Genomic DNA, 144,179 nt, shown 5'->3' on the forward strand with positions numbered 1-144,179 from the left:
ATCCAGCAGATGTTGGCAATTTGATCTCTGGTTCCTCTGCCTTTTCTAAAACCAGCTTGAACATCAGGGAGTTCACAGTTCACGTATTGCTGAAGCCTGGCTTGGAGAATTTTGAGCATTACTTTACTATCATGTGAGATGAGTCCAATTGTGCGGTAGTTTGAGCATTCTTTGGCATTGCCTTTCTTTGGAATTGGAATGAACACTGAGCTTTTCCAGTCCTGTGGCCACTGCTCAGTTTTCCAAATTTGCTGGCATATTGAGTGAAGCACTTTCACAGCATCATCTTTCAGGATTTGAAACAGCTCAACTGGAATTCCATCACCTCCACTAGCTTTGTTCGTAGTGATGACACTCTACTGAAGTGATTAATTTTTTTTTACAAAAACAGGCTTATTTACATGATCCTATCTGCTAACTGCTTTTATCCATTCTTTGCTGTTGCTTGAATAAGAACCTGTTAAATGACCCAAACTGGACCTTCTACCTACCTCTTGAAAGGACAGAGTCACAAACTTAAATTCATATTGAGTAAATTTGCTTTATTTTCCAAGAAAGCAACTATATGATCTGGAACTGACCATACTCAGAAGTGCCAGCCATGAGTTTTTTTTCTGAAATTCTCCATCTGTCTGTTTCTCACCTCATGGGAAGTCAGATGCTGTCCTAGTCATAGTGCTCACTCAACAAGTCACTGTGAGCATCAACTATTATGAATTACAGACATATTCCTACATGGTCAGCACCAATTTGTAACCCAGGAAGTCTTTGTTGAATATTGAAATGAAAATGGCTTCCCTGTGGTGGTATTTCCATTTCCTCATCTGTAAATAAGGAGCTTGAAAGTGATTTCTAAGATACTTTCCCTCTGCCAAGATTGTGATTCTGTTCTATAAGATGGGCAAATGTGTGAGTCTTTCTCTGCCCTCACCCAGCAAGCCATCATTCTAACCCAAATACCATTTATTGCATTCATTAGCTTAATAAATGCTGTTGAGTGAGGGACAGAATTAATTAATGAATGCCTACTGAGTTCCCAGCCCCAGGGAACACACAGATAAATAAGACAGTTTCTGCCTGTCAGGAGCTCATACTCTGAGGGGGGGGACAGATGTGTAAACAGATGTGCTACTCAGTTTGACTTTCTTTTCAGTTAGTTTTACTTATTACGATAATACACACTTTAATTTATTTCATGCCTTCTCGGCATCAAGCAATCTGATGGGTGTTGTACAATGAGTCCTCATACTCACTTTCAAGGTATTATTATTAAAGGTTAGAAAACAAAGGTCAAGAACCTGTGTCTGGTTAACTCCTCATCCACAGATGTGAGAAGAGCTACATGAGCTTTACTGATTCTAGAAAGAAGAGCCAAATGACACCATAACTCCATCTCAGTGAAAGGCAGCAAGTGTGGTTGATTTTATTTTCCATTCATTCGCTTAATCAACATTTATTGTGCATCTTCTCAGTGTCTGTAAAATTTTAAAATTAAGTAATCTTCTCTCCTGCTCTGGTGCAGACGGTTTTAGCAAAGGAGAAAAAGAAAAGTCAGCTAGTGATTACACCAAAATGGGACTAGTGATTACATCAAAATGGAACAGAGTGCTCTGGGATCCCAGAGGAGAGAGCAGCAACTAACTCAGGCCTGGAGTAGTCGGAGAAGATGACCTTTGAGCTGAGTTTTGAAGTATAGATAGGAAGAATTCATTAGGCAGAAGGAAGAGATGGGAGGCTTCAAGCAGAGGAAACAGAAAATATAAAAGGTAGTGATATGAATAGAACACGGCATTTGGGGAACAATGAGCAATTCTGTTTGGCTGAGCATGGAGGAAGTGAATGAGCCTTGAGGATGGAGGAGCCAGATGGATAGGTTGGAAAGGGTGGTGTTGAAGGGTCCTGTTCAGAATTTATCTTTTGACTGATTGAGTCTTTTCCCGGGGGGATGGTGACATCATCTGATTTGCTTCAGTGCAGAGCAGTGTTTATCAGTCCTGGCTGCACATCAGAATAACATGGGGAGCTTTAAAAAAAAAAAATCCTGATGCCAAACGCTGCACGTCAGTTCAATTAAGCAAGAATTCCCAGAAATAGGATTCAGGTATTCGGTAGTTTTAAAAAGCTCTCCAGGCTTTTTAATTGATTCCAATGTGCAACCAAGGCTGAAAACCACTGGTGTGGAGAATCACTCCAAAGAAGAAAGAAGTTGTGACCAGAAGGCCCGTTAGGGGACTACTGGAGGCCTGGAGAACTGCTCCAGGGCAGTGGTTTTCCAACTTCAGTGCATCAGGATCACCTGGTAGCCTTGTAAACTTGCTGAGCCCCAGCCCCAAGCTTCAGGAGGTCTAGGGTGAGACCAAAGAACTTACATTTCTAGTCATTTCCCAGGTGGTGCCAATGCTGCTGGTGTAGGGACTTCACTTTGAGAACCACAGGTCTGTGGCCAGGCTGTGGCATGGAGAGGAGAAAAAGGACTGGGAGGTATTTTGGAGGTAGGGAGAGGGGGATCTGGCAACCAGCTGAATGGTGAGGCACTGATACTAACCAAAATGGGAGCGGAGAAGGCTTTTTTTCTGTTTATGATATGGGAGAGAAGATGATTGGACATGTAGGACTAGACTTATTTGTTGGGAAGATCTAGGCAAAGGCAACTAGGCAGCAGCTGGGAATACTTCTCTAGCTATCTGGAAGAAGTGAGGCAAATTCTGGAACAAATCAGGACCTCAGATTTAACCTAATTCAAGATAGTTATGAACTGTGGACTCTGTACTGCTTGAGAGTATATACTACTTCTACTGAGCCACATTTTTCTGGTTATGTTTAATCAGTAAAAGACTGCGGTGATGTCTTTGGAACCACTCTATAAAAACAAAAGATCCACATTACACAAAACCCATTAAACCTGGTAGTTAAATATACAGAAGTCAAAAGTTAAAACCACCTCCCTCGATCTTTTTGCATTTATCTTCACACATGAATGTGAAAAGCCAAAACCCCCCCACCAAAACCCTTTATTTCTCTGTTAGATTGGTAATTTTATGTTTTCCTTTCATTTGCGAGCAGAATCCAGGAAGGACCCTTGGCTGAGCCTCAGTTCTTCAGTGGGTAGGATCAAACACACATCTCTTGTGTCTCCTGCACTGGCAGGCATGAGCTTTGAGCTTTACCACTAGCGCCAGCTGGGAAGCCCAGCAATAGCTAAGGATGCTTTTCAACTCCAGTGCTCCTCCAGGTTTCCTTGGAGTCAGTGTCAAATTTACCGGAAGGATCTCCAGGAGCTGGTAACACTGGTAAAGTTTCTGGGTTTTTTTTTTTTTTTTTTTTTGCCCATTTGAATTTAACTTTTTCAGAGTACATTTCTATCAAAAAATAGTAAGGCCCTATTGTCAGAGCTCTGTCCTTAAAGGTATTTCCAAACTTGTTTCTTATTCCTTACTTGACAAGTGCTGTCACAGAGCTCCATCACTCCTGGCCTAACAGCTACCAATAAACAGAAAATTATTTCTAACCAGCTAACATGCTGTTTACTTTCCAGAGAAACTGCACTTTCCAATCTGACAGTTGATCAAGGGGTATCCCGCTGCTGTCAGCAGGGAGAATGTTTAAACACAGAGATGGGAGTTTAAACATTTTCTCATTATCACAGAATAAGAGGGGGGAAAACACAAATAAATAAATAAGTAAAAATGGCAACCAGACTCTCTAACCCCCCGCTGGGAGCGTAATGAAGCTGCATCATGTGACCAAGAGGAGTGGGCTTTTATCTCTGGCCCCAGTACCGTTACGCAAGTGACACCTGTCACATGACCCAACTCCCGTCTTTTATCTGCCTTCCCCAGCCACCCTTGTGGGGAATTGTCTTTTCCCGAGATGTGTGGCCCGTGGTGGCCATTGTAGTGTGTTTTGTCAGCGCCATCAACCTGGCCTTTTGTATTTCCTGCCTTGAATCCCCTAGATGTCTCCTCAAACCTTATTTAAATATGATAAATCACAAAAAACCTCCAAACCGAAAAGACCAAATCTCAGGGAGGGCAAAACACATCAGTGCTGTTATTATATTTCATACAAGTTTGCAGGATTTGGAATCTGGAGAGAAACAAATTGTAGAACACTAATCTTCATTTCTGAATGTTTATTAGAGCAGGGGGTTAATAAAACACAAGTGTACTTTGTTTATGGGCTTCCCTGGTGGTTCTGATGGTAAAGAATCTGCCTGCAACATCGGAGACCTGGGTTTAATCCCTGGGTTGGGAAGATCCCCTGGAGAAGGGAACGGCAACCCACTCCAATATTCTTGCTTGGAGAATTCCATAGACAGAGGAACCTGGTGGGCTGCAGTCCATGGGGTCGCAAAGAGCTGGACATGACTGAACAACTCACACACACACACTTCTGAGAATGCCTGCAACTTTAACTAGCAAGGCTCCCCCAGAGAAACACAGTCACAAACAACCAGCGCTGGGTGTTGTGGCTTTTCCTCCCCAGCTTCATTCTAAATCCCAATTTAACTCTTTTACTTGATTTCTTTTTAAAAAATATTTATTTGTTATTTGTGTATTTGACTGCACCTGGTCTTCATTGTAGCATGTGGGGTCTTTTAGTTGCTGCGTGTAGGACCTAGTTCCCTGATCAGGGATTGAATCCGGCCCTTCTGCATTAGAAGCTCAGAGTCTTAGCCACTGGACCTTCAGGGAAGAGGAATAAGAAACCTCTTTTACCTGGTTTCTTATTGTCCTTCTGGCCTCCTGCATCACTTTGCTAGCTAGAACCCTATGGCTTTGAACCTTTCATTTCCCTGGTCCTTTTATCTTCCACTTTCTTATGGCTATGATGGGAACCAACCTGACATTCATCACAACCACCATCCCTGAACAGCACTACCACCACAAGTTAGCTGATTTTTATAGTGCTTACTGTCTGCCAGGCACTGTTTAAAATACTTTAAATGTATCAACTCATTTGATCCTCACAAGCAAGGCTGTGACATAAACATTATTATTATCCCCATTTTACAAAGGAGGAAATGAGAGCCCAGAGAAGTGTAGTAACTTGTCCAAGGTAACACAGCCAGATCCAAAAGCAGTCTGGCTCTTAATCCTTCTCCACATGGAGTAGCCTTCAGTCTTTTCTCAATCTTTACCCAGGCACTTTTCTTTTTTCCCTGTCATGGAGGATGCATGTCTCTTATCCTCTTCCAGGCAAATGTAAGCTCTTAATCTCATTTCCTTCCATCTCTGCTTCTTCACTGATTCATTCGTTATGTGTTCCACAAATATTCATTAAACACAGATTATGTGTCATGCACAATTCTAGACGCTTGTGATACATCAGTGAACAAAACATTAAAATCCTTGCTCCTGTGGGACTCATTTTCTAGTAGGGGGAGAGAGAAAATACAGTTGACCCTTGAACAACCTGAGTTCGAACATGGGTCCACTTATATGCAGATCGTTTTTTTTTTTTTCAGTAGGAAACAGTACAGTGCTATAAGACCTGCGGTTTGTTGAATCCATGGGTATAGAGGAACCACCACTATAGAGGACTGACTATAGTTTTATTCAAATTTTTGACTGTGTGGGTGGGGTCGATGCCCCCTAACCCCTGAGTTGTTCAAGGGTCACTTGTAAACAATAAATATAAAACATCAATATGTCATATATAAAGAAAAAACCCAGAGTCAAGGGGGTAAAGAAGGGTGGGGTCACAATTAAACAACTGGCAGAGGAGTTCATTCATGCAAAAGATATTTATAAGGGACCTACTAGGTACAACGGACTATTCAAGGTGATCAAAATACATCCGTGAATAAAACAAAGTCTCCTATCCTCATGAAGCTTACATTTTAGCAGTGGTGAGAAAAACAATGAACACCATAAATAAGTAAACCATAAATTATAGAGTATGAAATCCTGTGATATCTTACTTTAGAAAAACCAGACAGAGTCAGAGGGATTTGTGTGCAGGTGGCTTGGGTGTTGAATAGGGTGGCTGGGGTGGGCTTCACTGATAGATGGCATTGGAGCAAAGGCTTGAAATTGGTAAGAGCATTGACCGTGTGGATAATTGCGGAAAAGAATTCCAGACAGAGGAGCCAGGCAGAAGCCTAAGAAGGGAGCACATCTGTGTATTCAGATTAGCTGCTAATTTTCCCAACTTTTTTCTTTTTCCTTCACTTCATAAAGTGCATAGATCTCTCCTGGGCTTAGAAAAAAGAAGGACCCTCTCAGTGCTTTCGTATTCTACCTAGTACTCCATCTTATTTATCTTTTCATGACAGAGTTTCTGAAAGATATGTCCTGCTGCTACTTTCTTATCACTCCTTCTTTAATCCATTGTATTTTTCTATGACCACAATTCCATGGAAACTGCCCCCCCCCCAACCCTTTGAGGTAACCCATGACCAGTAGCCATAAAATCCATGGACTGCCTTGGATTGCACCTTCCTGATATTTTCTCTGTAGGCCCCGCAGTCTACAGAGAAACTGTACTGAAACAGTCTTCTTGACTCTTGTCACTCAGAACGATTCTAGTTGCCTGCCCCACCCCTCCAGTTTCTAGACATTAACATCCTGTCTCTTTTGCAGATTCCTCCTTCCCCCACCCTTGTGCTTCTTCTCTTTGTGTATGTTCCTTGGGGTGCTCATATCTTTGGGACTTCAGGGACTTGCATGTAGGTGATAACCACATGTAGCTACTCTTATTTCCTTAGTCCCAGGTCAGCAATTCCAATTATTTGATGCACACTTACAACTCAAGATGTCCAGAAATGAGCTCATAGCCTCTTCTGCTGAACTAATTGCTTGACTTAAGATGATATAACAAGTCATCCAGGTTCTCAGACTGGAAGCCTTACAATCCTTCTTCCTCTCCTACCACATGGCCAATTAGTTGCTGTACAGCCATTCTCCCCTCCTCTCCAGCTAAAAGAAAACTGATTATTCAGGAACTTGCCTCTCAGGAAAGGTGATTCGCTGCTTCAGATGAGTAGCAAATCCTGACTATTTTAAAGCTGTCATCTAATTTCTGTTGGTAGCAGTTTAGGAGTGGATATGTGACAGTTTGATCAGTAAGATATGAAGAGAGTTCTGCTTTCTTTGAAAAAGAAGCAGACAGGAAGAGACACCCTCTCTTCAACTGGGCATTGTCAAACCTACATATGATCCCTGGGGACTGTGGCAGCATCTTGTAACCATGATAGGAACCAGCCTGAGCATTAAGGCAACAAAGGACATGAAGATGAATTAAAGAAAGATCGAAGGAAATTGGGTTGTTGATAATGTCATTGACTCATCAATTAATTAATCATTGAACCATATACTTCTGGACTTCTTATGCAAACTAATATTCTCATGCATTAAGCCATTGGATGGGGTTTTTCTATTCCTTACAGCCAAAACCATCTGTCCTTTCTTCTTTTCACACTTACTCTCAATTGCCTGCCTGGCCAACTTTTATTTGAAGACAAAGATTAATTGTCATCCTCCTTTATGACATGGAAGACTGAAATGTCATTAGATCTTGTATTTATTTCCAGGTAATGTCCCATGCAACTACAAGACCCTTGGGGGAACTTTAATTTTTATATTTCTACTGTCCAGATGTTTGTGGAATGAATCAATGAATACATGGTTCAGTTTTATATTTTAGTTCAGTTCAGGGCTCCCACAAGATTTTCTTGTAATACCCAATTAAAATTCTTTCAAAAGAAACAACTGTTTACAAGGATGTTAATAAACTTGAATGAATTCGTTATCTAGTATGTCAGATCATTTACCAGGTGCCCACGAACCTACTTAGGGATGGAGAGGAGTTAGAAGGAGAAAATGTGAATAGGTTTAGAGAAGAGAACTAAAATAAAACTGCTCTGGGAATTTATTTATGAAAAGCATTGAGAGAAACAAAAAGGTGTTAGTCAACATCAGTCAGTTCAGTTCAGTTCAGTCACTCAGTCGTGTCCGATTCTTTGCGACCCCATGAATCGCAGCATGCCAGGCCTCCCTGTCCATCACCAACTCCCAGAGTTCACTCAGACTCCCGTCCACCGAGTCGGTGATGCCATCCAGCCATCTCATCCTCTGTCGTCCCCTTCTCCTCCTGCCCCTAGTCCCTCCCAGCATCAGAGTCTTTTCCAATGAGTCAACTCTTTGCATGAGGTGGCCAAAGTACTGGAGTTTCAGCCTCAGTATCATTCCCTCCAAAGAAATCCCAGGGCTGATCTCCTTCAGAATGGACTGGTTGGATCTCCTTGCAGTCCAAGGGACTCTCAAGAGTCTTCTCCAATACCACAGTTCAAAAGCATCAATTCTTCAGTGCTCAGCTTTCTTCACAGTCCAACTCTCACATCCATATATGACCACTGGAAAAACCATAGCCTTGACTAGACCGACCTTTGTTGACAAAGTAATGTTTCTGCTTTTCAAAATGCTATCTAGGTTGGTCATAACTTTCCTTCCAAGGAGTAAGCGTCTTAATTTCATGGCTGCAGTCACCATCTGCAGTGATTTTGGAGCCCAATAAAATAAAGTCTGACACTGTTTCCACTGTTTCCCTATCTATTTCCCATGAAGTGATGGGGCCAGATGCCATGATCTTTGTTTTCTGAATGTTGAGCTTTAGGCCAACTTTTTCACTCTCCTCTTTCACTTTCATCAACATAACCTTCAGTAAAGTCTGAGCACCTTGGTTCTAAGAAATGTAACTTCTCAGAGTCATTTATTTTCTTCCAGAGATAACCTCTATTGGATGTTCACAGATATTTTGCCATAAAAAAGGCAAAAATTTTTGAGTATAACTCCAAGGTGGTATTAAGCACAAGCTGGAATCAAGATTGCCGGGAGAAATATCAATAACCTCAGATATGCAGATGACACCACCCTTATGGAAGAAAGTGAAGAAGAACTCTAGAGCCTCTTAATGAAAGTGAAAGAGTGAAAAAGTTGGCTTAAAGCTCAACATTCAGAAAACAAAGATCATGGCATCTGGTCCCATCACTTCATGGGAAATAGATGGGGAAACAGTGGAAACAGTGGCTGACTTTATTTTTCTGGGCTCCAAAATCACTGCAGATGGTGACTGCAGCCATGAAATTAAAAGACACGTACTCCTTGGAAGAAAAGTTATGACCAACCTAGATAGCATATTCAAAAGCAGAGACATTACTTTGCCAACAAAGGTCCGTCTAGTCAAGGCTATGGTTTTTCCAGTGGTCATGTATGGATGTGAGAGTTGGACTGTGAAGAAGGCTGAGCACCGAAGAATTGATGCTTTTGAACTGTGGTATTGGAGAAGACTCTTGAGAGTCCCTTGGACTGCCAGGAGATCCAACCAGTCCATCCTAAAGGAAATCAGTCCTAAATATACATTGGAAGGACTGATGTTGAAGCTGAAACTCTAATACTTTGGCCGCCTGATGCGAAGAGCTGACTCATTTGAAAAGACCCTGATGCTGGGAAAGATTGAGGGCAGGAGGAGAAGGGGACGACAGAGGATGTGATGGCTGGATGGCATCACCGACTCAATGGACATGGGTTTGCGTGGACTCCGGGAGTTGGTGATAGACAGGGAGGCCTGGCGTGCTGCGGTTCATGGGGTCACAAAGAGTCTGACCCGACTGAGCAACTGAACTGAAAAATACCAAGAAATGTTAGAAGGCAACATTACCAACTCTCACAAAAATCCTACCACTCTATGTCCCGAATCATGTAGTGAAGACCGTATGCGCCACACTAAAACCCGAAGCAGCCAAATTAATATTTTTTAAAAAGTGTGATGGATAGAGTTAAATTTAGCAATAATTTAGATGTGATATGACTAATTCCCTTCTCTGGGACACCATCCTATTCCTTCATTTATATCACCTACAAAAGTGAAAGTGAAAGTGAAGTTGCTCAGTCGTGTCCAACTCTTTGCCATTCCATGGACCGTGGCCTGCCAGGATCCTCCGTCCATGGGATTTTCCAGGCAAGAGTACTGGAGTGGGTTGCCATTTCCTTCTCCAATCACCTACAAGCATTAGCATTATTTTTGTGGTCAGTCAAACCTACTACTGGGGCTTTCCAGGTGGCGCAGTTGTAAAGAATCCACTGTAATGCAGGAGACAGTGGAGACACGGGTTTGATTCCTGGGTTCGGAAGATCCTCAGGAGTAGGAATGTCAACCCACTCCTGTATTCTTGCCTGGAAAGTCCCATGGACAGAGGAGCCTGGTGGGTTACAGTCCATACAGTCACAAAGAGTGAGACACAACTGAGCTCACAAACACACAAACATACTATTAATTCATATTATACTTTAAATATGAATATCCACTAAGTCACAACTTTATTTAACTTGTTGACATTTTAAACCTAAAGTTTAAGAAATTAAACCATGAAATTTGGTAGAAATGTATTGGCTTGCTGTTCATTAGGCTTTTTTATTTTCTGTTTAAAAATTTTTTTTCAGTATTTATTTTTCATAGCAACTTTAGGCTCAGAGGAATATTCAACAGAAGTTACAGATTTCCTGTATCCACCCTGCCCCACACATGCACAACCTCCCCCACAGAATGCTACATATGCCACACTGTGTGAACCTACACAGACTCATCATTGTCATCTAAAGTCCATTTCACATTAGCATTCACAGTCTTGGTGATATTCTATGGGTCTGGACAAATTTATAACGAATGACATGTATCTACCATTACGGTATCATATGTAGTTACCCGCTCCTAAAAACCCTCTGTGCTCTGCCTAGTCATCACTCCCTTCCTCCTAACCCCTGGCAACCAGCAATCTTTTCACTGTCTCTATAGTTGTGCCTTTTTCAGATTTTCAGTTGTAATCATGCACTATGTAGCCTTTTCAGATTGGCTTCTTTTACTTAGTGATATTCATTTAAGATTCTTCCATGTCTTTTCGTGACTTGACAGCTCCATTTCTTTTTCCTGTTGAATAATATTCTATTGTCTGGATGTACCACAGTCTGTTCATTCATATGTTGGGACTGAACAGCATATGGCCTTCTAAATGCCATCTAGAGGTCTTTGGTTTCTAGGCTACTACACTTCCTGAGTAGATGATCCTCAACCGGAACAACATCTTGGTTGTTTCCAAGGTTTGGGGATTATGAATAAAGGTGCTATAAACATCTGTGTGCAGATTTTTTGTGGACATAATTTTTCAACTCCTTTCGGTAAATAGAAAGGAGCATGATTGCTGGATCTAAGAGTGTGGTTAGTTTTGTAAGAAACTGCCAGATAGTCTTCTAAAGCGGCCTCTACCATTTTGCATTCCCACCAATAATTAGAGTTCCTGTTGCTCCATATCCCTGGCAGCATTGGTGCTGTCAGTGTTCTGGAATTCGATCATTCTAAATCCAGAACGAATGTGTAGTGTACACATCAGCTTTTAGCAATTCTCAGTCTTTTGAATCATGATCCAATGCTAAACATCAGCTGCTTCTTTGAGAGTTGTGTGTTCTACAGATTTGACAGGTATATGATGACTGGAAAGATCATAGACCTTGGGGAGAGCCAGGCCTAAAAGCTGTACCTTAACTCTGGTGTACTACTATGGAGGAGTTAGTTAACTTCTCTGAGACTCAGTTTCCTTCTTCTGTAAAATGGAAGTAATAAATGAATGACAACAGTACTTACTTTAATGAGTTGTATGAACAAATTACATGCCTTCTCTGATTTTATTCAAGTGATTAATAAAAACATTTGACCAGACATACCACACCACTGCCAGCCTTTCTCCAGCAAGGCCACTATTCTTTGAGCACACACACCCCATCATCCAGCCCACACAGTTCCCTCTTTCAGGTATATCTGAACAGGCTTTGCCAAATGGCTTACTAAAATCGAATAGTCAGTAAGGAAGATTATTTTGGGCTATCTGTATGTAGTTTCATCTCAGACTTTGAGTGCATAGGTACTATTTTTAAATTCTCTCTTAATTAGTTCCTCCTTGTTCTTCTAAAGGCCATATAGAGGTCTTTGGTTTCTAGGCTACTACATTTCCTGAGTAGATGTTCCTCAGATGAAGTAATTTGAGTTTCCCCAGCTTCTTTCAGAAGGACCCATTGTAGAAAATGAAACACGTGTTAGCTGAAACAGATCTCTCATTTTATTTGAGGCTTAGGTGTGTGCACACATGCATGTGTGTGGTGCAATAGGATTAAATTACTACTTTGGAACTCTTGGCCTTTATCTTGGCCTTTATTCAGTATTTCTGCCATCAAATCAGAGCTGAGATTCCTCATCACTTTTGCTATCATCACAGACAATAGAGTTTAGTAGAAGAGGACAGCCTGAAATTTAATTCTAACCAGCAGCTCAATCCAAACTCCTACTGAAGTCTAGCTGGGATGTGTTTTGATAATCCAGTTAGCGAAGGAAGAGGCGCCCCCTAGGAAATCATAACAAAGAGTCTTCAGCAAGTACTTTTGTTGACAACTTTATCCAAGAAACCACCTTCCCTGGAGGCTTTTTTAAACTTTAGCCTAATCCTCTCCTTGGCCACAGAAGTCCTTTTGTTGGGGAAAATCGTAAGTGAACACAGGAGTGACAGGCCTCTGTTAAGCATGAGCTCTCTCTCCAAAGTCTTTCAATTGTTGTCCCCATCTGTCCTGTTCTCCTTCTGGCCCAAGGATCTCTCTAACAAACAATGAAATGGATGAAATTATTAAGAAGTCCTCTTCTCAGATGATTTCTGTCTACGTCTAATTTTTGAGCCAATCACTGTTAAATTCTAGGCAAATGACAATAGCAATAACTGTTCACTGCTTTTTTTTCAAGTATTATGCCCTGTTGGCTTGGACATTGTATTTAAAATGTTCCACATCACACGTGATGGTATAAAACCCTTGGTCCAGTGTGGAGTTAGATTTGAAGCTTCTTAGTAAGCTGAAGCCGGAGAAGGCAATGGCACCCCACTCCAGTACTCTTGCCTGGAAAATCCCATGGGCGGAGGAGCTGGTGGGCTGCAGTCCATGGGGTCGCTAAGAGTCAGACACGACTGCGACTTCACTTTCACTTTTCACTTTCATGCATTGGAGAAGGCAACGGCACCCACTCCAGCACTCTTGCCTGGAAAATCCCATGGACGGAGGAGCCTGGTAGGCTGCAGTCCATGGAGTCTCGAAGAGTCGGGCATGACTGAGCGACTTCGCTTTCACTTTTCACTTTCATGCATTGGAGAAGGAAATGGCAACCCACTCCAGTGTTCTTGCCTGGAGAATCCCAGGGACGGGGGAGCCTGGTGGGCTGCCCTCTATGGGGTCGCACAGAGTCGGACACGACTGTAGCAGCTTAGCAGCAGCAGCAGCAGTGAGCTGAAGCAAATTAACACTGAAGCAACAGTAAAATAGCCCTGGAAGTGAACAAAGAATAAAAAAATGAAAATCATGAGTAACATCTTACAGATTGAGTGGGGAAATTCTGTGTAATATTGTTGCAAAGTTATTGATGGAATTACATAGATATTGATAGAAAGCTTGATAACAGATATGAACAGAGGTAGCATCTTACCCTGGTAATAAGAACTAAGAAAGCTTTCCCTAAGAAAGCTTTAAAAATAATAAAAATTTATCTCCAAATGTACAAACTATAGTTATACCTCACCATACCCTAACTGTTCAAAACACATCAAGCTTTGAAACACTATTTGTAAGGTGCTTGGCACATGTTACGTTGCCAGTAAATTTTAGTCCTATTTCTCTATTGTAGATGTTAGTGTACATTTTTTCCGTACCTGAAACTGACATTTTGAGGATCTTTTCAGAGTCTTAATTTTCAGGCATTGCTGCTAGTTATAAGTCCTAATATCCCAATTTACATTTTGAATCTCCTGAAAAGTGAATATTTTAACATAAATTCAATTTAGTGGAAAAGATTTACAGGCCCCAAGTGTCCATGTGAAAACCACTTTTAGTCCCTCACTCTGGCGCTTCCAGATTTTGATCATCCCAAGCCATTTATTAAACAGTTTAATTGCTCCAGCTTTTCCTTATTGTGGTTCATCTTCTACGGGTTTATCTCCTTACATTAGTACCGAAGGCCTAGGGACATCAGATTACTCCAATACGTATTCAACCTGCCTTCTCACTTCTTCAATTGCTGGCATAGGCATCACGTTTGTCATGCTGCTTTTAATTGATTTTCTATTGTGACCAATTTATACCTACAGGTAATGATTCTTTGATTGTAGTTCAGAGAGGCGGGTAATCTCCCTACCTTCTGGCTGCTTAGTAAAACAAAATAACAACTCAATAGAATTAATTATTAATTCTTATGCAGCACTACCATCCAAGACCATTTCCATCAATGTCTTTGATAATTTTATCAAGGGCAAATCCTTCATGCTATAGAATGTAGCTAAAGTACATCCTACTCTCATAACTTGTGGGTTTAAAAATGACATAATTACATAGTAAAATCTCTGCTCTAGAAAATATTTTACTTGGGAAATACCATATTATTATTGTATTGCCCATTGTAATTCCAGTTGTATATTGTCAAAATATAAACTTCAGAATTATAGCTGAGGAAGAACTATAATTCTAAACTTCCCTGATCTCCCCAAATTTCTAAACACAATGATCTTAGAAAATCCGAAAGGCAGACATTCTTGATGTATATATGTCTTTAACAGAGAAACTGGCAAAGAACTGAATCCTGCTATGTGAATGACGTTAGGGCAAGGGTGGTGCAGGGCGCATGCCAGTTATTGCCATCTAGACCCCAAAAGTTCTGTTGGGAAGCATGACAAGCTGTAGTTGCCTGATGTATGATCAAACCTTAGCCTTTTTTGTGGTCTGGGATATAGCCAGAGTCACCTACAGGGATGGCTGGCTCTGTGCATGGGTCTCACCTTGACTCCTCTGTCTAGATTACTGTCCCCTCTACTCACCATGGAAATGCTCTTATAAGATCTATGAATGTCTGGACTATGGTGGCTTTAGGAGTTGTCCCTCCTGGCTTCCTGTGCCTGCCAGCAGAACTCTAGGGTATGGAAGCTTTGGGAAAAACCTCCACAGCACCCTTCTCCCTCAGGATTGCCTTGGAAGCTTGGGCTGCCCTGGGCTGATGGAGGAGACTCTTGAGAGCAGCCGAGTCTGTGACATTTGTGGATGGCTCCTGTCTCCCAGGACCATGAGGTCCTGGTGGTTCCCAGAGTGCACCCTGGAGAGGATACTCTGTAACCAGTGGTGCAAAAGCCTGTAGTGGTGATGACTGGATTTTCACAATCCTCCAAAACCACCTCCTAGGTGGGGCTAGACTCTAAATCAGGTCTTCTCTGGCACCTGGGGGCAGGCCAGGTGGTAATTTGCACCGCTATGGTGACCAACCATCCTGGTTTATCCAGGACTGTGTCTGTTTCAGCACTGAACATCCCACATCCTGGGGCACCCCTTGGTCTCAAGCAAATGGGGACAGCTGGTCACCCTGACCTCTGATTTTTGTCTTGTCAGCTGACAGTGAGAACTACATAGTTAAGGGAACTTAACATGCCAATGGCGGAGAAGGCAATGGCACCCCACTCCAGTACTCTTGCCTGGAAAATCCCATGGATGGAGGGAGGAGCCTGGTAGGCTGCAGTCCATGGGATTGCGAAGAGTCGGACATGACTGAGCGACTTCACTTTCACTTTTCACTTTCATGCATTGGAGAAGGAAATGGCAACCCACTCCAGTGTTCTTGCCTAGAGAATCCCAGGGACAGGGGAGCCTGGTGGGCTGCCGTTTATGGGGTCACATAGAGTCAGACACGACTGAAGTGACTTAGCAGCAGCAGCAGCAGCAACATGCCAATGGAGTCCTGTATTCCACTGCATCAGCTCAAGGCCTTACAATGACATGTAAGGGTCATCTTAGGAGTCTTGTCCCTCCCCTGGGAGGAGGAGCTGATGCACGCTGATGCCACCTCCTCTCACAGCCTCTGGAGCCTAGGCCTCTGTGCCCAGAGTGAGAATGAAGAGCCAGGCACAGGACAGAGGTCTCTGAACCCAGGAACCAGGTCTTCACTGGATAGTGAATAACTTTCAGTTCCGTCCATAGGGCCCACACTGTTGGAACCACTTACCTGGAAGATCTTGGTAATCTCACCCTTTCTTTTTACCAGCATTTGCTAAACCTGGCTGGGTGGTGACCTTTCCGGTAGGAGGCCAAAAGGTCACACATTTCTGGCTTCAGCCTCACTCCTGAAACTGTAAACAACGATTCCTCTGTAGGAAACAAAAGAGAAAAGCACCAACATATTATTTCCTGGGATTTTTCACGGTGTGTTTTTTTATGTCTGTTGTAATATTTGTCACCCAAAGAGATGTCAAAATGTGAGCTGGATTTATCCACCAATAACTTATACTGACTCACGGATAACTCACTTTACTGAAAGCTGTTAAGTGCCTTCTGTTCGATTCAATTCATTTCAATGCATATTTACCGAATGAACACTTGGGTAAGGCCTTAGGCTTGGTGTTGAAGGTGGTAAAACTACGAGTAGAACTGGGAGGCGCACACATACTAACAACAAGGGCCAGAATCAAGCCAAGGAGTCCCAGTGACAACAGGCAGTGAGCGTGGTGCTAGGTCAGACACATTTTGGAAAGTTTCAAATTTCTGTTACATTAGATTCATTTGGCAATCTATTTAACTAGACTCTAAAGTGCAACTTTTGTAAATTAAAAAATGGGGGGCGTGGAATATATGTATATTATACATTTGGTTAGCTCAGAATGCTGGCAGTTTGCATTTTTATAAATGGGTTAAATGGGTAATATTTGTTTGTTTGTTAAATGGGTATTATTCCTGGGTGCTTATTATGCTAAAGATATGGGCCAAGTTCCCTAAAAGTTAACATTTTAAGGAGCTCACCTGCAAAATGGGGATAATAAAACTTCTGGGCAGATTGCTGTAAGTTTAAAGAAGATAATACATGCCAAACATCTTGGGTTGTTCTGATACTATATATATGTGTGTGTGTGTATGCTAAGTCATTTCAGTCATGTCCAACTCTTTGTGACCCCAAGTACTGTAGCCCACCAGGCTCCTCCATCCACGGGATTCTTTAGGCATGAATACTGGAGTGGGTTGCCATGCCTTCCTCCAGGGAGTCTTCCTAACCCAGAAATTGAACCCATGTCTCCTGTGTCTTTCTGCATTGGCAGGTGGGTTCTTTACCACTAGGCCCACCTGGGAAGCCCACTTATATATATAATTAATTAAATTAAATTCCTTTATTATAGCTTTTATTGGGGTTTCCAGAGCAGTGCAATAAGATACACATGCTATACCTTGCTGCTTGTGGCATCTTAGCTCCCTGACCAGGGATGAAACCTGGGCTCCCTGCAGTGGAAGCATGGAGTCTTAATCACTGGACTACCAAGTGAGTCCCACACCCTATATTTTTAATAACTAGTAGCCACTGTTATTAACTAGTTACTAACTAGTTAACTAGCCACTGTTATTAGCTAGTAGCATCAGCACAGATACTATCTGAGAAAAATCTCCAGGGACAGCAGCCACATTGTCACGAAAGCACATCGATAAAACCTGCTCAGGACATCTTTCTACCTGGGCACCACTTTTCCAAGGCTCACAAGCTGCACAAAACAGTTGCTCTAAATACTGCACAATTTCACAGAAAGAGAAGACCCAGCTTTGGTGCACCACAAGCATAAAATGTATCAGTATTGTTTGCTGGAAGCTCCTCACACCAAAAGGGGAGAAATAAACCTGCAATGCCTGCTCTGTCTCAGCTGCCTGGGATAAACCCTGACTCCTTGGGTTTGGAATTACATATCTGCCAGACTGGAAAGGGGAGGCATCAAGTCTTGTTGATATATGCATAATGTATTTTCCCAGGCACATTATGATGCGCAATTTTGTATTCTACTTTCTTTTCAGCTCCTGTTGTAGCATCAACAGTTCAAATAAGCAGTGCATATTAAGCTTTACAGATAACTCTCAAATTGGCTCAAGTCCAAATCATTTTGGGAACTTCCCTCAGGGAGATACATCCTCTTGCCTTGGGGACAGTGACATGAAAAATGTCCCTCAAAATCAACAGTTCCTCAGCACCAATGAGGGAGATGGGGGAGAGAGAGCAGAAAAAGAGGGAGGGGAGGGAGAGAGAGGAAGAGAGAGACAGACAGGGAGGGAGAGAGAGGCAGAGACAGAAAGAGGGAGGGAGAGAGAGAGAGAAAGAGAGATAGGGAGGGAGAGAGAGAGAGAAATAGAGATAGGGAGGGAGGAGACGGGAAGGAGGATTGGTGGGGTTGGGGGGGACACGTGCGGCAGAACAGTGCTGGGAAAGCAACCAGTTAATCAAAGGGATTCCAATTTGGCCATGGACTGCTGACTCTCCTTCCCAACTCATAGAAAAAGAAAAAGAAAACAAGAGGGAAGAAAAAAAGAAACAAGGAAAAAAGCAGCCGAGTGGTTCTCCTGTAGCAATCTCACAAATGCAAAACCTTCCATTCGCTGACTGCTCATTAGCTTACTGAATCTGACAGCATAATTATCGAAGCTGCTTTGCGCTTAGAATAAATAAATACAAAAGCGAGTGTTAAAAATTTTTTCGAGAAGGGAAATTCAGTCATCTAGACAGTCAGTAGGACAAGTTTATTTAAAACTTTTAGATTCTTATGTATTTAGATCATTTCGGAATGAGATAATGAGATAGTTATCTTTCAGTCTAATTGAGTTCTAAGCTCCTGGCTGTTGGCTGTCACCGCTTTCAAACTTTGCTTTAACTTTCCTTCCTTTAGTAATCTGATCCTGGTGTCTCCATTTACTCTTCCTGGGCTGATAACCTGGTGGAGTCTCAGTGCACTGGAGTGCAGAGAGTGACTTAATGGGATTGAGGGGCTAAATAACCTTTCACAGGAAACAAGATAATCAAATCTCTTCTCCTAGCCTGTTATGGCTGAAAGAGAAAGCACAAGTAGAAGAGAAAGCTTGGAAATTAAACCGTCATTTCTGAATGTCTTGTAATTTCCCTTGTCACGTGGTTTTTGCGCTGCTCTTGCACATCATCAGTCCATCAGCTGGAGCTGCTTAGTGCATTTAATTATTCAGAGTGCACACAGCCTCCGTGACTGCGCGGTAATTTTAGCTCATGTGTATGTATATAGGCTTCATATCTTCAAAGCCCAAAGGATCACACAGTACTTTAAACTGAAGTTGCTAACTAACACGGAGTGCACTTAAAACTCTGACTAGGGGCATAGCACATATGCATTTCCGATTAAAGCAGATGATCTTTCCTTTTAAAATTAATTAGTGCCTATTTATCTTTTCCTCTCCCTCCCTCCTTTCATTCTCCCAGGACCACATTTACATTGAACTCTTGAATTCAGTGAGTTAAAAGCTGTATAAAATACACATTCTGTTAATCTGGGGTACAGGAAACGAATGTTAGCCCATTGTGCAGACTGAGAAACTGAGATTTATGAAGGCCAATAATGCATGTGATGCTGGAGGAGAAAAGAAGAACACTTAGGTTCTTTAACTCTCAATTCAGAGCTTGAACTCCCTGTACCATTTGTCTTACCTCATTCCTTTCAACACTAAAGGCAATATAACATCTACATGAAAGAAAACTGAAAAAAGGAAAAAATTACCCATCATTCCCTTTAACTAGAAGAGCATTTTTAGTTTTGTACTCTACTTTCCAGTTTTGTTGATATGCATAATACATTTTCACTGGTGCGTTATAATATGCAATTTTGTATCCTACTTTCTTTTAGCTTGTGTCATAGCATAAACATTTCCATACTACTCCACACTCCTGCGAATTACCGTTTAAGATGGTTACATAGTACTGTATGCTGAGTCAATATAATAGTATCTATCCAACCAGTTCTTCTGTTGAATATTTAGTTCTTTATTTAAAAAAAATATATAGACAATACTGCAATGAACATTTTTATGCATCTAGGGTTCCCCCCGACCCCGTTCAATTGTTTCTTTGGATGATTTCCAGGAACCTAAGTATAAGGTTGAATGTTATTTTTATGGCTCCTAGTAGGTATGGCAAAATGCTTTGCAAACGTTGCCCCAACTAAAACCACCGTCTGCAAAGAGTCATCTTACTACAACCTCCCCAGCACGGGGAGTCATTAAGTTGAAGGGAAAAATAGCTACTTTAACAGTTATTTGTATTTATTTAATCACTAGTTCAACTGCCTATTTATCCCATGTGTTAGTGTGCTCTTTTCATTTCCTTTGTGTAATTTGCCGTTTTATATGTTTGCCCAATTTTCCATTGGATTTGATTCCTAATATTTTTCTGACAAAACTGAATAAGTAATGCTGCTGCTAAGTCGCTTCATTTGTGTCTGACTCTGTGCAACCTCAGAGATGGAGGCCCACCAGGCTCCCCCTGTTATGCCCAGAGTCCGAGTCCCCAAAACTGAGAGAATAAGACGTCCACAGCAATGCAAAAGCATGAAGGGGTTTTATTTCTAGCTCGAGCTAGGGCTCCCGCCACATCCAACACAGTGGAGTGGAGCAAGAGCCCTGAGCCCAGATTTACAGCAGTATTTATAGGTTTTAGAACAAAGACAGAGAGTTGGCAAGGGCTGACTGGCTGCAGGAGTTTCCTAGTATTTACTAATTGGCTATTGGCTGCAGGGGTATGTCTTTTACGTCCTGATAAACTCAAACCAGGTTATGGGGAGTATGCTGATTAGACAAGTCCTGGCATCCTCGGGGATGACCTCACTGGGCAATGACTCAGCTTTTCCCGTGAGTCCTACCTTGTCCCTGAAGCCTATCATGGCGTTTGTTAGGTCCCAACACCCCCGTCTCTGGGATTCTTCAGGCAAGAACACTGGAGTGGGTTGCCATTTCCTTCTCCAATGCATGACAGTGAAAAGTGAAAGTGAAGTTGCTCAGTCGTGTCTGACTCTTAGCGACCCCATGGACTGCAGCCCACCAGGCTCCTCCATCCATGGGATTTTCCAGGCAAGAGTACTGGAGTGGGTTGCCATTTCCTTCTCTGAATAAGTAATAGTAAGGAAAAAATAATAACCACCACTGATTAAGAAATCTTAATACCCAAGGGTGACTGTGTTACTCCCCACCTCCATCCCCCTGCAAAAAACCCCAACAAAACAAAACCCTAGCAAAGACAAGATAACATTAAAGATTAAGGAAGAGATCAGGAGTTTGAGTCTTTATTAAAGATAAGATTGAGTCCTCTTAGTTGTGAGATATTAAATATGTTACCTGGGGGCATGTGACATCTTCCCTAGGATGAGGAGTGGAAGAGAGTGGCTTGGGAGTCTGACCTACAGTCAAATATTTCCTCTCCCACGTACTAGCTGTATAACTTTGAGTAATTGGCCCCAATTTTTTAAATACGTAATATTAGGAAAACAGTTTTCCTTGCCAGTTACTATCTATACTGAATGAGAATTTATGTAAAACACATAGACATCCAAGAAATAGCAGACATTATTCTTCTTCTATGGGTATTAGGGACTCATCCATATAATGAAGATATAGAACAGTGAGTCCCAAGATCCTTTTCTTGTCAAAGGGTCTCTAACTCCTTCTTGAAGCATTTATCTTTATTTGGAGATTCAGTTCATGATGCTAACAAATTTAACCAACTTAAGAGCTTGGTAGAACTGAGGAACTTGGTTAAGTCAGACTTTTCCTACCAAGGCAACTCTACAAAACACATAAGCCAAATCACAACCCAACAACTTGTATTCTAGTGTATTAAAATGGGCTGGGGACAACACTGAGCATAGAAGGTGAAGAAGTATGTTATAGAGGATACTTTCTAACTTGCTTCTTAAGTACTGATTAGTGGAGGATTTAAAAAGTAGACAGAGTCAGTTCAGTTCAGTCGCTCAGTCGTGTCGACTCTTTGTGACCCCATGAATCGCAGCACACCAGGCCTCCCTGTCTATCACTAACTCCCGGAGTTCACTCATACTCACGTCCATCGAGTAGGTGATGCCATCCAGCCATCTCATCCTCTGTTGTCCCCTTCTCCTCCTGCCCCCAAACCCTCCCAGCATCAGAGTCTTTTCCAAAGAGTGTAGACAGAGTGGTCTGAGTTAAATTACAAACTCCTAGAAACAGAATAGGATTGAGAGACTTGGCTGGGCATCTCCCTTCCCCACCAAACCCAACCTCTAAAACCTGACCTGTGGAATGACAAGATATTCTGGTTAAACTTTTACTAGACTAGACAATAAAAGCAATAAACAGAGTAAGATTTGATATCATTAGCACACAAACAGTAAAACTAAGCTTTTCTAGTACATGTTAAAGAATGTTTAAATTGAATGCCATTGCAAGAAGGCATACAGTGATAAAGAGTAAAACTTAGGGTGGAATATGAGTCAGGATTGCACTATAACAAAGAAGACACCTTTGGATGACATTAGATGGCATTCAGAGGAGGATGACTTTCCTCTCCCTGGATATCCTTCCTCCCCATCATTCAGGGCTTCCCTGATCCTCAGTTGGTAAAGAATCTGCCTGTAATACAGGAGATCCCAGTTTGATTCCTGGGTTGGGAAGATCCCCTGGAGAAAGCATAGGCTACCCACTCTAGTATTCTGGCCTAGAGAATTCCATGGACTGTATAGTCCACAAGGTCACAAAGAGTTGGACACAACTGAGCGACTTTCACTTTATCACCTTTTAAGACCTCGCAAACCCATCCTGGGCTGGAGTTTAATCTCACCTCCTTTGAACTCCCAGAGCACTTCATACTTGGTCTATGGCTGTTCATCTTCTTATCTCATTTCCTTAAGGACTGCAAGCTTTTTGAGGACAGGGTCTAAGACTAATTCATTTTTGTGTCTTTCAATCTCCTATCTAATCTTCAAGTGCTTAGTTGATCAGTCTTGTACGACTCTTTGCAACTGCATGGACTGTAACCTGCCAGGCTCCTCTGTCCATGAGATTTTTCAGACAAGAATACTAGAGTGGGTTGCTGTTTCCTTATTCAGGGGATCTTCTTGACTCAAGGATTGAACCCGAGTCTCTTACGTGACCCTGTTAGCAGGGGGATTCTTTATCACCAAGCCACCAGAGAAGCCCCTCATATCTAATAGACCCTCAGCAAATCTTCCATGAATGAACTGGAAAATAATTCTCCCACTCTGTTAGAAACCTGAGCCTGTGGTGGGTTCATAGTCTCAGAGATAAGCAGAATAGTTGGAATAGGTTCAGAATAGAATAATGAAACAAAATAATTAAAAGGTAAAGGAAACAGAATCTATACTGGGGTTTGTGGAGAGAAAGGTCAAGGGAACCCAGCTTTCTAATGTGATATTGAGGAATCTTTAAATATATTAAGGAGATATTATTAAAAGAAGACTGAAAGTTCTTTCATTGGAGCAAAACAAGAAATTTCTCAGATTTTAAGGAGGCAAAATGAATAAGGCCTGCTGATGAATTACCAGAGCATAGATAGTAGACTGATGTGATGAAGTGTTAGTTAGTTGCTCAGTCAAGTCCGACTCCTTGAGACCCCATGGACTGGAGTCCGCCAGGCTTCTCTGTCCATGGAATTCTCGAGGCAAGGATACTGGAGTGGGTGCCATTCCCCTCTCCAAGGTACAGGTCAATGCCATGCCTATAGGTACCAAGGTATGTGAGGACAAAAAGGACTCCGGTAAGTTGTTTTTGCAAAATTACTTGTGAAAAAATTGCAAGCTTTTAATTTTTAATTGTTTTTTAAGATGCTGAAACCTGTTTTAAAGGAGAAGGGGGATTTAGTCCAGGAAGGAATGAGAGAGGCTCAAGCCTGGGATTTGGAAAGCAAAATGGGACCAACCCACAGAAAGAGACAGCCTTTGATGTTCTGACGATCAAGGACCATGGCTTAAGCACCAGACTCTTTAAATCACGTGGCATTTACTGCCTGAGATAAAAAAAAAAAAAAAAACTTTTCTGGATCAGTGGCTGGTTCCAAATGGCTCCATTCCAAAATTAGTCTTAACTTTCCAAAGGTAACATTTGGAAGCCTGGCAAGAACTGAGTGGAACCAGTTTCTAGAAGGGGCAACTTAATGATTTTCTGCTCCCCTCACTTTCAAATCATTAAGCAGCGTTCTTTTCCCAGAGCCCAAGTTCATGCTGAGGGCAAAGGGAATTAAACGAAGAAGCTGAACCTGCAGCTAAGATTAGAGAGTTGCCAAGGGCCTAATTTTAGGTCCTAGCTGCCCCAGCTGACGTCCTGCACTGCTGGCTCAGCTGTGAGGGCCACAAGTGTGGCCATAAGCCGATGGCTGTGTGGGTACAACGTCTCCCCGGCCATCTGCAAAAGCAATTAGCTTGCTGTTGGGTGTGTTTTGAGAGAGACTACCAATAATTTCTCCTTCCACAAATGTTTCTTCAGGTGTTCAAGAGTCAATAAGGGAGGATGTCAGCGCTTGGCAGAAATTTCCACATGCTTGTCATTCTAGTAATCATGCTTTTCCACTTAAGATTGCTCTCCAAAGGGGAACTAAGCCTAGAGTTCCTGGATTTTGTGGCAAGTGATCCTCGCCATCAATCTCTTCTGGCCATAAGTTTACTTCCACAGCCTTGGGACCGTGGTATTTGGGACTTCAGCTTCATGAAAACACACATGGATGGATAGGAACAGCCCTGGTGTTTGCGGGGTGGATTTGTGTGCCACGCTTTTGCTGGGATGTAGACTGTCCTTCCACTATTCTCACAGTTCCCAGACTCAGGCTTCATGCTTAAATTGTCTTCGTCAGAGGGCAGACAATAAGAGCTGGCATCTCCCAGATCAAAGGGGAAACAGAATATATTTTAAAGTGACAACTTTGTTATCCTGCAACCGGAATAAAGCCAGAATAATAAAATGATACAAATATAACCCACTAAGTGATTCCATACTGCCACCAGAGAGCAAAATTTCTTGCATAATTATGGCAGGGAAACTCTCTTTACAAAGCACTCACAAGAGCATATCTGACTTTTGCACAGTCCTTATGCCTGGAGCAGCCCGCCCCTGGGATGGGGACTCTGGGTCCCTGAAGGTTGGGAACTGAGAGGACCCATTGGTGCACCCTATCTGCAAAGGAGGCCCTTAATAAAGGCTCATTGCCATGAACAATGAAAACATAGACTGGCACTGCCAGGCTAAGAGAGGGCATGCTTAGAAGACATGGTGACATCATGTCACACCTGGTGATGGCCACTGTTCTCAGGGGGCCCAAACTGGCCTCAGTGCTGCTCTCTCTTCCTCTCTTTTTCTTGCCAGTTTCCCTGGTAGTTAGTTGTGCTATCCCCATCTTCTCGTCCACGTCCTGTCAATCTGTATCTAAACCTGTTTCTGCACACTGCCCTCCCCCAAGCGCGCGCACATGTGCGCGCGCACACACACACACACACACACAATCTGCCCCCCTTCCCCTGTCTCTTGGCGCTGGCCCTTTCATCTTCTCCCTTGGGGATTCGAGATGTCGCTGCAGGAAGTGCTTGTCGGCCGAGGCAGCAGCAGCAGAGCCCTGTGGCTTTGACAAACCTCATTTAATTGGGAGGAAGCCAGGAGAATTTGAAAGAACTGAAACATCCACGAAACTCCTTTTATCAGGCATAATTTAAACTCTGCATGGAAAAACCCCTATATGTATAAAGAAAAGTCAACTTCCCTCCTGCTGTGAGCACTCCTCATCTCCCCCCTCAGCGCAGGCAGGCTCCTGCAAGATTCCATCTTTTCATTTTTCTAAAAGTGTCAAAGTAGATTTGGGCTCTGTGGCTGGGTGAACAGAGAAGGAATACAGATGGGTCCCTCTCCTGTGCCCGCGTGTGTACGCACACACAGGCACACACACGTACAATGGAGCCCCTCTGTTGGTGGCTTTGCTTCAGATGACCAGGAAAAATCAAAACCCGAGTTTCTAACAAACACATCCCGTTTGCACAGTGATTGTTTCCTGATAATTACTCTAAAGGAAAAGCTGGTACCCAGAAAACTCTGAAGGTCCTCAGTAGTTCTCAGGACCTAGAATAATAAATCCTGGAGGAGGATTTATTTATATTTATTTCTTTATATATGTCTTTCCATGGGAGATATGTTGTTAAGTGGAGAGAAAGGGTGTGAATGTGTGTGTGCACACCCTCAGTGTGTATATTTGCGTGAAGTGGGAGTTAGAAAAGTCCCAATCTCAAGAGGAGAAGGCTAAGAAGGGGGAATCTTGGGGCTCAGACTGGGAAGAGGGTATTAAGATAGGAGTGGAGGATGGGGGTTAAGCTTGGGAGGAGGTACCAAGAAGGGAGTAAGAATTGTTAAGTCGCCTGGAATGTCTCTTAGTCTCCCCATATGCCAAACCGTGTCCCTCCCCTTCTTCCAAATTCCTGTCCGGAGTCACCTCCAGTCTCATCTGTCTTACTGGAGTTATTCTACAGCGGTTCCTCCGAGGACTGCCTTCAGTGCACACATACTCTCTGAACATCTGTAGCTGATTATGCACAGACTTTAGCTGTTTAGATATGATTTGTGCTAATATGTGTACGAGGGTGTCCTGTTTCCTCTTCCTCACCCTCTTTTCCTCCCACTTCATATGCTCCTTGAGGTCAAGGACAAGCCTTTTTCCCTCAAATGTTATAGCACTTAATATGTTCTTGACACTTAACGGCAACTTAATAAATACTGATGACCGACTCTTCTTACAGGGTTAAGTATGACATTAACCTCGGTTGTATGATTATGGTTATTTTTAGAGATTCTAAATGACTCACTTTAATAATAAAATACCTCGAGAAACCCCAAATTAAAAGCTTTGACGGATGCAAAATCACATCCCAGGTACTGTGGAGCTGTGCCTGCAAATCCTGGAGACATCAGTCAGACCCTGCGTCTGAGCCTCTTGGACAGTAGTTCCTGACCACACCCCATCCCAGTCCCCTCCTCTCAGTCAGAGCCCCTATAACCTTCCTTAGCTTTCTTTTCTCTGGCTCAGGACTTCTAAAAACTGTTTTCACTTGAATGGTGGGTGTTTTGAAAGCAACCCCACCTAAGGAGGGTCCCAGGCAAACAGCCAGGGCCGTGGTTGCAGTACCCACAACCTCCGCACAGCTCTTCCTTGCCACATTCTGAGAAACAGGAGGAGCGCTCCAGCCACATGATCCCTCAGCAGTTTTCAGATTTGGAGGATGACTTCAGGCCTGGGCAGCAAGGCTGATTTCTAACTTGTGCTTTCCGCGCACATCTAGCCTGGGAGGATGCTACCCTCCCCCCATACCCCACCCGCACTTCCTGGGCAGCATCAGATTACCAATCAAGGCAGGCCCAGCTCTCCTCTCCTGTTGTATCCATGTCACCTATCATCTTACTCAACGGAAAGAGAAAAGGGGATTGTTAGAAACTTAGGTTTGGCTTCTCCTGGCAGATGCTAGGGAAAGCAAACTGAAAGGCAACTTTCATCTCTTCTACTTTCTAAGTGTGTGTATAGAGGAAATGTTTGGATGGTTACAAGGAGGCCTGTGTCACCTCAACCCTCAACTTTTGAATTTTAGAAAACCACAAACAAAACTTGGGCAAGATTTTGTCCCATCTTGCTTTTCCCAGCTCTAAGCATGTTTCTGGTTGCAAATTCTATGATTCTCCAGTGCTTCAAGAAAACAGACACCAAGACTTATGTGTGTCCATGTATACCCCACCCCCCGCCACCACACACATACACACATGCACTCATTCACTCACCATCTGGAAGCTGGTGCAGCTGAGCTGGCAGGACACTGAAATAATTGTGAACCAACGCTTCCTGGGCTGAGACACGGTCTCTCGGAAAGCCCTTCAGCATTTGGGAGGCCAGATCTTCTGCTTCAGGAGCCCTGCCCAGCCTGGAAAAGTGAGAGAGACAGAGAATTTCTCCAGAGGCCTCATCTCTGAAAAGTCAAGGGGGAAAGAAGAAAAGTAAAGAAAAGGAGATGGTTAGAAAAATTTCAGATAGAATTTTCCTGGGACTAGTAAAGTTGATGGAAATGGAAAAATAACCGCCACACTGAAACTGTTACCTGTCCTGTGACTAAGATGAAGGGAAAACCAGCATTCCATCCTTCAGCCCCCAGCCCACCCACTCCACCATGGCTCTGGGTACCCTGTATACATAAAAGACCTGGAAATTGTAATTATAGAAACAGAAATATATAATTAAGGATTCTTTCTTTGAGGGATACAGCAGCCCCTTGCAAGCAGAAAAGCCCAGTTGGAAATAGGCTCCAACGGTGGTGAGCACAGAATTCTGGAATGGGAAGAAGGTGAGAAGAGATCCTGGAAGGTGAAACTTGAGTGGGAAAAAAGCCTTGTTTACAGCGTTTTTGAAGCTCAGCTCCCAGGGCTTTCTCTAAGATGCTCTATTGGTTTCCCTGGAGATAGAGCATAAGCAAGAAAGATAATTAAATACCCAAATTACAGTAAGGACAAATCCTCAAGTTGACCTTATGCTGAATTATAAATTTGGAGTAGAGCAAATCCATTAGTTGAGCAACTACTATGTAGGTGGTTGGATCTGGGAGATACAGGAATGCTATCTTCTGGCAGCTTAATCTAGTAGAGAAATCAGACACTAATTAAATGGTCATACAGATGCATAAACACAACTGTGAAGAAGGTCTAGATACTTGACTTAGGAGGGGGTCAGGGAAGACTCTCCTGAGGAAGCAGCATTTGGGCTGAGAACTGAGGATATGGGGTGGGGGAGGGGCAGGTGTTGCAGACCCCCAGGGTGAGAGGGAGAAGAGTGATTTTAAAGAAAGAAAGAAAGTCCAGCTGGTGGGCCTGGGATAAAGAGAAGAGGGGCTTGCTGTGAAGCCATGGAGAGTGGCAGGGGCTGACCCTGCAAGCCCGGTGGGTCTTCATGCTTCCTATTTACTTACAAAGTCTGAAAGTCTTTGCTAATCTAGTGCCAATCATTCAAGTATACCCATCTCTAGAGGCCACAGACAGTTTACAAGTGGAAAGCACAAGACAGAAAACTGCTGATTCTGAGAGGCAGTTAACTGCAGAACTAATGCCTGACTTTCAGAACTAAACTGCATTGCCATGCAACTCCCCAAATTAACAAAAACAGATGGGCTTTCTTAATGCTGAATGTACACACCAACCTGAAGCCATCAACAGATACCCTTTCCTCCCCAGGTACCACGATCCAGCGATGCTGGAAGCCCTGACCCTGACTCGGAATTTGCCTATTTTTTGCATAAGATTTGCATTAAAACTTTCAGGTATTTGATTCCCATGCCATAAAACTGTTTCTGCAAATAGAGAACTTTACTCTCAAACTCAAGAGTAATTGCTTCACAGACTTAGGGCAGATAAGAAATTTGCAAATCCCCAGTCCTTGCAAATTTTCAGGCCAGTTAGGAGAGAAGGGAACCAGAGGTGGAGGCTGGTTTAAGAGATTGTAACCCAAAGGGCTGGCGGATATTTTCTCCATCACAGGTGCCCTGCCCAGGCACAGGTTTTCAGGCCAATGAAATAGGAGTCTGGAGTGGGTAAGCAGGTACAAATCATTAGGACTCAGTATCAGTCTCAAAGGAGAATCAGGGGAAATCTGAAAAAAATTTCAGCCACTCCATTTTCACTATAGGATGATGGAGTTGGATATGTGCCCAAACCAGGGCATCCCTCCTAACGTTAGTCCCCTTTCCATGACAAAACCCTTCCCAAAGCCAAGACTTTTCTCATGTGATACTCTAGGCCAGTGCTGTCTAACAAAACTTCTGGTGATGATGAACTAAGTAGCTTCAGTCATGTCCAACTCTTTGCGGCTCCATGGACTGTAGCCTGCCAGGCTCCTCTGTCCATGGGATTCTCCAGGCAAGAATCCTGGAGTGGGTTGCCATGTCCTTCTCCAGGGGATCTTCCTGCCTCAGAGACCGAACCCACGTCTCTTGTGTCTTCTGCACTGGCAGTCAAGTTTCTCCTGCCAGTGCCACCTGCTCCATGATGATGGAAATAGTCTATTTCTGCCCCATCTCATATGGTAACCACTACTCACATGTGCCTAGTGAGCCCTTCAAATGTGGCTAGTGCAACTGAGCAACTAATTTTGCTTTTTTGAATTGAAGTACAACTGATTTACAATATTGCACTTGTTTCAGGTGTATAGCATTGTGATTCAGTTTGGGGGGTATTCTTTTGAAGATTTTACTCCATTCTAGTTTATTACAAGATATTGGATATAATTTCTCATGCTATACAATCAATCTGTAGAGTAACTCAATTTTTTATCTAATTTTAAATAATTTAAGTTGAAATAGTCACATGTGGTTAGTGGTTACGGTATGAGAGAGTGCATCTCTAGACATTACTCCTTACTTTGAGAATCTGAGCAAAGAGAGTCTGAGCTAAGGCAGCTGGGCTAAGGCAGAGGTGTTGCATATGGTCAGAAAAGCCAGGGGGATATTGGGCCAATCCAAGTCCCACTCAGCCTGGAAGGAAGGGCTGGTAGGGTAACTGTGGGGGGCTTGCAGCGATTTTCCTGCCATGCGATGGTGCCTACAGCAGCATAGAGTACTAAGAGAGTCTGCAGCTTTGGAGCTACCATTACTTTGGAAGCCAGTGGTGAGATGGAAGAAAGCCACAGGACAGCACTAAAGTCCAGATTTCTCTAGCTAGGGGTTAGGGAGCCTGACTATACTAGCAAGAAAAAGTTTGCGCTTCTTGGATGAAATGATAAACAGCAGTTCCCTGGAACCTGTCTCCAAACAAGAGAGTTTCAGGTGATATAGTGCATTTGAAAATAAGAGTGGAGCGTGGGGATACCCTGGGGAGAATCGTCCCTCCCAAAAAAAGATCCTTTGCTAGTCCACAGTTCTGTGTTCCGACCTATTTTACTCTTTGTGCTCTGATATTCACTCTCTATGGAGGCTTTTTTAAAGCACATGAACAGTAACTATGAAAAAAAAAATCAAACACAACTTTGGCTGGGTTAAACCCTACCACATTTTTAGGGAAGAACAGCGTTCAAACATTCAGTTGGGATGTCTTTCTCTTCTCTCCACCTGCAAGAGTGTGTTTTTCTTTGACATTTGAGCTCCTTTCCCCTGTCTCTGATGTTTTCCTCACTGCCCTTTTTGCCTCCTCACTGAAGCAAAAAGAACAGAGCCTTGGCTAATTACTCTCAGATCAAATAATACTGGTTATTGTAATTGGTCATTGTCCGAAAACACTGAGTTCTTCTTAGCCCTGAGGTTGCCTGGCACAGCTTAGTTAGCTAACTATTCCGGGAATGTCTCTATTATCTGTTTTACTTTGCAAAAGAAACTAGGGATTTGTTGAAAGCTGGTAATAAAAGTCTGCCCTGGTCTGAGCTGAGACTGCGTAGAGAGGGCCTGGGAAAGCATGACCTCCATGAATCATGTTGCCCCCCTCTTCCAATAGCCACTCAATGATGTTATTTGGTTTCTCTGTGTCGAAGAATAATAAACCCACTAGGTTTTCTTACAGGCCAATACTCCCTCGTTCTCAGGGCCTCGGGCATGGTTGAGGGGCACAAAACAATTTTAATGACCAAACTCACTGAAAGTAAAATGGTTCATAGAGAAAAACTAACCGACTCACAGGTGGCTGCCTCTTCAAGAGGCATCTTCATGGGGTTTGGGCCCCCAGATCAAGGTGCTCAGGGGCTGGGTGTTCAGTGGACTGAGGCTGAGTGAAATATCCCTTCAGCCCTGCTGAAAGGTAAGCTTTCCAAGGTGGTTCTTACCTGTTGAAGACATTCTGAAGGCTCTGAGGCTTAGGCAGTGGGAACCATTCTGAAAAACATACACGGACATGTTAAAAGACAAAAACAACCCTAAAATCCTGTTGCCAAAAATACTATTAAAATTCTAAACGCTCCTCTTGGCTTGGGGTAAGACAGAATCCAGTCATCAGATGGGCATCACTAAATGAGTTTAGGGACTTGTCTCCCTCTGAAATTTTATGATTCTGTGGACGGTCACTATTCTGGGTTGAATTGTGTCCTTCTCCAAAATTCATATGCTAAAATCCTAGCCCCAAATACCTCAGAATTGGGCCTTATTTTGACATAGGATTATTATAGATATAATTAATTAAGATGAGGTCATTAGAGTGGGCTTTAATTCAATATGACCAGTGTCCAAATAAAAAGGGAAGCTTTGGATACAGACCCATGTATGGAGGAAGACAAAGGCAATATGAAGAGACAGAAGGAGAAGACAGCCATTTACAAGCCAAGAAGAGAGGCCCGAACAGATCCTTTTGTCAGAGCCTCGAAGGAAGGAATCCTGACAACACCTCAGCTTCATATCTAGCCTCCTGAGTGTGAGACAATACATTTATTTCCATGGCTTACGCCACTCAGGTTGTGGCACTTCGTTATGGCATTCGTAGCAAACTAAACAGATACAGTCACAATACTCAACATCCGGTGTGTGCAGAACACGTGTGAGTGCTGGGAGAACACACAGGTAATCGTGAGAAACTTCCCCACTCTTACCAAGCTTATAATTCATTTGAGAAAACAAAAGTGCTCCCCTCCAAGAAAATTCATATGACAAGTGAGGCGGCAAAGTCTCAAAGACTCAAAAATGGTAAAAAGGAATGGGACTAATTTTATATGTCACTTACAGTAAAAATGGAAGTGAATCCTGGCTTGAATAATCCAACATGAATGATAATAAGATTTTTAATTTTCATTGGAGCACTCCTTACAACATTTACATGTGGACGCATGGTTTTCTATTATTTTTTTTTATATTGACACTGTTTAATCCAAAATGAAATCTGTAAAAGGAGACGATTTCATTTTCATTCAAGAAATACTAGTTGAATGCTTACTCTGTGTAAAGTGGTAAAAGGAGCTGCAGTGACACAAGCTGGTGCTGCTCCAATGCTATTTCTGACTCCAAATTGAGAAAAGAGTATTTCAACTCTCATCCACAATTATATCTTTGCTTTATACTTTCTTTAGGTCTGAAATATAATCATTTTGGTTTTAAAAGTTTTCTTCTTCCAGCTCCTATAGGAATGGGATACACCAAGACTGTTTATTTAACAAAGAATCTAATGTAGCTGGGCAAAAAATGGTTTTGATAATACCAACCTGTTGGTGTCTGTAAGTGTACAGAAAAGAACCCAGGAAGACCACTCACCTGATTGTGATAATGGTTATGGGGGCTTACCCTATTCACTTCTACGCTTATTTTCTTACATTTATTTTTAAACAAAAATCACATATTACTGTGTAACTTCAAAAGGAAGTTCAATTAAAGATGGACTTTATGGTGTTAAGAGTTGGGGAGTGAAAGCCATGATCAAAGAACATGATTTAAGCTGAGTTTTCAGGATCAGATACAATCAAATGTGAGCCACTTGGGAGATTGAGGTTGACCTCTGTGCACTGCCACGTGTAAAACAGATCACTAGTGGGAAGCTGCGGAATAAATAGCACAGGAACTCAGCTCAGTGCTCTGTGCTGACCTAGAGGGGTGCAGTGGGGAGCTGGGGGTAGGAGGGAGGTCCAAGATGGAGATCTATGCATATAAATAGCTGATTCAGTTCATTGTGCAGTAGAGACTTAACACAACATTATAAAGCAAGGATACCTTCCCCACTCAAAGAAAAGTGAGCCACTCTGCTGTCATTTTACAGTCCCGGGTGGGCACTAAGGGAAGTCCTTGTGGCTGGCTATTTACTTTCTCTCCGGGTGATTGTGCCCAAATTCAAATAACCAGTAAAGATCAGAATACCTGTCCCTCATTCAGAACGTTTGGAAATGAACCACTTTCTGCTGCCTATTGATAGTTTTCCCTGGCCAAACAAAATTAAAATATGTCCTCATCCAGTCATACCTCAATTTCCAATCAGTGTAGTGAAATCCAGTTCAAAGTTTTCCCATGTTTTATTTATCCCTTTGATGAGCCCTAGGTGCTGGGGGTTTGGGCATTTAGTATTTTAATACAATTGCTGGCTTTAGTATTCTTGTTGAGCATGGGTTTGAAACTGCTGCTTCAGGTTCATGGAGACCTTAAGCAAGACACTTTCACTATGGCCAGCCTGTTTTTGTACCTCAAGTTGGAGGTTATGGTCACCTCACAAGGACAAAGTGATTTGTTGAATTTATGGATATATTCTGGTCCCATCATTTCATGGGAATTAGGTGGGGAAACAGTGTCAGACTTTATTTTTTGGGCTCCAAAATCACTGCAGATGGTGATTTTAGTCATGAAATTAAGAGATGCTTACTCCTTGGAAGGAAAGTTATGACCAACCTAGATAACATATTCAAAAGCAGAGACATTACTTTGCCAACAAAGGTCCATCTAGTCAAGGCTATGGTTTTTCCAGTGGTCATGTATGGATGTGAGAGTTGGACTGTGAAGAAAGCTGAGCACCCAAGAATAGATGCTTTTGAACTGTGGTGTTGGAGAAGACTCTTGAGAGTCCCTTGGACTGCCAGGAGATCCAACCAGTCCATTCTAAAGGAGATCACTCCTGGGTGTTCATTGGAGGGACTTATGCTAAAGCTGAAACTCCAGTACTTTGGCCACCTCATGCAAAGAGTTGACTCATTGGAAAAGACTCTGATGCTGGGAGGGATGAGGGGCAGGAGGAGAAGGGGATGACAGAGGATGAGATGGCTGGATGGCATCACCGACTCAATGGACATGAGTTTGGGTGAACTCTGGGAGTTGGTGATGGACAGGGAGGCCTGGAGTGCTATGGTTCATGGGGTCACAAAGAGTCGGACACGAGTGAGCGACTGAAATGAACTGAACTGAAATAAGATAATGAATGGAATGTGCCGGCCTCAGCATTAAACAAAATAAATCCTCTTGGCTTTTCCTTCTTTCTCTTCCTTTGAAAAGTGATGGGAAATGTAAACTGTATGTAGTTGGGACTCTGACTTGCATTTTGAATCCACACTAATGCCACAAGATCAAACCAGTCAATTCTAAAGGAGATCAACCCTGAATATTTGTTCGAAGGACTGAGGCTAAAGCTGAAGCTCTAATAATCTGGCCACCTGAGGTGAAGAGCTGACCCACTGGAAAAGACCCTGGTGCTGGGAATGACTGAGGGCAGAAGGAGAGGGGGACAACAGAGGATGAGATGGTTGGATAGATCATCGACTCAATGGACATGAATTTGAGCAAATTCCAGGAGATGGTGAAGGACAGGGAAGCCTGGCGTGCTGCAGTTCATGGGGTCACAAAGAGTTGGACACGACTTGGTGACTGAGCAACAACATGCCACTTAACCAGCTGTGTGACTTGAGGGTGTTGCTCACTGGGTCTCAGTTTTCCCATCTGCAGAAACGAGACAATTAGAGCTCCTACTGCACGGGGTTATTTTGAGAATTAGAACAATGAGTGTGGTATAAGTATTTCCTTACCCTTTGCCACTTTTCTTTCTGCCTCTTTCTGTCATGTGGTGTATCACTTCTTTCTCTTTCCTCCCAGGTGTCTCTGCCTTATTGTTCTCCTTGGAAACCCATAACTTGCTGTTTCATTCTACTGAAATTTTAATGTGTTCCAAGCTTGAGTTCTTACAAGCTTGGCTTAATTTCTGAGTCTTTGGTGTGGGCCAGAAGTGTGTGCCTTAGCTGTGTGGTGTAGCAACATGAACACAGCCTGGGCTCACACATCTCCTCTCTGCCACTTCTGAGCTCTGGGATTTGGGGGAAATCACTCCACCTCTATAGTTAAATGACTTAGAAGTTTCTCATCTGTAAAGTTGGGACCCTTTTCCAGTTGCCTGGGAGGATAAGACAAGATTAAGCACTTGGCCTGTAGTAGGAGCTCAATCAATGTCAGTCTTATTTCTTTTACTTTTGCTCCTTGGTTCCACCTTTCATTTTGGAGAGACACCTGGTCCCATACAGGGGTCCTCAAGCCAAGCAGCACACTAGCATCGCCTGGGAGAGGTTTTAACCGAAAGGAAACCTCAGCTTCACCCCACAGAGCCTGCTTCAATGAGCCTGGGGAGGCCCACACTGGTCCATTATTGTGTTATGATATTTCATGGGGTCTTCCCAGGTGGTGCTAGTGATAAGAACCCACCTGCAATGTGGGAGACATAAGAGACACAGGTTCAGTTCCTGGGTTGGAAAGATTCCTTGGAGGAGGGCATGGCAACCCATTCCAGTACTCTTGCCTGGAGAATCCCATGGACAGAGGAGCCTGGTGGTCTACAGTGCATGGGGTCACAAAATGTTGGACACAACTGAAGTGACAGCACGCACAAATGCACAATGTTTAATGACCTCCAGATGTTTATAGAGTGGCACTAAATGAAGGAGAGGACACTGGTCTAGTAAGGAGGGCAGGGTGGACCACTCACCAGCAACTCCTACACACTTCTCTGAGGCCCATTTTCTTAAGTGGGCTTGTGAAAATTCAACTAATCAATGGACATAAAAATTGCCAAACATCATGTCTGATGCCTACTTCACATGTTTTTCAAGGATGTGAAAAAGGAAGCATGATGAGAGAAAAATCAGCCCCTAAAAAGTAGAGGATGGCTTATAAGAGTGGCCCCAGGAGACTATGACACAACGTTGAACTTCAAGTTCTGTGTCTTGTGTAGGCTGGGCTTGACTCTTTTCCCACATCTCTTCTGTAGCTACGTGAGCCCAGATAGAGGGGCTGAGGGGTCCAGGGTCAGCCAGGTTGCTGTTATAAAGTCAAGCCCTGTGCCTGTCTGTGGCCAGCCCTCCATGCTTATGCAGATAATTTGCTGCTGAGTAAACTTGCCTTGTCCCCATTGATTTTTCCCAGTAGTTAAACTGCAAGCGATCAGTGAGAGAGTGATCCGCAAACAGTCATTTTCAATTCAGTTCAGTCGCTCAGTCATGTCCGACTCTGCGACCCCATGAACCACAGCATGCCAGGCCTCCCTGTCCATCACCAACTCTCAAAGTCCACCCAAACCCATGTCCATTGGGTCGGTTATGTTATTCAATCATCTCATCCTCTGTCGTCCCCTTCTCCTCCTGCCCTCAATCTTTCCCATCATCAGGGTCTTTTCCAATGAGTCAGCTCTTTGCCTCAGGTGGCCAAAGTACTGGAGTTTTAGCTTCAACATTAATCCTTCCAGTGAACACCCGACTGATCTCCTTTAGGATGGACTGGTTAGATCTCCTTGCAGTCCAAGGGACTCTCAAGAGTCTTCTCCAACTCCACTGTTCAAAAGCATCAATTCTTCGGTGCTCAGCTTTCTTTATAGTCCAACTCTCATATCCATACATGACCACTGGAAAACAGTCATTTTACCCAACGCCATTTCAAGACAAGTCTGTTTCTCTGGTTTCAATAACCTCTCAACTCATAGATCTGTAGGTAGCTTATTATCCTTTTCCTTCCAAAGATGATGGTAAATCGTTAGACCCGATTCTTCTCCATCTCCCTGGTGGCTCATAGGTAAAGCCTCTACCTGCAATGTGGGAGACCTGGGTTTGATCCCTGGGTCAGGAAGATCCCCTGGAGAAGGAAATGGCAACCCACTCTAGTACTCTTGCCTGGAAAATTCCATGGGCTACAATCCATGGGGTCACAAAGAGGTGGATAAGGCTGAATGACTTCACTTTCACTTTTCTTTCCGCCATCTCCTCCTTCTGCAGTTCTCTTTAAAGGAGTTCTCCTTTGAGTTCAATTGGAATTTGAGGCAGGAGGAGCAAAGTACATTGCAAGAGGCAAGTTTGAAAGTTGAACATTTTCTTTGAGAAAATAAACAAAATTGACAAACCACTAGCCAGACTCATCAAGAAAAAAAGGGAGAAAAATCAAATCAACAAAATTAGAAATTAAAAAGGAGAGGTTACAACAGACAACTCAGAAATACAAATGATCATAAGAGATTATGAGCAACTATATGCTAATAAAGTAGACAACCTAGAGGAAATGGATAGAGTCTTAGAAAAGTTCAACCTCCCAAGACTGAACCAGGAAGAAACAGAAATTATGAACAAACCAATTACAAAATTAAAACTGTGATCAAAAATCTCCAAAAACAAAAACCCAGGGCCAGATGGCTTCAGAATTCATAGGGGAATTCTATGAAACATTTAGAGAAGAGCTAATACCTATTTTTCTGAAATTCTTCCAAAAAATTGCAGAGGAAGGAATACTTCCAAACACATTCTATGAGGCCACAATCACCCAGATACCAAAACCAGGCAAAGACAACAAAAAGTAAATTATAGGCCAATGTCACTGATAAACATAGATGCAAAAATCCTCAACAAAATTCTAGCAAACAGAATTCAACAACACATTAAAAAACTCATGATCAAGTTGGGTTTATTCCAGGGATGCAAGGATTCTTCAGTATATGCAAATCAATCAATGTGATACAGCATATTAACAAATTGAAAGATAAAAACCATATGATCATCTCAATATTTGCAGAAAAAGCCTTCAACAAAATTCAGCACCCATTTATGATTAAAATATTTCAAAAAATGGGCATAGAAGGAACCTACCTCAACCTAGTAAACACCAGATATGATAAACCCGCAGCAAACATTATTCTCAATGGTGAAAAACTAAAAGCATTCCCTCTAAGATCAGGGGCAAGACAAGGGTGTCCACTCTCACCACTATTATTCAACATAGTTTTGGAAGTCCTGGCTATGACAATTAGAAGAAAAAGAAATAAAAGGAATCCAGATTGGAAAAGAAGTAAACTCTCACTGTTTGCAGATGACATGACACCATACATAGAAAACCCTCAAGAAACTATCATGAAATTACTAGAGCTAATCAGTGAAATCAGCAGTCATGGGATACAAGGTCAATACACAGAAATCACTTGCATTCCTATATACTAACAATGAAAAATCAGAAAGAGAAATTAAGGAATCAATCCCATTCACCACTGCAACAACAACAAATATCTAGGAAAAAAATCTACCTAAGGAGAAAAAAGAACTGCATATAGAAAATTATAAGACACTGGTGAAAGAAATCAAATGTGACATAAACCGATGGAGAAATATTCCATGTTTCTGGGTATGAAGAATCAATATTGTGAAAATGACTATACTACCAAATGCAATCTACAGAGTCAATGTGATTCCTATCAAATTACCAATGGCATTTTTCACAGAACTAGAACAAAAAATCTCACAACTCATATTGATGCACAAAAGACACCAAATAGCCAAAGCAGTTTTGAGAAAGAAGAATGGAGCTGGAGGAATCAACCTTCCTGACTTCAGACTATACTACAAAGCTACAGTCATCAAGACAGTGTAGTACTGGCATAAGAACAGAAATACAGACCAATGGAAGAAGACAGATAACCCAGAGATAAACCCATGCACCTATGGATACCTTATTTTTGACAAAGGCAGAAAAAATATACATTGGGGCAAAGATACCCTCTTCAATAGTGGTGCTGGGAAAACTGGACAGCTACATGCAAAAGAATGAAATTAGAACACTCCCTAATGCCATACACAAAGATAAACTCAAAGTAGATTAAAGACCTAAATGTAAGCCCAGAAACTATAAAACTCATAGAAAACATAAGCAGAACACTCAATGACATAAATCAAAGCAAGATCTTCTATGACCCACCTCCTAGACTAATAAAAATAAAAACAAAAATAAATAAGTGGGACCTAATTAAACATAAAATCTTTTGCACAGCAAAGGAAACTACAGACAAGGTGAAAATACAACCCTTAGAATGGGAGAAAATAATAGCAAAGGAAACAACTGATAAAGAATTAATTTCCAAAATATACAAGCTCATACAATTCAATACAATAAAAACAACCCAATCAAAAAGTGGGAAAAAGACCTAAACAGACTTTTCTCCAAAGAAGACATACAGATGGATAACAAATAAATGAAAAGATGCTTAATATCACTTATTATTAAAGAAATGCAAATCAAAACTATAATGAGATAGAATGGCCATCATCAAAAAGTCTACAAACAATAAATGCTAGAGAGGGTGGAGAAAAAGGAATACTCTTGCATTGCTGGTGGGAATGTAAATTGACACAGCCACTATGGAAGACAGTGTGGAAATTCCTTGAAAAACTAGGAATAAAACTACCATATTACCTAGCCATCCCACTCCTAGGCATATACCCTGAGGAAACCAAAATTGAAAAAGACACATGTAACTCAATGTTCATTGCAGCACTATTTACAATAGCTAGAACATGGAAGCAACTTAGATGTCCATTGACAGATGAATGGATAAAGAAGCTGGTACATATATACACAATGGAATATTACTCAACCATAAAAATGAATGCAGTCAGTTCTAATGAGGTGGACAAACCTAGAGCCTATTATACAGAGTGAAGTAACTCAGAAAGAGAAATATAAATATCGTATACTGATGCCTATATATGGAATCTAAAAAGATGGTACTGATGAATTTACTAATGGTCAGTTTTCATTCCAATCCCAAAGAAAGGCAATGCCAAAGAATGCTCAAACTACCACACAAGTGCACTCATCTCACATGCTAGTAAAGTAATGCTCAAAATTCTCCAAGCCAGGCTTCAGCAATACGTGAACAGTGAACTTCCAGATGTTCAAGCTGGTTTTAGAAAAGGCAGAGGAACCAGAGATCAAATTGCCAACATCTGCTGGATCATGGAAAAAGCAAGAGAGTTCCAGAAAAACATCTATTTCTGCTTTATTGACTATGCCAAAGCCTTTGACTGTGTGGGTCACAAGAAACTGTGGAAAATTCTGAGAGAGATGGGAATGCCAGACCACCTGACCTACCTCTTGAGAAATCTGTATGCAGGTCAGGAAGCAACAGTTAGAACTGGACATGGAACAACAGACTGGTTCCAAATAGGAAAAGGAGTACGTCAAAGCTGTATATTGTCACCCTGCTTATTTAACTTCTATGCAGAGTACATCATGAGAAACGCTGGACTGGAAGAAACACAAGCTGGAATCAAGATTGCTGGGAGAAATATCAATAAGCTCAGATATGCAGATGACACCACCCTTATAACAGAAAGTGAAGAGGAACTAAAAAGCCTCTTGATGAAAGTGAAAGTGGAGAGTGAAAAAGTTGGCTTAAAGCTCAACATTCAGAAAACGAAGATCATGGCATCCGGTCCCATCACCTCATGGGAAATAGATGGGGAAACAAGTGGAAACAGTGTCAGACTTTATTTTTCTGGGCTCCAAAATCACTGCAGATGGTGACTGCAGCCATGAAATTAAAAGACACTCCTTGGAAGGAAAGTTATGACCAACGTAGATAGCATATTCAAAAGTAGAGACATTACTTTGCCAACTAAGGTCCATCTAGTCAAGGCTGTGGTTTTTCCAGTATTCATGTATGGATGTGAGAGTTGGACTGTGAAGAAGGCTGAGTGCCCAAGAATTGAGCTTTTGAACTGTGGTGTTGGAGAAGACTCTTGAGAGTCCCTTGGACTGCAAGGAGATCCAACCAGTCCATTCTGAAGGAGATCAGCCCTGGGATTTCTTTGGAAGGAATGATGCTAAAGCTGAAGCTCCAGTACTTTGGCCACCTCATGGGAAGAGTTGACTCATTGGAAAAGACTCTGATGCTGGGAAGGATTGGGGGCAGGAGGAGAAGGGGACGACCAAGGATGAGATGGCTGGATGGCATCACTGACTCGGTGGATGTGAGTCTGAGTGAACTCTGGGAGCTGGTGATGGACAGGGCAGCCTGGCGTGCTGCGATTCATGGGGTCGCAGAGAGTCAGACACGACTGAGTGACTGAACTGAACTGAACTGAACTGAATGGAGAGATAGACAAAGAGAACAGACCTATGGACAGGGGAGGGGGACGAGGTGAAGGGGATGAGGGAGAGAGTGAGATATAGGGAGAGAGTAACATGGAAACTTACAAACCATATGTGAAATAGATAGCCAATAGGAATTTGTTGTGTGGGAACAGGACTCCGGGAACTCAAACAGGGGCTCTGTGACAGTCTAGAGGGGTGGGATGGGGAGAGAGATGGGAGGGAGGTTCCAGAGGGAGGGGACAGGGGTGTACTTATGGCTGATTCTTATTGATGTTTGACAGAAAACCACAAAATTCTGTAAAGCAATTATCCTTCAATTAAGAAGTAAAGTGGCAAATAAATAAAAAAAAGCTGAACATTTTAATTTCCCAACTGAATGGAGTAAAAGTAAAACGAGGACCCAACTGTTGCTACCACAGTAAAATAATGCATTTTTTCATAAACCTTTAAGAAAGCTCATTTCATAAGTGATTCAAGTCAATAGAGGTTTGTTGATTGGTTGATAAAATATCACCATGACCATTTGGAGCCTTAGCTCAAAGTGAAACATTTTCTAGTTACTATAGTCTTAGCACAATTACCCTACCCTTATCTTATAGCCTGGTCTACTGATCTACACCTCTGGAATTTCCCGAACCCAGTGCATTCTTAAGATATCATATATTTAGATAGTTGATAATGCTGTTAGCCTTATTTTGGTATCTCCAGCAGGAACTTTAAAGTGGCTTTGCAAAAAATCTGTAGCTCTTCTATCTCACCCTCAGCCTCAGTGAACATACACGCACTCACACCCTCCCAACTGCTCGCCCTCGTTTCTCAGGTGGCTGGCTTAGAAATTGCCTTAGTCTTTTGCTCAAGACGTCTGAACTTGGCTTTGCATTACCAGGCTCTTGATTCCCGTTTGAGAATCATTGGGATACCAAGTCAGTGCTCTCATGCAGGGTGCTACTTGGCACTTCAATGTGCTTTGGAGGCTTACCACTATTCTAGAGAGAGAGAGTGAAAGTCGCTCAGTTGTGTCTGACTCTTTGCGACCCTATGGACTGTCAGGGATCCTCTGACAGGTTCCTCTGTCTATGGAATTCTCTAGGCCAGAATACTGGAGTGAGTAGCCGTTTCCTTCTCCAGGGGATCTTCTCAGCACAGGGATCACACCCAGGTCTCTAGCATTGGGGGTGGATTCTTTACTGTCTGAGCCACCAAGGAAGCCCCACCCACTATTCTAACCGTGCATCAAAACTTTCTGTGGATTCTCTAAGAAAATATTCCATCCTCAGAAGCCTGTTCCTAAGGTAATGGTCTATATAGCAGAAGGGGAAGCTAGGCTTTGCTCCCGGTGCGTGGATGGAGAGGGTGGAGGTGACGGAAGATGTCAGGAGTCTCCCCTCTCCTGGAGGCAGTGCTCTGTTTAATGTCTGTCCACCTTCAAAGTCGATGTTTGAGCTATAGCTTGATCATGCCATTCGGTGTTTATGGTATTTAATGATTCATCATTTGGCAACATGTATCATTTCCCCTGTAGTCTCTACAAACATTTACGGGCCCCCACATGCAGCTGTTGTGTTCAGTGCTGGAAATGCACAGACATGGTACTTGGTGCTCTCCCCTAATTTATGACTTTCATGGGATCATAGTCTTTGCCAGCCCCTCTGGCTCTTCTTTCTCAGCTTTCAAAGAACCCACCCCCTCTACCAGATCCTTCAGTATTGGTTCCCATGAATTCCACTGTAGTCTTTCTCTACACACCCTCCCTTGGGCAACTGAATTCACACCTGGAGTTTTAAATACCACTTTAAGCTGATGACTTCCAATTTTGTATTTCTATATTAGACCCCTATAATCACAGGCTTCCATTTCTTTCTTTCTTTTTTTTTTTTTTGCTATGCTGAGTGGCTTGTGGGAAACTTAGTTCCCCTATCAGGGACAGAACCTGGGCCCTAAGCAGTCAGAACATGGAGTCCTAAACACTGGGTCACCAGGGAGGTCCCCACAGGCTTGTCTTTCTATTATAATTGCTTTTTAGATATCCCTACTTGGTGGTCTCACAGATAGCTTAAACTCAAAATGTTCAAACCTTATACTCATTATGTTCCCCACAATCTGTTCCTTCCCCACTTTATTTCCTGTGCCAGTAAATGGTACTATCCTTCTCTCACCCACTGGATTTCAGTTTATCTTTCACAGTCAGCTACAATCTCCCCTTGACTGTACCTCCCTCTTGCTTTTTAGATTTGCCCCAACGTTCCTCATCCATTGCCACTGCTTTGGTTGAGACTTCCTAATTATCTTCTAGAATCTAGAGCATTGCCATACTGACTACCAGCAATTTAATTCTACATATAGCCTTCCAAGCAATTTTTTCTAAAATTTAAATCCTGCCATATCTCTTCCCTACTAACAATCATCCAATGCCTTCTCTTTGCTTATTAGTCAAATCTAATACTTAGGATGTTTACAGTTAATTTTCCAATCTGGTTGCTGTCTACCCTTCCAGGTTAATCTCCAGCAATTGTTGTTTTAGTCACTAAGTTGTGTCTGATTCTTGTGACTCCATGAACTGTAGCCCCGCCAGGCTCCTCTGTCCGTGGGATTTCCCAGGTAAGAATACTGGAGTGGGTTGGCATTTCCTTCTCCAGGGGATCTTCCCGACCCAGGGATCAAACCTGTCTCCTGAATTAGCAAGTGGATTATTTACCAATGAGCCACCTGGGAAGCCCCAATCTCTAGCAATAGTCGCCACAAGCCAACATTCTAGCTTCCCTGAGCAATTCACCTACTTTTATATTAAGTAAACCTGCTTCCCTACTCCTCTGTTGAGTTCCTTTGTCTGGAATGTCCTTCCCCTCTTGCTCACGTAGAGAAAGCCCTCTTCGTGATTCTTGAAACCCACTACATGTCTCTTTCTCCCAAACAGTCCCTAGATTCCCCAGACAACCAAGGCATTTTTTCCTAGTGTTCCTAGAGGTCCTCAGGGGACCCTGCTATAATAATACTTGCCACACTGTATTATTTATTTGTTTCTCCCTCTAGTCTGTATGCCTTGAAGGCAGGTATCAATGTCTTATTTATTTCTGAATCCCAGTCCCAGCATCTATCATTCAATAAATATTTGTTGAACAAATTAAAAACCGATGCTTGGGTAAAAAAATAAAAAATGAGATAAATTTACTAAACCTTATTTTAAAAATGTAAAAGGAATTCAAGACAGCCCACTTGTGATTCCCACTGTATATCTTACAGAGATCCATGATGCCAGGCAGTGGCTATGGGGCTGGGGAGGGAGCCTGTTTTGAACTAGATCCAAGATACTTATGACCTTAAGGCTTTTTTCTTGAACTGGGAAGAAACACAGCAGGATGTTACTTGGAAAAAAATTCTTTTTAACCTGCTTTCTTTCATTTGCAATTTTTCATAATCTTAATTACTTTGAGATCATCCAGTTCCCCCAATAAAAACTAATTATTGAAATAAAATAAATTAAAGATGAGAAAACTAAAAATAAATGTAGAGACTATTAATGAAGATCAAAGTGGGCCATGTATATAAATGAATTTCACTGCCTTATTTGGGGGACAGGTTAATAAAGATGTTAATTGTAACTCCCAGGAGCTTTTGCCATACTCCAGAAGTGTGACAGCGATGAGCCTGATGGTGGTTCAGACTCCGTGAACATCGTGGATTTGTTAGCTGAAGTGAGGGGTGGAGGGGTTGCCTGCTGGGGTCCCAGGGCAGGGGTTCCACTCACATTACACTTCAGAAACATGTTGCCAAGCTCACAGATTCTGAAAGCAAATCTGGGTTAAAGGACATAATCATTTGAAAATGAACATGGAAAAATGTTATTGGCTAATGTCAGCCTAGAGCATTGCTTTATTACCAAATTATATTTGTTCTTGGGAGTTATATTTGCTTATGGAATCACCTATGAGCACCAACTTGGAGTCCAACAGATTGGATATTCTGGATCACCCTGGCTAGGTAACCCGGGGCAAGACACATAACTCCCCAAGCCTCAGCTCTCTCGTCTATAAAGTAGAAATGATAGCACTGCCCCTATCTGATAGGGCTGTAGTGAAGCCAAGTAGAATTATGTATGTAAAGTGCCTTGTTGCTCAGTTATGTCCGGCTCTTTGTGATCTTATGGACTGCAGCACAGCAGGCTTCCTTGTCCTTCACAGTTTCCCAGAGCTTGCTCAAACTCATGTCCATCAAGTCAGTGATGCCATCCAACCATCTCATCCTCTGTTGTCTCCTTCTCCTCCTGCCTTCAATCTTTCCCAGCATCAGGGTCTTTTCCAAGGAGTTAGCTCTTCACATTATGTGGCCAAAGTATTGGAGCTTCAGCTTCAACATCAGTCCTTCCAATGAACATTCAGGGTTGATTTCCTTTAGGATGGACTGGTTGTATCTCCTTGTAGTCCAAGGGACTCTCAAGAGTGTTTTCCAATACCACAGTTCAAAAGCATCAATTCTTCAATGTTCAGCCTTCTTTATGGTTCAACTCTCACATCCATACATGACTACTGGAAAAACCTTAGCTTTGACTAGACAGACCTTTGTTGGCAAAGTGATGTCTCTGCTTTTTAATATGCTGTCTAGATTTGTCACAGCTTTTCTTCCAAGGAGCAAGTGCCTTTTAATTTCATGGCTGCAGTCACCATCTGCAGTGATTTTGAAGCCTAAGAAAATAAAATCTGTCACTGTTTCCATTGTTTCCCCATCTATATGCCATGAAGTGATGGAACTAGATGCTGTGACTTTTGTTTTTTGAATGTTGAGTTTTAAGTCAGCTTTTTCACTCTCCACTTTCACTTTCATCAAGAGGCTGTTTAGTTCCTCTTCACTTTCTGCCATAAGGGTGATGTCATCTGCATATCTGAGGTTATTGATATTTCTCCCGGCAATCTTGATTCCAGCTTGTGCTTCATCCAGCCTGGCATTTCGTATGATGTACTCAGTATAAAGTTAAATAAGCAGGGTGACAATATACAGCCTTGATGAACTCCTTTCCCAGTTTGGAACCAGTCTGTTGTTCCACGTCCGGTTCTGATCGTTGCTTCTTGACCTGCATACAGGTTTCTCAGGAGGAATGAAAAGGCTAAGCCAAAGTAAAAACAATGCCCAGCAGTGGATGTGTCTTGTGGTGAAAGTAAAGTCCGATGCAGTAAAAGAACAATACTGCATAGGAGCCTGAAATGTTAAGTCCATGTATCAAGGCAAATTGGAAGTGGTCAAACAGGAGATGGCCAAGAGTGAACATTGACATTTTAGGAATCAGTGAACTAAAATGGATGGGAATGGGTCAATTTAATTCAGATGACCATTCTATCTACTACTATGGACAAGAATCCCGTAGAAGAAATGGAGTAGCCCTCATGGTCAACAAAAGAGTCCAAAAGGCAGTACTTGGGTATAATCTCAAAAATGACAGAATGATCTTGGGTCTTTTCCAAGGCAAACCATTCAATATTACAGTAAAGTGCCTAACTCACACTAACTTATACTGTCTGCTGGGATCTATTCTGGTCAGAGAAACACAGAGTTCCAGAGAATAACAAGAAGAGATAAGAAAGCCTTCTTCAGTGATCAATGCAAAGAAATAGAGGAAAAGAACAGAATGGGAAAGACTAGAGATCTCTTCAAGAAAATTAGAGATACCAAGGGAACATTTCATGGAAAGATGGGCTCGATAAAGGACAGAAATGGTCTGGACCTAACAGAAGCAGAAGATAGTAAGAAGAGGTGGCAAGAATACACAGAAGAACTGTACAAAAAAGATCTTCATGACCCAAATAATCATAATGGTGTGATCACTCATCTAGAGCCAGACATCCTGGAATGTGAAGTCAAGTGGGCCTTGGAAAGCATCGCTACGAACAAAGCTAGTGGAGATGATGGAATTCCAGTTGAGCTGTTTCAAATCCTGAAAGATGATGCTGTGAAAGTGCTGCACTCAATATGCCAGCAAATTTGGAACACTCAGCAGTGGCCACAGGACTGGAAAAGCTCAGTTTTCATTCCAATTCCCAAGAAAGGCAATGCCAAAGAATGCTCAAACTACCACACAATTGCACTCATCTCACATGCTAGTAAAGTAATGCTCAAAATTCTCCAAGCCAGGCTTCAGCAATATGTGAACCATGAACTTCCAGATGTTCAAGCTGGTTTTAGAAAAGGCAGAGGAACCAGACATCAAATTGCCAACATCCGCTGGATCATGGAAAAAGCAAGAGAGTTCCAGAAAAACATCTATTTCTGCTTTATTGACTATGCCAAAGCCTTTGACTGTGTGGGTCACAATAAACTGTGGAAAATTCTGAAAGAGATGGGAATACCAGACCACCTGACCTGCCTCTTGAGCAACCTGTATGCAGGTCTGGAAGCAACAGTTAGAACTGGACATGGAACAACAGACTGGTTCCAAATAGGAAAAGGAGTACGTCAAAGCTGTATATTGTCACCCTGCTTATTTAACTTCTACGCAGAGTACATCATGAGAAACGCTGGACTGGAAGAAACACAAGCTGGAATCAAGATTGCTGGGAGAAATAGCAATAACCTCAGATATGCAGATGACACCACCCTTATGGAAGAAAGTGAAGAGGAACTAAAAAGCCTCTTGATGAAAGTGAAAGTGGAGAGTGAAAAAGTTGGCCTAAAGCTCAACATTCAGAAAATGAAGATCATGGCATCCAATCCCATCACTTCATGGGAAATAGATGGGGAAACAGTGGAAACAGTGTGACTTTATTTTTCTGGGCTCCAAAATCACTGCAGATGGTGACTGCAGCCATGAAATTAAAAGACGCTTACTCCTTGGAAGAAAAGTTATGACCAACCTAGATAGCATATTGAAAAGCAGAGACATTACTTTGCCAACAAAGGTCCATCTAGTCAAGGCTATGGTTTTTCCCGTGGTCATGTATGGATGTGAGAGTTGGACTGTGAAGAAGGCTGAGTGCCGAAGAATTGATGCTTTTGAACTGTGGTGTTGGAGAAGACTCTTGAGAGTCCCTTGGACTGCAAGGAGATCCAACCAGTCCATTCTGAAGGAGATCAACCCTGGGATTTCTTTGGAAGGAATGATGCTAAAGCTGAAACTCCAGCACTTTGGCCACCTCATGGGAAGAGTTGACTCATTGGAAAAGACTCTGATGCTGGAAGGGATTGGGGACAGGAGGAGAAGGGGATGACAGAGGATGAGATGGCTGGATGGCATCACTGACTCGGTGGACGTGAGTCTGAGTGAACTCCGGGAGTTGGTGATGGGCAGGGAGGCCTGGCGTGCTGCGATTCATGGGGTCGCAAAGAGTCGGACACAACTGAGCGAATGAACTGAACTGGAAGCGAAGCTTTCTCTCAGGTCCACACAGAGGCATTTCCTAGGTTGGGAAATGGGTCAGTCCGCTGCCAAACCATGTTCTCCTTCTTCTAACCATGTTAGCAGATAAACAACAGTTTTTTTACCCAGCAAAAGGTGAATAGTAACTTACATGTACTTTCTTGATAAAGCAGGCAGAACAAGGATTATTAGTTCAGAGGATACAGTTGGAACTGGAACCCAGGGTTCCTCACTTCTGGTTATTGATTTCATTCAACAGATATCTATTTACTCTTATGTGACAGTTACAGGGGTAAGTGTAAGATACTCGAAACACAGGAAGTGGTCAGGTTTGCATTGCAGAAACCTTCAGTGCTCTTTCCACTATATCGAGATTTAGGTGAAAGCAACGGTAACAACACGATTGCCGTCTGTGATGTAGTGGTCCTTACTGGAGGACCACCATGAAGATAAAAAAGGTCCCCAGGGGAAAAGCCCTGTGGCCACAGCATCTCAGAGTGGTTCAGGATGAGGAGAAAGGAGCCTTCACCAGAAGGGACAGCTTTAACAGGTGCTCAGACTGACTCAGGTAGGTGTTGGAAAATTGCAGGTCAGCTATTATAGTGTGTGAATTCAGGCAGTGTTTAAGCCCAAGCAAGCAAAAATCAAGTCAGTTCTGGCCTAGGAGGTGTGCCTGATATCTAGAAGGAAGTCAAGAACTGTAAGGGAGCTAAACAGAATGAAGGGGCTTCTTAGGTGGCACTAGTGGTAAAGAAACCCCCTCCCAGTGCAGGAGACATAAGAGATGTGGGTTCAATCCCTGGGTTGGGAAGATCCCCTGGAGAAAGAAATGGCAACCCACTCCAGTATATTTGCCTGGAGAATTCCATGGATAAAAGAGCCTCGCTGGCTATGGTCCATGGGGTCGCAGGATTGGACACAACCGAGCAACTGAACACACATACAAACAGAAAGAAACCGGCATAGCATCATCTCTCACAAACTGTCATTGAGTCTAAACCCTGGCGCGTCACTGAGCAGCTGAATGAACTTCCACATTGTGTAAAAAAAAAAAAAAAAAAGGATGGGAACTACTTTTGGTGGGCACTGCCTAAAAGTTAGACATTGTGAATGTTAACTAAACTTATGGTGTAATCATTTTGCAACGTATACACATATCAAATCATTATGTTGGCTGCATAATGAGACAGGGACATAACATAGTTAGTAGAAGGAGAACAAGGTTTGGCTTTGGATGGATCCATTTCCCAGCCTAGGAAATGCTTCTGGGTGGACCTGGGAGAAAGCTTCTCTTTCCTCAGGTGTAAAACTGTGCTATTCTGACCAGCATGGACCCCAGCAGACAGTATGTTGTGCTATGCTGTACTTGGTCTCTCTGTCTCTTTGCGACCTCATGGACTGTAGCCCGCCAGGCTCCTCTGTCCATGGGATTCTCCAGGCAAGAATACTGGAGTGGGTTGCCATGCTCTCCTCCAGGGAATCTTCCCAACCCAGGGGGAACATATTTTAAATCATAGGATCTTTCTCACTTTTACAGATTAGGTAACTGGAAAAGAATAACTTCCTCAAGCACCCCCAGAGTATGCCAGATGGAGCGTAGACCTACCTGCCACTCCTGGAATTGATGCCGATAATCAAAATCTCTCTTATCATTATCCTTCCCCTTAGTTCAGCCCACTGAGCAACTCCCTTGTCTAACGTTCACTGAACCGAGTGGATGCGATGCACACAGCTTAAGCTGTGTTCACAGCAAACACACAAAGACATACTCAGACCCCTTTGAGCCCAAAGCATGGTAGCTCTTGGTCACCGCAACATGGACAAAGATCATTTTAAACTTTTAATCATCCTCTGTCCTGTAGCGGTGTCACATGAAGTGAAGTGCTCACGCTGGATTTCAGGTCAAAAGAAAACATTCCCAGGGTGGGGCCAGATGGCTGTGTTTTAATGCTGTCTGATGCCAGTATTCCGTCCATGTTATTTCTTGCTTCCCCCTGGTGGTCAAAAACTGGAAAAGCAGTCGTACTGAAAATAACTAGGTGTCAGCAGGATCCATTTGCCTATCGTTTATAGGACATCTGAATCTGGGTCCCTGCAGGGCTTTTAGAACCGCTTTCCTGCCTTTTGATTTCTACTAAGTTCCTCCAGTGGAAAGTCTTTCCATGTGCGGCGTTCTTTCCTGGGGCTGAAAGAACCAGGATAATCCCGGATGCTTCCCTACAGCTGAGCTCATGTCACAAATCAAGCATGATTTTCAGCAGATATTTCTTTAAAAGTTTGAAGGCCTCTGTGGATTCTATTCCCTTCTCAACAGGAACAGGCATCAAAGAGACAGGAATAAAATGCTTTGCACGCACATCAGGAACTAATTGCCAATTTGGCAAATGCATTGACTAATGTCATGCACTGTTATTTCTAAATCCTCTCCTGTCCTTGACCCCCAGTATCTAGATGTAAACTTGGAACCATTAGTGGAGAAGGATAAAGTCTTCTGGTGCCTCAAATGGAATTGAGAGGGATTTAAACTAGGCGCTTTTGAGCATGGTGAAATGAACCCAGCAGTACATTAATGCTAGGATTTGAGCTCACACAGCGTGAGCGCTTTCAAAAACCGTGTTTAAGGAAGCAAACAGAGCCACGACAGACCCTTTCAGGGGAGCAAAAGGAGTTGGATGAAACAATCAATGACACATTAAAAAACCACAACTGGGCTGCAATCATGTGGGCAGGAAAAAAAGAGTTTTTCTTTATCACAGGATCTTTGCATCTAATGAGATGGTGACTGGACAAGGTCCAGAGGAGTAAGGCCTCTGTTTACTTTACCTAAGAAATGTCTAAATATTTAGTTGATTCTCTTAAAAGCCTTATGTGAGCCTCTAGCAAACTGGTCTTTAAGGTATGATCTTATTGGCTCTATACTGCCATTGGCAGAGCTTTTTAAAGGGAATTTGGAAAAGTCAGAAGATACTACCACTGAAAGTACAAATGTTAACTTTTCTTCTCCTCTCAAAATTAACTCTTTTTAATGTCCTCCAAATATTTAGTTTAGGACCAATACCTTACCAGTCAATACTTTCTCTTAATTATTCCTGAAAGGTTCATCTGTTCCTCGCTGTTGTTATTTAGTTGCTAAGTCATGTCTGACACTTTTGCGACTCCATGGACTATAGCCCGCCAGGCTCCTCTGTCCATGGGATTCTTCAGACAAGAATATAGGAGTGGGTTGCCATTTCCTTCTCCAGGGATCTTCCTGACCCAGGGATCTCTACCCCTTTCGTACATTTTATTCTTATCGGGTCCAGTTGGGCCCAAAGTGCTTGAGGCTAAAACGGGGAGGGGTATTTTCTTGGGAGCCGGAGGGGAAGCTAAGAGCCCTGAGAAAGCTCTGTAAGAATGTCTATAGGGGTCCACCCTTTAAATTCACACTACTGTTGGATTGGCAGACTTCAGTCAAGACCAATATCCAGTTTGCGCTAAGCTTCTGGGATCCTCTGTGTCAAAAACCCAGTGCTTCCCAGACATGGCATCAATCGGGGCTTTAACCTTTTTTAGACTTTCTCCAGCATGCCTTCTTTATCACTGCTTCCTGTGGACTCTTACTAAGGGTCACCGAACTTCTCCCCTCCCCCGCTGCAGGAGGCCAGCACAGACCCCTGTTCCCGCCAGTTTGATTAATGTGTCTTGGCTGATTGTGTGCAAGATGGCAGGCCTTTAGCAAGTGTGACCAGTTTATTGTTCAGCCAATCACAGGCACCTCAGTTAGCATGTGAAAAGGGGGTGTGTTGCTGGGGAGGGCGAGTGTTCTGGCGGCTGAGTCAAAGGAAGAGCGTTTTGGGGGGTCACGGAGCAACACCCACTTCTTTGAGGGGATGTTACTATGCTCTACTAAACCTGTAAACCTCTTACTCAAAGCATTTTTTTTTCTCCTCCCTCTTTTTTCAAGGAGATCTTTTTTTCCCATGGTGCAAGCAAGGCAAGACACTGGCTACTCTGCAGATGGAGTTCACGTTCCAGGGTTTTTAATATTTCACTTTTATATTTCTGTTAGAGAATGATCCTGCTGAGAGTCTGGGAATCCGTGCTCGTCAGAACCTCCTCACTGACACTTGGATATATTGCTCTGAAAGCTATCCCAGGAGAAAAGATTAAACAAAAAAAGCCTACTTTTCAAAGCCTACTTCTCAATCTGCCCACATCAAAATAAGACAACTGTCCCTTTGAAGTGGAAGACACGGAGTTCTCAGCCAGCTTGCTTAAAATGGGGGGTGGGGTGGGGGAGAGAAGGAAGGAAAGAAAGAAGGAAAGAAAGACTAGGGTATAAAATTATATACCTCTCTTTCCTCGGCTAGATTTAATCTGGCAAGGGAGTCTGAATTGATGGTGAGAAAACTGACAACCTGCTCATCATCACCCCAAGAAAAGAGGTAACTGGTCAGAGAAACCTGTCCAGCTGGGTCAGCACCAGGCGTCTTTTAAAAAACCTGTATAAACACAAACTGTGTTGTTCATACATAGTCCAGACAAGGTCTGGAAAGGGCAGAGTGGACACAGATGGACACTGGATGGTTCTCTAGGCTCTGAGCTCTCCAGCTCCCTCAGAGTGATTGTACTGCTGAATTCAAAGTTTGGGGGCCCAGGGAATGAAAGGAAAGGAATGGAAATCTCATCAAGAATGGTGTTAACGGTTCTCTGTGATGTTTATCTGGCTCCCATACCCTCTTCTGGTCCCTTAATCACTAGAGCTCAAGTGCCTGCAAGTAGCAGCAGTGGCTTGGGGATGGAGGTGGGTGGGGGATGGCTTGAAGGGACTTCTTAATTTACATAAGGGGATGTTCCTGGAACATATATATGGGTGGTTGTTTTAAAACATACTCCTTATGATTGAGCTATCAGTAGTACTGACCCCACGCTCAGGATATGCTGGACTTCTAAGATTTACAAGCTCAAGTTTACAACATCTTGGCTGTGACTAAGGTTACAATTTGCTTCCCTCCATAAGCCTAGCCGGACCCATGGTCTATACACTGTCCAAGCCCGTGGAAGTGGGGTTTGCAAATGAACACCCTCTCATAAGCTGAACTGGTGAAAGACTGTGGTTGAGTGACTACAAACCCAACCTCTTAGAGATCCAAGAATGTGCCAAATTCATCTATGCAGGCCCAGCATATAACACAATGCCTGGCAGATAGTAGGTGCTCAAAAATTTTTGACTTATTTGAATTAAATTGAATCCTTACTAGAAAAACAATGCAAAGTATGAACCCTATTGATGTTGGGCCTGGAAAATTCTCTTCATAAATAAAAAATTGCATATTACTTTGAAATGACAGCAAAATGAAAAATGCAACATATTTTTCACTGGTTTATTGGAACCCAGTTATCTTACTTAGTACAGAATCTGGCAGGAAAGCATTTCGGACAAGTTCCTTTCAATATTGTTCTCACCAAGGATCACTGTTTATTGCTGGAATCAACCTGAAACCCAAATAGTTCAAGTTTGAGGGAATAGCATATGCTCACCGTGGCAGCTTTGTGTTGAGATCATTCCAATTATTTTCTACAACCCATCTGTGACCCTAAACTTCTGCCTGCACCTACTTTAGGAAGCTGAGGGGTCCCATTTTCACCTGGAGAGCAGAGTAGGTAGGGAGGGGTACAAGCAGGGTAGAAAAAGATGAGACCCAGTTCTCCTAGAAACTGAAGCACCTGGAGAAAGGCTCTATTGTCAACTGGACCATCATCTCTACAAGAAGCCTGGTCTTTTTTCTCTCTGTCTCAGACCAAATGGAAAAGGCATTATTCCAAGCCCTAAGGTGAGAGAGTGACATTTTTCTCAAGTGCTAATTAGAAATGGCAAACTATTTGTAAATGATCCAAACCCCATCTAGCAATGCATATAGATCATTCACAAAGCAACTGAAATGATTTTAGAGTTGGTCTTTAGCTTCTATAGGTGTTCTATAATCTTAGTCAGTTCAAGATGACTAAACCCTATATACAGCTGTTTGAGTAAAAGTATTAGATGCTGGAGGAAAAAAGAAAATTCCTAGCCTTCTATGTCTTTTGTTTTGCACTTTAATTGCCTTTTAAATTTTCTTACAATTTCTTACTCTCATAAAAACCCTTCCAGGATAAGCTCATACCAAAGTTAGTAATACAACAATTTGGGGAAATTCCATTTTTAGTTATGGGACAATGGAAAGATATAAAGACTGGAAAATCAAACTTGGGCCACATTCTCCCTAATCGTGTACATATCTGAAAGTGAAAGTGAAAGTCATTCAGTCATGTCTGACTTTTTGCGACCCCATGGACTATACAGTTCATGGAATTCTCCAGGCCAGAATACTGGAGTGGGTAGTCTTTACCTTCTCCAAGGGATCTTCCCAACCCAGGGATCGAACCTAGGTCTCCAGCACTATACATATCTACCTCCCCTTTAGTCCTGCCTGCGTTGAGTCCAGCTCTGGTATGGCCATGATGTGGTCCTTCATCCTATCGCTCATTGCTTGCCTTCTCTCTTTTGTTTCAATGTCCTTGAAGTGACAACTTGGTGATCTGACCTCTCTGGAACGTCCTTGGGACCATTTCTCAAAAACATTCCCCTTGGAATAATTGCAACACTTCCAAATCCACCCCCAGGAGCCAGTCTTGGAGGACCAAATATGGGACAGAAAATGACAAAGTGTTAGGTCTAGAGACAATGGATGAACTCTTGTATAATCTAGAGACATCTTACCTGGCCTGTCCTAGGCCCAGGGAGCCTCTACTTCCCCTCTAGCTTTCTTTTTATACTTTATGAAGTACAATAATCTAGCAAATAGACTCAATGATAGTCATTGGGCTCAAAAATGAGACCTTCTTTTGAGTTTTCCATTTAAACCATTGGGTGTTTGGAAATGGATGTGGAGTCCACAGTAATAGTCATTCCCAATTGTTATTCCGCTTGTTACTTGTGTTTTACAGAGCTGGAAAACTGATCTAACCTCAGCTACTATTTCAATGTTTTCCTCATAAAAAGATTAGTCAGGGAATGTAAGCGTCTAAAAATCTGTCTACACTGTTAACAATTAAAGGAAAATAGCTTGTGTGGCCAGTGCTCTCACACCGATAACTCACAGAGCTTTTGGAAGCTCAAATTAATATTACCTGGGTTGTAGTTAGGTAGCTTGGAAACTCCAGGCCAGGTATCCTCTGTAGGGACTCCCAGCACCTGTAGAAAGACAAAGAAAGATGAGGGGAGAGATGAAGTAGACGGAGCAGGTATGGAGACATGGAGGACACATCGGGGAGGAACAGGGAAAGCCTGGGTGTATGCCACCCTGTGCCAGCTCATGTGTACAAGAAAGAAATTTTAGTGTTTCCAACATTTGTAGTTTCACAGGCAAAATTGCAGTATATTTCCATGGTCCTGTGTGTCAACTTGACTGGACTAAAGGATGCCCAATACAGTTGATAAAACATTATTTCTGAGTGTGACTGTGAGGGTGTTTCTGGAAGAGGTTAGTATTTGAATCAGTAGACGGAATAAAGAGAACTGCCCTCACCAATTTGGGTGGCATCATCTAATCGCTAGAGGGCCTGAATAGAACAAAAGAGTGGAGGAAGCACAAATGTTTTGTCTCTCTTTTTGAGCTGGGACATCCATCTCTTGCCTTTGGAGCCCCCAGTTTTCTGGTCTTCAGATTCTGGGACTTATACTAGTGGCCCCCTTAAACTAACTTACACCACCAGCTTTCCTGGTTTTCCAGCTTGCAGAGGACATATCTCAGCCTCCATGAAATCACATGAGCCAATTCCCACGATAAATCACTAAATATATATATATATATATATATATATATATAAAATATCATGGGAATTGGCTTATGTGTATACACACACACACACACACCTTTCCATATCTCCCATCGGTTCTATTTTGGTAGAGAACCCTGACTAATACAGATCATATAACGTTACTTAAAGTAAGGTTATATGTCATATTCTCATATTCTCAGGTTAAAGTCATATTCTCATCCCTAAATATCTACAGGCATACCTCAGAGATATTTTGGGTTTAATTCTAGACCACGGCAATAAAGCTAATACTGTAATAATGTGAGTCACACAAATTTTTTGGTTTCCCAGTATATATAAAAGTTATGTTTACACTATATTATGGTCTATTAAGTGTGTAACAGAGCAATGTGCATACCTTAATTTAAAAACCAATGTACATACCTTAATTAAAAAAAATGCCTCCTTGCTAAAAAATTGCTACCCGTCATCTGACAACGAAGCATTGCTGCAAACCTTCAATTTGTTTTAAAAAAGCAATGTCTGCAAAGTGCAATAAAGTAAAGCACAATAAAATGAAGTATGTCTACTGTATGAGTGCATGATCACCATAGATTGGGATGCTATTTTTAGAGTTGGAAATATAGAAAGACGTGAGTGGCAAAGTGTCCCTTTGCCTTACATTAGATAACTCTCTGTATATATATATATATCTCAACAGGAGACACTTGACAGTTTAAATTATGCCTCAGCATGGGCATTCAGCTGTTCACCAATGTGCTCAAATTAAAAAGGATTCAGATTACTGACCTTTAGGCAGTGGAATGTTGGCTAAAAATGATCCTAAACCTAACCTAGTCTTTTCTACTGAATTCATCTTATCTGCTTTTTTCTCTGTGGCCCAGCAGTTTGGAATATAGTATTTGGTTTTTAACTGGTGGATTATAATAGTAACAACATTGCTTGAAAAAGAGCTCATTTATGCTTTGAATTACTAAACTGAAGCTTTACTTTTTAATTACTATGAAAAGAAAAATCTTTTCGAATTTAAAGTCAAAATACTTCAGATTTTAAATGATTCTGTTACTCTGAGTTCCCTTGTAGACAAAACTTTACCATTCTTTTAAGATAATCATAAATGCTCAATGTCAGTTGGGAGCTGGAATAATATTGTTTTTGTGAAATACTAATGAAACCTTAGTAGCTTTCATACACCACTACAATATAGCTCTTCTGGGAAGCATACCTCAATACAAGCATCTCTCATAGAAGAAGCCTAGTGAATCCATTTGTAAAATGCTGGAGACAGATGCTGGTCCAATTGTTATGGCAGGAAATCAACTGCCTAACAATGACTGATTTCCTACTCCAGGTGATCTTACCAACCTAGGGAATGAACCTGTGTCTCTTGTGTCTCTTGCACTGGCAGGTAGATTCTTTATCATTGCACCACCTGGGAAGGCTCGACTGATAAAAATTGATGAGGAATTGGAAGCCTCTTAATATCTACCAGTTAGCTGAGTAGGACTCTGGCTGAGAAGTATACTTTGTGGTGCTTGTTAAGCTTGTCCACAAACAAAAGCTATCAAAGTGCCGTTTTCCCTCATATAATAATAAAAAAAATCAAGCCACCCAGTAGAAGCTTCTTTCTTTGATCCATTCCCTAAACAAATTGAAAAGCTACTGAGAGGATTATGAGCTTTTCCTATTAGCCACCCCAAGCCAGAGGGAACACTGAGAATCCTGGAATCCATTTTGAAAAACCAACTGGACTAATTCTTCTTTTGTGGGAGAGGGCCAAAGGATGGGGAGTTAATTCTTCTTTGCTAAACTGCCATCTTATGTATTTGCACAGATGTGTGTGTAAACAAGTGAGCAGAATGATTCACAAATACCTCTACATCTTCTGTTGCTTGGCAAGAAAATGACAAGAGCAAAGATAATGAAGAGAAAGCAATAAAGGAAATAAATAATGACTGCATCCATATTTTCTCTAAGGCAAAAGTTACCAGAATTGTTGGGTACTTTGTATTATTGTGTAATTAAAGTCAACAATGGATACCAACAATTTTAGAATATTGTGCTAAAAGCTTTAAGCTTTGAGATTTTAAAAGTTTAAACAAAAATTCAATATCTTTATTTGGAAATTTGATGCTCAGTTTTTATTTGAAAATTATTGAGTTCATTTTCACTTGAGAAAATTACTAAATCTCCACTTCACTGACTGGGAAACTGAAAACCAAAAATAGTTGATTTACTCTCTCCCTGAAGGCTCTTAAAAGGCAGTTAGTGAGTGCTATGTTTGAAACCACAGTGGGCTGCAGAGGCTGTTTTCTGCCTTTGTTGAAATGGAAACTGAAGGCATTTTGATTAATGGCTTTAAAGTCTGCATAGTTTATTTTATTTGGGTTTTAGAGCTTTTATTTGGATTTTTATTTGCTAAAAATATTTATTGAAAGAATTAGATTTCTAAAAAATTGATCAAAAATTGATGGTAGCCATTCAGGTGTAAACATACACACACACATACACAGCTAGGGGTATTTCAGAAAGATGATAAAATAAAGATTCAGGACTTCTCAAGAATGAGATCTCAGAATAAATGTAAAGAAAAGTTGTGATTAGAGGTTGGGAGATATCCACTAGTCCCTCCATCACATATCACAGAGCCTGAAGCAGCTTTCCTTTTTTGTCTATGTACATCATTTTTAGTAAAACACAATTCAGGAGCCATTTGGACTGTTTGAATTTCCAAGCTAGTTGAGATGGAATAGTATAATAGACAATACACTGATGAATATGTTTCTTCCTTGTTCTCAGAGCATGAAACTATAGATGTGGTAACAAAACTGGGGTCTCTACTTGCTTGGACAGAAGAAGGGGGGAAATAAGACATAATGAATCTGACCTCCTGGTGCCCCGTAAGGAGAGAGCTAAGCGATATGGACCTATCTCCTGATCAGTACAATCTGGAGCTCAACAATGAGCTGCTGCTGCTGAAAGTGAAGTCGCTCAGTCGTGTCCGACTCTTTGCGACCCCATGGACTGCAGCCTACGAGGCCCCCCCGTTCATGGGATTTTCCAGGCAAGAGTACTGAATGAGTGCAACAACGAGCTAGGCAAGTCTATAAGCTTGAGAAATAACTTCAGAAGTGGAGGAGGGGGAGACTTAATAAACAGAAAAGAACGTTATGATTAAAAATGACAGGAGCTATAATAGTCTCATAACGCTTTGTTCAAAGAGGTCACAAGTTCAGGAGTCAGGAAACCAAATACACCAGAAGACACTCAAGACCTGACAAATTAGTTTGTGAGACTTGCTTTACCTCCTAACCTCAAGTTAGAGCTGAGTTCGGAACTCGCGACTCTAACATCATGCCAGCGTCATTTCTAATGTGTTTACTTGTTTTAAAGTTGTAATGAGTTGTCATAAATGTCAAAATAAAGTCCTCCTTATTTATTGCAGCGTGATAAGCATAATGTTAGACATGAACTTGGCGTCCTGGGTAAGACCTGTTGGACCCCTTTGTTAAGATGTGCTTGCTTTGGTTGCATCACTCATGTTTGGGTATTTTATGTCCAGATACAAGTCTAAACGTCTCACTTACTGAGTTATTAATACCTAAAACATCCAAGGACAGTCACCAAGACCAGTCCTGGAAACCTGATCCAAAAACTAGAAAACCATCAGATTTGGGGAAGTGTCGCAACTCATTTTCTGATCTGTGATTTCTAAGGGCTGCACTAAATGCAGAGAACTATCAAAGGATTGCTTGAAGAACACAGCCATTTAAGAATAGGAAGTAATGTTTAAAAAACCAAGTTATATACAACTTTTCAAATATCCTGATGGTATACCTTATCTCACTGTTATAGATGTTATTAGCTATCTAGTTATACACACATCCTTTGCATCTATACATAGTTCATGTTTGTTTGGCATGTATTTACTTATACACCATTCATCACCCCACCCAGGTGAACAACAGTTCAAAGCACAGATTATACGTTTTTCCTCTTCTTTCCATTTTTCCAAGGTCTTGTAACATCTTATAAGATAATGAGTACCCAATGATATTGCTTCCTGATTAAATGAATGGGAAAAACTTTTCAAGTGTGTAGAAGATCACTTTTACAGGGTCAGATCTAAGCAGGGTTAATTCTGCTTCCTCTAATGTGGACAAGAAACTAACAGAGAGAATAGAACAATTAGGTTAAGTATTAGGAAATGCCTGTCAACAGTTTGGTTGGTCTTTGAAACATGGCTAGGAAAATAATTTCTCCGAGAGAGAAAGACAGCAAACATTTGTTGAGCGCTTAGGGTACATGGTGCTTGTTACTCACATGATCTTTTAAAATTCTCACAGCAAGGTTATAAAATCATTATCACCAGCCCCATGTAACAGAAGAGGAAACTGAAGCTCAGAGGGACTATATAACTTGCACACGTTCATTTAGCTGAAAAATGGCTAGAATTCAAATGTTCAACTTAAAAGCTGTTATTTACATTAGGCTACCTCCAGTATGAAAAGGCAAAATGATAGGATACTGAAAGAGGAACTCCCCAGGTCGGTAGGTGCCCAATATGCTACTAAAGATCAGTGGAGAAATAATTCCAGAAAGAATGAAGGGATGGAGCCAAAGCAAAAACAATACCCAGTTGTGGATGTGACTGGTGATAGAAGCAAGGTCTGATGCTGTAAAGAGCAATATTGCATAGTAACCTGGAATGTTAGGACCATGAATCAAGGCAAATTGGAAGTAGTCAAACAGGAGATGGCAAGAGTGAACACTGACATTCTAGGAATCAGCGAACTAAAATGGACTGGAATGGGTGAATTTAACTCAGATGACCATTATATCTACTACTGTGGGCAGGAATCCCTTAGAAGAAATGGAGTAGACATCATGGTCAACAAAAGTGTCCGAAATGCAGTACTTGGATGCAATGTCACAAACGACAGAATGATCTCTGTTCGTTTCCAAGGCAAACCATTCAATATCACAGTAATGTAAGTCTATGCTCCAACCAGTAATGCTGAAGAAGCTGAAGTTGAACGGTTCTATGAAGACCTACAAGATCTTTTAGAACTAACACCCAAAAACGATGTCCTTTTCATTATAGGGGACTGGAACGCAAAAGTAGGAAGTCAAGAACAGGCAAGAACAGTCAAGAACAGGTAACAGGCAAATTTGGCCTTGGAATACAGAATGAAGCAGGGCAAAGGCTATCAGAGTTTTGCCAAGAGAACACACTGGTCATAGCAAACACCCTCTTCCAACAACATAAGAGAAGACTCTACACATGGACATCACCAGATGGACAAGACTGAACTCAGACTGATTATATTCTTTGCAGTCAAAGATGGAGAAGCTCTATACAGTCAGCAAAAACAAGACTGGGAGTTGACTTTGGCTCAGATCATGAACTACTTACTGCCAAATTAAGACTTAAGTTGAAGAAAGTAGGGAAAACCACTAGACCATTCAGGTATGACCTAAATCAAATTCCTTATGATTATACAATGGAAGTGAGAAATAGATTTAAGGGCCTAGATCTGATAGATAGAGTGCCTGATTAACTATGAACGGAGGTTCGTGACACCATACAGGAGACAGGGATCAAGACCATCCCCATGGAAAAGAAATGCAGAAAAGCAAAATGGCTGTCTGGGGAGGCCTTACAAATAGCTGTGAAAAGAAGAGAAGTGAAAAGCAAAGGAGAAAAGTAAAGGTATAAGCATCTGAAGGCAGAGTTCCAAAGAATAGCAAGAAGAGATAAGAAAGCTTTCCTCAGTGATCAATGCAAAGAAATAGAGGAAAAGAACAGAATGGGAAAGACTAGAGATCTCAAGAAAATTAGAGATACCAAGAGAACATTTCATGGAAAGATGGGCTCAATAAAGGACAGAAATGGTATGGACCTAACAGAAGCAGAAGATATTAAGAAGAGGTGGCAAGAATACACAAAAGAACTGTACAGAAAAAAATCTTCACAACCCAGATAATCATGATGGTGTAATCACTCACCTAGAGCCAAACATCCTGGAATGTGAAGTCAAGTGGGCCTTAGAAAGCATCACTACAAACAAAGTTAGTGGAGGTGATGGAATTCCAGTTGAGCTATTTCAAATCCTGAAAGATGATGCTGTGAAAGTGGTGCACTCAATATGCCAGCAAATTTGGAAAACTCAGCAGTGGCCACAGGACTGGAAAAGCTCAGTTTTCATTCCAATTCCCAAGAAAGGCAATGCCAAAGAATGCTCAAACTACCACACAATTGCACTCATCTCACACGCTAGTAAAGTAATGCTCAAAATTCTCCAAGCCAGGCTTCAGCAATATGTGAACCATGAACTTCCAGATGTTCAAGCTGGTTTTAGAAAAGGCAGAGGAATCAGATATCAAACTGCCAACATCCGCTGGATCTGGAAAAAGGAAGAGTGTTCCAGAAAAACATCTATTTCTGCTTTATTGACTATGCCAAAGCCTTTGACTGTGTGGATCACAATAAACTGTGGAAAATTCTGAAAGAGATGGGAATAACAGACCACCTTACCTGCCTCTTGAGAAACCTGTATGCAGGTCAGGAAACAACAGTTAGAACTGGACATGGAACAACAGACTGGTTCCACATAGGAAAAGGAGTACATCAAGGCTGTATATTGTCACCCTGCTTATTTAACTTATATGCAGAGTACATCATGAGAAACACTGGGCTGGAGGAAGCACAAGCTGGAATAAAGATTGCCGGGAGAAATATCAGATATGCAGATGACACCACCCTTATGGCAGAAAGTGAAGAGGAACTAAAAAGCTCTTGATGAAAGTGAAAGAGGAAAGTGAAAAAGTTGGCTTAAAGCTCAATATTCGGAAAACTAAGATCATGGCATCTGGCCCCATCACTTCATGGGAAATAGATGGGAAAACAGTGGAAACAGTGTCAGACTTTACTTTTTGGGGCTCCAAAATCACTGCAGATGGTGATTGCAACCATGAAATTAAAAGATGCTTACTCCTTGGAAGGAAATTTATGACCAACCTAGACAGCATATTGAAAAGCAGAGACATTACTTTGCCAACAAAGGTCCGTCTAGTCAACGCTATGGATTTTCCAGTGGTCATGTATGGATGTGAGAGTTGGACTGTAAAGAGAGCTGAGTGCTGAAGAATTGATGCTTTTGAAGTGTGGTGTTGGAAAAGACTCTTGAGAGTCCCTTGGACTGCAAGGAGATCCAACCAGTCCATTCTGAAGGAGATCAGCCCTGGGTGTTCTTTGGAAGGACTGATGCTAAAGCTGAGACTCCAGTATTTTGGCCACCTTATACTAAGAGTTGACTCATTGGAAAAGACTCTGATGCTGGGAGGGATTGGGGGCAGGAGGAGAAGGGGACGACAGAGGATGAGATGGCTGGATGGCATCACCGACTTGATGGACGTGAGTGTGAGTGAACTCTGGGAGTTGGTAATGGACAGGGAGGCCTGGCGTGCTGCGATTCATGGGGTCGCAAAGAGTCAGACACAACTGAGCAACTGAACTGAACTGAACCTCCAGCTTAGATGATGTTATGGAACCCAGTGATACTTTTTGAAGGTAGCTTTTATCAATAGCACTTATCAGTCTTGCAGGGAAATTTTGAGGAAGAAAAATCTTTTGGCTTGAAATATTTTTTAGTGTATGAATGTTTCCCAATTTGTCCTGTGTTCCTCCATTATATCTTCCGTGTTTCCAAAAGAAAGCTTAATGGCAGTGATTAATCTCTATAAAATATCTGAATTTCACAAAGGCCATTTTATTTTAGCATTCACAACACACTGTGTTTTCTGGGTCATGAATCTGTAGCACTAGATTGGTTTGCACAGAATATCTTCATAAATATGAGTCATTGACCCTCCAGACACTAGCAACTAACTCTTCCTTTTTCTTAAAAGTTTTCTGAGGATTATCCTCACCTTCATGTTGTAAAATTCAACTGTAAAAAAATGATATAAGTGTTTTTTACATGGGCTTTTACAAATATTTATTTATTTATTTTTACTTATTTGGCTGTGCCAGGTCTCAGCTGCAGCACAATGGATCTTTTGTTGTGGCATGTGAGATCTAATTCTCTGAACAGGGATCAAACCCGGGCTCCCTGCGTTGGAAGCACAGGGTCTTAGCCACTGGACCACTAGGGAAGTCCCCACCTTTTTTAATTTTTAAAATGAAGGACTCCACAGTGGAAACATAATTCAAAAATGAAATTTTATATTATTCCTCAAGGCAAAATGTTTGGTGACATTAAGTCAAAATCATGAAGGGTTCGAGAAAAGATTAGTTTCCTCACCTGCACACAAAAATCCCACTTTGCATTATTTCCCAAGATACCTGATTGGGAGGCTGTTAGCAAGAATGCTCTAGGTGCTTGCTTGAAACAAGCAAACTTGAAAGGAAGCAGAATCCGGGATACAAGGAATACCCTATCCACCCCAGTTTAAAGTACTTGATACATGCTACAATATGGATGGATCTTGAAAACATTATGCTAAGTGAAATAAGCCAGGCACAAAGGACAGATTCTGTATAATTCCACTTATATGAAAACCTAGAATGGGCAATTTCATACAGACAGAATGTAGATGAGAGGTTACCAGTGGCTAGGGGCAGGAAAAATGGGGGGCTGGTTGAACGGATACAGAGCTGCTGTTGGGGATGATGAAAAGTTTTGGAAATGGATGGTGGTGATGGTTGCACGGCAAGGTGAATGTATTTAATGTTATGAACTGTACTCTAAAAATGGTTAGAATGGTAAATTTTATGCTATATATATTTAACCACAATTTAAAAATCATCAGAAAAAGAGAGCCACATGTGAATGACTATCGCTGTTGTTGTTTAGTCGATAAGTCATGTCCAACTCTTTTGTGACCCCATGGATGGTAGCCTGCCAGTATCCTCTATCCTTGGGATTTCTCAGACAAGAATACTGGAGTGGGTTGCCATTTACTTCTCCAGGGGATCTTCCTGATCCAAGGATCAAACTGTCATCTCCTGCTTTGGCAAGCGAATTCTTTACCACTGAACCACCGGGAAACCCAAAAATATAAGCTACAAGGGACATAAAAATGAAGTACATAATGTGCAACTGCGTGCATGTGTGTGCTAAGTTGCTTCAGTTGTGTCTGACTCTTTGCAACCCTATCTATGGACTATAGCCCACCAGGCTCCTCTGTCCATGGGATTCTCCAGGCAAGAATACACACTGGAGTGGGTTGCCATGCCAGCCTTCAGGGGATCTTCCCAACCCAGGGATCGAATCTGAGTCTCCTGCATTGCAGGCAGATTCTTTACCACTGAACCACCAGGAAAGCCCCAATGGTGCAAATGAGGGAGGGATAAAAAATGAATAAAGAAGTGGAAACACACCTACATAAGCATCCTGTCACCTTAGAAATCTAGTTTTGGAGCATAAGTAGTATATTTCTCTCACACTAACATGGGAAGCTAACATTTTGTTTTATCAGGGTTCTGTGAAAATGTAGTGTTTTATCTTCAGTTGACAAAGATCCATGGCCAAATATGTAGTTTAGACCTGGGGGTTGCAGGGAAGGGATGTGTTTAATTAGTAAAGGGAGAAATTGCCCTGGGATGTTGAGATAATAGTCATCAGGAGCAGGAGGATTCAAGGACATCCATGGGACAAAAGGGGAGTTCCTGATCACTCATTCCCTAGGTGCTTAAGCCCCTGGCAAACACCACAGTTTCCACAACCTCAAAATATGGTTTACTCTCTCAAAGCAGATGGACTGCTTCATTTGTTTCTAACGCAAATTTGGATCAAAGTTTTATATGCATATATTTTTTCTTCCTAAAGAGGAATTCTTCTCTTACCTCCCAGATCTTCTCCAGCTGTTCAAGGATGTTGGAAACCCCAGGAAACAAGGGTTGACCCTGGAACATTTCAATAAAGATGCAGCCTGCACCCCTAAAAAAGGAAATAAGAGTCAACCCAATACTTTCAAGGAAACCATACATGCAAAACCGAACTACTAGCATTTCATCTCTTAAGAAATATTTTGAGGATAATTAAATACAGGCCATGCACTATGAAAAGTCTTGGCAAAAAAACTCCCTATGTTAAACAAAGATAAGAACAGCTGGCAGGTTTTTGTTAAAATGGAATGCATTGGGCATTTAGGATCACAGTATAGATAGCAAACATTTTAGTTCATTCAAGCTCATTAACTATTTTATGTGAGATGGAGAATCTCCAAACTGAACACCCTCTTTTACTGAATCGAAGGTGCTATCATTGTAAGAAGCATCATTATTATATGTACTTTTAAGAAACCAAAAAAAAAAAAACCCCAAAACCCCACAAGTTAAACTATGACATGATCAGAATGTTTCTTTTATACTCATTGAAAGGGCTGTTACAAATTTAATCAGACAGATTATTTCATCAACTATCATACTTGTACAATGAAAAATATTAAATGAAAGAAATTGATTCAGGTACTCATCAAACTTTCTAACATTCAGCATTTGACAAAGCCTGTTTAATGTCTGTGTTTATATCCATGATATCATCCTTTGATGGTGTTGTCCAGGAGTTTGATGATACAGCATTTCTTAAAATAATCCTTATTTCTTAAAATAAAAGAACTAAGAGTTATTGGTGCTGGGCTCCTAGGCTGACCTTGCAAGTACAAGTTACACTTTTGACTCCAGCTTAAAAAATATTGCTAAACATGTCTGATTCACTTATTCTCACAACCATTTGGTTTCCTAAGAGTTAAAAAATAAATAAAGAAATAAAGCTCTCCTGTCTTCAAAGTCACTGACTCTCATTCAGCAAGTTTTGATGCTGACATGTTTGATGTCCCCACACATACAAGGGTGACTATAGTCACAACTGCAGCATGGTTGATGGCTCTCCTAAGATGTTACTGACTGAAATGCATCCTGATTTAAACAGAGAATGCACATTTTAAAGGACTTCCCAGGTGGCGCTAGTGGTAAAGAATCCATCTGCCGATGAAGGAGACACAGGAGTCGTGGGTTTGATCCCTTGGTTAGCAGGGTCTCCTGGAGAAGGTATGCCAACCCACTCCAGTACTCTTGCCTAGAGAATCTCATGGACAGAGGAGCCTGGCGGGCTACAGTCCATAGGGTTGCAAAGAGTCAGACATGACTGAAGTGACTTAGCACTCAGGCACATGCATCCTAAAATAAATTGTCTTTCCTGCTTAGTCAAACTGGAGGGTAATTCCTAAGAAATAGTAAGAAGTAAGATTTTGCTAGTAACACACATTTTTACTCTCACAAAACTTTTTTGAGAATGCTGCAAGGGGCTTCCCTGGTGTCTCAGCTGGTAAACAATCTGCCTGCAATGTGGGAGACCTGGGCTCGATCCCTGGGTTGGGAAGATCCCCTGGAGAAGGGAAAGGCTACCCAATACAGTATTCTGGTCTGGAGAATTCCATGGACTCTATAGTCCATGGGGTCACAAAGATTGGACATGACTGAGCAACTTTCACTTACTTCAAATAACTGATTATAGAGATTATCCCCATGGTCTAATACTTCCTGATTTTTGACTCCAAATCTCTTTCACCATAACACATAATTTTGCAAACTTCCTTAATCATCTTGATGTTTTGCTGTAGCATGATAAAGAAGAAAATTTAACTAAAATATTTTCATATAGATCATCATATTCAGTTCAGTTCAGTTCAGTTCAGTCACTCAGTCATGTCCGACTCTTTGTGACCCTATGGACTGCAGCTGCCAGGCTTCCCTGGCCATCACCAACTCCCGGAGCTTACTCAAACTCATGTTCATTGAGTTGGTGATGCCATCCAACCATCTCTTCCTCTGTCATCCCCTTCTCCTGCCTTCAATCTTTCCCAGCATCAGGGTCTTTTCTAGTGAGTCAGATCCTTGCATCAGGTGGCCAAAGTATTGGAGTTTCAGCTTCAGCATCAGTCCATCCAATGAATATTCAGGACTGATTATCATCATATTATTAAAGGTTTATTATGAAATTGATTTTAAATCATTTTTAATATTATTCATATTAGTATAGTAAAGAATCTGCCTTCAATGCAAGACACCCAGGTTCTATCTCTGGCTCGGGAAGATTCCATAAAGAAGGGAATAGTTACCCACTCCAGTATTCTTGCCTGGAGAATTTCATGCACAGAGAACACTGGTGAGCTATAGTCCATGGGGTCTCAAAGAGTTGGACACAACTGAGTGACTAATACTTTTTCATGATAAATTTTCACTTTTCCATCTGACTGTCAATTCAGTTCAGTTCAGTCACTCAGTCGTGTCCGACTCTTTGCGACCCCATGAATCGCAGCATGCCAGGCCTCCCTGTCCATCACCAATTCCTGGAGTTCACTCAAACTCATGTCCATGGAGTCAGTGATGCCATCCAGCCATCTCATCCTCTGTCGTCCCCTTCTCCTCCTGCCCCCACTCCCTCCCAGCATCAGAGTCTTTTCCAATGAGTCAACTCTTCACATGAGGTGGCCAAAGTATTGGAGTTTCAGCTTTAGCATCAGTCCTTCCAAAGAACACCCAGGGCTGATATCCTTTAGAATGGACTGGTTGGATCTCTTTGCAGTCCAAGGGACTCTCAAGAGTCTTCTCCAACACCACAGTTCAAAAGCATCAATTCTTCAGCGCTCAGCTTTCTTCACAGTCCAACTCTCACATCCATACATGACCACTGGAAAAACCATAGCCTTGACTAGACGGACCTTTGTTGGCAAAGCAATGTCTCTGCTTTTGAATATGCTATCTAGGTTGGTCATAACTTTTCTTCCAAGAAACTTTTAATTTCATGGCTGCAGTCACCATCTGCAGTGATTTGGGGCCCCCAAAAATAAAGTATGACACTGTTTCCCCATCTATTTCCCATGAAGTGATGGGACCAGATGCCATGATCTTCGCTATTTAATTTATTTTGTGTAGGAGAAAGAAGATTTCTTGATAAACAAGCTTAAGAATAATTTTTATGTTGTGTCTAGTTTGGGGAGAGAATATATATTTTTAAAAGTATGTACATTTAACTGTATCTTACCATTTCAAGAGACAATTTTCATGACTTACTATTTGGTTTGCATGTAAAATAGTCAATTAATTTATTCTTAGAATTTTGTGTATACATAAATAAGAGGTATCAGACTGAGTTTTGCAGGTTTTTATTCTTCCCCTCAAACAACAGGTTGTCTTTATCCTCAGTTGCTAAAAAAACTAATTGGATAAAATGTCCACTGTATGTGTTTTACTGATTTCTCATGTACAAGAGACATCTTGATGTGTGATACAGGCATCTTGGGAGTTCCCTGGTGGTCCAGTGGCTAAGACTCCACACTTCCGCTGTCAGGGCCCGGGTTCAGTCCCTGGTAAAGGAACTAAGATCCTGCAAGCTGTTTTAAGTGGCCAAAAAAGGAAAACAGAATTTTGATGAGATGAATCTCTCTTAAAAATCTGGTGAATAGTATCTTGAGGTGAATTTTTTTAGAATTCAGTTCAGTTCAGTTCTGTTCAGTAGCTTAGTTGTGTCTGACTCTTTGCGACCCAAGAACCACAGCACGCCAGGCCTCCCTGAACAACACCAACTCCCGGAGTTTACCCAAACTCATGTCCATTGGTCATAACTTTTCTTCCAAGAAACTTTTAATTTCATGGCTGCAGTCACCATCTGCAGTGATTTTGGAGACCAGAAAAATAAAGTTTGACACTGTTTCCACTGTTTCCCCATCTATTTCCCATGAAGTGATGGGGTCAGATGCCATGATCTTCGTTTTCTGAATGTTGAGCTTTAAGCCAACTTTTTCACTTTCATCAAGAGGCTCTTTAGTTCTTCTTCACTTTCTGCCATAAGGGTAGTGTCATCTGCATATCTGAGGTTATTGATATTTCTCCCGGCAATCTTGATTTTAGCTTGTGCTTCTTCCAGCCCAGTGTTTCTTATGATGTACTCTGCATATAAGTTAAATAAGCAGGGTGACAATGTACAGCCTTGATGTACTCCTTTTCCTATGTGGAACCAGTCTATTGTTCCATGTCCAGTTCTAACTGTTGCTTCCTGACCTACATACAGGTTTCTCAAGGGGCAGGTCAGGTGGTCTGGTATTTCCATCTCTTTCAGACTTTTCCACAGTTTGTTGTGATCCACACAGTCAAAGGCTATGGCATATTCAATAAAGCAGAAATAGATGTTTTTCTGGAACTCTTTTGCTTTCTCGATGATCCAGTGGATGTTGGCAATTTGATCTCTGGTTCCTCTGCCTTTTCCAAATCCAACTTGAATATCTGGAAGTTCACAGTTCACATATTGCTGAAGCCTGGCTTGGAGAATTTTGAGCATTACTTTACTAGCATGTGAGATGAGTGCAATTGTGCGGTAGTTTGAGCATTCTTTGGCATTGCCTTTTTTGGGATTGGGATGAAAACTGACCTTTTGCAGTCCTGTGGCCACTGCTGAGTTTTCCAAATTTGCTGGCATATTGACTGCAGGACTTTCACAGGATCATCTTTTAGAATTTGAAATAGCTCAGCTGGAATTCCATTACCTCCACTAGCTTTGTTTATAGTGATACTTCCAAAGGCCCACTTGACTTCACATTCCAGGATGTCTGCCTCTAGGTTAGTGATCACACCATCATGATTATCTTGGTCGTGAAGATCTTTTTTTGTATAGTTCTTCTGTGTATTCTTGCCACCTCTTCTTAATATCTTCTGTTTCTGTTAAGTCCATACAATTTATGTTCTTTATTGAACCCATCTTTGCATGAAATGTTCCCTTGGTATCTCTAATTTTCTTGAAGAGGTATCTAGTCTTTCCTATTCTATTGTTTTCCTCTATTTCTTTATTATCATTTTAAGACTCCTTACTGGCTTGCTTTTAAATATTCATATTCTTTTTACTTCTTGTCTTTAAAGCAACAGATATAAAAGGTGTAAATTAAACAATACATGGAGAATAATGAAAGTAATAGCAAACTGTCAAATGGCTTAAAAACATCCTGGTTGCTAGTAATGTCAACTGTGAGACAAGCCAGCTGAAAAACTGAGATGGTGAATACCATCAAATGGTCTCCACCCACTTCCCTTCATGCTTTCTCTGCATTCTTGAAAGGTCTCAAGCCATTTCAATTTGAAGTGAAAAAGAAAAACACACACAAATATATATTTATGTATCTGTGGGTATAGAACACAAGTGATTATTTATTAACTGACACAAAATAGAAATGAAAATGTACTGGCTTTTGAAGATTTGAACCAGCTCTCCATCCAGTATTGCAACACCTCCAGAAACCCCAGGAGCTCACAAATTACCAGAAGGCTTGAGGGTGTTCTAAACGAGGTTCAAACCATAGTCATTGCTAGTTTACTGAGCCTTCTCTCCCCTCAAAAGGATTTCATGGCTAAGAAAGAGCTTGTTGCCTTTTCATGTCCTTTTATAATGGTGGCTGTGAGGAACCAAAAAGGAAGTCCTTTTCATTACACAATTTCTTAGTGTCCTTTATCTTCTACATCACTAGGACAGTGGGCACAATTATGTAACATATACTGGAGAAAGCTGGACTTTAAGACTACTGTGTAAGTACTATAAAATAACATGAGATGTTTGCATAAAAGAATAAAATGCTAATATTGGTTGAAATTCCATTTATATATGCATTTGTCTGGTTGGTGCCATATAGGCATTTTCTTGAGTCTTTCTTTTTAAGTTTCACTTAGGGGCAGATTAAACCTTCCTCACCTACCAATCTAGTCTAAGGTTTTTTATAAGGGCTTCCCTGGGGGCTCAACTGGTAAAGAATCTGCCTAGAGTGAGGAGACCCAGGTTTGATCCCTGGGTAGGGAAGATCCCTTGGAAAAGGGAATGGCTACCCATGCCAGTATTCTTGCCTGGAGAATTCCATGGACAGAGGAGCCTGGCAGGCTAATAAAATATGTGTGTGTGTGTGTGTGTGTGTGTGTGCAATGCACTTATGCACTTAGAATACTTACAAGACAAACAAAATTCCTAAATCAATTGTATTTCAGAAAATGGACTATTTGTATCATAAATATCAGTGCACTGGAAAGAAAATAAGTCTGTGTACCTTAAGTTTGAAGAAGGAAAGATTTTTTTCAGGTAAGTACTGTTCTTTAAAAAATGTACAACTCACTTTCTTATTTTTTCCATTTATTCCTCAGAACTGTATTTTTTTTTAAATTTGCTTTGTGAACAAGTTGTGTGACTTTCATAGTTTTTATTTGTTTCTTAAGCAAGTTGTGTGCCTATCACCTATTTTGTCCACCCCAGACTAGTCTTAAAGCGAATATTTTAAGTATTCTGAACATTCATGTCCAGATAGGGAGCCAGCTCCTCTTTCTTTTTATTCCTCTGTTTTGTTCTTAAATCTTCATTCCTGTGACTCTTCTTACCCTACATATCTTTTGGCTTCTCAGAGGATTTCTGCTCTGTGGAGATACCCTTGGGGCAGCCCATGTAGATGAAGAGAAACTTCACACGCAGGGGAAAAAAGAGCTGGTGACATCAAACAGTGAATCCTTCCAGAAGGGAGAGATGCACTGGGTCATTTTATTGCTCCAACTGTGGTTCTTCAGTCACGTTAGAAGAAACAGCTAACATGTTTTCTGCTTTTTCTGGCTTTCTTCCTGGTCTTTTCTCTATTCTGAGCATGAGCAAATTCTTCCCATAAGAGAGAAAAAGATTCCTCAAATTCTTCAGGCAATCTCTGGAGAAATAAACCATCTCAGGAGTTTTAGTTTTGGGGAGATGCAAGGAGTCTATAAGAACATTGTTGGGAGAAGTGAGTCAATATTTCACTTTTCACTATTGAAGTTAATTCAGAGCAGCCTGATATATGGCAGTGACATGATATTTCTATTTGCTTTTCCCTGGGCCACTCTTTATATTTGGAAGTCTGCAGCAAGAGATTTGACCGTAAAGAATCTTTCAGGCACTGATAACTTTCTGTAGTTCTAAATCCAGCATCTGCCTGCAGTTAGTTTTGGATAGAGGACTTGACTATCAAAGGAAATTCTTCTTTAAAACCCAGTTTGCCATAATATGGATGAACCTTGAAAATATTATGCTAAGTGAAAAAAAGCCAGACATGGAAGGACAAATACTGTATGACTGCATTTATATGAGGTACTAGAGTGGTCAAATTCACAGAGACTAAGTACAATAGTGGTTGTCAGGGACTGAGGGGAGGGAGCAAAGAGAACTGATTGTTTAATGGGTACAAAGAGTCATATTGGGATGATGAAAAGTTCTAGAGATGGATAGTAGAGGTGGTGGTACTTGATGCCACTGAACTGTACATTTGAAAATAGTTAAAATGGTAATTTTTGTTATATATATTTTAACACAATACAAAAAGTAAAAACAAAAAGTGTAACCATCCTAAAGCATTGAGGTTTTTTTTTTTTTTCACTGAAGTTGCTAATGGAATCTTCTTAGGTCTGAAAAAGTATCAGAAAGAGAGGAAAAGATGATGAGAGATTAGAGGATGCTGGTTGTAAGTGCTGGGAATAACCAATGTGTCTTACTGGTATATTTTCCATATTTTAAGTGTTTGCTTTGGGCCATGGACTCTGTTGCTCCCAGGGTTTATTGTGAATGAGAGGCTCTTATTATAATTAGTTTCATTAGGACAAAGGCTCTAATGCTCAACCACTGTCACCTGCCTCCTTACAAAAGCATTCAGTTTGTACCCTATGGGGTTGCATGGCCTTTTCTTTCACTGTGAATTGGAAATCTTTTCCCTGCTCATTTTCCTCACCCTGAAAAGAAAAAAAATAGGAGAAGAGGATTCCCAATGTAAACATCTAATATCCAACAGTTATGTAGAGTGAACCATTATAGTAAATACTGAAAGATAATGATTATTCTATTTCTACATTACTTTTTGAGTTTTACTGGACAAATAACAATAATCAAATTAATAAGAGTAATGACAATAATGTTAACTTATGACTGAGTTTTTATTCTGTAAGCATCACATCATTATTCATGATTAAATTAATGAAACACTTATCAGTGGAATAACACACACTTTAGTATATTCAGTAAAAACTAAGGTATACATAGTTTAAGAGGGGTTTAAAGAACTGGTAGATGAAGAAATTATCCAAAAGTAGCACAGAGAGTTAAAGGGACTGAAAATATGAAAGAGAGGATAAGAGCCAAGGGTGAGAGAAAGATAATCTTTCATTGGAGCTCCAGAAAGAGAGACTGGAATAAAGGCAACACTAAGAAGAAAATGGCTGATGGAAAACATGAATTCATAATTAGAAGAAGCACAATATACACCAAGCAGGGTAAGTAAAAAGAAGTCCACATTGGACACATAGTGAAAACTGAATAATAATGAAGGCAAAAAAAAAAAACCCCAATCTTTATAATATCCAGAGAAAATGGAAGATCACCTGTAAAAGAGAAAGACAATAAGGCCAAAAACAAACTTCCCTACAACTAGGCTAAAAGCAATCTTCACAAGAGCAGCACTGGAAGATAAACCTGGGGAAATATCCTCCAAGTTCTGAGAGAAAATAGTGTCAATCTAGAATTACATCCCCAGCAAGGGGATACCTTTAACAATGAGAGTTTATCTTAAGAAACAAAAGCAGAGTTTGACATCAACAGGCCAACACTAAAGAAAGCTCTAAAAGGTTTATATCAAAAGAGGAAAATTATTCCAAAGTAATATTTAAAGTGCATGAGTGAATGATGAACAGTTTTAAATTTATTTTCTCTTGATGAAAATAGCTTCAAAGTAAATAAAGCAGAAATGAATAGAAATATGACAAATCAACAACTTCAATATATCTTTCCCTGATAGCTTAAACAGACAAAAATTATATAAAGAAATTGTGAATAACACAAGTAACAACCTTGAAATTTTGAACATATGTAAAATCCTGTACCCAACAATTTGGGAATACACATCCTTCTCAAACACACAGGAAATAACTGAAAATATTGACTATGTACTGGGCCAGTGCTTCTAACAAAGCCAGTGCTACTTCATTTTCTTTGATGAAACATCAGGTTTTTCTCAACTTTTTTTTTTTTTTTTGCTAACATTTAATTTTGAAATAGTTTCAAAATTGAAGTTACAAAAATAGTAGAAAGAATTGTCTTATATACTTCAGACAGATTCCCAATTGCCAACACTTCGCCATTTTGGTTGGTTTTATCATTTTTTCTATCATCCATCTGCTGCTAAGTCGCTTCAGTCATGTCTGACTCTGTGTGACCCCATAGACGGCAGCCCACCAGGCTCCCCCGTCCCTGGGATTCTCCAGGCAAGAACACTGGAGTGGGTTGCCATTTTCTTCTCCAATGCATGAAAGTGAAAAGTGAAAGTGAAGTCGCTCAGTCGTGTCTGACTCTTAGCGACCCCATCATGGACTGCAGCCTACCAGGCTCCTCCATCCATGGGAGTTTCCAGGCAAGCGTACTGGAGTGGGGTGCCAATGCCTTCTCCATCATCCGTCTATCTCTTATCTATTTTTTTTTCTGAAGCAGCGGAGAGTAAGTGGCAGATTCCATGGTTCTTCACCCTTATATACTTCCATATGTATCTTCTAAGAACAAAAGCATTCTTTTACAAAACAACAATGCAATTATCAAAATCAGGAAACTTAATACTGATCTCAATACTGCTATCCACCAATTGTCCCAGGAGGGTTCTTTAGCTCTTTCTCCCCCAGTATCCAATCTAGGACCATGCATTGTGTTTAGTAGACATGTTTCTTTAGTCCCTTTATTCTGGAACATTTCCCTAATTTTTTTTTTTTTTGTCTTTTCAAACATTGACTCTATACACGAACAGAAAATACCACCCCAAAAATATGCCATTTGAGTATAAGGATTAGTATGAGCTGAAGGCAATTGAGAAAAAGCAGACACAGGATGAGCTTTTGCTTCTCCCAGGCTGTCTGAAAGTGTGAAAGTGTTAGGTGCTCAGTCCTGTCTGACTCTTTGCGACACAAAATGGACTGTAGTCTACCAGGCTCCTCTGTCCTTGGAACTCTCCAGGCAAGAATACTGCAGTGGTTTGCCATTCCCTTTCCCAGGGGATATTCCCAACCCAGGGATCGAACCTGGGTCTCCGGCATTGCAGGCAGATTCTTAACCATCTGAGCCACCAGGGAAGCCCATAAGGAGGACATAAAATCCCCTTGTGAAAATGACCCCTTTCCCAGCCCCAGAGGGGAGAAAGACCTTATCACCAGATGCAGAGATGGCACCAAGAAAAATACATATAAACAGTTGTTGATAAGTCACCCTTATCCACCACTGCTGCTGCTGCTAAGTTGCTTCAGTCGTGTCCAACTCTGTGCGACCCCATAGATGGCAGCCCACCAGGCTCCCCCATCCCTGGGATTCTCCAGGCAAGAACACTGGAGTGGGTTGCCATTTCCTTCTCCAATGCATGAAAGTGAAAAGTGAAAGTGATGTCGCTCAGTCCTGTCCGACTCTTAGTGACCCCATGGACTGCAGCCTACCAGGCTCTTCCGTCCATGGGATTTTCCAGGCAAGAGTACTGGAGTGGGGTGCCATTGCCTTCTCCGTATCCACCACTAGGGTTCCCCATACACATATTTACCTTCCCACAGTTATCACCCTAAAGAGTTCAGAAGCCCCTTTCCTTTGTCTTGTTAGTTCTCTTTACACAGGAGTGTATCATCTTTTGTCAGAATGGTATAAAAGCCTCCAAGTCTAGCTGTTTCTTTGGGGATTTTCTCTCCTTTTTATGAAGCCACTTACCCCATGTCACATAAAACTTTTAACATAAAATAAAACATGTATGCTTTTCTTCTGTTCATCTGTCTTTTGTCAGCTTATTTCACAGACCCATCCACTGAACCTCAGAGAATAGAAGAAAATTTTTTCTTCCTCTACAACTCTCTGAAGGAGTACAGTCTAGGGGCTTCCTTGGTGACTCAGTGATAAAGAATCCATCTGCCAACGTAGGAGACACAGGTTTGATTCCTGGTCTGGGACGCTCCTACATGCTGTGGAGCAACTAAGCCTGTGTGCCACACATATTGAGAGTGCTCTAGGCCCGAGAGTTGCAACTACTGAGCCGTGTACCCTATAGTGTGTGCTCCACAACAAGAGAAGCCTGCCACAGAACACAACGAAAGCCTTCCACACACCACAACTAGAAAGCAGCCACTGCTCACTGCAACTAGAGAAAACCCAGGAGCAGCAATGAAGACCCATTGCAACCAAATAAATAAATAAAAGTATTAAAAAATAAAATGAAGAGTACAATATTGTTATGTCATAAAATGTTCCTCAAAATGAGTTTATCTGATGCTGCTCCATGATTTGACTCAGGTTATGCTCTTTTTTCAGGAAAACCACATTCATGATACTGTCTCCTCTGATTCGTATTAGGAGGCAAATGATGTCAGTATGCTCAGTTGCTCAGTCATGTCTGACTCTTTGTGACCCTATGGACGGTAGTCAGTCCCATTATTAATGATACTGACTCTAATCACTTGGTTAAGGTGGTGTTTGCCAAGTTCCTCTGATATAAAGTTGCTATTTTTTCTTTTGTTATAAGTAATTTGTATAGAGGTACTTTGAGACTATGTAAATAAATATTTTATTTCTCATGAAAACTTCCCCACTAATTTAGGATTGATGATTCTCATTTGAACCAATTACTACTATATATATTACAAAATAGTGATTTTTCTAATTCTATCACTTCTTCCCCAGTTATTAGTTGGCATTATACTGTAAAAAGGAGCTTCCCTTCCTATGTATCTATGGATCCATCCATCTATCCATCCACCCATCTATCCATCCATCTGTTGTTGCTCAGTTGTTAAGCCGGGTTCAACTCTTTGCGACCTCATGGACTGCAGTATGCCAGGCCTCCCTGTTCCTCACCATCTCCTGGAATTTGCCCAAGTTCATATCCATTGAATCGGTGATGCCATCCAATCTATCCATCTATTATCTATCTATCTTCCATATAGACATATATTCTTATGTTATTCAGTGTTAAAATACAATATCTGCACTATTTATTAGGAAGCTCAGAAGGTATTGGCTTTGGCCAGTGGGAGTCTGTCTCTTCAAGCTGCTTCCCACATGCTTTTGACATATTCCCATCATTTTTTGATCACTTTTTTAGAAAATATTTTGGCCTAACAAGATGTTCCTAGCTCATCTTAAACTTTTCCTGCCCCAGTCTCAGTACTGGCTACTTCTCCAAAAAGGCCTAGTTATTTTCAGTAGGGAATGGTATTGAGAAACAATATCTTAGTAGGAGACCCACACTTAGGTAAAATACAATAATAATTTTTTTTAAATGTACCTAGCAGAATCAAATGCAAATTCTCTCTGACAGGCTACACTTTATTCAAGGCCTCAAAAAAAAAAAAAAATCCCACAAATAAAATTCCAAGGAGAATTAGCATATCATTGTCAAAAATAACTAAATATGCGTGGAAAAAAGATACCACATGCAAGAACAAAAAGAAACAATAAACAACAGAAATCAACTTACAAGAAAAGAACATTTACTTTAGGTATGTAAGAGCTTAGAGAGAAAATTATAAAACTTTACTAAAAGGTATTATAGATGAACTAAACAGATGGAGAACTATACTGTTTTAAAATTGGAAGACAGTATTATAAAGGTGTTAACTATCCTCAAAATGTTCTATAATTTCAATGCAATTCTAAAGAAAATCCCACTAGGGTTTTTACATTCAGTAAAGTTTATATGGAGAACCAAAGGGGAAAAATAGCCAAGATACTCCTGAGGAAGAAGATAAAGTAGGTGGTGAGACTTGTCCTAGCAGAAATCAAGTATTATTAGAAAGCTACAGAAATTAATACAGTGGGACACTGGTACAGGGACAGATAAATTGACCCCAGTCAAATAGAGTAGAGGGCCCAGAAACAGACCTATGCATCTTTAGAAACCTGATATATGAGATACTTGGCAAGGCAGATCAGTGAAGAAATTGGGGTGAGACAATTGGTTAGTACAGAGAAAGTCAATTTCCCATATATTAAAGATCTGAAGTGAAAAGAAAAATTTTACAGCTTTTAAAAGAATGTATTAGATAATATCACTTTGGTCTCAGGGAAAGAAGGATTTTTTAAACAAGGAACCAGAAGACTAACCATAAAGGAAAAGACTGCTAAGGTCAGTAATATTAAAACAAAGCACTCTTGCTTAAAAAAACAACATTAAGACAAAAATATAAGCCAGGAGCTGACGAGGCTTCTTGCAACACACATAACTGATAAAAGATTAGTATTCAGAGTATAAGAACTCCTATAAATCAATAAAGAAAGAAAGAGAGAGACTATCAGAGACATAGAGACCAAAAGAAAATAAATGAAAGACACATAGAGGTATTTCATAGGAGAAAACCCACGAATAATCCATGAAAAGACTTCCAACCTCATTAAAATTAGGGAAATGCACATTTGATCCCAGCATGCTACCATTCTTCCCACAAGATTAGCAAAAATTAAGAAATCTGATTTTATAAAGCTAGTGCAGATGTGGATAAGGGACTATGATACACTGCTGATGCATAAATTGTTACAACCACTTGAAGAACAATTGGACACTGTTTCATGAAGTTGAACATTCATATACCCCATGACATAGCAAATCTACTTCGAAGTACTCTAGAGAAATCCTTAAATATAAGTACCAAGTATATCAAAATAGCAAAAACAAAAACATCAAATTAGATAACTGAAATGTTCATCAACAGAAAATAAAGTGTAACTGAGATCAACACGGATAAATCCTATAAATACACAGAGTTTAAAAAAAAGCAAATCACAGAAAACTAAAAACAATATAGTACCACTTTTATAAAAACTCAAAAGTAGGTAAAATAATATTTTTTAAATACATAAAAATGTAAAGGTATTATTTTTAAAAAGGTGAGGGACTGACAGCAAGAATAAAAATTCAGGGTAGAGCCCCTCTGGTGGACGGGCAGGCTGTGGTGGATGGAAAAAGGACACAAGCGAATGTGGAAATATATTTTTTGGCCATGCCACGCAGCAGGTGGGATCCTAGCTCCCCGAGCAGAGGTGGAACCCATACCTCCTGCACTGGAAGAGCAAAGTCCTAACCACCAGACCACTAGGGAAGTCCAATGTGGCAATACTGACCACGTTCTGGTTGTTTTGTTGGGTAGTGGGCTCATGGAGTTCGCTTTACTATGCTTCTTAATCTACATCGGGTTTCTCAGTCTTGACACTGTTGGCGTTTGGGGCTGGATGCATCTTTGTTGCGGGGGGCTGCTCTGTGCACTGTAAGCTATTCAGCAGCATCCCCGGCCTTTACCCACTAGATGCCAGGAGCACCCCGCCCCTACCCAAGTGTGACAATAAATGTCTCAGACATTGCCAAGGTCCCTGGAAAGTACAACTGATCCTGGTGAAGAATCACTGATGTATATGTTTATGTATTTTGAATGTTTTAAATGCTCTGTAATAAAGCAAAGTTTAAAAGTTAGAGCAGAAGTTTCACTGTCTGTGAAGCACCACTAGGCAGTGATCATTAAGAGCTGAGAAAGCCAGAGCCCGCTGAAAGCCTTTGAAGTGACAGCATGGAGCAGTGAGGCCTGACAGTTTCAGAGGGGCTTTGACTCGCAGGTGATGTTCTGAGAAATGGTACTGGGTATCGGGAAATCAAGGACTCCAGATACACTGCAGGAAAATTTCTCCAACTTTTCTCAAGGCTTTGGGAAATTCAAAAGCTTAGTTTAACCTCTTAGTGTTTTTTAAACAGGGCCCTCAGTGTATATAAGACCGTCTAAAGAATTGAAAGAAGTCCGTATACTGTTACCTTTGAGGCGCCGGCTGTGACTGTAAATTCACCACACAAATGTTTCTAGGAATCAGAAGCAGACAACGTAACACTGCAGGTCTGGGATGTTATCCCACACTCACCGCTGCACCTCTTTAATCCCAGAGCCTCCCCAACAATGTGTTTCTACTTGACAGCATCTGTCTGGTTTCTTATATTCACACCACAGTCCCCCTTAACCCCTCATGAGTCCTGTCTGACTCTTTGCGATCCCATGGACTGTAGCCTGCCAGGCTCCTCTGTCCATGGGATTCTCCAGGCAAGAATGCTGGAGTGGGGTGCCATTTCCTTCTCCAGGGGATCTTCTCAGCCCAGGGATGGAACTCGGGTCTCTTACATCTCCTGCACTGGCAGACGGATTCTTTACCACTGAGCCACCTGGGAAGCCATTAGAATGATTATCTAAAATGTAACACAGTCAATAAAGTGATCTTCATGGGTAGGATGACTCACATTTTCTTGGCACTTGCTCTTACCATATGTCCAATTCAGAGGAATATTCAGTGGCTCCCAGCAAGGCATCAGGAGGGCGGTACCAGAGAGTCACAACTTCTGAAGAATATGTCTGGCTGGGAATGGACTTGGCTCGAGCAAGACCTGAGCAAAGGGGGAAAGCACAGAACTTGTTGTCCTGAGACTTCCTGGAGGGGCACACCGATACAGTCTGCCAAGGAGAGTGCAAACGATATTTTAAAAATAATACACAAATTCCAGTGCTTTTAATACAGCTCTTCAACTATCTTGATTCTTGTGTACCTCTTCATCGCATTAATTTCTCTAAATTTAGCCTACTTTGCAGCTAGATGTGGGCTTCCTGGCAGCTAAGTGTTGCAAGGCAACTAAATTTTTGCCTATTTGATATGAATAAAAGTGCCAGGTGAACTTCCTGGAGGGGTTAAGTGTTGGTCCCTTCTCTCCTTCCTCCAGGCTGTGGTGAGGAGGAGGTGGCTGCCATCTTGAAACAGGCCAATGGGCAACACCTAGCGGTGGTGGGGCTCACATGACAGAAGGAGAATGAACCGAGACGTTTTGGGGCTTCCACAAAGCTCTGACTGCCTAGGTCAGATGTTATATGACAGAAAATTAAGCTTCAAGCTTGTTTACACCTCTGTAATTGGAGGTTTCTGTAACAGCAAGGGAAGATCAATTCGAGACTAATGTAACCACCCTCCATTTCTGCAGTTCAGGAATCCCCAGTTTAGTAGACAAAGGGTAGGGACTGTTAATCCACATTAGCTAGTTTGGCAGGAACTTAGATGAGTCATTCTCAACTGCTCCTCTGCAAAACAGTACATTTATCAGTTAACTATTTATCTCACAGAATGACATGATCTATAGCCGTATGAAATCTCAATAGATGAGTTTACTCTTGTAGGGAATTTGATAAACGAATGTCTGCTACATGCTTACTGCAGTTATAGCAGTGTCATTTGACATCTGCCAAACAGAGAAGAGGGTCTTCTCAGCTTATATGGAACCAGTTTTTCAACAAAAATTTATTGAGCACCTGTGATGGTGCCAGGCACTAGGGATATAATGAGAAGCAGATATGGATCCAGGCTGCCCTCATCACACTTATAGTCTAGTGGAGGAGACAAAACCATCATATAAGTACATATGTATGTGTATATGTCTAAACAGTGATAACTGCTAAAGTGGAAAGACAGTGGCACTCAGGGTAAATCTGCATCGCTCTGATGGGAATGAAAGCCTCAGGTACCTGGTGGCTCAGGGGTGAAGAATCGGCATGCAATGCAGAAGACTCGAAAGAAATGGCTTTGGTCTGAGGGTCAGGAAGATCCCCCAGAGTAGGAAATGGCAACCCACTCCCGTATTCTTGCCTGGAGAATTCCATGGACAGAGAAGCTTGGCCGGGTACAGTCCGTAGGGTCAAAAAAGTTGGACAGGACTAAGCGACTGAACACACACACATACACACACCATACCGTCCCACCTCTATAGAGACATAGGTGTGCTGGAACCTCCATTCCAGCGAGTCCAGCCTACGGTCTGGGGGTGACCTCTTTATCTGGTCATCCTGGGATAACTTTGATCTAGTCTGATGGAATTTGAAAAATCCACCCAGATTTAGGGAAACCTAAGAAGTACCATTCACTCTACAAAAGTCTCTGCATCAAAAACAGCAGTGAGGTAATAGGGGTGCCCCCATTTTAGGATCTGATTAGACTGAGGCTTGATGGAACCCTGAGAAGCGATCAATCTCTCTCAGTTTCTTGCCCCACAGTTACTGTACGGTTGTTTGATATCCTCAAAAAATGTCATGTTCCCTGGTCCCCACTTTCCAAAGTCCAGGCCTATTTGATGCTTTAAACACATGCACACAAAAGCATCATTGTTCATAGCCTAGAAAGAGACTCAGGGGGTGACTTACCAAAATCAGCCAGTTTGAGCTCTCCCAGGTGACTGATGAGTAAGTTCTGAGGTTTCAGGTCCCTGTGAAGAACGTGTTGGTGGTGGATGTATGCCAGGCCCCGCAAAAGTTGAAACATGAAAAGCTGGAAGGAATGAACACCTTATCTAAGCAGATTTGAGCCACTATGTGTTGATTTCTCCTCTAAATCAAAACCAGTCATCTGAAAGAATATAGTAAAAGTGTCTCTTAAGAGACCAAAAAAAAAAAAAAAAGAAGAAGATTTTACATTCAAACAGGAAAAAAAAAGGACAAGGAAAGTCAAATAAGTAGACCATGTCCTAAACAAAGGGATTCTGGTTTTTCCTGACATCTCATTTCTTTGATACTGAAGGAATTACCCTTCCTTAAAAATCTAAACTGAAACTTTGAAGTTTCCTTTGGAACACTAGTTATTGATTTAGATGTGAAAGATTTAATTTTTTCCCACCAATGAACTTGGCATACAAGATCAAAGTTGACCTGGAAATGATATTCTAAGGTTTACAACTGCTTAAGTTTTCCAGGCTCTCTGATATAAAACCCTTTTAAAAACAGAACACAGGGAGACCAGACTGGGAAGTATATCCTTCGATGGTGTTAGGAAATAAAGGAACCATTATCTTTTTAAACATATTTTTAAAGTCTTAAGTTCAAAGTGAAAACAAGGGAAATATACAGTATAGATTCAGAGGGAAAAGACACCAAAATAAATTAGACCAAGAAAAAAATCAAAAGAGAATAAGGAATGAATAGTAGAGAGAAGAAAAAAAAAAGAGGGGGGAAGCAAAAGGAAAAATGTATCCTGGATCCAAATTTTAAAACATTGCTGGTGATGACAAGGTACAGAAACCAAAGACATTAGTAGATTCCCACCAATATAGAAGCCTAAGGGAAAAAAAAAAAGAATGCTTAGTATTCCAAGTGTCTTTTGCTATTTTCCAGTACAACTGGCAACTGAGAATGCAAACACCAACGCTGATGTTTACAAAGACTTATGCCAACTGAAAACATGTTCTGGCAGTTTTGAAAAGAAAGAGCCAGCCCCAGCATTTCTGGGACATGGACCTAATAGAAGACACAAAGTTGTGCAGATAAATTCACTTTTTCCATCACATCTTGGAAACTAGGAAATTCAGAGATGCTTTTATAGAACCTGTAATGACCTAACAAAGACTTGGACACATTGGAATCAAGTTGATATGCACCATGGTCTGAGCAAAGCAGGATCCTGGAGAGGTTGCCTCCCATGGCACAGCTGTGGCCGTGTGAGCTCCATGCAGGTCCCATATCAAGGTCCCCAAACCATTTAAGAATGTGTTTACATGTAGGTATAGGACTTTTGTGCCTTGACAGTTGAGTGACAGTAAAAATGAATAACAAGTGAATAAAAAGTGAATGGTAAAAATGAGTAAGTGTTTGAAGTACCAGGAAGAGAAAGAACTGGGATGAGAAAGACTCATAGAACCAGCAAACATCTGAAGTAGGAGCCTCAAGAAAATTTTAACATTCTTAAATGGCTTGGGGACCTTGATACGGGACCTGTATGGAGCCCACACAGCCACAGCTGTGCCGTGGGAGGCAAACTCCCCAGGATCCTGCTTTTCTCAGACCAGACCCTGGTGCTCATCAACTTGATTCCACTGTATCCACCCTCATGTAAAAACCCTTGTCCTTGGATTTCCATGCCATCTTTCTCTACCCCTCTTCTCACTGTCATCCACACAACTCCTACCACTCTCCATCATTCACTCAAGACTCGGACACCTGGATCACAGCTGTCGTTCCCTTGACATCAGTGCTCACGTGAATATGTCCAGCCGACTTCCACACTCCAACGATCTGCTTCTCCAACCCACTTTAGCCCCTCGCTCTCATGGTCACACACTGGATCCCACCATCATATAGAACTGTTTGTCCTCTGAAATGTGAAATTCCTCCCCCTACAAAATGGTTTCTGCTACGATCTCTTTATTCATCATGTTTTCACGGTGCTCACCAGTGTCTTTTTAAAATATTTGTTTTTTTCGCTGTGCCAGGTCATAGTTGTGGCATGCAGGATCTTCAATCATTGCTGTGATGTTTGAAATTTAGTTGCAGCATGTGCAATCTAGTTCCCTGAAAGGGATCAAGCCTGGCCCCCCAGCATTGAGAGCTTGGAATCTTAGCCACCAGACCACTAGGGAAGTCCCACCAATGTCCTTTGCTACAAAAATCCAATGGATGTCTTTCACTCCTTCACTTTACAGGATCTGGCTTTGTTGCTTCTGTCTTCCTTCCTGATGCTCTTTCCCTTACTTGGTACCAAAATCTCTTAATTTTTCTCCTACTTCTCTGACTGTACTTTCCATAGGCTCCACTTTCTCTACTAATATCTAATATGGTAATATTCCTTAGGGCTCCATTGTTGACCTTCTCTTATCACCTTACATGCTCCTCTTACCCATCTTATCCACTAACATTGCTTCAATTAACAACTGTATTCTGATAATTTGAAAGTCTTTAGCTTCACTTCAGATCTCTTTCCTGAAGTGTTGGACCCATATAGTCTGAAGTTCACCTGGACATCCCATAACACCTCAAACCCAATATGCCAGAACTTAACTAGAAAAAGCACTGCTGATGCTTCCATCTCCCAACAATTCTGGTGAAGTAATAAATTGCCCATACATCCACTTTCTTCCACCACCAATTCACATCTACACCACTGCTGTCCTCATGTCCTGGCCGAACCCTTCTTTGTTGTTGTTTTCCACAGTCCTTTCCATTCGTACCTTCACTATCTTAATTTAGGCCTTTATCACTTCTGACCTAGAACCTTGCCATTCAAAGTTCAGTCCTCAACCAGCAGCATCTGTATCACCTTGGAGTATGTTAGAAATGCAGACCTCGAGCTTTGAATCAGACTTACTGAATCAGATCCCCAGGTCATTAGTGTGCTCACTGAAGCTTGAGAAGCACTGGGCTAGCCCACATTGACAAACTCCTAACTGAAATCCTTGACTCCAGTCACCTCTCTTTAATCTATCCCACAGACCACAATTACATAAATTTCCTTCTGATCATGCCATTCTTTTTGAATCAAGCCCCTTTAATGACTCTACTGTCTGAGAAATAAAGTCCATATCTTAGAAAGTAAGGCTCTTAGCCACCTACCCAATCTATTCCCCCAGACTCATGTACTCCATGTCACTAAGACAGTATCTGTTTCAGGCCAACAGGACCAGAGATTCAGGATGGCACTAGTGGCAAAGAACCTCAACCAAGAATCTCTCTGAGCAATGGCAAAAGCTGATTCTATAACTTCAGAAAAAATATTTTTTTTCAAACTTGAATTCTAATTCTGCAAAATAAGGAAGTTAGACCAACCCAGTGTTTTAAGGTTTTTTTTTCCTTACTGCATTGCACAATAAGAAATAGATATGCTTCCAGTTTCCACATTCATACATAGATATAAGCACAGTTTCTAATGGAAAAGAAGCTGCACAAAATAAAACTTGTTCTTACTAAGTGTTGCATACTGTAATATTTTCTATTCCTTTCTCAAGAGGGTTTCCCACGTAGCACTAGTGGTAAAGAGCCTGCCTGCCAATGAGGGAGACATAAGAGATGCAGGTTTGATCTGTGGGTCAGGAAGATCCCTTTGAGGAGGGCATGACAACCCACACCAGTATTCTTGCCTGGAGAATCCCATCGGCAGAGGAGCCTGGTGGCTACAGTCTATAGGGACGCAAAGAGTAGGACATGACTGAATCAATTTAGCACACAGATACACATTCCCTTCTCACCCATTCCATTTCATTAAAAAAAAATGCTGGTTGCTGATTACCAGTTGATTTCATAACCCACTAATGGACTAGCACCTGGAGAGTGAAAAACACTATAGTCCTTTCTACCCCAACAGTCCGTGTGACTTTGGGATCTTCTTCCTTGAACACACCCTCTACCTCCCTGCTCTGAACCTTCACTGAAAACATTCCTTCCTCCTCTAGCATCCTCCCCTATTCCAGCCTCTGAAAAGCATTGCAGCTTGTAAGGTCTGGCTTTTCAAAACCTCTAAAAATGAGAAGAGATCTTTTACTTCCTTGCACATCTACAACATTAGGTCTTATTTCTTACTTGATATTATTCACAAATGTCCTGGAATAGTGGTGGTGTGTATGTCTTACCTCCTGTTTTTGACTCTACATCCTTTGAGGATAGGAATCATGTCTTCTACATCTTGCCATCCTGCTAAACACTTAGCATAGTGCTTGCTACAAGAGTCCCTCAAGTCTGAAATGTTCTATCTTTCACACAGTTACTCTTTCTCCAACTGTTCTATTTAATCAAACCTCTGGTTCCTTGACTCTTATGCTCTCTCCCTAGCTATCAATAACCTGCCTGTCTTCACTTCCTTCCCTCAGACTGGACTCAGTTTAGAAGCCCCTGACCATCCCTTTAGCCTCTCTCTTGATAGTCTCCAAATATGTGGCCCAACATGTCTGGCACAGCCCCAATGTCTCAATCAGTCCAACTTTCTACTTTTTCTGCTCCTCTATTTGAACTAAGTGCTGCCATTAAAAAAAAAAAAAATAAATCCCATGATCATGCAGATAATTTAATAGATTTCATCCTCATCAGAGTCCTTAACACACTACTAGACATTCCTTCTTGGTCCCCCTAGTTAGTTTTCTATTTTAGTTTCCTCTAAGTATTTTTAAATGTTTTCATTCTCTTCAAACCCTGTCTTCAAACCTTCCTTTCCCCTTGCCTTCATGACTGGAGTCCCCTTACTGTGAGTCCTCATAGTATTCCTAATTAACATGGCCATAGCCCTCGTCACCTTGCTTCTCACTACCTATCTAAGTCCATATATCTTGCTGGGCTTCAGCTCATTGAAAATAAGAAACACAACTTTTTCATTACTGAAACCTTAGGATTTAATATGGTACTGAGTACTCAAATATATCTTGAATGAATGAATAAATGAACACATAAATATTAGTTAAATGAATGGGTACATCATATACAAATCTCATATGGCTATGTTAAGGGCCAATCAATTAATGTCAATAAAACCTTAGAGAATGAAAAATATGACATACAAATGGTTTCTAAAATTTATAACAGATGTGGAATTATAGCTAATTAAGAGTTTAATATTATTTCTATCCCAATAACTGGAAAAATGGAAGTCGGTCCCACATGTAATAGGATCTTATAGAACAGGCAAAAAGATAACTGATAAAGAACCAATCAAGGTAGTTTGCTAGTTCTAGTTGGGAACTTCAAGTGCAACATGAACTTCATCACAGAGCACAGTAGTCTGCTATGAAGAAAGTATTTATTTTATGATAGCTTAACTTCACTTCTTTCCTTTTAAGGCAATTCTTTTTAATTGGGTTATACTTCTAAAGACACATTTGCTTGATGGTGATGACTGACAGGGTTAGGTTGCCGGGAAAGCAGCTGGACTTTGCTCCATATCTTGAGGGCAGATTTTTTTTTTTTTTTAACTTTTCTCTAGAATATCAATGGTGTCCATCTTCTTACCTAGTATCATGGGCTTTCAGTTTGTGATGGCAGTCTGTTTCAGAATTCTGCTGTGGGCAAGCCAGAGGGGAGTCCCAGCCCTCAAAGTACTTACCCTGACATTATGAGGATGAAGTCCTCCTGGGTGCTGAGACATATACTGAGCCAGGTCTGTGTGCTACACAAAACGGAGGAGAGAGTGATGTTTAGTGCTTCGGCAGTGTCACAAAGCAGACCGCAGACTTCACTCCCAGCGGTATTACAAAGTTCAGAATCTTTGAGAATAACGTGCAAAAGGTACACAACCAGGTTTTCTGAGACACCACTGTTAAAGTCAAACACAGTGTATCTTTCTAATTAGCTGCTCTTAGAAGGAACCCTGCTTCTTGATACAAGAGAGGCTCATTTTATTTATTTTTTATTATTTTTTTAAAATTATGAAAGTCTGATAACACATTTATAGGAGACTTGGAAAGTAAAGAACAAAGTTACATATAGTTCCACTATATATTATAATTTTTTAAAGTAGATAATTAAGATATTTAGTTGGAGTTTCAATATCATACTCAAAAATTAATAGAATGACTATACTGAGAAGTAGTAGGATATAGCAGACCTGATAAGCACTGTCAACCAATTCAACATAATTAAGATTTATACAATTTTCACACACCAGTAGGATACAAATTCTATTCAAATCTCCATAGACTGTAAACTGGAGACACTGGAACATATCCAGGAATGTAAAACAATGTGTAAAAATTTCATGGTCTAAAGGTATTGAAATCATACAAGAGAGGTTCATGTTAAATGACTCCACTGAACACAACGATGTGGGGATACTTGTACTCTCCAAGTGTCCTGAAAAGCAAGTCAGGTACAAATACTTTATGCTTTCTTTCTGCTAATATTCAAATGGCTTTTATCTTTCAAAAATACAAAATGATTTCTTCTTTAGTAAACTTGTATGGAGTTTTTTAAAACCCTGTGGTTTATGTCATTATTGTCAGTGAAAAAAATTGTGGTCTCTCCTCACATAGTGACTAAAACTAGATTAAAAAATAAGTGCAAAAGTTTTATTTAGGAGGCAAATTTGAAATGTTTATTCTTGCTGGTGAGAGGGTGAAAAAGGCAACAAAAATAGTGGGTAAAAAAGCATCAGAACAGTAGTGAAATTTCCAATAATGAAAGTTTTCATGACACTTTTCACACGGTAATGAAAGTTCTGTCATGCCATAAAATGTTAACAGATTCATCATACAAGCACCAGGCTTTTCCCTTACACTTTGTAAAATGCTGAGACAACTCACCACATATTCAAATACGAATGTCAGGGTCTCTTTGGTGTGTATTATGTCATGCAGCAGCACAATGTTGGCATGTTTCAAACCCTTCAGGAGTGAAGCTAGAAAAATTAAACAAAAATTTAATTAAATCACTGACCATGAAAGTACTGCTTTAAAAATATCAAGCACTATTTGTTTTTTAAACATTTCAAGTCAAGCATTCTGATTTTTCAAGCCTGTAAAAAGCTTGTTGTGAAATAATATTTAAAACTATTTTAAAACTTCATTATTTAGTAAATAGTCAGTCACTGCATTTACATAACTTATTTTTCTTACAGTCCAGAAAGGCTGCAAAAATAAAAAAAGATTCCATTTACCCAGTCAATTTCACCAAAGTACTCAGAGCACTTTGAACATGCCTTTCTTTGGAAAGCTTATCAACTCTGCGTCAGAGCTACAGGAGAGGAAGCCTGGAGAGATAAAGGCCATTGGAGGAGCAGGGAAAGGGATGTTCTGCCTTCTAGAGCAAAACTTTGCAAGATGTGACCATACTCTAAAATTCAAAGTCCCACAGGAGGTCAGCAGAGCCTGTGGATGTGATTGATGGAGGGCAGGGATAAGAGCATGGGATGAAGGACTGCTGAAGCATAATACAGAGAGTGGAGGGGATTTCCATTTCACAATGGGAGAATTGAAAACCTGTGGAAAGGAGGAAATTCAGTTTAAAAAGAGGAGAAAGCCAAACTTGGGGAGCCCAGATGAGTGGGAAGGGCTGAGGACTGGCTCTTGTATCTTCAATAACAGGTTATTATTAGGTTACTAAGGGCCCCTCTGGGCTTCTCTGGTAGCTCAGCTGGTAAAGAATTTGCCTGCAATGCTGGAGACCCTGGTTTGATTCCTGGGTCGGGAAGATCTCCTAGAGAAAGGATAGGCTACCACTCCAGTATTCTTGGGCTTCCCTGGTGGCTCAGAAGGTAAAAAATTTGCCTGTAATTAGGGAGACCTGGGTTCAATCCCTGGGTTGGAAAGATCCCCTGGAGGAGGGCATGGCAACCCACTCCAGTATTCTTGCCTAGAGAATCCCCATGGATAGAGGAGCCTGGCAGGCTATAGTCCATGGGGTTGCAAAGAGTCAGTCATGACTAAGCAACTAAGCATCACTGACTGAATGGACATGAGTTTGAGCAAGCTTCAGGAGATGGTGATGGACAGGGAAGCCTGGCAGCTGCAGTCCGTGGGGTCACAAAGAGTAGGACACGACTGAGTGAACAAAAACAACACTTCACTGTATCACCTTGTAGAGGTGCCTTTGTCTATTTTTGGCTTTTTCTTATATATGGATTGAAAATAATTACTCTGTAATGTTTTCTACTACAGAATGATATTAAAAGATTCTCAGCTGAAGCCATTTTCTAACTTAAAGATTTGGAATTATAGTGCTATAGACTATATGAAAGAATCAGAATTGATAAATATACAATATTGTATATTTTCTTTAAAATGTTTCTCTTGCATTTACTTAACATTTATACAACATGCTTCATAAAAATAGATTTCTATTTTTATTTTTACTTTTGCAAAAGGAAAAAATGCCTGAGTTAAGGATTTCTAACTTTACCGTAATAAAGTAGAAAGGCTTTAGAATAGAATAGAATGGAATGGATCTGAATATGTAATGCCTGATTACTAGCTCTGTGACCTCTGACCAGTTATCTAACCTCTCTGAAGTTCAAACTCCTTCATCACTATGACAAAAATCACACTTTATCAACTAGAGTTGATGTAAAGTTTCAAAAAAAAGATTGAGGTGGGGGGAAGATTATATTATGTGCCCAGTCCTCTAAGAAGATTAGTTCTATGAATGCTTTCTAATGAATCCCGCTAATGGGTTGAGGGTCCTAGAAGTGCTTTTTAAACAAAGTTTCTATTTATATAGAAAGATATTTAAAATAATGTACATTATTAAGACATTGATACATAGGTTAATAAAACAGGGAACATGTTCTTATATAAAAACATCATATTAGCCTATTCCAATAAAAGTGTTATCTCCTAGTTGCAAAAACACTTAAAATATAGAGCCCATTGGGAAAGATTCTGTAAGTTTCAATGAAGGTGTCTAATCTTTTTCACTAGCAGAGGAATAAGGATGGGCAATATGCCTATTGTGTCCACTGTTGTGTATATAGCAGTCAGCAAAATACCTGGCCATAGTAGGTTCTCAATGAATACTCGTGGAATGAATGCAGGGAGAGTGTATGGATTTTGACTCAGATTTTGCTTGACTTGCAGCTCTGTACTGGAATCGTAATATCTACCTCCAAAGGACTGAAAGAGGTTAATACAGAAAAAATATCTGGCGCATGTATTAAGGTATATTGCTCTTAGTGCTCTGCATACTTTTGCTAATTTCATTATATTACATGTTACAAGCAAATAATATTCCAAATGACCAGATTAATAAATTGCCACATGCTTTCTACCTATACATATAGAGACTGCACATGTAGTAAAATCCTACTCAATGAATCTTTGGCTGATACAGCATTAGAGCAGCCAAACTGTTCAGGAAAAGCAATTCCTACTTCAAGGCTTTTTAGAGAAGTCTGCATTGCTCATTTAGTTTTTCTGCATGTGGCTTTCGGTTGCCTTTTTAGCTAGTGACCCTGGATTTTAACTAATGAACTCCAGCTGTTCTTCTTTTGCCTTCCAGCCCTTCTCATTTAACCTCCTGTCTCCCTGGCCTCACATCCTTAAAGTTCTTACAGGAAAAATGGGACAGTGCCAAAGTTTTCAAATGAGGCCTTCTGTCTTCTTGAAGAGAGAGGGCTCCTCTATCAAGGGCTCCCAGCATTTACACTGGTGGAAAAGAAACATGCGTTGTTGGAAACTGGATGCCTAACAACCTCCAGTGTGTCGAAAAAATCCTTTTGTGGTTTTTCATATTTAACAAGCAAAGCATTCAGTAAGGTAAGTCCATAAAACAAACCAAGAAAGTCCACAGTTGAATACTAAATGTAATTGCAAACACCTGTGATGGAGAGGCAATTTCTCAGTAAATAAGAAATACAAGAAACATTTAGCATACAGAACAATGCAGATCCAGCATTTCTGAACCATGCTGAGAACCATCTGTTAGCAAAACCGGCAAAGTTTTCACTCCTAAAAGTCAAATGTCAACCTGAAAAAAACTTGGCTGTGGAGAAAATCTGAGCAAGGCAGGCCCGTAGCAACAGGCAAGCACACCTCGCAAAGGAAATACTGAGAAGAGGGCGAAGAGACCTGGGCCTAGAGACCCACGCTTGATGCTGGCCACCTGGGGATGTCTACTATGCTCGGAAATGCTCCTTAGCCTGTCCACACATCTCTTTCTAAATCTGATCATCCTTTCATGGGGACCACTAATACGTCCATCAGTAAATACAACGTCCATTATATTAAACACTTAAAAACACGCTTTCCTCCAGAATGCACCTGATCCTACCAGGTTGAAGCTCCAGCTAACCAGATAGCCATTTGGTCCTTCTACTGAAATTCAGAATGACATATTTCCCAGGGGCTCTGGAAGGCTTTTGAAAATGGCATCAAATTCAGTTATAAACTCATTTTCTGAATTGCTTTTCCCAAGCCTGTTTGCATGACCCATCCTCCAAGCTCACTTCAAAATCTATTGACTCAATTAGCCATACTGAGACTGATCGGTTCTCACCTCAGTGTACAAGGTCTTTTTTACCTTCATTATGACACTGCTTACAACCTGAACCATCTGCTCCATTACAACTGAAAAGATATATAGCAAAGATGAGATCTTTCTTCTCATCTTTCACAGCGCCCTGCAGTATGCTTTGTGTACAGTATGTACTCCATAAAAAAAGGGAAGATGAAGTTGTTCAAAGGGGACAAGAAAGACCACAGAGGAGCCATTTCTCTGGGTTTTCGATGAAAAGGATAGTAATTCTATTATCATTTTATTTCAAATGGCTCATGTAAGAAGGCTAATAAGTTGCATTTTGATTTGCTTCTTGATTTTTAAATTATAAATTTTTAGTTATCTTGATAGTGAATGAGACATCACTAAGAGAAAGGAGCAAAAAGATAATGATATTTGCCAACATGTTGAACTCTGAAGATGAACCCTGTGATTATTGTTTTATATGCATATTGTCACTTAACCCTCATAATAACTCAAAGAAATAGGTATTGGAGATCAAACCAGTCAATCCTAAAGGAAATCATCCTGAATATTCATTGGAAGGACTGATGCTGAAGCTGAAGCTCCAATACTTTGCCCACCTGATGGGAAGAGTCAACTCACTGGAAAAGACCCTGATGCTGGGAAAGATTGAGGGCAGGAGGAGAAGGGGATGACAGAGGATGTGATGGTTGGATTCCATTACTGAGTCAATTGAGAGGAGTTTGAGCAAACACCGGGAGATGGTGAAGGACAGGGAAGCCTGGCGTGCTGCAGTCCCCGGGATCACAGAGTCAGACACGATTGAGAGACTGAACAGCAAATCCTCTTTCTGCAATAGACATCTTAATTAGGAAAAGTGATCTACCCATGGTCACAGCACTAGTAATCTGTAAATCTCTGAGATTCAAGCCCAAGTCCTGCTGACACCAGACTTCTCATCTACTTGCTCTACCACCTGAGGTTCAGACAAAATATAGGCACAACACTAAATTTTTAAAACATGTATTTACATGTTTTTCCAGAAAAATTTTCAAATACTATCTAAAGAATTTATTTTCAGGTAAGCTGCTTACTAACGATTTGTAAGTATATAATTTTCTTCTTTGTATGGATATTTCTAGGGTTATGTAGATATGGCCTTAGCACGTAGCATGGGACCAATCTCACAGATGATATTTAGTAAATACTCACTGAGTTCATAGTTTGGGTCAATTAATATAATAGTTTTGAATTCTAATTTCTTCAACAGTAAGTAATAAAATGATTTGGAAAACTGGTGTGAAGAATAAAATCGCAATTATAACATTACTTCATAAATATCAAAAGCTAGATGCTGAATGAATAGATTCAATGTGATTTTATCGAATCAAAAACTTAAAACGTCTCTTGGGTCCACTCTACTGTTCTTACCTTCCCGGATGGCTGTAAATGGGACTCCTTCCTCTGCATTCATACTGATGACTTTTAAAGCCACTAGTTGTCCATTTATCCTGGGAGAGTCGGGGGAAAGGGCACACATTTGTTGACATGGCTCATAGTAGCAATTTATACTAGAGATGGCTTAACAAAAGTAACTTTCCTTCAAATTTTATTCCAGCATATAAAATGTATAATTTTCTCAAAATAAAAAGTTTTAAAAGTCATATGTACATATCAAACCATTGCTCTCTCTTTACCAAAGTGATATATATTCATTACAGAAAATATGGAGAATACAGGAAAAGCACAGAAGACAAACCCAACAAAGCCATCCTCATGTTCCAATGTATATTGTTCCTTTTATTTACCATTGTACACTGATTTGAGCCATCCTTATTTTTCATCTGAACTATTGTAATGAACTCCTAACAGCGTTTCTGCTTGTATGTTTATACCCCTACTATCTACTCCCAACGGTAGTCCAGGGAATCTTTTTAAAGTGAAAGTCAAAACAAATCACTTTTGCGCTCAAAACCCAGCATTGTCTCCACATCTCATCCTGAATAAAAGACAAATTCTTACAGTCAGATCCTCTGACCTGCCCAGTCCCACCATTCTCTCTCTGTTCATCACCTCCTACTCTCCAGTTACTCATTGTTCTGTTTGCTAATGTGACTAAATGCCAGAAAACAGAGACGATGTTAATGCAAGTGTAACTATACTGTTTTTTCTTAATACAGTGGGTTTTATATCATATTATTAGTTTTTTCTCCATTTAACTTCTAGTCATTCTTGTATTATGTGATATTTAATAATAACATTTTATCAGATACATGTTACAATGTGTTTTGCCAGTTCCAAATATTTTAATATTTTCTCTATTAAAAATACTATTATAAAAATACCCTGACAATCATATTTGTTTGTATTTGCACATAAGTCTTTTCACACAGCCTCTGTTATTTTTTTAGGGTTGAGATAGAATTGCTATATCAGAGTATGCAGCACACAAGTTTTTATTGTTTTGCACGCATGTTCCCAAATTGGGTCACAGAGTGGTCGCACCACTAACTGGTCATGAGGCTGGCCATTCTAGCACCCACTCACTGACACCAGACAGATTCCTTGCTTTTCATTGTTGTTGCTTCAATATTTCATTTTTTTAGAACAGTTTTAGATTTACAGAAAAGTTGGGAAGATAGTACAAAAGTTTCCCATATACCTCACATCCATTTTCTTCTATTGTTATTGTACTTATTAATGAGGCAATATTGATACATAATTATTAACTAAAGTCCATAATTTATTAGGAATTCTTTAGGGTTTTTTGCAGTAAAATTGTATTGCTTCTTGTGGCGGCTGCTGCTACTGCTAAGTCGCTTCAGTCGTGTCCGACTCTGTGCGACCCCATAGACAGCAGCCCACCAGGCTCCCCCATCCCTGGGATTCTCCAGGCAAGAACGCTGGAGTGGGTTGCCATTTCCTTCTCCAGTGCATGAAAGTGAAAAGTGAAAGTGAGGTCGCTCAGTCGTGTCCGACTCTTCGAGACCCCATGGACTGCAGCCCACCAGGCTCCTCCGTCCATGGGATTTTCCAGGCAAGAGTACTGGAGTGGGTTAAAGCTTGGGAGAGATAACTAACTCAGTTGGTAAAGATTCCACCTACAATGCAGGAGACCCTGGGTGGGGAAGATCCACTGGAGAAGGGATAGGCTACTCACTCCAGTATTACTGGGCTTCTTTTGTGGCTCAGCTGGTAAAGAATCCACCTGCAATGCGGGACACCCGAATTTGATCCCTGGGTTGGTTGGGAAGGTCCCCTGGAGAAGGGAAAGGCTACCCACTCCAGTATTCTGGCCTGGAGAATTCCAAAGGGGTCACAAAGAGTCCGACGCGACTGAACGACTTTCACTTTCACTTTTCAACATGACCATGGGATTCCCTCATAGCTCAGTATTGCAGCGTATGCCTGCAATACAGGAGACCTGGATTTGATTCCTGCGTGGAAAAGATCTCCTGGAGAAGGAAATAGCAACCCACTTCAGTACTCTTTTCTGGAGAATCCTAGGGACAGAGAAGCCTGGCAGGCTACAGTCCATTGGCTTGCAAGAGTCTAACACAACTTAACAACTAAACCACCACCGTAACATGATCATACACACAATAAGCCATGAGATTATCATACTCAGGATTTTTCCCAATAATGTTAATTAACAAAGATTTTAATAATTCCAAGTAATGAAAGACATTGTTGTGTTAGTTACAATAAAAAAAAAAAAAGAAATAACTGATATGTTCAACATTAGAGAAACAGTTAAAAAACTTGTGGTACATCAGTATAGTAGAGTATTTTGCATTCATAACAAAAGTTAAGTTCAGAGGCATATAGAAAGAAACATGAGGCTTCCCTGGCGCCTCAGTGGTAAAGAATCTGCCTGCCAATACAGGGGGAGATACAGGTTTGATTCCTGGGTCTGGGAAGATCCCACATGCCACAGAGCAACTAAGCCCACACGCCACAACTATTGAGCCTGTGCTCTAGCACCTAGGAACCACAACTGCTGAGCCCACACCTTGCAACTGCTGAAGCCCGCATGCCCTAGAGCTCGTGCTCTGCAACAAGAGAGGCCACTGCAACTAGAGGATAGCCCCTGCTCACCGCAACTTGAGAAAAGCCCAGGCAGCAACAAAGACTCAGTATGGCCAAAAATAAATTACATTTTAAAAAGCCGTAAAGCTTATGATAATGTGAAAAATAGAATACCCAATAGCAAGCACACCATATTTGTAACTAAACAATCCATGTGCGTGTAGAAGACAAAATGCACGTGTGCATATTGCTATGATAAAGTGATGGAATGATTATACAGTAGATGGATTTTTAAGTTTTAAAAATTCATCTGCTGTTGTTTATTGCCTTTTAAAATAGCATTTACAAGTTTATTACAACTCCAATTTTATTTCAAAATGCTTTTATCACAGAAACTATTCTTTCTAGATATGTATAAATTTATGAAAATCAATTTACCTCTCTTAGTCTTTTCAAAAATTGAGATATATAGCATTGCATATTCATATACAGTGTATATACATATAACCCTGTAAATTTAAGGTATGCAACAGGTTGATTTGATACATTTAGGTACTGAAATATGATTACCAAGATTTCTTTAGTTTTTAACCTGATGTCCTTTTTCTATTCTATGATCTCATCTAAGACAAACATTGCATTTAGTTGTCATGTCTCTTTAGGCACCTCTTGGCTGTGACAATTTCCCAGACTTTCCTTGTTTTTGATGACACTGACAATTTAGAGGAGTACTGGTCAAGTATTTTGTAGGAAACCTCTTTATTGGAATTTTTCTGATATTTTTCTTATGATTAGACCACGGTCATGGGTTTTGGTTTTGTCACATCGTGTTAGGGTACATGCTGTCATCATAATACATGACTTTTGATGTGGCCTTATCACTTGTCTCAGGTAATATCTATCAGGTTTCTTGTAAATTTATTCTCCCCCTAATCCCTTTCCATACTGTATTTTGGGGGAATGTCACTCTCAGTAGCCTGCACTTAAAGAGTAGAAAGTTATGCTCTGCCAGCTTGAAGGTAGAATAGTTACATAAATTATCTGGAAATTGCCTCTTCTCTCCCATTTATTAATTAACCACACTACTTATTAATAGCACTTTGGATTCATAGGTATTCATTTTATACTTTGGGTTACAACCCAATACTATTTTATTTTGTTGCTCAAAATTTTCCACATTTGTTCTTTGGGAGATTTTTCAGTTGGCTTCTGGGTCCCTTTGACATATTTCCGCAAATGTGGGGCTTGTTTATCAGGTGCCTGCTTTTATCTTCAGTTTTGGTCTTTTTAAAAGGTGAAAAGGAGGATTCCATGTTAATTTCTATTCCTTCAACTACCCGTGGAACTGAATTTTTATAAGCTTATTGGTCTTTTATGTTTTTTTGTAGTTTACCTATTTGTCCATTTTTGGGGGAAGTATTTTGCATATACCTCTTACCAATTTCTGTTTGCCTTATCATTTCTTTGAAATTTTAAACTTTCAATTTCTTATGACATTCAGTATTTTCCAAAATGCTTTACTCAGAGAATAGGTCTGTGAAATTTTCCCCACCCCTTATGCTAAAAATTTTCTGGTCAAATATGAAGGTGAAAGTGAAGTCACTCAGTCATGTCCGACTCTTTGTGACCCAATGAACTGTAGCCCTCCAGGCTCCTCCATCCATGGGATTCTCCAGGCAAGAATATTGGAGTGGGTTTCCATTTCCTCCTCCAGGTGATCTTCCTGACCCAGGGATTGAACTCAGGTCTCCTGCACTGCAGGCAGACTCTACCGTCTGAGCCACCAGGGAAGTCAAATATGTTTAGAAAATGCTTTATACTTTAAAATTTTTCTTAATCTTTTTTAGACAGTCATGCTATACATCAACATTTTAAAGATACTGAGAGCACCTATGATGAAGGATCACATTATATTTTGATCGAGGGTTACCTGTGTCAATTTGACCATGGTAACTGTTTCAGTGAACCTCTATTAAAGTATCTCAGAATTGAGGTGTCCCAGCTCTTTCAAATCCTGAAAGATGATGCTGTGAAAGTGGTGCACTCAATATGCCAGCAATTTGGAAAACTTAGCAGTGGCCACAGGACTGGAAAAGGTCAGTTTTCATTCCAATCCCAAAGAAAGGCAATGCCAAAGAATGCTCAGACTACCACACAATTGCACTCATCTCACACGCTAGTAAAGTAATGCTCAAAATTCTCCAAGTCAGGCTTCAGCAATATGTGAACCATGAACTTCCAGATGTTCAAGCTGGTTTTAGAAAAGGCAGAGGAACCAGAGATCAAATTGCCAACATCCACTGGATCATCGAAAAAGCAAGAGAGTTCCAGAAAAACATCTATTTCTGCTTTATTGACTATGCCAAAGCCTTTGACTATGTGGATCACAATAAACTGTGGAAAATTCTGAAAGAGATGGGAATACCAGACCACCTGACCTGCCTCTTGAGCAACCTGTATGCAGGTCTGGAAGCAACAGTTAGAACTGGACATGGAACAACAGACTGGTTCCAAATAGGGAAAGGAGTCCGTCAAGGCTGTATATTGTCACCCTGCTTATTTAACTTCTATGCAGAGTACATCATGAGAAACGCTGGGCTGGAAGAAGCACAAGCTGGAATCAAGATTGCCAGGAGAAATATCAATAACCTCAGATACGCAGATGACACCACCATTATGGCAGAAAGTGAAGAGGAACTAAAAAGCCTCTTGATGAGAGTGAAAGTGGAGAGTGAAAAAGTTGGCTTAAAGCTCAACATTCAGAAAACGAAGATCATGGCATCTGGTCCCATACTTCATGGGAAATAGATGGGGAAACAGTGGAAACGGTGTCAGACTTTATTTTGGGGGGGCTCCAAAATCATTGCAGATAGTGATTGCAGTCACGAAATTAAAAGACACTTACTCCTTGGAAGAAAAGTTATGACCAACCTAGATAGCATATTCAAAAGCAGAGACATTACTTTGCCAACAAAGGTCCATCTAGTCAACGCTATGGTTTTTCCAGTGGTCATGTACAGAGCTGAGAGTTGGACTGTGAAGAAAGCTGAGTGCCGAAGAATTGATGTTTTTGAACTGTGGTGTTGGAGAAGACTCTTGAGAGTCCCTTGGACTGCAAGGAGATCCAACCAGTCCATTCTAAAGGAGATCAGTCCTGGGCGTTCTTTGGAAGGAATGATGCTAAAGCTGAAACTCCAATACTTTGGCCACCTCATGCAAAGAGTTGACTCACTGGAAAAGACTCTGATGCTGGGAGGGATTGGGAGCAGGAGGAAAAGGGGACGACAGAGGATAAGATGGCTGGATGGCATCACCAACTCGATGGATGTGAGTTTGCATGAACTCTGGGAGTTGGTGATGGACAGGGAGGCCTGGTGTGCTGTGATTCATGGGGTTGCAAAGAGTAGGACACGACTGAGCAACTGAACTGAACTGAGAATGTATTGAATAGATGGGCCACCATGAACATGTCCTATCTTCCCTAACAGGTTCTGACTTAAGTGTTATGTACAGACAGACCTTTCCAGTCCAAAAGTTATATAGCCTTCCCTTGTTTGTTCTTCTAGTTCCTCTATGTTTTCTTTTTCCACTCCTTTCAGTTCAGTTCAGTTCAGTCTCTCAGTCGTGTCCGACTCTGTGATCCCATGGACTGCCGCATGCCAGGCTTCCCTGTCCATCACCAGCTCCCGGAGCTAGTTCAAACTCATGTCCATTGAGTTGGTGATGCCATCCAACCATCTCATCCTCTGTTGTCTCCTTCTCCTGCCTTCAATCTTTCCCAGCATCAGGGTCTTTTTCAGTGGGTCAGTTCTTTGCATCAGGTGGCCAAAGTATTGGAGTTTCAGCTTCAGCATCAGTCCTTCCAATGAACAGTCAGGACTGATTTCCTTTAGGATGGAGTGGTTGGATCTCCTTGCAGTCCAAGAGGCTCTCAAGGGTCTTCTCCAAAACCACAGTTTAAAAGCATCAGTTCTTTGGCACTCAGCTTTCCTTATAGTCCAACTCTCACATCCATACATGACTACTGGAAAAACCATAGATTTGATTAGACAGGCCTGTTTGCAAAGTAATGTCTCTGCTTTTTAATATGCTGTCTAGGATGGTCATAGCTTTTCTTCCACGGAGAAAGTGTCTTTTAAATTTCATGGCTGCAGTCACCATCTGCAGTGATTTTGGAGTCCAAAAAAATAAAGTCTGTCACTGTTTCCACTGTTTCTCCATCTACTTGCCATGAAGTGATGGGACCAGATGCCATGATCTTAATTTTCTACACGTTGAGTTTTAAGCCAGGTTTTTCACTCTCCTCTTTCATTTTCATCAAGTGGCTGTTTAGTTCCTCTTCGCTTTCTGCCATAATGGTGGTGTCATCTGTGTATCTGAGGTTATTGATATTTCTCCCGGCAATCATGAGAACCCCATGAACAGTGATTGTATGTTAGATCTTACTAATACTTGGATCTGTGACTCTTTGGGGCCTTACAAATCATATTTCTTTGATCTGTCTTTTCTTGTACTCATGCTACATTATTTTAATTATTGTAGTGTTTGAACATATTTAGAATACATTAAAATTCTAAATTATAGAATCATTAACATCTTTGTATTACTAGATTTTTAAATCTAAATATCCTTGCAGAGTCCCTAGAATGATCTACAAGACCCTACACAATGGCCCTACTGTATCTGCAACTCCTCCTACCTTCAAGTCCTTCCACCCACTGCCTCTAATGCCAGGCATGCTCCTGCCTCAGGGGTTTGCTACTTACTGTTCCCTCTGCCTGAGGTCCTCTTCCACTACACACCCACGCAGTTCATGCCTCACCTTTGTCAGAATCTCTGTTCAAGTGTTCCCTTCCCAGTGAGCCCGCCTCTCATCACTCTGTTTAAAATAGTAATTCACCACCCCATGGCGGCACTCCCTATTCCTCTTCCCTGTTTTATTCTTTTCCAACATTTTCACTCTTTGACAAACTTGGTCAAAGAGTTTGTTTATTGCCTCTCTTATCATCACTAGAACATACACTCCGTACTTATCACTTTTTTTCTTCAACGAATCCTTATTGGCTAAAATAGTGCCTGGCACATAGTAAGTAGGGCTTCCCTGGTAGCTCAGTGGTAAAGAATCCACCCTGCCAATGCAGGGGATGCTGATTTAATCCCTGGGTCAGGAAGATTCTCTGGAGGAAGAAATGGCAACCCACTCTAGTATTCTTGCCTGGGTAATCCCATGGACAGAGGAGCCTGACAAGCTATAGTCTACGAGGTTGCAAAAGAAATGGACACGACTTACTAATTTAGTTGTAAGTTGGTTAAGTTGGTAAGTTGTGACTAACCAACAGCAACAACATAGTAAGTGCTTAATAAATACGAGTAGAATGAATGCCTTTCTGGCTTTTGCAAGTCTTTATATCCTTTAGTAAATCTTATATATAAATCCTGCCCAATTGTTAATGTTAATGACTTTTTATTGTTGCTATTTTAAGAATAATTTCCCCTAAAATATTTTCCATTAAATGCTTATTGCTAATACATAGGGCAATTGTTAATAAGTATATTTTGATTTTATAACTGATGACCTAGTTGTTCTATCTTACTATTTCAAGTTTCTTAGATGATTCTCTTGGGGTTTTTTAAGTAGACAATTCTATAATCCATAAAAATTATATTCAGTCTTTTTTCCTTATTGCATTAGCTAGAATGCTTAGAAAATAATGGGCAGTCTTGCCCTACTCTAACTTAATGGTGATGTCACTAGTATTGAGCAAAGAAAAAGTATACAAGTTGTTGATCTGAAATTACATCATGATGGGTAATTATCATTCTATTCCTATTTTGTTCAGAGTTTAAAAACTAGTAATTGATGTTGAATTTATAAAATGCTTTCTTGACATCTATCTTTATGGTATGTTTTAACTTGTTTTAAATTATGAATATAACACTTTTATGGTAAGAAATACAGTGAAAAGTTTGAGCAATCTTCCTCCATTCCAGTTTCAACCACTAAAAGTAGCTACTTTCAATAGTCCCTTTTAGATTTTTCCAGATTCCTCTAAGCACACACAAATTTATACATGAACAGTGCTTTTTTTCCTAAATGAGATCATATATTGTTCTGTAACTTGCTTTTCTTCATATATGTCTATCTTATACTCTAGACGTTTGCATACTATTTCACTTTGTAGTAATAATTTAGCCAGTCTTCCATTAATGGATATTAGTAACCAGGCTTTCACCCTTTCTATTATAAGTCTTGCTGCAATTAACATACTGTTACATACATCTCTGTGAACTTGGACAGAGTGTGTATTTCTAGTGTACTTTTCATTTTGTTACTAGGATGAATCTTTTGAAGGAAATTTTTTATATTCTTAGTTCCTAAGATAGTCTATGGAAGTGAGTTAAATCTTGTTTCTATATAATATATTTAAAATGGTATCTCCTCCAAACTCGCCTTTAACAAGTAAAAACAATACCACAATACCACAAGTATTAAGATACATAATAAACACTTAGTTTTGTAGTATTTATATTAAATTTTAAAAAATTAACATTAAACCATTTTGAGCCATTATTTTTCTCCACTGGAGTAACGTAAATTAAGGAAATCAGACCTTCTTGTCTATCCCACCTTGAAAAAGCAGTGAAGTTCATGACTCTCTCAAATAAGTTTAACATAGTTTTTATTAACCAAAATGGGTATTCGCCTTCTGGATTAACAGTCTTTTTTATTCTCCAGCCATTTTTGTTTAATTTGCAAGTGTAGAAAACTCAGGATAAATCAATCTTTGCATACTAGGTCTTACTTTGTAGAAACCAACTTCAGTACCTTCTAAGAAGGCTTCTTCTACTTTGAAGAAGGAAGGAGCTAACTCACGGATGCTGGTGAAACCCGTCATGTTTCAGGAAGGACATGACACCTTATCCACTGTACTCCCCACCAAGTGATGGCCAGTAATTGAGAAAGTTTAATTTGAATTGACTCAAAAGGAGAAAAAGCTGAAAAACATCTTAGTGGGCTGATTTTAATTGGGGCAAGGGAAGTCTGTCTTCTTTCAAGGCTACTTCAGTCATTATGTCGTTCCGTATTGACAGTGGGGTCTTGCATAGGTCCTGAATTTCTACCATGTGTCAGCTGGCTTCATAATGTCAAATCCTGGGGGTGAAATCCTCATCTCTAAAGTCTCTCCCAGCTAATGAGTCACTTACCTGCTAATCCCTTTGTAAACTGTAGCATAAGAACCTTCACCCAGCTTCTCCAAGTTCAAGTAAGATGAAGCTGCCCCAAAGGGGAGGCTCTTCCTCTGCATAAGGGGAATGAGGAGTGAGGAGGGGGGAAAGAAAAGAGCATTTTTTTAGTGCTGACTTTTCCCCCCAGAGAAATTAGACAACGTTGCAGAATGTGCTTGGGAAGGTCTGCTCAGTAATTGTCTTGGAAAAAGGGCCAGCCTTCCTAGACAAGTACACATTAAATTCCTCTTGATCAACATCAGCTGCTTACTCACCCACTGAAAACCTTGCCTCAGATCCTCTTCCTGAAAAGAATCGCTGTTACTCCGTGGCCTTTTACTCTTGAACTTCCGGGCATGCACAGCCTGAAGTCCCCTGAGGTGAAATGAAGTCATGGAACATGATGCTTCTTTTAGGTCTGTTAGCTAGAGAAAAAGGAAAGTGCAGGAATAAAATTTATGCAAAGTCAAGACAACGGCTAGCATAAACCACTTTTTCGTTATTTGCCTGATGTTAACTCTTCAAATGTTTTCTAAGCTTCGCACACTTCCAAAATGTACCTTTCTTGAACATCAGTTCCTTTAAAAAAACAAAAAACCCATAATGATATCAGCTGCTAAAGCACAACATTCTTTCTTTACCTAAAAATCTGTCATTAGACACTTAGGTTAACCTAAATTTCTCTGATGGATGGGTTCCAATTTTTCTGTTAAAGCTAGACTTTTCTTTTTCTTGTCCCTTTAATTTACCTATTTAGGGGAATAACTTTCCTGTACAGCATTGCTGATAGCCATGAGCTAATTACTGAAATTTTTAATCCATAGGATACCAAATACTACAGCTTGTTTTTTGAGGTTCAGCTTGCTAATTTAGTACTTCAGAGATTTCAAGAGAATAACTTTCTTGACTGCAAGGCAAGTGAATTTTGTTCAGCCCAAAGCATAGGGTTATTTTTCCCTTTTGGCTTAAAACAAAATCCCCAAATTTGATAACAATAGCCACACATTCTTTGTGACTTTAATAGAAATTTCTTTTTATTGCCTTAGTCCTAATGCAGGAAAAGCAGACCCTGCTACAGAAAGGGAGCCTCTGAACTCTGTTTATCAGTAGAGAGAGATGCTCCTGGGATATGAATACCTCGATCGCAGCCTCCGTCATCACAGGCGCACTCCTCTGACAGCTGTGTGCGTTGCCTCCCTCCCAACAGCGATGGCAGCTGCATCCAGGCTGCAGAGCCTTTGCACACAGCTCTTGACCCATAATCTTCTAGGTTCAAGGAGAACACCGGCACTTGAGCCTCTCTCCCTCTGCCTCTCCTGTCCTTGTTCACTCCCTTTTTTGCCAGAGGTCAGCAGTGCGGGAGCTTTCATATGACTCACATGAGGGCTGTCTGAAGCAGCCTCATGACTTCAGCAGTTTTCCTTGATCAGCTAGAGTATACCTCAGAAAGGCAGCCGCCTGCATTCATATGTGCACAATGGACACCAAGACAGCTAACGTTAGATAGAATAAACTTTGACACAGCTCAAGTTCTTCCAGCCACAAGTTAGTGCCACTGGTATACACCTTTTTAATGAATTTGCATTGCTTATCCATATTACTGAAGGTATTTATTAGATTTTCCTGGACATGTTGAGGAATATTTTCTCCCTGCCTTTTATGTGAAGGTATTTTGTTTTTAAGACTACAGAATAAATTTGCAACCTAACCAACTTTTAGTAGTCAAAGAAACCACAGAACCCTAGGAGGGAAGGAGAGCTAAAGATATCTACTCCATCTCTTTGCCTTCAAGTAACAGTGTAACTAATAGTCCCAGAGGGGTACCCATTCATTCACTGATTCAAAAGCTATCTAGTGAGCGCCTGTGCTCTTCTTAACAATGTTATCCAAGAGTGGAGAGACAGGAGTTTGCAAGAAATATTTTCTCTCCCTCTCTCCATCCCTCTCCCGGACTCCTTCTGTCCACATAAACGTAATTAACATTTACGAGTTCCAGAAAAACATCTATTTCTGCTTTATTGACTATGCCAAAGCCTTTGACTGTGTGGATCACAATAAACTGTGGAAAATTCTGAAAGAGATGGGAATACCAGACTACCTGACCTGCCTCTTGAGAAACCTGTATGCAGGTCAGGAAGCAACAGTTAGAACTGGACATGGAACAACAGACTGGTTCCAAATAGGAAAAGGAGTACATCAAAGCTGTATATTGTCACCCTGCTTATTTAACTTATATGCAGAGTACATCATGAGAAACGCTGGACTGGAAGAAGCACAAGCTGGAATCAAGATTGCCGGGAGAAATATCACTAACCTCAGAAATGCAGATGACACCACCCTTATGGCAGAAAGTGAAGAGGAACTAAAAAGCCTCTTGATGAGAGTGAAAGAGGAGAGTGAAAAAGTTGGCTTAAAGCTCAACATTCAGAAAATGAAGATCATGGCATCTGGTCCCATCACTTCATGGGAAATAGATGGGTAAACAGTGGAAATAGTGTCAGACTTTATTTTGGGGGGCTCCAAAATCACTGCAGATGGTGATTGCAGCCATGAAATTAAAAGACACTTACTCCTTGCAAGGAAAGTTATGACCAACCTAGATAGCATATTCAAAAGCAGAGACATTATTTTGTCAACAAAGGTCTGTCTAGTCAAGGCTATGGTTTTTCCACTGGTCATGTATGGATGTGAGAGTTGGGCTGTGAAGAAAGCTGAGTGCCGAAGAATTGAAGCTTTTGAACTGTGTTGTTGGAGAAGACTCTTGAGAGTCCCTTGGACTGCAAGGAGATCCAACCAGTCCATTCTGAAGGAAATCAGTCCTGGGTGTTCTTTGGAAGCAATGATGCTAAAGCTGAAACTCCAGTACTTTGGCCACCTCATGTGAAGAGCTGACTCATTGGAAAAGACTCTGATGCTGGGAGGGATTGGGGGCAGGAGGAAAAGGGGATGACAGAGGATGAGATGGCTGGATGGCATCACCAACTCGATGGATGTGAGTCTGAGTGAACTCCGGGAGCTGGTGATGGACAGGGAGGCCTGGCGTGCTGCAATTCATGGGGTCGCAAAGAGTCGGACATGACTGAGCGACTAAACTGAACTGATCAATATATTAATACAGTGACATGTCAGGGCACGACCTCAAGCTAGTTTGCAGTCTTTGAACAGAACTTTTTTCTCTCATAGAATCCTAAAGGTCATTGCCACTATAACGTACTAATTAGAATGAGATGGAAAATAAGATACATATACACATGATCATTAAGGAAAAAATAAGAGTCATCTCTTTTATCACAACAATATTTACATATATTTGATATCTGAATCTTATAAGAATAATTATAATTATTGTAATTATTCAGATAATTTAATTATGAGCATGTGTGAAGCTTTATTTCAAAATTGTCACAAGAGACCTAGTACAGGTCAAGTCAAAGATTCACTCAAATTAGAGATATTTAGCAAAAGCAACAAAACAACAAAAACAGACTGATTACACTAATACAGAGAAGAGAACATTTGGTTAAGTGATTAGACTTTTGAGTGATAATCAATAGATAATGAGAAAAGCTAGTTTCTCAAAATGTTTAGAATTTAACATAATATGCTTATAATACTTAATAATTTTATCAGAAATTCTGATTTCTTCCTAAACAATCATGAATTTTGTTATACAAAAGTTATATCCCAGACAAAAGTTGAGAAAGTTATCCTTTATCACCCTCTAATTATCATAAGTTTTAGAATTTTTAAAAGATTAGTATTTTTATTAGGCTAGGGGTTAATCCACTGAAGTCTCAAGTTGCTAAATTAGAATAGTCAGGTTTTTTTTTAAGGTTTAAAATGGTATATTTAGAAACTGGAAAGTGCTACTGAGGTAAATTGTGAAATACCCTTTAGAATTTTAAAAAATAAAGTAATTTATGGTCTTGCTTAAAGTCAAGGAAAAAATATTAGATGCATTAAGATGCTTTCTAACTCTGTTTAGTAAATTATTTTTCTACCAAAGACATGGAAAACTTACATGATTTAATTTAGAATTGTGAATCAGACCTGGCTCACGTGCCACTGCAGGTTGGTTGGACCTACCACAGGGTCTGGCTGGCCTCTTAGTGGGAGAAAACCACACTGCCACTCTGCCACCTCATAGACCAAAGAGCTCCTCAACAGGAAGTTGACGAGGAGAAACCCCTGTGTCTGGTCACCAGTCTGAATGGACCAATACAGGCTCTGGCTTCTCTAGCAACTCTGCAAGGGCCAGGTGACACAGTCGAGGAACACCATGCAAGGACTTCCATTATGAAACCAGCAGGGTTCCTTGTAGAGCTGAAGCCAGCTCAGAAACATATTCAATTTATGCTCTTCTTTCCCTCCTTTACTTCCTTTTCCCTCTCATTTCCACTTCCCTGGGATCGCACATGACCCCTCCCCATCAAAATTAAGTGTTTGTATATAAGCTTTTGCTTGAGGTTCTGTTTTCAGAGAATCCACGTTGACAAATGGGAACCATTTTTCTAATTAGTAGTAAAATGATAGGTTCCAGGCTAGATTCTCCCACGTACAATTTTGCAGTCCTTTTTTTCTCTCTCAACTGGTGTGTATTTAAACAGCTATGTTTAGTTGAGCGTTTGTACTTTTTCTAATAATATTGCATTCTATCTTTATTTCATTTAGCCAGATTATTAGGAATTTTGGTCTAATTATAATCTTTCTGGAATATGTGGATTATTATAAACATTCAACAGATGTTAACATGAGAAATAATATGAAGTCTGTGTCAGAAAAATTTAAAATAATCCACATAGGTCCAATGGAATGCAGCTATAATTTAAAAAGTCTCTATATAATGAAATGCAGTGATCATCAAAATAAATTGTTAAGTGGAAAATGCTTTTGTGTGTTACCTTTTGTGGCAAAGACTTGTGAGGAAATTAGTAAGTTTTACTAATAGTTGCAATATTACTATTACTATTTTAAAACTGTTACTGGTATATTTTAGGATTAAACATGTAAGTGATTATTTAATGTCATTAGAAACCAAACTTATCAGCTTAAGAGAAAATAAACATAAACATCAGATTGAAGACATCAAATAAAAATTATGTAATCTTCAATTTAATTTGGAAATATTGGTATAAATGTTTTGGTTTTGATTTTTTTCTCTTAAAAAAATAGCTTCTGTAAACCAAAAAGATACAGATATAATGACAACTCAATAGCAATGAGCAGTCCTGGTGCTCAATTTGTGATCTCTAAATACCATTTTCCATTAAAAAGAACCAAGGATCCATGGAGGACTGGTGGCTGAATGTCTGGAGCATGAAATATAGAAAGTTATCAAGAAATTCATCAAAAGCTCATCTTAAGTCAATGAAGTCACGTCAAAAAGGACATAGGATCCAAGCTGAAAGAGTCTCATTTGGTCTAAGAGGGGATGATTTGAAAACCAAAAAAGAATAATGGCTACAAAGGGTTGGCACACACCAAATACATAAAATCCATAACTTTATAGTTATTTGAAATAAAAAGGACCACTTGGAGGTTTCAGTGCAGCAACTCATTACTCACAATATTGAGAAATAAAGGGGAAAATCAAGTACTTTCTTTGTCTCTTCTATACAGATTATTTTTCCAGGGTTATCAAGTAGTTAATGAGGGGGAAATTCTTCTTCATGGAAGAATTCCAACTAATAAATGCAGAAGAAATGACAGAAGTAAGAAATTCACTATTATGCAGTCCCTAATGCAATAATACTTCAAAAGTGAAAGTGAAGTCGCTCAGTCGTGTCCGACTCTTTGCGACCCGTGGACTGTAGCCCACCAAACTCCTCTGTCCATGGGATTCTCCAGGCAAGAATACCGGAGTGGGTTGCCATTTCCTTCTCCAGGGGATCTTCCCGACCCAGGGATCGAACCCAGCTCTCCCACATTGCAGGCAGACGCTTTAACCTCTGCACCACCAGGGAAGCCCCCAAAGCCTTCAAAGCAGCGATCATTAATGGATGTTAAAATGGTTAGGTGAAAGATTTTTTTTTAATGTTTGTTTGGCCACACCAGGTCTTAGTTGCGCACTCAGGATTTTTGATTTTTGCCGCAGCATGCAGAATCTTTAGTTGTGATATGCGAACTCTTAGTTGTGGCATGTGGGATCCACTTCCCTGACCAGGACCTCCTGCTTTGGGAGCATGGAGTCTTAGCCACTGGACCACCAGGGAAGTCCCTAGGTGAAAGACAGATAAGGAATTCTGCAATGAAGGGTCAGGTAGACACCAACTGAGTCCTCAGATCAGTCTTAGCTCCACTAAATTTGGGACATCCAGACATTATGTGCCTCCTGATGTGATGATACAACAGAAATTGCACAGCATCACTTGTGATGTATTTTTGACTAAGGAAAAAAAACTTAACCTGAAGCCAATCAAATATCTACATCTAAAACCAGACTGCAAGAAACACAGAGAACAGAAAAGTTACATAATGCCACAAGGAAGCAAATCCCTAAATCAGAAAGGTCAGTAAACCTGATTTCTCTTAAAGCAGCAATGGCACAAAAAGAAAAAGTCAAGAGACAGGACACACTAACGCAATATGTAGACCTTATTTGGATCTTGATTTGAATAAGCAAACTGCAAAACAGTTTCTTTTTAGAAAATAAATTAACTGTAAAACATATTTCCCCTCCAGCTTTACTGAGGTATAATTGACAAAAAAATTGCATGTAATTAAGATGTACAAGGTGATGTTTTGATATATGTATACTTCGCAAAATGTCTACCAGAAGGAAGCTAATTAACATATCAATCCCTTCACAACTTTTGAGTATGTGAGAACAATTAAGATCTACTCTTAGCAAATGGCTCAGGCAGTAAAGCATCTGCCAGCAATATGGGAGACCTGGTTTCGATCCCTGGGTTGGGAGCATCCCCTGGAGAAGGAAACGGTAACCCACTCTAGTATTCTTGCCTGGAGACTTCCATGGACAGAGGAGCCTGGTGGTCTACAGTCTGTAGGGCTGCAAAGAGTCGGACACAACTGAGTGACTTCACTTTCTTAGCAAATTTCAAGTATACAATACACTATGGTTAACTATAGTCACCCTGCTGTACATTAGAGCCCCAGAATATATTTATCCTGCATATCTGAAACTTTGTACCCTTTGACCAACATTTTCCCATTCCCCCCATGTCCCAACCCGTTAACAACTGTAAAATGACGTATCTGAGACAAATATGGGTATGTAAATATGGTATTAGATGACATTAAGAATTCATTTTCCGTGTTGCATGATGATTGCGTTTTCAAAACAATTATATGGTTAAAGATGAATACTCAAGTATTTGCAGGTGAAATGATTTAACTTCCTTGCTTTGAAATATTTCATAAAAATAATATTGGGGATAAAAAATCACAAAACTGGTAAAAATGTTGATCATTGGTTAAGCTGAGTGATGGCTATAGGGAGGTTCATTTCTGTGTGTTTAACAATTTTCTAAACAAGACAGAAAAAGAATAACAGTTTTGAAAATACATTCACATGAAATGCATGCATTTGGATTATTTATTTATTTCCTTATATCCCTGCCTATTTTCAACAAGGTGGGGGCCAGGGGGAGGCTTTAGATAAAAGTACAGTAGTAATAGTAATGGCAACAGTTACCATATCAGTGCTTATTGTATGCCAGACTCCAGGCTGATCCTGCAACTCCACGACAATGAGTAGGTACCAGTAGTATCCTCACTTAATCATGAGGGAACTTAATCATGAATCTTAGAGAGTTTAATTAACTTTCCCAAGATTAGGTTTGGGTTTAGTCACTAAGTTGTTTCCAACTCTTTGTGACCCTATGGACTGTAGCTCACTGGGCTCCTCTGTCCATGGGATTTCCTAGGCAAGAATACTGGAATGGGTTGCCATTTCCTTCTCCAGGGGATCTTCCCCACCCAGGGACTGAACTCGAGTCTCCTATGTTGGCAGGTAGATTCTTTACTATTGAGCCACCAGGGAATGTCCCTTCCCAAGACTACTAAACTACAAATAGTAGAAAATATTTAAAAAGCAGCTCAAAGACTACTAAATTCCCTAGGTTTTATTTAATGAGGACACACTGATAATTATATTTGCATAAAGAGCACAAAATCTCTCTCTTTGGTCTCATTCTTTATTAATTATTAGGCCTGCATTTAAACTGGCTTCCCCATGTGGTGCAGTGATAAAGAATCCATCTGCCAATGCAAGAGATGCAAGAGACTCAGGTTTGATCCCTGGGTTGGGACGATCCCCTGGAGCAGGAAATGGCAACCCACTCCAGTATTCTTGTCTGGAAAATTCCATGGGCAGAAGATCCTTGTGGGCTACAGTCCGTGGGGTCAAAAGAGTCCATGGGGTATGAATGAGCGACTGTGCACATACATATTTAAATTTGTTATTATATTTAGAATAAATCAGTACTAGGTAAGTGACTCTAGTTTGTTAATCAGGAGGCATGTGACAGCAACTTCCGTCCAATACAAGCTAGAGTACGATTCTGAAATCTCTTGCCTTATTTCTTCCTGGAATTCTTTGACCTGACACTTCCACATGCTGAGAGTGCGGTCTGCTGACAACAAGCAGAACTGCAAGCGCATGGCATCTGGGTTTCCTTTGCACCTTTACATGCATCTGTGATCTGTAATTACATCATACTATCATTGCCTGTTAGGGTGCTATTTGTTTCCTTGTACTCAGTTTTCATAATGAAGCTGATGGTGTAAACCCCAGTGTTACATTTTATTTCTACTTCCTTCAAGAAAGAGTAAATTTTAAACCTGAGGAATTAACGAGGACGTTTGTGGAGTAAGATGGCCATTTTCCAAATTTCACAAGTTCTCACTGATTTAAGAAGATGACTTTGAAGCTTGGGAACTTCAGCTCAGTAATGCACAATGCCCCAGTTACAGTTTTCTAGACTTAAATTCTGTGCTGTGCTCCTGACTCTGACACTTTTGGACTCTGCCTCACATTCAGGCTCTCCTCACATCCCAGCTTTCCCTGTTGTGGATCAAAACGGTGAGCTACAGATAGAACACTGAAAATGCTGAGCAATTACATATGTGCAGACCCATATTCTAAAACCACCTGAAAGCAATGACAGGTTAAGAGACATTTCACAAGTAGGAAAAAAAATCTAATTGTAAGGTGTTCCTGTGACAGAATGGCTTAGCTTATGAAACTACCAAGTTACACTGAACTTTTTACCTAAGGGGCTATCCTGGTGGCTCAGATGTTAAAAAATCTGCCTGCAATACAGGAGACCCAGATTCAATCCTTGGGTGGGGAAGATTCCCTGGAGAGCGGAATGGCAACCCACTCCAGTATTCTTGCCTGGAGAATCCCATGGACAGAGGAGCCTGGTGGGCTACCTAAAGAGGTATACCTAAAGAGGATCCTTTGTCTAAAACTGCCTGAATCCTTGGGATATTTGTAGATGAAGGGAAAGTAGAAAGACACTATTTCCATTATGAGCAAAAAATAAAATTCTTTTTCTAGAGACTAGATATTTCCCTGTTATGCATAACTAATGCATAACAAATTTGAATTTGTTATGATTGCTTGTTTTAATTTCTTGAGTCTTGATTTATTAAGGGAAAATTCCAGAAATGATTTAACAGATGCTGCTAAGTCGCTTCAGTCGCGTCTGACTTTGTGTTACCCCATAGATGGCAGCCCACCAGGCTTCCCCGTCCCTGGGATTCTCCAGGCAAGAACACTGGAATGGGTTGCCATTTCCTTCTCCAATGCATGAAAAGTGAAAAGTGAAAGTGAAGTCGCTCAGTCGTGTCCGACTCTTTGTGACCGCATGGACTGCAGCTTACCAGGCTCCTCCGTCCATGGGATTTTCCAGGCAAGAGTACTGGAGTGGGGTGTTAAACTGATGATTTAGTGCCAAATGAAATGGGGGACATCAACAATATTATAATTTTTAAGAGGAGTGATTTCACATTCTTTTTATAAACAGAAGATCTGTATTCATACCATAATCACTTTCCATGATGAGGCAACTGATCATATATTTAATCTAAGTATTCAGGCTAAAGGGAGGAAAAAATGACAATAATAAGGCAGACACATGGTTTACTTGTGTTTACTCATAACAATTCTGTAGTCAGAAACATTAAACAATTTGACCAAGGCCACACAAGAAAAGGTGGTGGAGTTCAGTTTGGTCTCTCAGTCGTGTCCAACTCTTTACAACCCCACGGACTGCAGCACGCCAGGCTGCCCTGTCCAACACCAACTCCCGGAGCTAGCTCAAACTCAAGTCCATCGAGTCGGTGATGCCATCCAAACATCTCGTCCTCTGTTATCCCCTTCTCACCCCACCGTCAATCTTTCCCAGCATCAGAGTCTTTTCCAATGAATCAGTTCTTCACATCAGGTGGCCAAAGTATTGGAGTTTCCTTCAACATCAGTCCTTCCAACGAATATTCAGGACTGATTTCCTTTAGGATTGACTGGTTTGATCTCCTTGCAGTCCAAGGGACACTCAAGGGTCTTTCCCAACACCACAATTCAAAAGCATCAAAAGCACTCAGCTTTCTTTAAGTCCAACTCTCACATCCCTACATGACTACTGGAAACATCATATCTTTGACTAGACGGACCTTTGTTGACAAAGTAATGTCTCTGCTTTTTAATATGCTGTCTAGGTTGGTCACAGCTTTTCTTCCAAGGAGCAAGCGACTTTTAATTTCATGGCTGCAATCACCATCTGCAGTGATTTTGGAGTCCCCCAAAATAAAATGTCACAGTTTCCACTGTTTACCCATCTATTTCCCATGAAGTGATGGGACCAGATGCCTTGATCTTAGTTTTCTGAATGTTGAGTTTTAAGCCAACTTTTTCACTCTCCTCTTTCACTTTCATCAAAGGCTCTTTAGTGCCTCCTCGCTTTCTGCCATAAGGGTGGTGTCATCTGCACATCTGAGATTGTTGATATTTCTCCCGGCGATCTTGATTCCAGCTTGTGGTGGAACCAGGATTTAAATCAAAGAAGAGCAGCTCTGATGTCCATACTTTAAATCTACTTGACCATTTTCCTTCTTGATCTAAATTAAGAGTTGGGAGATAATGTCACAGCAAAGACTTTCCACATCTGCTCTTGGTCTCCGTTTTTTATTAGGCATTGCCACCTAATACTAGCTTCCCTGGTGGCTCAGATGGTAAGGAATCTGCCTGCAATGCAGGAGATCCTGGTTTGATCCCTGGATTGGGAAGATCCCCTGGGGAAGGCAATGGCTAAATATGGCTAAAATTTTTTTTTAATCTGTTCTCACCAAGCACTTCATGTACATTATCTCATTTAGTTCTGTGACAGAGATATTTATTCTCCCAATTTTAGATGAGAAAACTGAGAATTTCCCAAAATTTCTTAGAGTATAAGTGTCAGAATTAGAATTTAAACACACTGGTATTGATTCTAGGATCCATGCTCTTAATTACATCTCCACACAGTAAGCACCCAGGTGGTATGGGAAAGAAAATCCCCTCTGACAGGAAGCAGGCATCCTTGAAAGCAGAGGCTCTTCCTGTAGCCTCCACAGCCCTCTGCGTCTCTTCCCAGTAGCCCCTCACAATTTCCATGTACCATCAGAACAGCTAGTCTACTACAGAAGTGCTCATGCTGGTGATTAAAGAATAATGGCAATTTTGTATAACTCATCATTGTTAATTTCTGTGAAATGGATTAAAATGTTCTCATAACCTTCTTTAACACTGCCTTAAAGTTTCTTGCTCTGTCAGAGTAAAATGGTGTAGCCTTAAAACCCATCATTTTTCATGCTGAAGCATAGTACCCTCCACAGTACTAAAATTAGTAGTTTTAGAAATGCTTGAAACCCTCTCCTGCAATTTACTATCATTTAAAAATATGTGTATATTATGGATCTGTAAATACAGATAAACACAACTTACAAAAACCCTGAGTGGTCAATTTCTGATCCCCACAAACTCTGTGGCAAAATCTGAGACTCCCTCTCCCTACATCCAGGCCAGGATGCCCGATCCCCTCTAGTCCTTCATTCGGGAAAGCAACCAGCCCTGTTCCAACAGCACCACTAGGTGGCCAGGATGGAAAACAGGTCGAATCGACGTTTCTTCCCTCCAAACTTTTTTTCCTCAAGAGAATGCCCCTCCCCAACCCCAATCTCTCCTCCACCACACACTTACCTGAATTTTCTTTGGACTTTGTCATTTCACAGCCAAGGTGATTCCACTTCAGGTAATCTTTCTCAAATTTACACACATCCTTTTTGTTTTTGCTGTTGGCTTAGAACTCTTTTTTTAATTCATTTTTATTGGCGTATAGTTGCTTTACAATGTGTTAGTTTCTACTGTACAGCAAAGTGAATCAGTTATACATATACATATGTTTCCTCTTTTTTGGATTTCCTTCCCATTAAGGTCGCCACAGAGCACTGAGTAGGGTTCCTTGAGCTAAACAGTAGTTCTCATTACTATTTCATGCATAGTATCAATAGTGTACACATCCTTCTTTAAAAAAATCTTTTTCTTTTCCTCACCCAGTTACTTCATAAGATTTTCTTCATCTTCCAACTGCCTTTATTACATGCATAAGGCTAGCAGTTACCAGGACTGAGTAAACCACATTTGCTTCCAGCAGGAGCCCTACCAGGCTGGGTGGGTTTATGAGGTTTGATTAACAGGGACATGCAAGAGATTGGCAATGCAAAATTTTATATCTATCATTCATCTATCTATCTATCCATCATCTACCTATGTTTTTCCAAAATATAGGGCTTTATTAACTTTTTCCAGTTGATTATAAGGTATGCGAGGATATTTTGATCCCGGTATGTATAAAAGTGCAGGTTTTTCCTGTTGCTCAGGCTCCAATATGGCAGTCAGGGGTGCTGCTTCCCACTCTAGAACTCCACAACTTCCAACCAACTTTTTATGCTTGACCCTTAAAACCCACCTTTCTTTAAGCACCAGCATTCATGAAAAATTATTCACTCAGTACGGAGGGGTTTTCTTTCTCATTTTTTAAATTGTAAAGCATTGCAGGAGTATTGCTTATGGGTACATTTTTAATTGCAAATGCACATTATTTGAATGACATCGTAAATCAAATAACATTTGCAGATTAGCCCAGGAACTAGTCCATTATTTACCTCACTCTGACATGAGAAGGCCAAGTGCTAAGTTTCAAAGAACTCACTTGCAAATAAATATTTGAGATGCTGGTTTTTTTTTTTTTTTTGAGATGCTGTTTTTAAATATTTATAACAATTTACAAGTTTCACTTTGTAATACACACCAACAAAGGATGCCCTTTAACTCAGACTACTGCTTTTTACTTTTAAGAAAAACAGTAACTTGTGGGGCCCAGCTTGAGATCAGAAGACTATGGTACGTCAGTAGAATGGGTTTTGTCAAGAAACTGAAATAAGGGAAGAATAAAAGAGAAAAGTATAACATTATTAGGCACATATTACATAAAAATAACTCAGATCCAGAAAAAAAACATTTCATTTAAATATAATTACTTTTTAAAAATTACAATGTGCTGTGTATGCTAAGTCACTTCAGTTCTGTCTAACTCTTTTTGACTCTAAGGGCTATACCCTTCCAGGCTCCTCTGTCCATGGGATTCTCCAGACGAGAACACTGGAGTGGATTGCCATTTCCTCTTCCAGAAGATCTTCCCAACTCAGGGACTGAACCTTTGTCTCTTAGGTACAGGTGGGTTCTTTACCACTAGTGCCACCTGGGAAGCTCCTTTTTATTATGCTTGTTCTAATGGTTACTTCTATGTCACAATATGGGATTTATCAATATATGTCTCAACAAGTCTCATACAGCTATGTGTTTCCATTAGCATCTGCTTACCTATATCTGCTGGTTAGTCATTTAACTCACTGATTATTTTTAGTATGAGATGAGTAGAAGCATTTCTTTTTAAACCATTCCCCCAAATTACAGTATGTCATCAGCAGGACTTTGCTCCTCATTTCAGTCATTATCTTCTTACATGAATTTTGGCCATAAAGTAAAATGTTTCCAGATGTCAAAGAGAGTTGGGTGCCCCTTTAACATCTCAGCTACTTAGAATCTCAGGATGCATTTCAAAACACAAAAGTCTAAGTTGTTTTAGGGCTTCCCTGGTGGATCAGACAGTAAAGAATCCACCTCCAGTGTGAGAGACGTAGGTTCGATCCCTGGGTGGGGAAGATCCCCCGGAGGAGGGCATGACAACCCACTCCAGTATTCTTGCCTGGAGAATCCCCATGGACAGAAGAGTCTGGCAGGCTACAGACCATGGGAGGTCACAGAGTCGAATACGACTGAGCAGCTAAACACAAGTTGTTTTAAACTACACTATGGAACTTGGGAGAGAATGTGTGTGGGCTAAGGTGCTTCAGTCGTGTCTGACTCTTTGAGACTGCAGCCCACCAGGTTCCTCTGTTCATAGGATTTTCCAAGCAAGGATACACGAGTAGGTTGCCATGCCCTCATCTGGGGGATCTTCCTGACCCAGGGATCGAACTCACGTCTCCTGTGTCTCCTGCGTTGGCAGGTGGGTTCTTTACCACTAGCACCGCCTGGGAAGCCCTGAAAGAGAAATGTAATCTAATTCAGTAAGAATAAAAGGTATGACACACACACACACACGCACCCTCTATTTTAATGGTTAAGTAAAATAAGAAACACAGACTATAACTTTTCTTTGAAAGTTCAGTAGTTTCTGCAGTATAGTTTAAAAATTCCTCATAGACCCTTAGTACAAAAGTACAAAGTGAAGTCGCTCAGTAGTGTGCAATCCCATGGACTGTAGCCTACCAGGCTCCTCTGTCCATGGAATTTTCCAGGCAGGAGTCCTAGAGTGGGTTGCCATTTCCTTCTCCAGGGGATCTTCCCAACCCAGGGATTGAACCCCAGTCTCCCGCATTGCAGGCAGACGCTTCGCTGTCTGAGCCACCAGGGAAGCCATAGACCCTTAGTTACCTATGAAATCAAGTCTAAATTCTTCAGTTTGGCTTCAGACAACCTGACTCATACCCTGCTCCACCCACCACTATTTCCCTGTCATCCCCTACTGTAGCCACGCCTGTAGCTTCAGTGTGCAACAGACCTTCTTTCATGCGTCTCCCATCTGACACATTCTTCCTTCCCCTGTTCATGCCGATCCTCCAAATCGTGGCTGAGCTTCTGTTTCCTCTCTCTAAACCTTCCCTTGCTTCCTTGATTCTCCCCACCCGACTCCCATCTCTTCCAAGGACATGTTCCTGAATCACTGATTGTCTGAACATCCTAATCACTATTTTTAATGTTTTCCTAACAAGTTGAAAAGTATGTTCTTGAGAGTGTGAACTTTCAGATTCCTATTAAACGGCAGTTACATTAAGTAATGACATGTACAAATGTGTGTGACTATACCACCACACCCACTCATATTCACATAGGGGATGGGAGCCTAAAGTCAGTGTTTATGTTATGTTATGTTCATGCTGATCCCACTCTGAGACAAGTCCCTGAAGCTTGCCCTCCCATGAGTGTTATTCTCAGTGTGTAATAGTGGTCTTCACTGGCTCTGTTACTTCTTCTTTGTCATTCTCTGTCCTCCTCTTTTTGAACCCAACTTTTTAATCTTAGTTCAGAACTCTGTATTCAACATATTGGTCCAGTAAGAGTTGAAGTAGGGGTCAAAACAAAGAACTTGGGGTTTGGAGATCTAGACTAGGAGATGCGGGGTTGAGTCCCTCTGCCACTTGGAGTAGTTGGGTTCACTTGGACAAGTCAGTGGGCTTCAGTTCCTTCATCTGATTCATGTCCGACTCCTTGCAACCCCATGGACTACAGCACGCCAGGCTTCCCTGTCCTTTACCATCTTCTGGAGTTTGCTCAAACTCACATCCATTGAGTTGGTGATGCCATTGAACAATCTCATCCTCTGTCTCCCTCTTTTCCTCCTGTCCTCAATCTCTCCCAGCATCAGAGTCTTTTCCAATGAGTTGGCTTTTTGCATCAGATGGCCAAAAGTAATGGAGCTTCAGCATCATTCCTTCCAATGAATGTTCAGGGTTGATTTCCTTTAGAATTGACTGGTTTGATATCCTTGCAGTCCAAGGGACTCTCAAGAGTCTTCCCCGACACCACAGTTCAAAAGCATCAAATCTTTGGCGCTCAGCTTTCTTTATAGTCCAACTCTCACACCCAGGCTTGACTATATAAATAGAAAAGCACTAAATAAAATAATTAACTTCAAATATCTGTTCTTTGTGGTTAGCAGTAGTCTTTCAATGCTTGACTCCATGTTTTTCCTAGCAAAAAAAAAAAAAAAAGTTAATATATGTATATACTGGCTCCTCCCTTACCTCTTCAGAGCAGTACCTCAGAGCTATCTGAGAGGCTGGCTTCCAGGTTGTTGTCCTCAGAAAGGTTCCTGAATAAAACTTAATCACAACTTTTATGTTGTGCATTTTTCTTTCAGTAGATATTGACAGGAGTAGGTTCAGTGGAACAATAGACAGAGGTTTTATCAAGGGTGAGTTAAAGAAAGAATAGGAGATGTGGTAGCCGGGACATCTCCTTCAGGAAGTTTTGTTGTGAAGTGGAATAGAAAACTGGATAGTGGCTGGAAGGGAAATGTGATATTAAGGCAAAGAACAGATACCCAAAACCCAAGCATTAAAAAAACAAATAGTTGATATGATGGCAAACCCAGATTTCCTATTGGAAAGAAACTGATCCTATAAGGAAAAAAAGGAAACACATACAAACACATCTTTCTAGATATTATCACAGATTTAGTACTGTAATACAAAACCTGAGTTGAATCTACTTATAAATATAAGTTCTTTTAGGATGGCATGTGTTACACTAATTTTCAAGGCTGCATATCTCTCTTGTTAGATTTTAAGGTCCCAGACAATATGTTTCTTATTTTTTAATTCTCTACAGACTAGCTACAGTGCCTTAAACTTAATAATTGTTCAGAAATATTGTTTCTTGAGATCTAGCAATTCAACAATTTGTTGAAGTGAAGTTCATTGAAAGCGACATAAGTGGTTGCCTCTTCTGCCAGCTAACCTGACTGACATGGGCTCTTGTTCCTGTCCTCTGACCACTGGGAAGAATTGAGGCATGATTCTCCTACTTTCCTCTCTTTAAAAGTGACAAAATAAAATTCCTATTTGATGGCAAGATGAGAAGAACTAAAATATAAATTTTTCTTTGCTCATTTGGCCCTCCTCCATCCCCTTTAGCATGTATTGTGCTTCTGCATTAGTCAGACCGCCTTAGGAGATACGATTTCTTCTGAATCTCATTAATGGTAACAACGCCTTAGGAAATAATCTTCCTTCTAAGTATTGCAAGGGGCCGTGACAATCTATGACCCACTACTCACTTTGTACATGTAGATCTGGATTGTGTAAACTGTCAACAATATTTGATGTATATAATATAATCCCTTTGTCTCAACTTGAATGGGTGGAACACTCTTCAGAGCTTTCTCAAAGACTCTCTCCCAGGTTATAATCCTCAGATTGGCTCAAGTAGAATTTTCTATTTCTTTCTTAGATTGGCTATTGATTAATTTTTCCATCAACAAAAGTCATACAAGATAAGCTCCTTCTGGGCTCAAAGGGCAAAAGGATTGAAGGCAGTGGTTTACCTGCCCTGAGGCAATCGATGGATGAGTGTGTGAATGTGTGTGTTCATGAGGTGGGTGATATGCCCACTGGAAGATAATAAAATATATTTTAGAATGTACAATTTGCAAAGTGCTTTATATGTGTGTTTTCTCTTCCAAAAACTCAGAAAAACCTATGATAGATATAAATAAAGGTATGAGGAATCTAGTGCGTGCGTGCTCACTTGCTTCAGTCATGTCCCACTCTTTGTGACTCTATGGACTGTAGCCGGCCAGACTCTTCTGTCCATGGGATTCTCTAGGCAAGAATGCTGGAGTGGACTGCCATGCCCTCCTTCCCAACCCACAGGTTGAACCCAGGGCCTCCTGCATCTTCTGCTTCACAGGCGGATTCTTTACTGCTGAGCCACCTGGGAAGCCCCATGACAAACTTAGACAGTGTATTAAAAACAGAGACATCACTTTGCTGACAAAGGTCCATACAGTGAAAGCTATGGTTTTTCCAGTAGTCATGTATGGATGTGAAAGTTGGGTCATAAAGAAGGCTGAGTGCAGAGCTGATGCTTTCAAATTGTGGTGTTGGAGAAGACTCTTGAGAGTCTCTTGGACAGCAAGGAGTTCAAACCAGTCAATCCTAAAGGAAATCAGTCCTGAATATTCATTGGAAAGACTGATACTGAAGCTGAAACTCCAATACTTTGGCCACCTGATGCAAAGTACTGACACACTGGAAAAGACCCTGATGCTGGGAAAGACTAAAGGTGGGAGGAGAATGGGATGACAGAGGATGAGATGGTTGGACGGCATCGATGGACATGTGTTTGAGCAAACTCCGGGAGATAGTGGGGGACAGAGGAGCCCGGTATGCTACAGTCCACGGGGTTGCAAAAGTCAGAGATGACTGAGCAACTGAACAACGACAACGACAACAACCCCTCCGTGCTAGATATTTTTGCCTTCTTTCTATTTCTCCTCTCAAAGAAACTCGCAGGATTCTGGGCTAGATTCTCCCTATCTTCTTAGTCTCTAGATAGAGTTTGGACCTAAGACTGCTTATCTTTTCCTTGGACAGCTTCCTAAATTTTATCTCCAGCCATAATCTTTCTCCCCAACACAAGACTTGTATCTGCAATTGTCTACCTGGCATTTCCATTCAGATGCTTATATGCCATAAAATCTACATAAATATACATAAAAGAATATTTGGTACTTCCTCCCTATACTCCCAGACATACTCTTTTCTCCAGTCTTTCCCATCTCAGTAAACAATAGTGCATTTTTACCAATAACTCAGACCTTGGTGGTGGTTTAGTCACTAAATTGTGTCTGATGCATGAGATATCATGGTCTGGAGCCTCCCAGGCTCCTCTGTCCATGGGATTCTCCAGGCAAGAATACTGGAGTGGGTTACCATTTCCTTCTCCGGGGGATCTTCCGGACACAGGTATTAAACCTGGGTCTCCTGCACTGTAGGCAGATTCTTTACCAACTGAGCTATGAGGGAAGCCCAAATCAGACCTTAATTCCTCTTTTTATCTCAAAGCTCATGTCTAATCCATGAGCAAATACTCATGACTCCACTTTCAAAATACATCAGGAATCCAACTTCTTTTCACCTTCTCCTCCAATCTAGCCAAAATATCATAACTGTTTGCCTTGATCCTCCTGTGTCTGTGGGCTCTGTGTCCATGGATTCAACCAACCATAGGTTGAAAATATTTGGAAAAAAAAATCCAGAAAGTCCCAATAAGAAAAACTTGAATTTGCTGTGCCAGGCAACTATTTACGTAACATTTACACTGTATGAGTTATTATCAGTAATCTAGAGATGATTTAAAGTATATGGGAGGATGTGCATAGGTTATGTGTAAACAATACATCATTTTCTATAAAGGACTTGAGTATCTGCAGATTTTGGTACCCACAGGGGTCTTGCAACCAGTGCCTAGTGGATACTGGCTATGTGTTGCAATAGCCTCTTACTGCTCTTCCTGCTTCTGCTCTTAAACTACTATACTATGATCACTATGATCACAGAGCAGAAGTCATTCCTTCAAAACAGAAGCCAGATTACAGCACCCTCTGCTCAAAGCCACAGTGGTTGCTCTTATCATTCAGATAAACCTGAAGTCCTTTCCATCCTTTCCCCAGCCCAGAGGATCTGCCTCTGCTTTCAGATCATTATTTACCTGATTTTATCAATCTACCCTGAAGGGAGTCCAGGGAGGAGATCAGGAATGAGGCACTCTGCTCTGGGGAAAATGGGCAGAACAGGGTTTCACACAGTTAGATATTTTCAGAGAATTCTATGAGCCCAAATTCTTGCATAGCCTCATCTTTTTGTTTAGTTGCTAAACAAACAACTCTTTTCAGACCCCATGGACTCAGCCCGCCAGAATCTTCTGTCCATGGGATTTTGGAGTGAGTTGCCATTTCTTGCTCCAGGGGATCTTCTGGACCCAGGGATTGAACCCGCATTTCTTGCATTGGCAGGAGGATTCTTTACAGCTGAGCCACCAGTAAGTAGCTTACCTCCTCCCTTTCAACCTCTTCTCATTCAACTCTAGCCTCATTCAGTCACTTTTAGTCTCTTATTCAGCTCTAGCCACATTGCCCTCCTAGCCTAAGAGGATACTCGTTTGGTTTGCCCGGAGTGTCAGATATTCACATGGTTGGTGCCTTCACTTACTTTTAGATCTCTGTTCAGATATCTTTTTATTAATAGAAAAAGAGGTTTGTCCTGCCCACCTTACATAAAATTGCACTCTTTCCTGTCTATTCCCTTACCTTTCTTTATTGTTCAAAATGACAACATTTATATAACATTTATATGCCAGGTACTATTCTAAGTAACTTATATTTAATCCTATCACCCTGTAAAAGTGACTTTACTATTTCTGTTTTTTAAAATTATTTATTTACTTGGCTGTGATGGGTCTTGCAGCATGCAGTATCTTCATCGCAAGTCATGTGAGATCTTGGACTCCCTACATCTTCCCAGGTGGCTCAGTGGTAAACAATCTGCCTCCCAATGCAAGAGACATAGAAGATGCAGGTTCGGATCCTGGGTCGGGAAGAACCCCTGAAGGTGGAAATGGCAACCCACTCCAGTTTTCTTGCTAGGATAATCCCATGAACAGAGGAGCCACAGTCCATGGGGTCCCAAAGAGCTGGCCACGCCTGGCCACGCACGCATGCACGGACTCTCTAGCTGTGGCACGTGGGCTCAGTAGCTGCAGCTCTTGGGTTCTAGAGCACAGGCTCAGTAGTTGTGGCCCACAGGTTTAGTTGCTCCAGGGCACATGAGATCTTCCTGGATCAGGGATTGAACCGGCATCCCTTGCATTGCAAGGCAGATTCTTAACCACTGGACCACCATAGAAGTCCCACTATTCTTGTTTTATGGATGAAGAAACAGAGGTCCAAAGAGCTGAGATTTGAACCCAGGCTGTTTGGCTCCAGCCTGTGCTTTTAGCTACTCCACTATTTTGCCTCTTGGTAGCCCCAGTCACTGCTGTATTTATTTATTATCTCTCACTCTTCCCATATGTTTCAGTTATTGTGGCATAATCAACCATCCCAGACTTACCAGCTTGAAGCAATAAGCTACTATTTCTTGGAAACTTGGGTCAGAAACTCAGGCAGGGCTTAACTGAGCTGTTATGTATGCTCCCCTTCATGCTGGCTGGTGTCACTCAGCTGCATTAAACTGACTGACACTGGGGAGAAGAATTGGGAGCAAAGGTAGGGAAAATATTCAATTTTCTCTTTATGCCATATTGCACTGTTTGAACTTGTAACTTTACAGATGTAGATTAAATATGCTTTTTTAAACTTAGTTTTAGGAGGATAATTTTCACTCTTATCTTCCTTTCCCTCTTTTCTTAACTTCTGGGATACATTCCTTCTGGGCTTTTCTCCTACTTCTTAGACCTTTCCTTAACCTTTTCAGACTCTTTCACTTGTCCCTTAAATACATGGACTAAATAAACATACAGCTTGTTAGAAGGCCTTCATTCAGAAGTATCAGATCTTCATTTCTGTCACATTAGTTGGGGGAAAAAAACATAAGCCTAGCCCATATTCATGGGAAGAGGAAACAGACTCCATCTCTTGATGTCAAGAGTGGCATTTGTATACACGAAGGGAGGAACTGATGGCTGCTACCACTGGAAACTGTCTTCCACACCACAGAGTGCAAGTTCCATGAGAGGAGGGGCTCATCTGTTTTGTTCATTGTCTCTTTAGTGCCTAGAGCAGTGCCTGGCACATAATACATGTACAACAAATATTTATTTAGCCCGTGTATTTAAGGGACAAGTGAAAGAGTCTGAAAAGGTAAAGGAAAGGTCTAAGGAGTAGGACCAGTAGCCCAGAAGGAATGTGTTAAGAAAAGAGGGAAAGGAAGACAAGAATGAAAATTATACTCCTTTTTTTTTTTTCAGATTTAAAAGCTTTAAAAATAAGTTTAAAAAAGCATATTTAATCTACATTTGTAAAGTTACAAGTTCAAACAATGCAAAATGGCATAGGGTGAAAAGTGAGTTTTTTCCCTACCTTTGTTCCCAATTCTCCTCCCTAGTGTCAGTCACCTTAACGCATCCTTTCAGAGCTAAAATATGAATATACAAAGACAAGGATATTTATCCTCTCTCTCTTCTAATGTATGTAATTCAGTTCAGTTCAGTCGCTCAGTTGTGTCCGATTCTTTGCGACCCCATGAATCGCAGCACGCCAGGCCTCCCTGTCTGCCAGGGTCCAGCCCCGGTGAATCCAGGGTAATTCGAAGGGGAGACGGAGTAGGCATCCTAGGAAAAAACTTATTTAATTACAGATATATAGAGAGATTAGAAACAGATAGTGTAGTAGGAAAATTAGTGGAGAAAAGGAGGCTGAATAACTTGGTTTACGTGGAATACCAATCACCACCTACGTAGGCCACAGGTGTCTTTCTGTTCTCCCGAAGGAGAGGAGGCACTGAGGCCTCCCTGGTCTAATCTTAGAAGCCCAGGCAAAATTAGTAGGCTTGGTGAGTACCCATGTACCAGATGGGAATTCAGCCAGAAGGGAAGAAAACGACATGGGGGAATCAGTCTTTCCAGAAACTGATACGATTTCTTTATTTTTCAGGTTTGCTTATATACCTTTTGTTATACCTTTTGCTTATATACCTTTTGCTTATACATAGGGATGAATAGAGAGTCACGTGGGGGCCAGCAGACCTGACTCTTGTCACAATCAGGTGCTTCATATAAAATTATACAAAGGTCTCATGGGTTTTACATCATCTTCTGGCCATGAGGCCTGCTGACATTTTATGATCCTTTCTTTCTGATAACCAAAAAACTTATTTTTTCCAAGGGTGTTTTTTCTTAAACCAGGTGCCACCCTCTGAAGGTAGCAGATAAAGTTGCATTCCTATAGGGTGAGGGTGTAGCGGGTTACAATCAAGAAAGGAACTTACTTAGCCTAAGGTTTAACATGATTAATCTTAAAGGTTTATACTTATTTTTCCTATATGCTAGTTATATTCATTATAAGAGCAAGGAATATGGAGATTTAGCAGCAAACATCAGCCCAACAAATGAAAACCCTTTACCAATATTCCCTTTAAGATCTATTTAGTCTTAAGATAGTGATAAAGTTACATTTTTGCATAGCAAGGACACAGTGATTTATAACAAAGTACAGTGATCTATAACAAAAGAGAAATTTCATTAACTCAGAAAGTCTAGTATTGCTAACATCAAAAACTACTATATTTCCTTTTCTATATTCCAAATATATTGATTAATATATTCCTAGGTCCTAAGGATATGGAGGCCTGGCGGCAATCCTTGACTCAACAATGAGAAAAGTCCTATGCTAATTAAGACTTTCAAAATACTCCAAACTCTCTGTGCTGTTTATGGTTGAGAGGTTGTCACACAAGCTAGTCTGTCAGCAGAGAGGTTTGATCTGAGACACCCTTGTCACACCCAGGGCAGGGAATTAGCAGTAATTATTGGCACAATAAATGAAAAACCCTTCACCAATATAATTTCTAATCAACCCACTATACTATACTAATAATTTTCTAACTTCTCAAAAGAGTGTATTTAGAAAGTTTAAAGCATCTCGTCCTCTCACGGTTAGGAGGCTGTAAACAATCACATGTGGCCAGACGAACCCGCTCAGGCAGGCTAGAGAAATGTCAGAGGAGTTTGTAAGTTGAAACACTCTTGTCACGCCCAGGAATTTTTATTAACTGGAGCTGCAAGTTAACTCCTCTTCCAAGAAAAATGGTGATGGGGGAGAGCCCCCCGTAAAGTCAGAGGTATAGGTGTGAGCATAAAACAGACTCTGGTTTGGGGGTAGATGCTCAGGAACAGGGGGTTTCCTGAGGCTTGATCCCACCTTTGCGTATGCCAAGCCCCCTTCCTCATGACCTTTGCCATAGGCAGATTTCCTCACACTGGCTCCCGGCACCTGTCCATCACCAACTCCCGGAGTTCACTCAGACTCACGTCCATCGAGTCCGTGATGCCATCCAGCCATCTCATCCTGGGTCGTCCCCTTCTCCTCCTGCCCCCAATCCCTCCCAGCATCAAAGTCTTTTCCAATGAGTCAACTCTTCACATGAGGTGGCCAAAGTACTGGAGCTTCAGCTTTAGCGTCATTCCTTCCAAAGAAATGCCAGGGCTGATCTCCTTCAGAATGGACTGGTTAGATCTCCTTGCAGTCCAAGGGACTCTCAAGTCTTCTCCAACACCACAGTTCAAAAGCTTAATTCTTCGGCACTCAGCCTTCTTCATAGTCCAACTCTCACATCCATACATGACCACTGGAAAAACCGTAGCCTTGACTAGATGGACCTTAGTCGGCAAAGTAATATCTCTGCTTTTGAATATGCTATCTAGGTTGGTCATAACTTTCCTTCTAAGAAGTAAGTGTCTTTTAATTTCATGGCTGCAATCACCATCTTCAGTGATTCTGGAGCCCCAAAAAATAAAGTCTGACACTGTTTCCACTGTTTCCCCATCTATTTCCCATGAAGTGATGGGACCGGATGCCATTATCTTCGTTTTCTGAATGTTGAGCTTTAAGCCAACTTTTTCACTCTCCTCTTTCACTTTCATCAAGAGGCCTTTTAGTTCCTCTTCACTTTCTGCCATAAGGGTGCTGTCGTCTGCATATCTGAGGTTATTGATATTTCTCCCGGCAATCTTGATTCCAGCTTGTGTTTCTTCCAGTCCAGCGTTTCTCATGATGTACTCTGCATATAAGTTAAATAAGCAGGGTGACAATATACAGCCTTGACGTACTCCTTTTCCTATTTGGAACCAGTCTGTAGTAGAATACAATTCACATGATTCAGCCTCTAGCATTTTTTCTCTTAATCTAACTTCCAGATCATTCCACATCAGTACATATATAACATTTTCTTTCTTTCAAATGGTTGCATAGAATGGTTCCATTATTAGGCTGTATCTTTAGCTTTCAAAATTAGAAGGCAATTACTGATTTCATTAGACCTGAAAAAGTAGAGATTGCAGATTGGGATGAAGATTGAGGGGTCAGAAGTAAACAAGGAGAGGACAAAGGAAAACGAAATAAAAGATGAATATGCAGGAGCAGGCTTATATCCTTAAGAATAAAGGTAACAAGGGACAGGGAGATTGAAAATACACAAAAGGGAAGCAATAAGTAATGGAGCAAGCCTCTAAGGGGATTGGAAGGGATTAACCTTGAGAGGACAGAACACTTCTAAGGAGAAAGAGAGAGAAGGAAAGGAAGGCTGGGGCTGCAGGTAGTCTTTGTAAGGTAGCAGTTGGGAGCTACGGAAATTCATTCTTCAGTTCAGTTCAGTTCAGTCGCTCAGTTGTGTCCGACTCTTTGCCAACCCATGAATCGCAGCATGCGAGGCCTCCCTGTCCATCACCAACTCCTGGAGTTTACCCAAACTCATGTCCATCGAGTTGGTGATGCCATCCAGCCATCTCATCCTCTGTCATCCCCTTCTCCTCCTGCCCCCAATCCCTCCCAGATTCAGGGTCTTTTCCAATGAGTCAACTCTTCGCGTGAGGTGGCCAAAGTATTGGACTTTCAGCCTCAGCATCAGTCCTTTCAATGAACACCCAGTACTGATCTATAGAATGGACTGGTTGGATCTCCTTGCAGTCCAAGGGACTCTTAAGAGTCTTCTCCAACACCACAGTTCAAAAACATCAATTCTTTGGCACTCAGCTTTCTTCACAGTCCAACTCTCACATCCATACATGACCACAGGAAAAACCATAGCCTTGACTAGATGGACCTTTGTTGGCAAACTAATGTCTTTGCTTTTTAATATGCTACCTAAGTTGGTCATAACTTTCCTTCCAAGGAGTAAGCGTCTTTTAATTTCATGGCTGCAATCACCATCTGCAGTGATTTTGGAGCCCCCCAAAATAAAGTCTGACACTCTTTCTACTGTTTCCCCATCTATTTGCCATGAAGTGATGGGACCAGATGCCATGATCTTAGTTTTCTGCATGTTGAGCTTCAAACCAACTTTTTCACTCTCCTCTTTCACTTTAATCAAGAGGCTTTTTAGTTCTCTTCACTTTCTGCCATAAGGGTGGTGTCATCTGCATATCTGAGGTTACTGATATTTCTCCTGGCAATCCTGATTCCAGCTTGTGCTTCTTCCAGCCCAGCATTTCTCATGATGAACTCTGCTGCTGCTAAATCACTTCAGTTGTGTCCAACTCTGTGTGACCCCATAGACAGCAGCTCACCAGGCTCCCCCGTCCCTGGGATTCTCCAGGCAAGAACACTGGAGTGGGGGTGCCATTGCCTTCTCCGAATGAACTCTGCATAGAAGTTAAATAAGCAGGGTGACAATATACAGCCTTGACCTACTCCTTTTCCTATTTGGAACCAGTCTGTTGTTCCATGTCCAGTTCTAACTGTTGCTTCCTGACTTACTGGTCTCATTTTCCTCAGAAATGTAGGAAGCATACTTTTTTTATTTTTTAAAATTTGCACCAGACAGGGTGTGTGGGTAGAGTTCAGTAAGAACTTAGCAGAGTGTGACGATTGGGAAAAGCAGGAGATAGGGACAGGAGAAATTCTGAGTAGCAATATATTAAGGACAGTTTGGGGCTCACCAAGGTTGCCCTGCCACAAGGCTGTATATTGTACATGGTAGTCCTGACTGAAGTTGGGACACCCTTGGTTTGCAGCGGTATGAATCCTCGGGGTTATGTTTTTACCAGCACTGATGCAAGAGTGTACAAGCTTGAATTGTTACAGGCTAACGGTTTTGCAGGTGATGGAGAATCAAGGAGGTCACTGAGTTGAAGATGTTGGTGAACACAATAGACCATTTATGCACAGGATGGTGAGACCCTGACTGCACATCTCTCGCTGATGGTCTGAATACAGGTTTGCAAGTCCAGCGATGGCACACTGCCGAGCCGTAAAGTTTGCATCCACTCTCTGCCAAGAGTGGGGTCTCCGGAAAATCTTCACGAGGGGACTTAGGGGCGTCGAGTTGAGTCGCGGTTGGGTAGTGACTGCAAGAAGCAGATGGTCGTGAAAATGTGTGCTGGGCAAACAAACTGGCTTTACTAAGACTGTACACTCGAGAGCCCAGTGGGAATCACAGGAGAGACCAACTCATTCGCTCCGAGCAGACTCCATCCTTTGGCGTCTAAATAAATAACAGTATAAACACAGTATGAACACTAGCGCCAACCCGCGCCGCATGGCGATGACGTCATTCTCGCGGGAGCAAGCGGCTACCGTTAGGGTAGGTACAGTCCATCAAAGCAGTCTGAATACATTTCACATTTTAGCCTCTTCGCCTTCAAGTGTAGCGCTTACCCTTCGGACTTCAGCAGTTTGAGGTAGCAATAAAATAACTGCGGCTCCCGACCATCCTCCTAGTCGTCTGTTACCATGGAAGCGCTCGGGTAGTTAGGCTGCGGCGACGCCACGTTACGTCACTGTCCAAGTGCATCTCAGGAGGGGTGGTTCTGCCTGGTGTTGAGGGAGAGGCAAGCAGCCCCGGGTACGTTGTCCGCGGCGCCCACCGCCCCTTGAGTAATTTTGATCCCTACCAGACGCCGTTAGCATCTGACCCCACCTACTTCGGGGGTGATCTCCTCCCGCCTTCAGTTTCGCAAGCCGCCCAGCCCCAGCCGAGAAGCCCCGCCCCCCATGAATCAGCTGATCTCACGGCCCGCCGAGCTGCGGGTCTCGCGCCGGATGCAGACCGCGGTGCCGCTGGTGGAGCGTCAGGTGAGCGAGCGCGGGTCCCGGGTTGGCTCGTGGCTTCGGAGGGCTGACCGGCCGGGGCCTCCAGCGTGAGGGCGGCCGGGGTCCGAGAGAAAGGCGGAGGCGCAGGCAGAGGCCCTGGAGCGCTCTGCGGGGATCCGCGGAGACGGCGCCCCCGTTTTCCCAAGCCAGCGTCCGCCCCGCTGCGCCTGCCTGTCGCGGAGCACCCAACGGCCCCGGGTTCTCCCAGTCGCCCCGGTTCCTCCCTCCTCAGACGGGGCGCCACTGCGGAGACCTCAGTCTCCTGAAATTCTTCGCGTCCCCCCTTCCCGCCTCCACCCACGCTGCCTTCCAGCCATTCATTCCGGAGGATTTATTGAATGCCCACTGTCGGCGCCGACCAGATAAACTCGGGTCCCTGGCCGCGAACCTTGGTGAGTGTCCCGGGAGGGGTTGCCCCTGGATGCAGCTCGCGGTGGACAGTGGACCAAGGGTTTTGCTGACTTGAAAAGGAGGTCGTGGAAAAAGAAAATGTGATATTAAGAATTAGGAGTTTAGGTTAGTCCTTTCGCGTGTCAAGTGATCCAGCAGAGGGTGGTAAGTTCTTTTGACAAGTGAAGACAGGAAAATAACAGGGGTTTTCGTGAGGAAATGGTCCTGACGCTGGTGTTGGTCCTCCGTGTATGTTTGGCTAAAGCGGTGGTGTATTGCTTAGGGCTTTGTTGATGAGAAGAGGAAAAACACACGGGCTGAAGTGGCTTATCTAAGTACAGTATTTTCTTTTGGGTTTAGAATGGAAAAGGAAATAACTGTTGAATACACACGCTCACCATTTGTCCATGGCATCACCGATGCAATGGACGTGAACTTGGGCAAATTTCAGGAGATGGTGAGGTTCAGGGAGGCATGGCGTGCTGCAGTCCACGGGGTCGCAAAGAGTTGGACACGACTGGACGACTGAACAATAGCAGCAGCAACAAACGCTCATCCTTACTCTGTTGCCTTCTGGATTTGTTGGTGGCTGTATATGTTCTTTAAAAGGCTTTAAAAATATAAAATTGTGTGATGTGTGTTTATTTTGAACAAGTACAGAAATTCAGCAAACCTGTTGGTCCAGTATCTTTTCAGTTTATCATAGATAGGGATGATCATTTGGAGTGGCCACTTGACCTCTGAGTTAGTGAATACTTTAAGAATTTAAAAGAGTGAAAAATTTGTTTTTGCAGTAGATTACAGTATTTTAATCTTAATAATACAAGCATAATGGTGAAGATCCTAGGCTTTAGACCTGGGTGTACTTGGAGCCCCATCAACCTACATCTTTGAGTTTGGGCAAGTTCCTCATCTGTCTGAATTTCCTTATCTTTAAACTGGGGATAAAAGTACTTTCTTCATAACAGTACCTTTACATGTAATGGTTCATTTATTGTATCTGTTTTCTTTTTTACTGAACTTGGCACTGTATGTAAATGTTCAATACATTTAGCCATTTTATGTCATTTTCTTTTCCACTACACCATGACCCACTGACTTACAGTTTTCTAAATGATGTGAAAGAGAGCTGATTTTTTTTTTTTTTTTTTTAGAAAAGAGCTATAGTTTTTAATATCAAGGGTTAGTTTCCAGATAGTTTTATGATGCAGGGGTATATTTAGAGAAAATATGATTTCAAGTTGGTCTGTAGGAAGTTTGGTGTTCCATTAGAGCCTTTTAACAGGGAAAATGCTGATGGAATCTCTACCTAGTTTAAATTAATTACTTAGTTTGCAAACTGTGACTAGTATTGGCAGATGTAAGATTCATAGTTATACGGAGAAATGTTAAAAAGCTGTTTCACAGTATTAAAATTTGAAAAGAAAATGATGCAGAAAATAAAGTACCAAGCAAGTAATTTGAGGGGGAGAATTTGATTGGCATTATGTAAGCCCCTTATTTTAAAAATTGATTTGAATAATGTGAACTGGAATCCCTTCTCTTCAGATTTCAGCCTTACAGAATTTAGGTCATCATTGACTGACTTTGAACATTTTGACTGTTAAAGAAGCAAAAGGTATGATATGAACCTCACTGAAAGCTGATTTTTTTCATATAATTAGATGGAAAGAGTACTATCCTCTACCTCTTCATGAAAAGCATGGGTTTAGTGTAGTATTGCTGGGTCCATTGTAAAAGTATTTCCAAAGAATATGACTGACTTGTAAAAACCTTTTGTAATTCTTTATTAATATGAGACTAGATAAGGAGTGGGTTGAAAAACTATGAAGTAAGTAACGAGTGGTGATTTTTGAGCTGGTGTAAAAAAAAGCCTTGCTTTAATAAAAAGTGTGAGGTTGAGCCCTTTTCTCAGACACTCAGGGGAATGCTGTGAGGATTTTAATTACTTTGTGAAATTAAACCTACCACATATTCTGATTGTATTAGGAATATACATAATTCTGGTAGACTTAGTGTTTTTTTTTTTTTTTTTTTAGCAATTTTGTCTTTAACTCTTCATTGATGACCAGGTAATTCAGTCATCAGTAATATGAAAGCAGTAGGCTTAACAGGATATCAGTCCTTAAGAACATGCATGGGAACCACAAATTAAAGCAGCCAACTTGGACTTGATTCTTTTTAGCACTACATTTATTTTCCTGTCCCCACCTCCCATTCCTCTCTAGATGTAACGGTGCTATCTTCACATTTTGTCCTGATATTTGCCTATATCACACAATTGATAGAACAGATGAGCAATTGGTTAAATAGGTGAATTAATTGATCCATATGGATAGAGCAGCTGCTGCTGCTGCTAAGTTGCGTCACTCGTGTCCGACTCTGTGCAGCACCATAGACGGCAGCCCACCAGGCTCCCCCATCCCTGGGATTCTCCAGGCAAGAATACTGGAGTGGGTTGCCATTTCCGTCTCCAATGCATGAAAGTGAAAAGTGAAAGTGAAGTCGCTCAGTCGTGTCCGACTCTTAGCAACCCCATGGACTGTAGCCTACCAGGCTTCTCCATCCATGGGATTCTCCAGGCAAGAGTACTGGAGTGGGTTGGCATTGCCTTCTCCGTGTGGCTGGAGCACAAATATTCAAATCAGCAAGGTAATGAGTACTTTGTGGGGTCCTTTGTAGACTTACTCTTTTATTGTAGAGTTTTTGAAGAAAATGTAGCTTTCTCAACTCTTATGGAAAAAAGACTGGGTCAGTGTGATATGGGTAGGTTTTTCATTCTAGGGTTATTTTCTTCCACAACCGAAATTTTTGTTGAGCTGAATTCTTAACTAAACTTGGGGCAATTTCCTAAACAAACATCTAGCAAAGATGATGATAGCAGTTCTTAAAAAATAGCAATAAGTAGAACAATCCAGCTATACTTTTGTAGGGAAATGGATAAACTATGGTTTATTCATGCAATGAAATACTATCCCCTGGTAAAAATGAGTGAACTAGATCTTTGCTTATCAACATGGGATACATCTGAAATACATAATATTGAGTAAAAAAAAAAACATTGCCAAAGGATAGATACACACAGTATTATGCAACTGTGTAGAGTTTTAAAACAATATAACATATACTGTTTATTATGTGTATATCTAGTGAAAGCACATAAACGGACAAGAATATACATGGAAATAAGACATATTAACTTAGAAATAGTGGGTAACTCTGGAGAAGGAAGGTTTGGATAGAACTCCTTCAGGTCTCTGTATAACTTTTTCTTCTGTTTTAAAGAGAGCTGAAGCAGATATGAAAATGTGTTAAAATATAAAATGGAATGATAGATGGATGGATTTGTATTTTTAAAGACATGTGTAGTTAAGGTAGTTTGTGAAACTAGAACCTTATAATTTTTACTTATAATTGGGCTCTATTCCGATATGCTCCCTTTATTTTACTTTGTAGCTTCTCTTCCTGCAGCAGGAAAAGAATGTGCCAGTGCAGATCCACTGTGTAAAGCTTTTTAAAGAAAGGAGCCAGACCAATTATTAATTCAAGTTTATTTTGCTGTTTGACTTGAGCTCCTGGGAGAAATGCTTTCCTTAGGATATGAGGAGTGATCCTTCTTAAGAGGCTGCAGGGGAATTCAAGTTCTAGAAACCCTTGAGAAGTATATGATGGTGAACTCTCAGAGTGTAGGGGAGTGCATTGTATCCTAAAACCCTGAAGGGAATTTGGACAGTGACTTAGATACAAAATAACTGTAGGTATCATATAGTCGTTAACATTTACTTTTTTTCAAGTTTGCATTGGTTAAATTTCATTACAGTGTAGTAACCCTAAGTTTTATACTGTGAATGCAGGTGTTCTAGTTATTGCTCAAACAAAATAATTCTCTTTCTACAGGTATTAATAAGTAAACATGATGATAATGTATGAAATGGTTGAGTTATAAATAGTCAATTTAGTGGCTGATCCCTAATATAACTCACAAGTTTAAAAAGAATATTTTCAGGCCTAATCAAGATACCTGTTATTAGCACTTTCAAAATACTCTAAGTGAAATATGTCTCCAGAACAGTATATTTTGGCATGTGTACTCCCTGTTGTGTGTCCCCTTTTTGACCTTAAGCACTGGGTATTATTGATCGGTAAAATAAGAAATAAGTCAACGTACTTTGAACTGTATTTCTAGAATGCCTATTTTTTTTTTAAAAGCAGCCATTTTAATGAAAGAATAGTAGCAAACTATTAAAGAAATAAATATATAAATATATATTAATAAATACATATATACATAATTTATATCATAAGTTATACTCTGTCAAGTAATAATAGGCATAAATGGTTGCAGTACCTGGGAATTTGAAATTCATTTGCAGAATTATAATATTTATCAGAATGTTTCTTTGGAATTTTAGTATTTCCAATAAATGCATTTCAAAGAGGTATGCAGTGAGTGCAAAAAAGACCTAAGTGGATATTGCAGGATATTTATTTTACCATGTTTCCCCCCCTCCCATGAGCAATATTCATTTTAGAAGATTCTCAACAGTTAGAAGAATACAGTTTTAATAGGTTTCAGGGTAAGATTAGTTGTTGTTTTGTCACTAAGTAGTGTCGGACTTTTTACAACCCCATGGACTGCAGCTGCCAGACTTCTCTGTCCATGGGTTTTCCCAGAGTGGGTTGCCATTTCCATCTCTAGGGGCTCTTACCGACCCAGGGATCAAACCTGTGTCTCCTGCATTGGGCAGGCGGATTTTTTACCACTGAGCCCCCAGGGAGGCCCCCAGGGTGAGATTAGCAGGCCATAAAAAAATAAAAATAAGTAAAAAGAGAGAGACTATGAAGCCTTAATGTCCCTGATTACACCAAAAAGTCTCCATGTGCTAAGTAGAAAGGGACTGTTCTCTCCTGCGTTATCTGACATCTGTGAAGTGGCATGAAAGAAAAGCATCTTCCTTGATAGGAAGATTATTAGCAAATTATGGATGAGAGTTTTTATTATGAGAAGATACTTCCCTTTTGTGTCTAAAATTGACTTTTAATTATATATAAGCATAGAAACCTAATCATTTGAAAGTCTGTGGACAGGAACTTAAGATCAAGGGTTGTCTTCCACTGGGTACTCTTATGTGTAGCCAGCTTGCACCTAATGGTTCCTATCGTACAAGAGCTTACCAATAAATAAGTCATGGTTTCTGACCTCCCGGAGTTTATATTTTGAATCAATGACTTAGTAAGTACATTATCCCATTAGTAACAGCATTATAAGTAGTAAGTACTTTCTAGGCCATCCTACTGACTTTATTTATATGCATTAATTTACTGAATCCCTGAACTCTGGGTCAGGATTTAAGGGGTGGTCAGCTCCCATGTGCTGATAGTAGTAAGGAACCTGCCTGCCGGTGCAGATGTAAGAGACATGGGTTCGATCCCTGGGTTGGGAAGATCCCCTGGAGGAGGGCATGGCAATCCACTTCAGTATTCTTGCCTAGAGAATCCCCATGAACAGAGGAACCTGGCAGGCTAGTCCATGGGGTCGAAAAGATTCGGACGTGACTGAACGACTAAGCACAGCACAGCACAGTTTGTCTACAGGTATTTATTAAGTACTTGTTGTATATCAGGACTGTTTTAAGCAGCTGGGATATAATAGAACATAAGGTGTTTTGGGCTTCCATGGAAGTTTTATATTGGTTCCATACCTGAAGTATAGTAGGTAAGAAAAATACATACGGTGTTAGTTGTTGAAATTTAAGCATTTTAAAGTTAGTATACTAACTTTGACTAAATTATTAAGGTAAATGGACTTTGTCCAGAGAATAAAGTTTACTAAATGTGAATACATAGAATTTAATTTTCTCTTTGCATTGGGGATAATAGGTCATTGACATATTTCTGTTCCATATTTAAAATGTTTATTTATATTCTACTTTGTTCCTAAAAGGCAGTTTACAGAAATATGTAAATGTGGCAAAATAAAACGAAGAGATGGAATGAATGGAGCCCAGGTGTGAGATTAGAAAACACAGCACACATACGGTGAAGTCCTAGGCACAGGTGCTGTACTGTGGGACTCTTATCCTTCCACCACGAAATCTATAATCCTGCCTGTGTTTATACCTGCCATTTTGTTTCTTCTTGAAATGTAGACCTTCCTGTCATGAAAGAGCAGTCCCACTGCATGTGTGTTGTGAATGCTGTCCTTTCCCACTTTGTCCAGGATTTTGGTTTTGCCCTCTGTCCTTGTCCCCCTTCTATCTAGGATCAGTGTCATCATCCTGCAGACATGTTCAGCTCTCTCTCATCTTACCCTGCTCCCCCCAATACACTCTTCATCTTCATGTTTCTATCCAGCGACTGCTCCTTTCTGTTTGCCATTTCAACATTTTTTTTTAAAAGAATCATTTGCACCAACTTTATTTTCATGTCCTCACCTCCCACTTACAGTCAGCCTGCTCCAATCTGGTTTTCAGTCCCCAGCTTAGACCCCAGCTGTGCTGATCAGTCCTTCCTGCTGGAAACGTTTTCTGCTTTGCTTTGTGTGCCCACATCTGACTCTCATTTCTTCTACCTCTCAGGCCACTTCCCACCTCAGTCCTTGTTTGTTGCTCAGTCTGTCCAGGCATCTTGCAGCTTGATTCTGTGCCTTCCCTTTCTTTTGTATGTACTCCACTGTCACTGTCCATTGTCTTGATCTCAGATATTGTCCATATGCTTCCCAAGTTCATGTCAACAGTTAAGACCTTTCTTCTGAACACCATACTCATATATTCAGCTGCTCACTTGATATGTACTCTTGGATTTCTCACAGGCACCTTAAATTTATAAAAAAAAAAAAATTCTTGTCTAACCAGAATCTTACTTTCCACTTCAGAATCCTGTCCCCTCACTTTTCCTCATTTCAGTAAATGGTACCACTACACACTTGCTCAAGGCAGAAGTCAGAGGTTGTTTTTTATTCCTCCTTCCTTATCTCCCCCCTTATATCTAATACATCACTAAGTCCTGATTGTTCTAGGACATAGCACCTCTCACCTTGTTTACCTCTTTCCACCAGATGGGTAGCCTTGTGTGAAATTAAAGAGCCCAGGCTTCCTTCCTTCACTCAGATGAAGCAAGAGAGTATTTTCAGGGAGTGTATTCCTAACAAAACTCATTTGGGCACTGTATGTGACTGTTCACCATAAAATTGACTTAAAACTTTTGACACAAGTGATGTAAATCATTGCCATTAAAAAGTTGAGGATGCCTACCAAAATGATAGTTTTAGAATACAGGTTCCCAGTCCCTTACTTGTAACCCTTGGGGCAATACTTGTTTTGAAACTGAGTTTTTCTGATCTTTGGACTAAGATATATAACACTTCCTGTGGGACTTTTGATCCCACCCTACAATCATATTAATACTTCTGACAGAACTTATGAAAATGTACATTAAAGGGGTAAAAAGTAAATAAGCTCATATTAGTTCTAGTCGGGTTTTGCTCTTGTGTGAGTTCAGGTCAGATTAAGTTTTGCCACCAGAAGACTTAAATGAAAAAACTTTCAATTTTCAGAGTTTTTTGGCCTTTGGATTTCTGGCTATGGTATCATGGACCTGTCGATACTTTGCAGCTCTTCTTTCTAGTGATAATTAGAACATCTAGACCAGATTTTTTTTTTTAGGCACTTCCAGATCATGGTACTAAAACCATATCCTCTGCATGTACAAGTTAGCTTATCTCTCGTTAAATGTAGCGGGAGGTTGTGTGTCCACCGGGATCTAACAATGGAATCAATTCATTAAGAACCAAGATTTGCTTTTTGTTTTAAAGGGTCATCTGAGAGTTTGATTACTTTACATTTCACTGTGAAGGAGATCATTTGAAGTGTTCAGGGGTATATTTAAACTGAATGTAGCTTTCTTCTGTGGCTCATAGTACTTAGTAGTTGGAGGGGATGCCAGAGTCTATTTTGCTTCTTTTACAGATGCCATTGGTGTCTGGAAAGGCCAGGTGAAGTAAAAGAGGACCCCACATTATTTGACTCTGTAAATATCACACAGCTTCTGGGTCAGAGCTACTTAATATAATAAAGGCTGTTAGGGAAAGTTACTGTAACAGAAGAAAAGCAGAGGGCAGGGATCTTGACTCATTTGGGGGGAAATATCCTCAGAAGAAGCCTCATAATTAGGCAGTTTTATAACAATTAAAAATGTTAAACAGCAGAAGAACATAAGCAAGTTTAAATGCTATTTGAATGGTTGAGGCAAGTCTTACAGATTTCCCATAGTGCGGGGGATCATAAAAATATTAGGAAAACAAAATTTTTTAATTTATTTTTCCTGTTTGGGTACATAGTTGAGGAAGTATGTTGGGTTAACTGGATTTGGTAAATGCTACATATTATAAGTATGTGAAGTAAAACTATAAGCTTTCCACATTTAGCTGTAATATTCCTTTTCAGTTATGTTTCCTTAGTAGTCATTTCCTTTTTTCTCATTGCCATATTTGAATTTCAGGTGGGCATATCTTCTTAGAAGTATATTAAACACCATTAAAACAAAATTAGATCTATAAATATTGATAAAGATGTCTGTGAAATACTGTACTAGCTTTTGGTTGCTGCTTATAGCATTCCTACAAATTTAGTGCTCAAAATTACACTAACTTACTATCTTAGAGCTCTTTAGGTTAAAAGTCAGACTCAGGTCTCTCTAGGTTTCAGTGTGTCATCAGGGAAGTGTTTTTTTCTAGAGGCTCTAGGAAAGAATCCATTCCCTTGCCCCTTTTGGCTCCTAGAGGCCACCTATGTTCCTTGGGCTTTTGGCTGTTCCCTTCCATCTTCAAAGCCAGCAGTTTAGCAGCTCTCTGATCCTGTTTGCATCATCATCTCTCTTTCTCGAACTCTCCTTTACCTCTCTTTCCCACTTTTAAGGACTCTGTGATTATACTGAGTCCACCTGGATAGCTATTAATAGAACTATCTCCCCAGCTTAAAACCAGCTGGTTAGCAGCTTTACTTCTCCTCTGCATGTAACCTGATATACTCCCAGGTTCTGGACATTAGGATACATGGACATCTTGGGGATCATTATCCTCCCTACCATAGATAGAAAGTAACAAAGGAATGTTGCAAAACAGTTTGTAGAGTTTTAATTTCACTTGGATTTGAAAAAATGATTATTGGTGAGAAATCATATCACATAAGGAGTAATCTACTTTAAGAAAGCCCTGTATTCAAAAAAAAGGACCCCAAAAGGGAGGATATGTTGGCTGCTTCAGTCACTTTACCGAAAGGTTCTCCACAGTTTTGATTGCCAGTTCAGCCAAGAGGCAGCCAGTCAGTTGCATTAAGTGTGTTTGTGCACTGCCGCTCCCTCCTGGAGCAGTTCTCTGGTTTCTTCCAGGGCACTGTTACTTGTATCAAGGGACCAGTTACTCTGTGATCTCTGATAGATAAGCCAAGGTTAGACCTGTTCTCAGAACTTTTCTGTATGCTGTGAATGGTTCAGTTCAGTTCAGTCGCTCAGTCGTGTCCGACTCTTTGCAACCTCATGAATTGCAGCACGCCAGGCCTCCCTGTCCATCACCAACTCCCAGAGTTCACTCAGACTCATGTTCATCGAGTTGTACCTTTTACTAAAAGTTAATTACTGTCACACACAAAGCATAGTACCATTTAGTAATCATTTATTAAGTGTTGTTCAGTCACTAAGTTGTGTCCGATTCTTTGTGACCCTATGGACTGCAGCACGCCAGACTTCTTTGTCCTTCACTATCTCTTAGAGTTTGCTCAAACTCATGTCCATTGAGTTGGTGATGCCATTCATCCATCCCGTCCTCTGTTGTCCCCTTCTCCTCCCGCCTTCAGTCTTTCCCAGCATTAGGGTCTCTTCCAATGAATCGGCTAAATCTATTCAAATATATCTTTCATTTACATGGTACCCTTCATCCGACTTGGAATGATTCAGAACCTTTCTAAAATAAACACTAGGTAAAGAGTAATTTCCTCCAGATACACA

General features: G+C 40.9%; 2 protein-coding genes across 5 annotated transcripts in view; one reads left to right on the plus strand and one right to left on the minus strand.

The window, feature by feature from the left end:
* Window positions 1–16,073: 16,073 nt before the first annotated feature.
* CDK15 (cyclin dependent kinase 15) lies at window positions 16,074–107,152 on the minus strand. 2 transcript variants are annotated; one of them, XM_040228792.1, is made up of 13 exons: window positions 106,990–107,152; window positions 106,128–106,277; window positions 105,832–105,926; window positions 96,028–96,107; window positions 90,948–91,042; window positions 89,753–89,815; window positions 84,106–84,229; window positions 82,190–82,310; window positions 66,691–66,784; window positions 56,190–56,253; window positions 31,681–31,729; window positions 27,672–27,811; window positions 16,074–16,189 (listed from the first exon to the last, which is right to left on the minus strand). In XM_040228792.1, exons 1-13 carry the CDS (start codon window positions 107,110–107,112, stop codon window positions 16,098–16,100), a joined length of 1,290 nt encoding a protein of 429 aa, XP_040084726.1. In that variant the 5' UTR covers window positions 107,113–107,152; the 3' UTR covers window positions 16,074–16,097. The 2 variants fall into 2 exon arrangements, with proteins under 2 accessions (XP_040084726.1, XP_040084725.1); XM_040228791.1 differs by having other exon boundaries at window positions 16,074–16,207.
* A 26,538-nt stretch (window positions 107,153–133,690) lies between these two features.
* ALS2 (alsin Rho guanine nucleotide exchange factor ALS2) overlaps window positions 133,691–144,179 on the plus strand; it is a 60,291-nt gene continuing 49,802 nt past the window's right edge. For 2 of the 3 annotated variants that reach the window (XM_040228793.1, XM_040228795.1), the window contains exon 1: window positions 133,798–134,179. The gene's annotated coding sequence lies outside the window, so the exon portion shown is untranslated. Of the gene's footprint in view, window positions 133,770–133,797; window positions 134,180–144,179 lie in introns of those variants that run through there. The other variant, XM_040228794.1, reaches the window with a different exon arrangement.

The sequence above is a fragment of the Oryx dammah genome, unplaced genomic scaffold, assembly GCF_014754425.2.
Source record: "Oryx dammah isolate SB20612 unplaced genomic scaffold, SCBI_Odam_1.1 HiC_scaffold_27, whole genome shotgun sequence".
NCBI lineage: Eukaryota > Metazoa > Chordata > Mammalia > Artiodactyla > Bovidae > Oryx > Oryx dammah.

Coding starts and splice junctions, on each gene's coding strand:
- CDK15 (XM_040228791.1), bottom strand. CDS start 107,112: ATGGGTCAAGAGCTGTGTGCAAAGGCTCTGCAGCCTGGATGCAGCTGC. Junction 106,278..106,989: donor TGACGGAGGCTGCGATCGAG/GTATTCATATCC, acceptor CTTTTTCTCTAG/CTAACAGACCTAAAAGAAGC. Junction 66,785..82,189: donor TCCTCTGAATTGGACATATG/GTAAGAGCAAGT, acceptor TTCCTTTTTTAG/GGGTGCAGGCTGCATCTTTA.